Source organism: Heteronotia binoei, chromosome 2, assembly GCF_032191835.1.
Source record: "Heteronotia binoei isolate CCM8104 ecotype False Entrance Well chromosome 2, APGP_CSIRO_Hbin_v1, whole genome shotgun sequence".
NCBI lineage: Eukaryota > Metazoa > Chordata > Lepidosauria > Squamata > Gekkonidae > Heteronotia > Heteronotia binoei.
Genome location: NC_083224.1, coordinates 76,052,358 through 76,196,536, shown reverse-complemented (window position 1 = coordinate 76,196,536; position 144,179 = coordinate 76,052,358). Strand labels below are relative to the sequence as shown.

General features: G+C 45.1%; 1 protein-coding gene and 1 long non-coding RNA gene across 2 annotated transcripts; both read right to left on the bottom strand.

Moving 5' to 3' along the window:
* Positions 1-64,858: 64,858 nt before the first annotated feature.
* On the bottom strand, positions 64,859-85,822 carry KLHDC8A (kelch domain containing 8A). Its single transcript, XM_060231317.1, has 5 exons — positions 85,410-85,822; positions 83,014-83,178; positions 69,729-69,944; positions 68,441-68,542; positions 64,859-65,219 (listed from the first exon to the last, which is right to left on the bottom strand). Exons 1-5 carry the CDS (start codon positions 85,783-85,785, stop codon positions 65,026-65,028), a joined length of 1,053 nt encoding a protein of 350 aa, XP_060087300.1. The 5' UTR covers positions 85,786-85,822; the 3' UTR covers positions 64,859-65,025.
* Positions 85,823-86,200: 378 nt separating this feature from the next.
* On the bottom strand, positions 86,201-124,953 carry LOC132567585 (uncharacterized). Its single transcript, XR_009555099.1, has 3 exons — positions 124,602-124,953; positions 110,152-110,621; positions 86,201-86,232 (listed from the first exon to the last, which is right to left on the bottom strand). It is a non-coding gene; the product is annotated as an uncharacterized LOC132567585 (long non-coding RNA).
* Between the last annotated feature and the right edge of the window lie 19,226 nt (positions 124,954-144,179).

The following is a 144,179-nucleotide window of genomic DNA, read 5'->3' as shown; positions in this document are numbered from 1 at the left end:
CCAGTTTTGGCAATGGGAGACAGTTTCTGTTGTATGTCTGCTGAGAAGCTGTGAGAATAAACACAAACAAAAACTTCTGCAATGTTCAGATAATAATAATAATAATGGAGGTCCTTTTAAAAAATATTTAAGCCAGGACATGGGAAAGTCACATTCCATTTAACTTGCCCAGCCCTCACAAATATCTTTGTCGTGCACAACTGGATGAAAAGAAATCTCCAGGGCTGATCACACCTTGGGCCCTTGACAGATGGCTACTGTGAAATTCTTCTGTGGCACTGACTAGGATAGCAATAATTAGACTTCATGGGCCATCAGTTACTTTCCAAACACTTTTTTCCTAGTGGTGTTAATTTGTTTGCCCTTCTTTTCCATTTATCACTGAATTGGAAGAGTCAGATTTGAGCTAATTGTCTTTTTGTTCTTCCAAGAAAGAGTGAATTTCACACCTTGTCTGAAGACATGACCTGTAGGTAAGGACAGTTACAGATTGGGAAGAACACTAATTAAAGGCAGCAGTGACTAGACTATCCTAGACAACCAAATGCTCAGCAGTCTCTGAACTGAGAGAAGATGTTTGATGGAGAATCATCCTTTATCAAAAATTAATATGGAAAATATCACCACATTGAAGGAAGAGAGCTAGTGGGTGTTTGGCCGGGGGGGGGGGGGAGGCCATCCTGTTCCCAGGCTTCACTGCTGACCATGAATAAAGGACTGTCTCTTTTCAAAGCCATACATTATTCCTTCTTCATATAACTCCAGGAAAACAGGCAGGCCACAGAGAGGGTCATGACACAATAACACAAAGTCATACCTATGAGGTCATTCATAGCTTATCTCTTCTACTTAGGTGCATAATGACTAAGGCTCTCACACACTTAGGGTCCCCTTAAGTGTTAAAATTTCTACTCAGAAGGGCCTTTAATCAATTTTTTCATATGAAGAGCAGCCATCATATATCTTTATTATTTATGTAATTCATTTGCACCCTGTCTTTGCCCTCTATGGGGACACAAAGCAGCTTACATCATTCTCCTCTCCTCAATTATCCTCACAATGGCCCTATGAGGTAGATTAAGTTGAGAAAGTGTGACTGTCCCAAGGGTGCTCAGTAAGCTTGCATGGAATTTATGACTAATACATCCAGTTATGTTGTTTTTATCCCAACTTTCCTCCAAGGAGCTCAGGACAACAAACCTAATTCTTCCTCCCTCTATTTTATCCTCACAAACCCCCTGTGAGGTAAGTTATTCTGAGAATGACTGACTCAAGATCACCCAGCAGTAGATCTCTGTAACCTAACAAAGCACTATGCCACATTGGTTCCAGAACAGAAATGACTCAAAATGACAAAATTCTTGTCAAGATCTTTGCTAAAAAAAATCTTTGCAGCATTAATGCATACTGAAACTGATCGATTTGGGTTGTTAGTAGGTTGTGTAAAAGCTCTGGGTCAGTCTGATGTATGCAACACTTTACATCACATTGAACAACACTGTGTAGCATTTCAGAGCACTTCTTAAATTCTCAAGGTGCTGTACTATGGTGATGAAGAGAATGAGACAGCAAGCCTAAGCAGGTCTCTCAGAAGTCAATCCCTGGGGCTTAATGCCAGGAAAATGTTTTTAGGATTGCAGCCTAAGCAGTCTGGGAGGTTCCTAGTGCAGGTCTCACTTTTGTTGCCAAATGGACTCTGTGGTTTTAAGGCAAGGCCATTGTCTCCCAGCCTCAGCTCCTTTCCAGCAGTGTGAGGGTGGCAATATTGCTCTGTGTTAAAAGGTGATGTATATGAAACACTTTAATAATAAACTGTACATGATTTCAGTAATCCTCACAACAATTTTATGAGGTAAGCCAGTATTATTACTTCATAGGCTTGCCAATCCCCAGGTCCCAGCGGGGGTTCTCCTGCTTTTCCAGGCTCCTTCTCGCTCCCAGTCAGCTGGCTGGCAGGGGGAAGCCCCGTCTCCACAGCCCGCATGTGCCTTTCCACCTCCGGAGGTTTCAGACTCCGCTTGGAAAGGCTTCCTCTTGGGAAGGTGTGTCTGTGTCTTTAAGGCTGAATGGGAGCGGGGGGGGGGGGGAAGCAGGCAGAACAACATGGCTGCTCCCAGTGGCTGTGAAAGCAGCCCATACCCTCTGTTGGTTGCACAATCTTTTCAGCGGTTGTTTGCATAGGAAAGGTAAGTTTGAACCTTTGGTTGCTCTGTGTTACTTTGAAGAAGTTGAAAGTTCAGCAAGCAACTCATGAGTAGAGATGCCAATCCCCAGGTGGGAGCAGGCCCTTCCACATTTCAAAGTCGTCAGAAACGGGGGGGGGGGGGGGGAGAGAAATGTCTGCAGGGTACTTCATTATTCCCTATGGAGATAGATCAGTGCTTGCTATGGCATTTTTGTTTACTGGTGAATGCACACACTCATATCTAAGAGGAGGAACTAAGACATTACTTTTGTCAAATCAAGATTTGATGAGGAGATAGGTCCCCCCTCCCTCCTGACTACCCCCCTCCCACCCACCAGGGACTGTCAGGGGTGGGTGGAGCCATCCCCCCTGGGGAGCAGTGTGGGTAAAAGAAGTGGCAAAATGGCTACTGTGGTTTTTTTTAATTAGGTGAAAAATTGTTTGGTGCAAACTTTATTTTGGGGGGGAGCTGTACTTTTGTACAGGAGGGGTATTGGAAAGTGTGCTTTTGTACAATGTGGGAAAATGTTTTGGGGAAAGGGTGGTTGGGAAACTTTGGCTGTGTGGATTTTTTTCAGCTTTTCCTGGTGAGTGCTAAAACCCTCTTTTGCTTTTAGGAAAGGTGCATGCTTAATGTTTAAACTTTGCAGTCTGTGAGGGGGAAGGGAGCTTGCATGATTAAGCTTTGCAGTCTATGGCTGGCAGTGGGAAGAGGGGTGGTTTCTCTCTCTCTCTGCTTTAGGAAGCTGGAGGGGTATGGCAGGGCTTTGGGTAGGATTTTCAGCTTTCCTGGTGTGTATAGCTCATTCTGACACTCTTTCTCCCTTTCTGTGTGTGTGTGTGTTCCAGCTTGGTGTAGTGGTTAAGTGTGCGGACTCTTATCTGGGAGAACCGGGTTTGATTCCCCACTCCTCCACTTGCACCTGCTAGCATAGCCTTCGGTCAGCCATAGCTCTGGCAGAGGTTGTCCTTGAAAGGGCAGCTGCTGTGAGAGCCCTCTCCAGCCCCACCCACCTCACAGGGTGTCTGTTGTGGGGGAGGAAGGTAAAGGAGACTGTGAGCCGCTCTGAGACTCTTCGGAGTGGAGGGTGGGATATAAATTCAATATCTTCTTCTTCTAACTGGGGCTTCTGGTGCATGCTGTATTTACAGTGTCTCCATTCTAGTTTCAGAGAAATGTTGTGGGGAAAGGCTGTTTGTCTGCTTAAAACTTTGCTATCGCTGTAATTTCTCTATCTCTGTGTCTCTTTCAGGGAAAGGATGGACAGTTTTCGCTTGGTAAAATGCTTGCTTTCTCTCTCTGTCTTAAAATGATTAGAATGCTCGTACCCCTCTGTGTCTGCTTGCTGTGTTTACATTGGGGTGGGGTGGAGTGGAGGTGCATTGACTTAAACTTAAAAGGACAGTGAACCTTACAAGGGTTTATGAATTCTTTTTCTTAACCATCTGGGTCTGCTTGCTGGAGCAGCACTATGAGGGAAAAGAGAACTCCTGTTGCTCTAAGCCCCTGCAAACATATTGCTCTGTCTGTGAGGCAGGAATTTGTGATTTCAACTCACTCCTTTTCAGTTTTCAAAGCACACCAAACATTTTCCCCACATTGTACAAAAGCAACTTTCCAATACCCCTCCTGTACAAAAGCACAGCTCCCCCCAAAAATAAAGTTTGCACCAAACAATTTTTCACCTAATTAAAAAAAAAACCACAGTAGCCATTTTGCCACTTCTTTTACCCAAAATCCCACACTGCTCCCCAGGGGGGATGGCTCCACTCACCCCTGACAGTCCCTGGTGGGTGGGAGGGGGGAGCCAGGAAGGCGGAACATCAAATTTTGATTTGACAAAAGCCGTGTCCTAGTTCCTCCTAGGTATCAACATCATCACCAAAGAGAAAGCATCCAGACTCTTCTCAAGGGGACACTGGAGCTCCAGCTTCTCTAGACCTTAAATGTGGTTGATTTTATCATTTAGCAACATTTTTAATGTGTCGTTTAGAACTGTAATGCAATTATACACCGTCCTTCCTTCTTTTAATGCAGGAGTGAAAATAACAGAAATTACTTAGCAGTACTATTCACCTTGGGGAATCTGAAGCAGAAATATAGGAACTACCATTTTGACCACTTTCTTACTGATACACTGTACTAACTTACATTCAACCCTTTTTTTTGATGGGATGGTCTACATGTGTGATTTATGTTGTGACTTTTATCATTTTAAAAGGGGCTCGTTGATGGTTCCACTGGGTTGGATCTACCATTTTGTTTAATCAAAGGTTGCTTATTCCACCACTATAAGGACCTCTCTGCTGATGTAAAACATGCTTTTGATGTTAGAAAGCCATTCTTGTGTTTTAACAATTTATTGATAGCATATGGTTACAAATCTTAATTATTTCAGTACTAACCCATATGGCATTTCAATCCCCCCTCCCTCCAATGTTGACTTCCCCGAAGTTATAGATTCAAGTTCAATACTAAAGGTACTACTAACTGATCAAAATTCAATATATATATATATATATATATATATATATATATATATATATATATATATATATATATATATATATATATATATATATATATATATATATATATATATTTTCCCTCATTGATGCTAAAAAATTGTCCAATGTCTTTTTACATTCCACTCTTTCTCCATATATCCTTTAAATTTCTTCCACTCCTTTTTAAATATCTCCAAATCATAGTCTCTTAGCGTTCTAGTTAGTTTGTCCATTTCACTCCACGATAAAACTTTCATAATCCAGTCCCATTTCTCAGGTATTTTTTCTTGCTTCCAAGGCTGCGCATACAATGTCCTAACAGCTGATAGCAAGTACCAAATTAGAGTCCTGTCTTCCTTTGGAAATTTTTCTAATTGTAATCCAAGCAAAAACGTCTCTGCAGTTTTCTTGAAGTCATAACCCAAAATTTTGGAGATTTCTTGTTGTATCATCTTCCAGTACTCTTTCGCTTTCTCACAAGTCCACCACATATAGAAGAAAGAACCTTCATGTTTTTTACATTTCCAACATCTATCTGACATTTTCTTACTCATCCTCGCCAGTTTTTTCGGAGTCATATACCACCTATACATCATCTTAAAACAGTTCTCTTTTATACTCTGACAAGTTGATATCTTCATTGAGTTCTTCCAAAGGTGCTCCCATGCATCCATTTGTATTTCTCTATTCACATTGATTGCCCATTTGAGACTTTACTACTTCTTCTTCTATAGACCATTTCAATAATAATTTATATACTTTTGATATCAGTTTTTCATTATCTCCAAGCAGGACCCTTTCCAGTTCTGTTTGTTCTCGTCTAATTCCCTCCGATTTAATATCATTTTCCATCAAGCTTTTGATTTGTTGCATTTGAAACCAGTCGTACTTATTATTTAACTCTTCCGAGGATTTTAATTCAATTTTGTCTCCTTGCATCTTGAGCAGTTGATTATATGACATCTCTCTTTCTTCATTAGATTCAGCTGTTATTTTTATTACTTCTGCTGGCACTATCCATAGCGGTTTTTTCTCGTCCCCATATTTCTTATATTTTATCCAAGTATTTAGTAAAGTATTTCTAATATAATGGTGAGAGAAAAAAACGTCCATTTTATTCTTCCCATAATACATGTACGCGTGCCAGCCGAATTCCCATGGGCTTCTAACCATAAAGGTTTTTTTATCTAACAGCATTATCCAATCTTTGATCCATGTCAAACACACTGCATCATGATACAATCTTAAATCTGGAAGTTGAAAACCTCCTCTCTCTTTAGCATCTGTTAAAATCTTCATCTTAATCCTTGGTTTCTTTCCGGCCCAAATAAAGTCAGAAATTTTCCTTTGCCATTTGTTAAATTATTAGGGTTTGTAGAATCTTGCCGTGTTCTACTGGAGAAAGTTTTCCTTCCAGACGTTTTGTTCTCAGCTGCGGAGAACATCCTCAGTGGCGTTGCAGCCGGAGCAGGCGCTCAGACCTTCTTGGCTGCTGTGCATTGAGTGGGGCCAGGGCTGCTGGAGAGCTGCTATTTCTAGGCTGGAGGGGGTGTGATGAAAGGGCAATTGGTTTGTGGATGTGCCCATTGTTTGGTGGGGCTTCCTGGAACGGTAGTGATAAGGAAACTGGCTGTTGAATGTGACCATTGTTCTGTGTTAATTGCTGGGAGGGTTGGAAGGGGTTTGAAGATAAGGAAGATGGTTGTTGACTGTGCTGATTGTTCTGTGGAATTTGCTGGTTGTTCTGAGACTTTCTGCAATTTATAGTCTGGCAAAATATTCATCTTAACTGCAGCAATTCTGCCCAATAAAGACAAATTAAGTCTGTTTCCATTTTATCAAATCTTTGTCCATCTTGCACCAAAGCTTTTCATAATTATTTTTAAATAAATCTATGTTCTTCATAGTTATTTCTACGCCAAGATATTTTACTTTAGAAGTAACTTTACACCCCGTCAGTGCTTGCAGTTCATTCTGTCTATTTGGTTGCATATTTTTACATAAAAACATCGACTTCTCTGCATTTATATATAGTCCTGCAATCTCTCCATATTCTTTTATCTTGGTTAGGAGCAACGGTGTTACTTGAATTGGATTCTCTATAATAAACACAATCTCATCTGCAAAAGCTTTATATTTATAAGAGAATCCTTTAATTTTTAATCCTTCTATTTCTTTGTCGTTTTGCACTTGTTGTAATAAAATTTCAAGAGTCATTATAAACAACAATGGTGATAACGGACATCCTTGTCTTGTACCTTTGCTTACCATCAATTCTCTTGTAAGGTCTGCATTTACGCACAATTTTGCTTGCTGTTCTGTATATATTGCTTTCATCATTCTTATAAAATGTTCCCCTAAATTAATTTTTTCCATTACTGCAAACATAAAGTCCCAGTTCAAAGATATTGATTTTTAACAAATTTGACAGTTTTTCTCCCTTTTAAAATGGCAATCGTTCTTTCTCTATGGTAAAGTTCAGTTCTAGAGAGGTCTTTCTTGTTCTTGATCTTAATTCCTTCCTGGTTCAAAGGTCAGATGTCACAGCTTCTGTAATCCTTACAAACTCTGTATTATTGGCCAGCCCCTTTTACTTCCTGGTACATCTTGCTCTGATCTCGTGTTTAGTGTCGCAGTCTTTGAAATTCATGAAGAAACCACAGCCACAGGAATTCAAAACAATGTGTCTTTTTCTCAAATATCCTTCAAGGCTGATATTTTAACAACATCCAATTTTCACAGGCTGAATTCTCTTCCACTTATGCCTTAATTCAGTTCAGTCTGTTTAAAGTTCAACAGTTTGTAGGAGTGAATACATAACAAAAAGCGATTCTTCTTTACACGCCTCCAACCGCAGACCGCAGTCCGTCACAACAACTCCCTCTTTTATTTTCAGATTCTGCTACAGCCTTTTACTTTCAAAGTTTCAGAGTTCAAACTTGACAAGGTAATTTTTTTTTATTCAATTACGCTTTAAGTTCATCTGTTTATAATCCACTCAACGTTTAAATAGTGTTCAAGGTCTCTTAGAGTGGAGATAAGAATAGATTAAAGTACCTTTCAGATGTTCTTTTTTTTTCAGCACTCCGGCTCTTGTTGTCTTGCAATTTAAGTCAGTCCGTCTTTAAGTGTTTGGATTCCGACAGGCTTGAGTGAAATTAATTACTTTAAATTCCACTGCAGAGAATGGCTGACGGCCCCTCTATTCGCTGGATCTCAAGATCTGAAGGAGACAGCTCCCTATCTCCCCCAAGATCGAAATCAACAGCTAAAGGAAATAAACGTCGTCTTGGATTAACCCTTGACTAGGGTTAATGGGCATAGACCCCCCCCCCAAGAGGTCTTTAATACCCTGAACAGTGAAAATAAAATCCCCCTTTGCTAGGGAGCTGCAGCCTGTCTTCCAGCCAAACAGGAAGTCGTTAGAAAGCCATTCTTGCACTGGAGGAATGTGTGGGCACCATGAAAATAAGAAGAGAGCACCCATCTCAATGTTTGCAAATATTACTATATAAGAAATGTTTGGTCAATTTGATAAATAGTCTTATCAATGTCATGTAAAGACTATGCCTCTGAGGAACACCGACTCACAATGCAAAGGGAACTTGTTTTCCTCAGTAGTTGACATTCCCTGCAGCTTTTGTTTCTTTTTATGATTTCCTACTACTGGTAGGGCAGCTCTACTTTCCCTTGGGTTTAAGTCTTAATTATTCAGATAATCACCAGAACTGCCTTCTTTAGGAAGTATTGTGTTTGAGAAAGTGCCAGGTGATATATAAGATGTATCTACAGTGATCCATAATGGCCGTTTTACACATGCAAGCTGTCACTTGATGTTGCATTCATCCAGCAGTAAGCATGCTCTTATGAATTCTTCCTTAGCAAGGATGCTTGAAACTTAAACAGCAAAACTGAAATAGCAACTTGTGCATCATCTGTGAAAAAGCCCTAAGTATTCAATTAAGTCTCTGCTGACGGGATATCTTTGCACTGCATATTCATTTGAGCCCAGCAGTAAGACTTCGTAGTCATAAACACTAGTTTTCTCAAAGACTGCTGAGTCTAGTTAGACAGCTTTGCAGAATCAAGGTAGAATCAAGTGCTCAGCATCTTGCATTTTCTTACTGTCTCTTCTACCCAGATTTTCTGGTGTGTCAAGCACACTGATCCACTTTTTGTGCTCTGGATTCTTTTGTGAATCTGCTTCTATAGACTTTATGCTTCCATTTCTCTGCTTCAGGACAGAGACATCATTAGTTCATAGGTAGAAATGGGGGGGGGGAGAAGAAGTTATTTAACCTTAGAATGTGATTTCATATGATAAATACACACTTGCTTCATAACTGCACACAGCCATCCATCCAAGGCAGTACATTTGTGGTAAGGGTATGTATTTTTCAAACTACAAAGCACAGTATTGTATTGTGGGAAAATTAAATTATTATCTCCATATCATACATTCATTGTTGTTGTGAGTCCTTCATGGAGAGGGTGGGGGGGCTCCTACAGGATGTTAGCAATAAGTAACACCCCCATCTCCTGCTTGTGCCATTTTATGAAGTTTTTGAAAATGGAGACTGAGATCTCTCCTGGCACATTTTCTGTACAGCTACACACACCTAGCCAGATTTTTTTTGAGGGAGGGGGGAACTAGCAGGCTGGGAGGGACCATGGCTCGGTAGTAGAGCTTCAGGGTATTCCTTCCTCACCTACAGCTGTTAGGAGCCAACTTCCAGAGGAAACGCGGGCCCTGCGGGATCTTGAACAGTTCCGCAGGGCCTGCAAGACTATCCTCTTTCGATTGGCCTTCACCGACCAAGAGGGTAACTGCTAAAGAATTCGCCTTTGTAAATAGCACCAGCATACTTTTCTCAATTTTAGAATTTTAATAGATTTTAATTAAATTGTTAATGTAATTTTTGTGTAATTATTTGTATAACTAATGTATGGAATTTTGTTGTTAGCCGCCCTGAGCCTGCTTCGGTGGGGAGGGCGGGATATAAATAAAAATTGTTGTTGTTGTTGTTGTTGTTACCTCGATGTGGCAAATGGTGGCTGAGGCTGACAGACAGTGGTTGATTTTAGACTACCTAGAGAATGCATAACTGAAAAGAAATCTGAACTATTCTTATCCCACCCTTCCTCCAAGAAGCTCAGGGTTGTGGAACCAGTTTCCCTTCTCCCAGCTTTACATTTGGCTCCTGCACTATAACAGTTCACACAACCTATTCACGCACCCTTTGGAGTTGGCACAAAATATGATATTGGTAGTTTCCTATTCACAAGACATACTGTGCCTTGAATGGCCAATTTATATGATCCAAATCAACATGTTCTGAATATGGACTTTCAATAGATGTGTTCTGGGAATTCTTTGCTGGGAACCTTAGTTCCAATACCAGACACTGTGGTTGGGTACTAGAATATGAGTGGGGGAGGGCTTACCTTTCAGCTTCTTTTCTAGTGGGCCTATGAGCAATGCCTCAGCAATGGCAGGTGGTATTCCTTCACCCGGGTTCCCTTTCTAACTGCCTTCTGGCTTTGAGATCATCAAGACCTGGCCTCCTTCCTCCTTGGCTGCCTCTAGGCAGGCCTTATAAAGGAACATCTGGGGCAGGACTTTCCCTGGCTCCCACCAATGCATTGAGTGACTGACCTCCTGGCCAATGAGCTCTCATCCATTACCCTCTAAGCTGACATTCCCCATTTGCAGGGTTGCGACCCAGCACCGGGTCATGGAAGCCTCAATACCTGGTCACAAGAAAAGCCAAAGCTAGCTCCGCCTCCAGCAAAGCATGAGCTCTGCTCTGCTTCCTTCCTTTCCCGTCTCTCTGTTGTGCAGAGAAAAGCTAGGCTTGAAGAATGACACAGGCTGCAAAGCTTGAGCTCTATTTTCCTTCCTTCCATCCCCCAGTGTTTCTGTGTTGTGCAGGTAAAAGTTAGGCTTGAAGACTGACATAGGCTGCAAAGTCTGAGCTCCATTTTTGCTTCCTTTCATCTCTGTGTTCTGCAGATGAAAGCTAGGCTTGAAGAATGACATAGGCTGCAAAGCCTGCGCTCCGTTTTCCTTTCTTCCATCCCCCAACGTTTCTGTGTTGTGCAGATAAAAGCTAGGCTTGAAGACTGACACAGGCTGCAAAGCCTGAGCTCCGTTTTCCTTCCTTCCATTCCCCAACGTCTCTGTGTTGTGCAGATAAAAGCTAGGCTTGAAGACTGACATAGGCTGCAAAGCCTGAGCCCCATTTTGCTTCCTTCCACCCCACAATGTCTCTGTGTTGTGCAGAGAGGAGCTGGGCTGCTTCTCCTTCCTTCTCCCCCCCTCCCAGTGTTTGAGAGAAAAGCTGGAGTCCACTGGCACTTTAGATCCATGAAGTGGGTTAGGGTTAGCAACAGTGGGAGGGCTTCTAGTGCCCTGGCCCCACTGGTGGACATTTTGGTGCTTTTTGGTCAATGTGTGAAAGAATTTTGGACTGGATGGTCCACTGGCCTGATCCAACATGGCTTCTCTTATGTTTTTTTCTTTCCATGTCTTTCTTTTCCTTTCTTTCCATGTCTTTCTTTCTCTGTCTTTCCCTTTCTCTTTCTTTCTTTCATTCAATTTTTACTGGATGAAACTTTTCTGTTCATCGTACTGTTGTTGCAGACATAGGAGCTCTGCCAATGAAAGTTGGCACTCCCAGTTGTAGCCAGCTGGCCTTTCTATGAGATTTCTATGTGAGTGAGTGAGAGGTGTGGGGCAGAAAGATATTATTGGAGATTACTGCTGTATATCTCAACAGCACTGGAAGTGATGGTGCTATGAAATTTGTACCATTTTACTGGTTCTGCTTTTAACAGCTGCTTGACACTAAAATTAAACTCCTCCTCTAGATATTTAAAAAGATGAAATAAATTAACTAGCTAAATATCTGCACAAGAAGTTGCTTTTAAAGGCATGGGAAACACAGCCAGTAAAAAGCTGCAAGCCCCTCATAAATATCCTTTTTGGGATATTGGAAACTTGTATTCCTTGGTGGAGGTTTCCTTTTGATCTGCACTCAACAAACATTCTCAGTTGAACTCTGCAAATTACTCTTTTGTGTGGAAGAATGAGAAATAACTAGCCCTTGTCAGATAATATTATGGGTAGAGTTGGTGAAAGAAATAGTGATATCAGGTCTCTTCCCCAACTTCAAATGGGAGTGAAAAAACACACACCCTGCCCCAGTAACAGTAGCATGTAGTGTGGGAGTGCATGGGAGAAGTATCACCATGCCCTGTTCCTAGGCTTGCCAATCCCCAGGTCCCAGCGGGGATTCTTCCGCTTTTCCAGGCTCCTTCCCGCCCCCAGTAAGCTGGCCAGTGGGGGGAAAGCCCGCCCCCAGAGGACCATGTGCCTTTCGACCTCCAGAGGCTTCAGTCTTTGATTGAAAGGCTTCCTCTTGGGATGGTGTGTCTGTGTTACTTTGAAGAAGTTGGCAGCAACTCGTGAGTAGAGAGGCCAATCCCTTGCTTCAGCGTCGCCAGAAACCAGGGTTGGGGGGAGGGAAACGTCTGCTGAGCACTTCATTATTCCCTATGTGGAGATCAATTCTCATAGGGTATAATGGGGAATTGATCTGGAGGTTTCGGGGGCTCTGGGGGAGCTGTTTTTTGAGGTAGAGGCACCAAATTTTCAGTATAGTATCTAGTGCCTCTCCCCAAAGTACCCCTCAAGTTTCAAAACGATTGGACCAGGGGGTCCAATTCTATGAGCCCCAAAAGAAGGCGCCCCTATCCTTCATTATTTCCTATTTCCATTTAAAAAGGTGTGCTGTCCCTTTAAATGTGATGGCCAGAACTCCCTTGGAGTTCTATTATGTTTGTCACACCCTTGCTCCTGGCTCCACCCCCAAATTCCCCTGGCTCCACCCCCAAATTCCCCTGGCTCCACCCCCAAAGTCCCCAGGTATTTCTTGAATTGGATTTGGCAACCCTAGAAGGGCGATTAAGCCTCCTCTCCCCATGTAGGGCAGTCCCAATGTTATATGAGGCCATGTACTCCTTCAACTTAAGTTCTCGGTGGGGAACTCCCAGCACAGATCTGATTGAAAGTCCTTACAACAGCCAGAAGGAAGAAGAATTGAAGAAGAATTGCAGATTTATACCCCGCCCTTCTCTCTGAATCAGAGACTCAGAATGGCTTACAATCTCCAATATCTTCTCCCCGCACAACAGACACCCTGTGAGGTGGGTAGGGCTGAGAGGACTCTCACAGCAGCTGCCCTTTCAAGTGCAACCTCTGCCAGAGCTATGGCTGACCCAAGGCCAGCAGGTGCAAGTGGAGGAGTGGGGAATCAAACCCGGATCTCTCAGATAAGAGTCCACGCACTTAACCACTACACCAAACTTAGTAACATGCATTTGCCCTATTAGAATCCTTAGTCATTACCATGCACTGAGATAATAGAGGAATCCCTCCTTTTAACCCCCAAATTGTGAAAATGGTGGGTTAAAAGGCATTAAGGGGTAATTGATCCATAGTGGAATGATGTAAGAATTTTGGGGAGCCCCTAGGAATGTGGCCTCCTTCCTGCTGCATGGCAATAGCACAGTGGTCATTTGTAGTATATGCTGTCACTCAAGGACCTCCTTGAGGTTTCTGCAGTACTTCTAACATAAGAAGTAATCTCAGTGTCTACATGGAGTGACATATGAAGTCAGTCATATTGCAGTCATGTCTCTTGACCACCCCAAAGTCCTAGGTGCATCATAGGCTGGTGAGCCATATTCAGACTCCACTGGCCTCCAGGATTCCAGGGGGAGTTCTCCTCCTTGATCTCTGGATGAGGCTTCCATGTCTGTTTTTTTTTGAGACTACAGTACTCAGAGCTGCAGTTCTGAAAAATGGCTTTTTCCAAAGGAAGGGCACTTCATTCAACATCCCTCCCTTTTACAGGCAGCCCAGCTATAGAAACAGAATGTCTAATTCCTGTAGCTGCATGCATTGAAACTTCAAAAGGGCACCACCTGTGACCCATTAGGGATGGGTTACACTGGCAGATTGGGGTAGGAAAAAAGTTAAACACACTCTCCTTCTGGCACTGTCTGCTCACAGGCCCCATGTGAACTGCATGTACAGAATAATAAAACGACGGCTGAAAAACCTGAGTGTCTGAGTGCAATTACTAATGGCAAGTTGCTTCTTGACTTGGTTGTGCAGAGATTAATACCTGTGCCTGGTGTGCAGCCTAATTGTGTTTGTCTAATCAAATTTCACAGCTCTTCAAATCGCCATAATGGGCTAAACTGAAATGCAAGTTTTGAAGTGAAATCCAGACATTGCAGCTGCAGTTCCACAGAATGGATATCCACCTTAGCCCACAATAGATTCCTTATTCTGTGAACCACCCCCTTGTTTTTAACAAGGAGTTGGATGAAAGACCAGATCCAAGCCAAATGTTAGAATATAGTTTTCAGTCCAGGCTTTCACTAAGGGCACATCTGCATCATGGAGTGAGCATGTACCTGGCCTAAAGGGGAGGGGATCCAGCTGTACAGTTTCCCATCCACATGACTGATTATGGAACTTGGGGGTCCAGCAGGGATTGCAAGAATCTGCTGTGTGGCCAAATAAGAGCCAAGCTACATGTGTCCTTAGGGATCTGTGACTGGATCCCCAGGATGTGATTTAGCAGCAAATAGCCGCTGCAAGGAGATGTGTGGATTTTGACTGAAATTAGGGGAGAGAGATTGACTCGTTTCCCCATCCATTTGCCAGATTGAAAATCCTCCTGCCTGCTACTGCTTTAAGTTATAATAGGGATAAGAAAGGTACCTATATCTCTTTTATACAAAACTCTCAAAACTTGTTCTCTGTGCTCCTGCTTCACAGGTGAGGCATGTGGCAACTACAGAAAGGGCATTTTCGGTGGTGTCACCATGCCTTTGGAATGCCCCTTCCCATGGCTCACCTGGCATTTACTTCACTGTCTTTTAGGTAGTAGACCAAAATGTATCTTCTTACCAAAGCTTTTAATTGGGGGAAGGAGTTCCATTGTTTTCATGGTCTGTTCTGGTTTGAGGTCTGCTTTATGGGTAGTTTTATGTTGTTTATGTTCCATGGCTGTTTTAATGGTTTGCTGTTTTTATAATGTTAACCTACCATTTTTACTATAAGCCACCTTAAACAGGACTCTGATGAGGTAGCGCAGAAATCTTCTAGAGAAATGAATGAAAGAATAATAAAATTATATAATAGGTTTTGTTTTCTTCAAAAAATATTTCCACTAACCAAATGCCTTATGCAATCAGAGCAACTGGTGTGATACAGGAACTAAGTGAATAAGCAATAACCTGAGGGGCTGCAGATCCATCAAGAGCAATCCAAAAGAGGGTCACATCTAAGTGCAAGATTGCATGGCAAGACTCTCTATGCCTCAGCTCTTTATCAGATAATAATTCTGGCCTACCCTATAAGGCTGCTGTATGACTTTCTGTTTGAATGCACTGTATAAATGCCAACTATTACCGGTGTGCGGCACACACACATGCTTGTGCACATCACACATGAGAGACAATGCATGCTCCTTCACCCTCAAACACAAAGATAGTGATACTCCCTTGTACATAATGCAATTCAATTCTCTGCAGAGAGAAGTTCCACTGAGCAACATACTCCAAGTAACTATGAAACCTTGCTTAAATAAGTCCATGTAAAAATAAATACTGTAAATAAAATATGCACACAAGTAAGATAGGATAGACATTCAACAAACACAGGTTAGCATACCCATGGACTGGGATTGGGGAGGGGCTCATAGATATATGAAGTTACGCATATACACCTCTACTTCTGTACACAGTTTTACCTTTTCTGCGCATACAGCATGCGTATTTGCAATGTATGTAGGAGATGTGCTGTTCCTTTGTGCAAGCACACATATGCAGTGCAGTCTTCCCCTTCATCACATCCTAGGTCTTTGAGGCTGACTCCCCCCCCCAGAAACCACCGAGATAGTTTTGGCAGACAGACAACTTCATTGTACTTTTTCATACAGTTTCCCATCACCCTCAGCAAAAGTAACTAACTCTGCCACAATTGGTAATTACGATCAAAGACCCTGCGCAACAGTGCCTGGTTTGATCACCAGCTTAAGCTGCCTGCCTTATGTTTTCTCTTGTCGCCCTAGGCATACTGAGATCCATCAAGTATCACTTTCAAAGATGGAAAAGTTCTCAGATCCTGCTGCCGAAAAATATACTTAACAGGTTGCTTGTGGTCTTGCAGAGGGACCCCCACCACATTTCTTTAGAGATCACAAGCAGGAATTGGGAGCTTTCCTACGTCCTGCAGACAGCAGCAATCCACAAAGGAGGCTTCTCCAGAAGAGAGCAAGTGCTTAGCTCAGATCAGCCTCTTCTTGATCTGTGTGCCCTCCTTCTTTCTTCTGGGTTGGGTACTTTATTGGTCTTAAAAGTGCTACTGGACTCTTTACTATTTTGCAGCAACAGACTAACATAGCTAATGCCTCTGGTTTGAATACTGACCCTTTTTTTGTCAAAGATTTTAATATAATAAATGTACACAACCAACTTTTGGTAACCCTGTAAAGTTTCAGTTCATGGGGTTTTCAAGACACAAGATGAGCAGAAATTAAAGCCAACCATTTCTTTTACACCTGGAAAATATGGGGTACAGTCAGATGGGCAGGTTGCCTTAGCAGTATCTCGGCTTTAAACAAGCCACTTGAGTTTGGGGCAGTTTCTGTCATTCAGACAGCACCCCCTAAGATGGCATAATAGCCTGCAGGCCTGTGGTTGGTGTTCACGTTGCTAATGTGCCGCAACCACGGATCCATTGCTGTTTTTTTTTTTTCAAAGTCCCACTGTGCCTGCACAGAAGCAGTCAAGCACACATGTGTTCCTGGCCACATTCTATGGGGGCACTGAAGTACACGTTAGTATGGGGTTGAGGGGGAAGGACACATTGGAAACAGAGTGAAACTTTCACACCACTCATGCATTTCCATGGTGTACCTGCAAGATGAGATGCCCAAAAACCTACCAGGGAAGCACTTTGCCTAGGTTGCCACTGGAATTTGCTGGTGGCTATGTAATCTCCATGGGACTAATTTTAGCACAAGGTAAGGATGAATAGGGCACGAGAGCCAGGTTTGCATATTTGATTGCGTCCATTAGATCCAGATGGGAGGGGTGGAAATATCAGGCCAAACTGCTCATGTGATACCACCCATGGTGCGGGCAAAACAAATGCTTCAAGCTGTGAAGAAATAATATAGATTGTCCAGAAGCTTCAGGAATTTCCTCACTACACCTTAAGATACATATAAATCCCTGTCATATTTGCTGAGGACAGTTAGGCTGTTTTCCTTCTTCCTGGTCACTGCCTGCTGTTTTGTAAAAACCTCCCATTTCCAAAACATAACCCTTGAGCATTTCTCCAGATTTAATATGAATACTGTAAAAATTGCAGCCAATTTATGGTGGCTTACAGGTTTCAAGGCAAGAGACAGAGGTGGTTTGCTACTGCCTTCTTCTGCATGGCAATCCTTGCCTTCCCTAGTGGTCTTCCATCAAGACTTGGATGGAAGACCACTAGGGAAGACAAGGATTGCTATGCAGAATGGATGGATCATCTTCCATCCAAGTCTTGACCATGGTCAGGGCTGTTGAGGCTGCTACAAAGGCTTTAGGGATTTACAGTTCTAAATGCTATAAAAGTAACCATTACATTACAAATTTCAGATGGGTACTATTTATGTAGATTTGGAAACTGGGGCAGGGGGCTAACAGTGCAGCCATCCAGTCCAGAGTCCCTTTGATTTTACTGGACTTAGAAGGCTGTGATTCACTGTTTAGGATTTCACTGTTAGCAAATCTGATGTCACAGTGGGAGAGAAGGACTGGGGGCTCAGCCAAGTTGAAGAAACCTTAGTAGAGAACTTGGGAGGGAAATTAAGAGCTTGCAGACTGAGTAGTTTGGTGCCCCAAGGAAAAAATATATCAGTTCAAGGGGGCATAGAATTGCAGCTTTGCTCATGGATAAATATGGCTAATAGTTATTACCAGAAGAATTTCAACAGCAATCAGCAGCAATGTGAATAGGATTCTTGTATATCTAAGGATACTGATTCTATTCTCAGTGCAACTGTATGTATGTGAGGTCCATGGTTCAAGTGAATCAGAAATTTCAAGGTCACCTGAGCAGTAGGCAGTCAAAGAAACTAAAACCTGTCATCATTTATTAAGAAAACAACCTGACAAATTTTGCACTCATCTTACGCCACTCTTACGTTCGTCTTCTCAGCGCAGCTTTCTTCCGATTTCACACTCTCTGCCCTGGGGATGCAGCAAGGATCGATGTTTTCGTGCAGCAAACAGAAACTGGTTTTTAGCGGTTTCTGTTTGCTGCATGAAAGCGACAATCCTTGCTGCGCCCCAGGGCAGATAGTGGGAAATTGGAAGAAAGCCGCGCTGAGAAGATGAAAGTGAGAGCGGCGTAAGGTGAGTGCAAAATCGGTCCCTGTGTCTGAAGTTAATGCGAAAAGGAGCAGTTTCTCGCTGCCTACCTGTATCTCTCTTCTGTTTCCATGTTAGTCTCAGAGTTCTGCTGCCCTCTACTGCCAATATATGATTTGAGGTGCATAAAGCATACAAGGCAGGGAGGATACAAGGCAGATGAATTCCAGAAGAATCATTGTTTGGCGCCAGTTTGCATTTGTGGCATCTTGAACTGTGTGTGCTTTGCACATGCACAGCATCCACCACTGGGCTGTAGCCAAATGTCATTCACATGGAGATATTTCTTGTAAGAAGCAATGCTTCCTTGTAGGAGGTATCCCACACAGGCACTTTGTAGCTCTGTAACTATTTTCTCATTAATTTTTGTTAAGATTGCAGTTACGGGGGACTGCAATTTAAAGGGACAGGTCAGCATACAGGGAAGTGGGCCTACTTAATTTTTTAACTTGATACCTCCCCCAAAATTGCCATTTTAATTGTTATCATACTATAGCTTAATAACTACAAAGTGTATGCATATCATACCATTGACAGACCATCAGTTACTGAGTGGCCTTGGCTCCTCATGTCTGCAAAACTACTTTTCCTCCTATGCTCTGCATCAATAGCTTTGATGGTCCATGCAGGGCCTTTTCCCTGCATGGACCATCAAAGTGTGGCACCCTACAAGATCAACAACTTGCATTAAAAAAAAAGGTTTGTAACTTCAGGTTGCCTGCAATGGCTGCTTCTATTCTTTAGGCAGTCTACCTGGCATCGGTCAGAGCTCAAACATTTTCTGTCATAGATCTATGGAATTGGCTCTATGAGAAGGTGAGGGAGTGCTGTCTATAAACATTTTTGGGGTATGGCAAGCTGACTACTCACTAGGGCTTTAGGGGTACATTCATTGGGTGCAGGTACTTGGGGACTATATTACACTTTGCAAGTTTTACATCTGGATTTGTAAACCATCTGGAGTCATAAAGTATATGAAAGATTTAATAATTCTTTTTGTTGTGAGATACAATGAAAACAGACTCCCTTTTTTAAAGACAATTGGGAATTCAGATTAACTAGTAGATCATGGCATTGGATCATTATAGCATTATTGTATTGTCTATTTTTTAAAAGCAGGGCAGTCCCTCAATAGGTAATGCAGGGGAAATGGCATCTGTTGGATGAAAGTGCGCACAAAACCCCTGTGTGAATGCAAATGATCAGTGCAAATGCCTTTGCAGTTGTGGTGGTGGTGATAGGGAAAGGGAGAATTCCCATTGTGTGTGTGTAGACTCTTCTTTGGCAGTCTAGGAGACAACAAAAAAAATATTGTAAATATTCATCAAAATAGCCAGGCCACTAACTTTAATTCTTACCAAACAATAACTCATTATCATGGTCCACATACACTTCCTCCCCAGTTGAGCTGCTCTTAGGAGTTTCTTGAGGGTAGCAAAGACTAGGGTTGCTGTCCAATTCAAGAAATATCTGGGGACTTTGGGGGTGGAGCCAGGAGCAAGGCTGTGACAAGCATAATTGAACTCCAAAGGGAGTTCTAGCCATCACATTTAAAAGGACTGCACACCTTTTTAATGTCTTTTAAATGTCTTCCTTCCATAGGAAATAATGAAGGATAGGGGCACCTTCTTTTGGGGCTTATAGAATTGGACCCCCTGGTCCAATCGTTTTGAAACTTGGGGGTTAATTTGGGGAGAGGCACTGGATGCTATACTAAAAATTTGGTGCATCTACCTCCCCCAGAGCCCAAGATACCCACAGATCAATTCTCCATTATTTTCTATGTGAATAAGTCTCCATAGGGAATAATAGAGTTCCCAGCAGACATTTCCCTCCCCTCCTCCTGCTTTTTGATGACCCTGAAGCAGGGGGAAGGGCCTCCAAACGGGGGGATCCCCTTCCCCACCTGAGGATTGGCAACCCTAGTAAAGACGTTTACTTCCCACTTTCTACTCTGGACCATCCATAATGGAAATATCTTCTAGAAACTAGATGGAATTTCAGAGGAAAAGCATTTGTCTAGGTAAGAAAAAAATGCTCTCCACCACAAAGGAAACATATACAAAATAGAACACAGAGTGCTATGTACTGTATGTTTTGTAATCTGTCTCCATTTTCCATGATTTCCAAATACCAATTTTTCAGGTAACAAACATAAATTATAACCCAGGATGTAAAAGACTGACTTTGGGTAGCAAAAGGGGGCCAAAACTAGGAATCAGTGTAATGGAATATATCTGGGAAACATGCAAAGAGACCAAGAGAACACTTTGGGTGTTCAAGACTTAGCTGGGAGAACTTGGGTTGTGTGTGGGGAGTTTTTAAAAAAAGATTTCTCCTGTAACATGAAGTCATCAGAATGAGAATGTTAATTCTCTCCTTAAACTCCCTTTTAGTGATATGGAACTGGAAGTGAACAGGCCTAATTTACTTAAGGCCACCCACAGAGTTCAAGGGAATTTGAACCCCAAGTCCAACACTGTCTGCTAGACCACACAGTTTCTCAATGCTAGCCCTATGCAAGGACCGTGTGATTTATAGATGCAAGATCAAAGAAGTTTATTTTGCTTTGAAGTTCAGGGGAGGCAGGTATTCTGTTTAGCACAGATTGTGGAAATTCTCTCTCACAAATCAGATCTGATGGTTGGATAGTTTGCAAATATAACACTAAATGGTCCACGAATGTTACCACCACCATAGTGAAGTTGATGTGATCATAGATACCAGTATAAGTGGTTGATGACATACCCCCATGAGAATATTCAGCCCTGCGATGTGGTTTCTGTGTGACTCCTCTCCTAAGCATTTACAACTTCCATTTCCTCTGTTAATTGTTATCTGTAGAATGCTAATACTTTCCCCACTGCTGTCGATACTTTTTGTTCTAAACCATTGTCTCAGAGGAAAAAGTGCATTTCCCATTGCTGCATCAGCTTGCTAGAAAAAGCCTTGCTTGATGTGTAGCTGTTAAAGGCACAGAAGCCTTGTTGGGGGATGGGAGTGATGATAAGCTATTAGAGGCTTTGAGTAACCTTGGGAAAGAGCTTTTCTCAGTTCTCTGTCTGTAAAAAATGGTAATAAGAAAGGCCTACAAAGCAGCATTGCAAAGATGGATCTCATAAGGGCCATTCAGCACTTTGTATGTGGGCAGTACCATAAAATAATTAATACCACCAAATTTGTGATCCAGGATAAAGATTAATGTGCAACACATCTGGAGGGGAGGGGAGGAGGAATCTCAAAACAAGTTCTAATTTTTTTTCAGCACCTCCTATTAGAAGTGTTATTGGTGTTTTGCTTATTAAACTGGTAATATAATTGAATTTGATGAATGGATAATTAATATTGTCTTAGGATTTGTCAAGAATTAGAGAAGGAGGGAAAGGAAAGGTCTCCTGCGCAAGCACCAATCGTTTCCGACTCTGGGGTGACGTTGCTTTCACAATGTTTTCACCGCAGACTTTTTACGGGGTGGTTTGCCATTGCCTTCCCCAGTCTTTTACACTTTCCCCCCAGCAAGCTCATTTTACCGATCTTGGAAGGATGGAAGGCTGAGTCAACCTTGGGCTGGCTACCTGAATCCAGCTTCCGTCAGAATCGAACTTAGGTCATGAGCAGAGAGTTCAGACCACAGTACTGCAGTACTGCTGCTTTACCACTCTGTGCCACGGGACTGCTAGAGAAGGAGGAGAAGGGAATAAATGTATTAGATGTTTTATTTCAAACTGGAATTTATTAATATCCTACCCTAGCAGAAACCCAGTCCTGTTTCTCAATCTCAGCATTAAGTATACATCCTCAAAACTGGCGTATCACATGTTTGTGATGTAGTTAAACATGTACCGTGTATTACTTCAACAACCCTCAAATAATTAAAAAAATAGGTCATAATCCAAACCAAAGCAATTTTAAGTCCCACATTTCAAAGGAAGAGGTATGGCTTGGGGCCTGCTTACCTTCGAGACCGCCTTTTCTCATATGCACCCCAGCGGGCACTACGCTCAGGCTCTCAAAATCTTTTAATGATCTGTGGGCCAATAGAAGCATGGTTGGTCACCACCAGGACCAGGGCTTTTTCTATGGTGGCCCCCACATGGTGGAATGCCCTTCCAGAAGAAATTAGAGCCCTGCAGGACCTGGTACAGTTCTGCAGGGCCTGCAAGACTGAACTTTTTCGGCTTGCATTTAACACCTGAAGAAGGCAACCACTACATTATAATATCTACACCATAGCTCTGAGAGCCCGACCAGCACTATGATAACAGCATCAAAGCGCCAACATAACAGCAGTAGTAATGTCAGCAACATGTTAGCACCAATGTAACAATATTAGTAATGGTAAACAAATCCTGGATGATTAGCCTATAGTTCTGTAAATTGGTATATTGTTGTTTTATTATATTGTCCTGTTTTTAAGTTGAATTGATGATTTTAAAATGTTGTTAGCAGCCCTGAGCCCATAAGGGGAGGGCGAAATAAAAATCTAATGGAATAAACAAACAAAAAAACCCCCAAATAAATAAATTCTGGTTACCATACCTCGAAAAAGGTATTATAGCATTGGAAAAATTGCAGAAAAGGGCAACTAGAATGATTAAAGGGTTGGAACACTTTCCCTATGAAGAAAGGTTAAAACGCTTGGGGCTCTTTAGCTTGGAGAAACATTGACTGCGGGGTGACATGATAGAGGTTTACAAGATTATGCATGGGATAGAGAAGGTAGAGAAAGAAGTACTTTTCTCCCTTTCTCACAATACAAGAACTTGTGGGCATTCAATGAAATTGCTGAGCAGTTGGGTTAGAACCGATAAAAGGAAGTACTTCTTCACCCAAAGGGTGATTAACATGTGGAATTCACTGCCACAGGAGGTGGTGGTGGCTACAAGCACAGACACCTTCTAGAGGAGAATGGATAAGCATATGGAGCAGAGGTCCATCAGTGGCTATTAGCCACAGCTTATTGTTGGAACTTTCTGTCTGGGGCAGTGATGCTCTGTATTCTTGTGCTTAGGGAGGGCACAGTGGAAGGGCTTCTAGCCCCACTGGTGGACCTCTTGATGGCACTTGGTTTTTTTGGCCACTGTGTGACACAGAGTGTTGAACTGGATGGGCCATTGGCCTGATCCAGCATGGCTTCTCTTATGTTTTTAAATAAATAATCTAGTTAAGGCTGCAATCCTATGTTCACTTACAATGGAGTTAGACCCAGTGAACAAAGTGGGACTTACTTCTGAGAAATGATGCAAAGGATTGTTCTGTAAATATGTCTGGTTGAAATCAATGTGATTTTACTTTGATTCATGTGTGTGAGTCGGTTATATTTTGACAAGCGTTCTTCAAAAATGACCTTTGACATCAATCAAAACTCTGTGTTTGAAATTTGTAAAAGTTCAGTTTGAATTCTTGAGGTTTCAACTGCTGTGTGATTTAGTTTTAACTTCTACTGAATTGCCATCCTGGCCACTCTGAATAGAGCCAAAGTTGGGGCCAAAGCCATCCCCAGATATAGTTAACCTCATCAGTAAAGCATTAAGTGGTGCTTGTCTTGTGTGTCTTTGCTTTACATTTAAAATGCTGTTTTCCTGCTTTCATGTCAAGTGGATATTGGCACTCCATAAGCGTTCCCCCCCACCCCGCCCCTAGCATCTCCCAGACTGGTGATAGCAGCTTAATGGAACAGTTGAGATAAAGAGCTAGCTTGGGGGCATAACTCGATTGCTGTCACTGTGCATTGTTCTGTATGAGGCAATCAGTGGTTATTCCTAGATGTCTTTGATTAACTTTCTACAGTATAACTTTTGATCATCCACACAATTCGCTGCTCATTGTGAATCCTTCAGGTGGCTAATGGAGGAAAACATTCCTCCATCTAAGAACATTCCTGTGGTAATATAGTCTCTGATCTTTTCTATCTTCTTTCTTAGCTTGCCTTTCCTTATCTAATTCCCAAGCTAGGAGTCTGGTGCCACCCATGGTTTTTTTTTTGTTGTTTTGTGGAACTCCTGTCTATACAAGTTGCTTAACTTTGGCATAGCTATGACTTTCACTCATTTGCCTTGGGTGGCCTCAGTCTTGCCTGCTCCTGACTTTGTTTCATCATCATGTTTCTCTTTTATGTTCCAAAGGCTTGAGGTTAAGCTTCAGTGACTGGCTGTTAAGAGTCCAGTTGTACTTAAAGACAAAAAAAATGTGTGGCAGGGTATGGGGTTTCATAAGTCACTACTCATTTCTTCAGAAAGATGGTAGGGTTCCCATCTTTTCTGGCAGGGCTCCTCATGTTTTGGACACCAAGAGAAATTCAGGAGGTGATGCTTTTTTTTTTTTGCAGACTGCTACATCATCTGGCTTTTTGCTTTTCATGTAACTGTGAAAAGCACAGAAACCTGGCTAGTAGTAAATCAGCTGGGGATAGGGTTGTCAGCCTCCAGGTGGGGCCTTGATATCTCCTAGAATTATAGCTGATCAACAGATGACAGAAATCACTTCCTCTGGATGAAATGGCTGCTGCAGAGGATGGACTATGACATTAAACCCCACTATGGTCCCTCCCCTCCCCAAACCCTGCCCTATCCAAGCTCCACCCCCAAATCACCAGGAATTTTCCAACCCAGAATTAGGAACCCTAGCTGAGGGTTCAGGTGATAGTGTAATAGGATTCTGGTTGGAGATTGCCTTCCTGGTCGTGCCCTTCTTGGAAGAATAATTTTCCATACAGCATATGGAAGTGGCCCTATATTAGAGTGCCCTTGAAGACAGCTTGGAAGCTTTTGCTGGAGCCAAATATTCCTGTTTGTCTTCTGACAGGTTTTGGAAAGATTGCCAGGGATTCTATACAAAATGTGTAGGTTTAAATCAGAGTTGTATATTTCCAATGAGAGATGTGTGAAGTTCTGAATCATACTGCAGCACATGCTAGTTGTTTTTTGTCCTCATGCTATTGAAACCTGCACAATGTCTCGGCTATCATCTTTGGCCTGGAGTTACTGCTGATTTTGTCTTTGAAGCCTGGGTGTGGTTACTCAGTAGTGAGGAGAGAAATGCACAGTATATATGTTCAGAGGCATTAACTTCCCTGAAAGCTCAAGAAAGTAATAGAGTAGCTACTGATGTGGCAGAAGTAAATATGGTTGTGACTTTTTTTTCATGAGGAACTACCCAGAGGATGTACATGCTCATAAGAAAAACTCCTGAATATGCTATAGCAGTACATGTCATATAACAGGCACATACTTACCATGTATTTATCACCACTCTGCACCTCCCACTTCAAAATTTGCCAGTCTCCCTAAATTTCCCTTTGAAAACCCATTGATGTAAATACTTGTATACAAAGGCCAAATTCAAGGTGATTGTTTTAACCTCTAAAGCAGGGGTGTCAAATATGCAATTTGGGGGCCGAATCAGGCTCTCGGAGGGCTCCTATCAGGTCCCCGAGCAACTGGCTGTCATTTGCTTCCTTCTCCCTCACTCTTGCTTCTTTCTGCATCACAGCTTGCTTTGTCAGGCTTGCTCAATTGCACAGGAGCTACAGAGCAAAGCCTCCATTTTCTCCATTGGCTGAGGCTCCTCCCTTAGGGAGGAAGGAGGGAGGCAGAGCTTGCTTTGCCAGGTTCTCTCAATTGCACAACAGAGCTACTGAGCCAAGCCTCTCTTCCTTTTATTGGCTTAGCCTGACATGGCCCAGCCCAACAAGGTCTCATTTATGTCAGATCCAGCCCTCATAACAAATGACCCCTGTATTGCCTGGAATGTATGTGCCTGAGCTGTGCTGCAAAATGGTGACTTTCTGAATAATAATAAAGGGAAATAAAGAAAAACAATTTAGTGCAGTCTGACCTGATCAATTGAGGTCAAATGAGTCAACAGAACAAAAGGGGGAAATGCCAGGTGACAAATGAATGGTTTATTATCAATACAAAGCCTCTGTGCATTTCACTGTGCAGGCTTCATCAAAAGGGGGGTCAGAGAATTCACCTGTCCATAGCAATCAAATTCTTTTTTACCTGGTCCAGGTCCAGCAATAAGTGAATTCTCTTATCCCCCTAACAAAGCCTGCATGGCAAAATGTGTGTGAGCTTTGTATGATAATAAACCAGTCACCTATCACCTGGCATTTCCCCCCTTTTGTTATGCTGGCAACATAGGGTGTAGCCTAGGTTTTTTTCATCATCAAATGAGTCAACCATTAAAGGAAAGGATGGTGACTTTTGTGTTCCCCCCTTTCTGCTGGAGTGTTCCGTCTCCCCTGCAAAGGTGCCTCTGTAGTCATTGGACCCCCCAGGAACATCATAGTGATTGGCGGGGTCTGCAGTAAAGGAGGAAGGATTGGTGGAAATTGCCCATCCTCCTTGTGACAGCAGAAAAGGGTACCATGGGTCAAAGCCTACATATCTGAGAAAGTTTGACAGCAAACCTAAACAGGTCTACTCAGAATCCTACTCAGAACTATTTGATGGGTTTTACTCCCAGAAATGTATTCTTAGAATGCACTGCAAAGCTATCTACAGCAGCTCATGGGAAATTGGGTAGCCACACATTCTAAAATACTTTGCTGGTTGAAGTGAGGCATTATCCATTTTTCTCTAGGATGATATTTTTGAAAACTTTTTGAACTTGCATTTCTTTGACTTTATGGTATTCTTTCTAAGAATGTTATTCATTGATTTAAAGTTATCTGCAGACCATATTGAATGCCCTGGGGAAAGTTACTATGTAAAATAGAGTGAGGCCCACACACATTGAAGATTACTGTAACAACATCATGACTGTCATATAACTGCATTTAGGTAGGAAAAATCCAATGCATGGCTATAGGTGGGGGAGACTTGTCTTAGCAGTAATATGTGCGAAAAGGATCTAAGGGTCTTAGTGGATCATACGCTGAACATGAGTCAACAGTGTGATGCTTACAAGAGGTTTACAAGATTATGCATGGGATGGAGAAAGTAGAGAAAGAAGTACTTTTCTCCCTTTCTCACAATACAAGAACTCGTGGGCATTCAATGAAATTGCTGAGCAGTCAGGTTAAAATTAAATGAAATTGCTGAGCAGTCAGGATAAAAGGAAATACTTCTTCACCCAAAGAGTGATTAACATGTGGAATTCACTGCCACAGGAGGTGGTGGCGGCTACAAGCATAGCCAGCTTTATGAGGGGATTGGATAAAAATATGGAGCAGAGGTCCATCAGTGGCTATTAGCCACAGTATATATATATATATGTGTGTGTGTGTGTGTGTGTGTATACACACACACATATATTGGCCAACAGAAGTATAGTGTCCAGATCATGTCATGTGATGGTATCGCTTTACTCTGCTCTGGTAAGACCTCACCTGGAGTATTGTGTTCAGTTTTGGGCACCACATTTTAAGAAGGATATAGACAAGCTGGAACGAGTCCAGAGGAGGGCAACGAAGATGGTGAGGGGTCTGGAGACCATGTCCTATGAGGAAAGGTTGAAGGAGCTGGGGATGTTTAGCCTGGAGAGGAGATGGCTGAGAGGTGATATGATCACCATCTTCAAGTACTTGAAGGGCTGTCTTATAGAGGATGGTGTGGAATTGTTTTCTGTGGCCCCGGAAGGTAGGACCAGAAGTAATGGGTTGAAATTAAATCAAAAGAATTTCTGACTCAACATCAGGAAGAACTTCCTGACTGTTAGAGCGATTCCTCAGTGGAACAGGCTTCCTCGGGAGGTGGTGGGCTCTCCTTCCTTGGAGGTTTTTAAACAGAGGCTAGATGGCCATCTGATAGCAATGAAGAACCTGTGAATTTAGGGGGGAGGTGTTTGTGAGTTTCCTGCATTGTGCAGGGGGTTGGACTAGATGACCCTAGAGGTCCCTTCCAACTCTATGAGTCTATGATTCTATATTTGATAAGATCTTTGTGTAATTATATTTTATGATAGTAATTTCTTGATTGTTTATATTTTATATTCTATGTTGTGTTTTATTGATTGTTAGCTGCCCTGAGCCCGTTACGGGGAGAGCGGGATATAAATCTAAAAAAAAAAAAAAAAATTAGATAAATGTGGAATTTTACTGTATATCTTTTTGGTATCGTTATTAGCTGTAATAAATAGCTCAGAGCCATGTAATCCCTGCTTTCTGCTCCCTGCTGCTTTTGGCATGGAGCAGAAAGCAGGGGGTTAAATGGCTCATGAACTGTATGTGCCTCAGAGTGAAATCACCATTTTCAGCCATGAAGCTACTTCCTTCTTCCCCAGTGCAGTTTTTCAGCTATGTTTAAAGGAATGCTTGTGCTTTTTTAAAAAAAGGTTCAATGTATGTTTAAATTAATATATGTGTTGCTTGAAAAGATAGCCCTAAGCATGGGAGAAGGACAAGACAGTTAAACAATCCTTATTTCATTTGCATTCTGAATGCAGGGCTGGGGGCAGCCAGGCTCACCCTGTTGGCGAAATGTATGTATTTGCACCATGTTATGGCCCTCTTGTATCCCTGATTTCCCATTGAAGGGAGAAGCCAAGCTGCATTTATCTGCATCCTGGTTGGAGACCTGGGTTCACCTTTCATCTCCTGAATGCTTGATGATGAAGCACTTCTGAATGAGGCTGGCAGAGCACACACTGAAGCGGTCAAGAAAAGAATGGACTTCCGGGGTTGGAAAATGGCGAGCTGAGTTACTTTCGCTAACGGGGGCAGACTGGCACTTCTGTTCAGGGTAGTAAAAGGCAAATTAATGCCTTCTGCCTACATTTCTCAGCTAGAGAATTGTCCAAGATATGCACAGATACTTTGAGGAGACTTACCTTGGCTGAAAGGGAGTCCCGGCGGGGGGGGGGGGGCTCCTTTGAGGCTTTGAGGGATCTCCAGAGAGAAGTTGCATATTCATCGTCTGCAGAAGTTTCCAGAGTCATCGATTTGGCATAAGCTTGGCAGGATCCAAACCTACTTTTACAATTTTAAACATCTAGTCTAAAAAGGACTGGTGTTGATTTGGTTAAACTAGGGAAAAAAGGTACTGATTGCTATCTCTTCATTCCGGGACTAATTAAAGTTAAACAAAACAAAAGTAAAAGGTGGGAGTTGGAAATACTGAAAGCCTGAAAGGAGAAGAAGATAAGGGGCTAAATTTGAATTTTGTAAACTTAAAAGAAGAAAGGAATGTATTGTTTAGTCTATCTGTGGTTGAGGAGGCAGCCCCATCGTTACAGATTTGCAGCGTTCAACACAGGAAATATGTCAGATAGCGTGAGATTTCTCTACCAGTGAAATGAGATTTGAAGGCAAGAAAAGCAGAAAGTATTAGAGGAAGAAGAAGGAAGTAAATGAAGTAAACAGCCTACTCTAGGATTATAATACCAGAGAGAAACATCAGTGGCCATTGTTTTTGGGAGGACTAGGTTTTAACATCGTTTTTAAAGTGACTGGGACATTAAAAATTGGTGGAGTTAACAGATTTGGCAATTTAAAAAATTACTACTGTTGGATAGTAGATAAGAAGACTTGAACTGGTAAAAGGGAAAAAAGAATTTTTTTTTAAAGTGAAGCAAAAGTTGCGACCGCCATTTTGGGAGAAATAATAATAATAATAATAATAATAATAATAATAATAATAATAATAATAATAATAATAATAATAATAAATTTTATTTATATCCCGCCCTCCCCGCCTAGGCGGCTCAGGGCGGCTAACAACAATTCAGCATTAACATAAATAGATAAAACATTAAATTTAACAATTAAAATTAAACATATAAAAACCAGTTAGTTAAGTTAAAATACATAGTTTAAGTTACATTATATATATCTGGCAGTAATAAAACTGTTCTGGCGCTGGTTCTGCCAGTTTAGATAATATTATAGATGGCGGTTCTTCGTTCCTAGCAGCTCAGCAGTCGATATCGTTATAAGCTTGTCTAAAAAGGGCGGTCTTGCAGGCCCTGCGGAACTGGTCAAGGCTCCGCAGGGCCCGCACTTCCTCTGGGAGCTGGTTCCACAGTGCAGGAGCCGCAACTGAAAAGGCCCGTGCTCTGGTGTTTTGGAGTTTGACCTCTCTCGGCCCAGGGATGGTCATTTTGTTTTTACCCACTGACCTCAGTGCCCTCTGGGGTTCATATGGGGAGAGACGGTCCCTTAGGTAGGCTGGTCCTCGGCCATATAGGGCTTTAAAGGTAATAACCAACACTTTGTACTGGACTCGGAAGGTAATTGCATCTTTTGCAATTGCAAGCTACCGACCGGTGTCCAATTTACCATTTTTTGGTAAAACTATCGAGAGGGCAGTGGCGTTACAGCTATAGAGATTTCTAGATGACGCTTCTGTCTTAGACCCGTGCCAGTCTGGCTTCCGACCAGGCCACGGGACGGAGATGGTCCTGGTCGCCTTGGTGGACGACCTCCAGCGGCAACTGGATCGAGGTGGTGCGGCAATACTGATGTTATTAGATCTGTCGGCTGCATTTGATACAGTCGACCATCGGTTGCTGATCCACCGCCTCGCCGACATAGGGGTTGAGGGGCTAGCCTTACAATGGCTTTCCTCCTTCCTCATGGGTCGGGGACAGAGGGTGGCGATTGGGGGTGAGCGATCCCAGAGGTGCACACTAGACTGTGGGGTGCCCCAGGGAGCAGTTCTCTCCCCGATGTTATTCAACGTCTATATGCGCCCCCTCGCCCAGATTGCCCGGAGACTTGGGCTGGGTTGCCATCAATACGCAGATGACACCCAGCTCTATCTACTAATGGACGGCCGGCCTGCCTCCGCCCCGGGGAACCTGGACCGGGCTTTGCGGGCTGTTGCAACGTGGCTTAGACTGAGCGGGCTGAAGTTAAATCCAGCTAAGACAGAGGTTCTCCATGTGGGTCGTGGCACTCTGGGGAAGGAAATATCTCTCCCGGCCTTTGACGAGGCGCCGCTGAAAATGGCGCAGCGGGTAAAGAGCCTGGGCGTCTTACTGGAGCCTTCATTATCAATGGAAGCCCAGATAACAGCCACTGCCAAATCAGCATTCTTCCACCTGAGGCGGGCGAGGCAGCTGGCCCCTTTCCTAGAGCGTCAGGACCTAGCAATGGTGATCCACGTGACGGTCACCTCAAGACTGGACTACTGTAACGCTCTCTACATGGGGCTGCCTCTGTACTGGACCCGGGAGCTGCAGCTAGTGCAGAACGCGGCGGCCAGGCTGTTACTTGGTCTCCCAAGATGGGAGCATATACGGCCGGGGCTGTGCGGACTGCACTGGCTGCTAATCGTATACCGGATCCAGTACAAAGTGCTGGTCATAACCTTTAAAGCCCTATATGGCCAAGGACCGACCTACCTGAGGGACCGTCTCTCCCCATATGAGCCCCAGAGAGCACTGAGGTCAGTGGGGAAAAGCAGACTGAATATCCCTGGGCCAAAAGAAGTTAAACTTCAAAGCACCCGCACTCGGGCCTTTTCCGTTGCGGCCTCACAACTCTGGAACCAACTCCCAGAGGAGGTGCGGGCCCTGCGGAACTTAGACCAGTTCCGCAGGGCCTGCAAGTCCGCCCTCTTCAAACAGGTGTTCACCAATAACTGAATTAATGTTTACCGCCAGATTAATAACGTTTACCGCCAGTGTTGATTTAGGAATGTTTTAATTAATTAATTAATTATTGATTATTGACTGATTTTAATGTGAATTTTAATGTGAATTTAATGTTTTTATTACTGTATTGTTTACTTGAAATGCTGTTAGCCGCCCTGAGCCTGCTTCGGCGGGGGAGGGCGGGATATAAATAAAATTTTACATTACATTACATAATTGGCAGCCAGTGCAGTCCGCGCAGCCCCGGCCGTATGTGCTCCCATTTCGAGAGCCCCAATAGTAGCCTGGCCGACGCGTTCTGCACCAGCTGCAACTTCCGGGTCCGGCACAGAGGTAGCCCCAAGTAGAGGGCATTACAGTAGTCCAATCTTGAGGTGACCGTTGCATGGATCACTGTTGCGAGGTCGCGACGTTCCAGGAAGGGGGCCAACTGCCTTGCCCGCTTCAGATGGAAGAATGCTGACTTGGCAGTGGCTGCTATCTGGGCCTCCATTGATAATGAAGGCTCCAGTAAAACACCCAAACTCTTTACCTGGCGCGCTGGTTTCAATGGTGCGCCGTCGAAAGTTGGGAGAGCTATTTCCCCTCCCCGGGCGCCGCGGCCCACACAAAGGACCTCTGTCTTCGCTGGATTCAACTTCAGCCCACTCAACCTGAGCCACGTCGCTACAGCCTGCAAAGCCCGATCTAGGTTCCCTGGGGCGGAGCCAGGCCGGCCATCCATTAGTAGATAGAGCTGGGTGTCATCTGCGTATTGATGGCAACCCAGCCCAAGCCTCCGGACAATCTGGGCAAGGGGGCACATATAAATGTTAAACAGCATTGGGGAGAGAACTGCTCCCTGAGGCACCCCACAATCAAGTGTGTGCCTCTGGGATCGCTCACCCCCAATAGCCACCCTTTGTCCCCGATCGGAGAGGAAGGAGGAAAGCCATTGCAAGGCCAACCCCCCAACCCCTATGTCGGCGAGGCGGCGCTTTAGTAACTGATGGTCAACTGTGTCAAATGCCGCCGACAGGTCTAATAGCATCAGTACCGCAGCGCCGCCCCGATCCAGATGCCGCTGAAGGTCATCCACCAAGGCGACCAGCACCGTCTCCGTCCCATGGCCCGGTCGGAACCCAGACTGGCACGGGTCAAGAACGGAAGCGTCATCTAGGAACCTCTGTAGCTGCAACGCCACTGCCCTCTCAATGATTTTACCTAAAAATGGTAAATTAGACACCGGACGGTAATTCGCCAATTCGGCCGGGTCTGCTGTACATTTTTTTAGGAGAGGGTGAACCAACGCCTCTTTCAAAGGCGTTGGAAAATGCCCCTCTACGAGGGATCTATTTATGATGTCCCGTAAAGGACATCTGAGCTCCCTCTGGCAAGATTTAATCAGCCAAGAGGGGCAAGGATCCAAATCACATGTTGTTGGGCGAGCAGTGGAGAGGATCTCATCACCTTCCTCCAGGTTGAGCGGATCGAAGTGATCCAGGGCCAAACCCGAAATAAAAGCTTTAAACTTTAATATCTGAGCCTGGGAGGCTCAGAGGACAGCGAAATTGGGTGCATTGGAAAGGGCAAATTCACTTTATCAAACCTGATGGTTCAAATTTAATTTAATGAGATTAAAATTTTTGATCTTTTTTTTACATGTTAGACCCGAAACAAACTCGTGCTAGGTCTGCTTCAATAGAGAAAATGCAAGCCCAATTAGATGCAATGGAAGCTAGGATAATGAAGGGGGTGAAAGAAATGATAACTGCCTCTAAAAAAGAAATAAGAAAGGATATTGAGGACTCAAAAAAGAGAATTAAAAAAAGAAAGAGAATCTCAGAAATGACACTGTGGTAATAACAAAGAAAGTACAAGAAGTGGAAGAGAGAGTGAAAACACATGACTTGTTAAAATTACAAGAAAAAGTGACAACTCATGACTGCAAACTGATGGAAACTCAGATCCGTCTGAGAGGTGTACCTGAAGATGAAGAATAAGACCTGAAAGAATACATAATAAAAATAATTGCAGAATTTTTGGAGGAAGATCCTGAAGGGAATAGAAATATATATGACTATATGTATAGAGTAAATTCACTCTATGCAAAAAAGAACAATCTGCCAAGAGATGTGGTCATAAGATTTATGCAAAAGAAATGGTGGGAAAGATCATGAATAAAAATTTTGAAAAGTCATTGATAGTGGGAGGCAGAAGAGTAAGAATTATGAAAGAACTGCTAAGACAAGTACTAACTGATAGAAAGGCATATAAAAAATTGACAGAAAAATTACATGACAATGGAATGAGATACAGATGGATAATACCTGAAGGTTTGAGCTTTGAACTTCAAGGGAAAAGGATTACAATCACAAATACACAGGCACTGCATAGATTTTATGAAGAAAATAAAGAATTTGCACCATAATGGATTACAAATTGATATCTTGGAATGTAAATGGACTAAATTCACCACAAAAAAGAGAGGCAACGTTTCATTGGATAAAAAACCAAAATTGTAATATAGTATGTTTACAAGAAGTGCATATTAGACAAAAGTATAATATATTTCTTTGGAATAAACAATTGGGACTAGAATTTTTAACATTGGCTGAACAGAAGAAGAGAGGAGTAGTCTTTTATATTAAACAAGAATTAGACCCGAAGTTAAAAATGGAAGGTATATAGCAATAGAAATTACTTTGAATGCCAAAAAAAAATGTTGTTGGGACTTTATGCTCCAAATGGTGCTAAAGACATTTTCTTTAAAAATATTACACAACGTCTTGATGAAGTGACCTATGAGCAAATTTTATTGATGGGGGACTTTAACGGAACAATTCAGAACACGATAGATAGATCTGGGAAGAAAAAAAATGATAAAGAAGGGGAATTGCCAAAGTCTTTTTTTGAATTGGTTAAACAGGAGAGTTTGGAAGATATATGGAGGAAGTTTAATCCTGAAGTACGGCACTATACCTTCTTTTCAGCTAGACATAGCTCTTTCTCTAGAATTGACATGTTGTGGAGTACTAAAGATTTGGGACTTATAACAAAGAAAATAGAGATATTACCTAAAATAGGAGCTGATCATAACCCAATAATGTGGATTACAAAACTGTTGAAAAAGTCAAGAAGATGGAGATTAAATGAAGATTTACTACAGAATAAAGAAATAGTGACATCGCTAGAAAATGAAACCAAAGCGTACTTCAAGTAAATGACAGAGAAGATATAGAATTTCAGATGGTATGGGATGCCTACAAGGCAGTAATGAGAGGATTACTAATAACATTGAATAATAAAGACAAGAGAGCAAAAGATAAACAGATGTTGGACATTCAAAATGAAATTAAGAAAAAAGAAGGTGAATTAAGGAAAAGGCCAGGGAAAAAGAAAATTATAAGGGAGATTACAATATTGCAAGCACAAATGAGACATCTGTTAAATAAAGAATTGGAATGGAATTTGAAGAAATTAAAACAGAAATATTTCGAGGGAGTGAATAAACCTGGAAAATATTTGGCCTGGCAATTGAAGAAAAAGAGAGAAAGTAAAATTACTAATAAAGTTGTGGCTGATGGAAGAGAGATGGTAGATCAAGATGGAATAAAGAGAGAATTTTTAAAATATTATACTAAACTATTTAAAGGTGTTAAAGTAAAGAAGGAAAAGGTGGAAGCATATTTGCAGAACATTAAAATAGTATCCTTAACTGATTATATGGAAAAAGTTTTGAATGATCCAATTGAAAAAAATAGAAATTGAAGTAGCGATTAATGCAATGAAAATGGAAAGGCACCTGGACCAGATGGATTTACGGCAAATTTTTAAAAAATGTTTAAAGAAGAATTAATACCAAAACTTCAAAAATTAATGAATGTGATAAGAATAAATGGGAAAATACCAAATACATGGAAGGAAGCAATGATTTCGTTGATTCCAAAGGAAGATAGAGATGTCACTAATGTAAATAACTATAGACCAATCTCATTATTAAACAATGATTATAAGATATACACAAGAGTCTTAGCAGAATGGCTTAAACAATATCTAATTAACTTTATAAAGGAAGACCAAGCGGGTTTTCTCCCTAAAAGGCAAATAAGAGACAACGTTAGAACGGTTGTAAATATTGTAGAATACTATGAAAGATATCCAGAGAAGGACGTTGCATTATTCTTTGTGGATGCAGAGAAAGCTTTTGATAATTTGAATTGGGACTTTATGTTTGCAGTAATGGAGAAAATAAGTTTGGGGAAAACTTTATAAGAATGATAAAAGCAATTTATACTGAACAACGTGCAAGGTTATGTATAAATGCAGATCTTACAGAAGAAATTACAATCAGCAAAGGTACAAGGCAAGGTTGTCCGCTTTCACCATTGTTGTTTATAATGACTCTTGAAATCTTATTGCTGCAAATACAAGATGATGAAGAAATTGAAGGAATGAGAATTAAAGGATTTTCCTATAAATATAGAGCATTTGCAGATGATATAATGTTTATAAATGAAAATCCTATGCAAGTAACACCTTTGTTATTAGCCAAAATACAAGATTTTGGAGAATTGGTGGAACTTTATGTTAATAAAGAAAAGTCAAAAGTTTTGTGTAAAAATATGCAAGTAAGTAAACAAAAGGAATTGCAGAGATTAACGGGATGTGAAGTTACCCCTAAAGTAAAATATTTGGGTGTGGAAATAACAATGAAGAATATTGATCTGTTTAAAAACAATTATGAAAAGTTATGGTGTAAAATGGACGAAGATATGATAAAATGGAACAAGCTTAATTTGTCATTGCTTGGTAGAATAGCTGCAATTAAGATGAACATTTTGCCGAGAATAATGTATTTGTTTCAAACTATTCCAATTGTGAAAGACAGTAAACAATTTAATAAATGGCAAAGAAAGATTTCAGAATTTGTATGGGCCGGGAAAAAACCAAGGATTAAAATGAAAGTTTTAACAGATGCTAAAGAAAGAGGAGGATTTCAACTACCAGGTTTAAGATTATATCATGAAGCAGTTTATCTAGTGTGGATAAAAGATTGGGTGACGCTGTTGAATAAAAAACTTTTAACGTTGGAAGGTCATGGAAATAAATTCGGCTGGCACGCTTATATGTATTATGGAAAGAAAAAGTTGGATGGGTTTTTTTCTCACCATTATATAAGAAATAATCTACTAAATATTTGGATGAAGTACAAGAAATATGGCAATGAGAGAAAACCACTATGGATAGTGCCAGCAGAAGTAATAAGAATAACAGCTGAGACAGGAGAGAATAAAGGGATGTCATATAATCAATTACTAAAAATACAAAGCAGTAAAATAGAATTGAAAACTGCTAAAGAGTTGAATAATAAACATGATTGGTTTCAAATGCAACAAATAAAAAGTTTGGTGGAAAGCGATGTTAAAACTGAAGGAATAAGACGAGAACAAACAGAAATGGAAAAAGTTCTGCTTGGAGATAATGAAAAATTAATTTCGAAAATCTATAAGTTACTTTTAAAATGGTCTATGGAAGATGAAGTAGTGAAATCTCAAATGATTAAGTGGGCAATTAATGTAAATAAAGAAATACAGATGGACACATGGGAATATTTGTGGAAGAACTCTATGAAACTCTCAACATGTCAGAGTATTAAAGAAAATTGTTTTAAGATGATGTACAGATGGTATATGACTCCTAAAAAGTTGGCAAAGATGAACAATAAGATGCCAGATAGATGTTGGAAATGTAAAAAACATGAAGGTTCTTTCTACCTTATGTGGTGGACTTGTGAAAGAGCAAAAAAGTATTGGCAGATGATTCAACAAGAGATTTCTAAGATCTTGGGATACAAATTTAACAAAGTTGCAGAGACTTTTCTGTTGGGATTACAAATGGAAAAATTTCCAAAAGAAGATAGAACTTTAATCTGGTACTTGCTCTCAGCTGCTAGGACATTGTATGTGCAGTTGTGGAAGCAAGAAAAAATACCAGAGAAATGGGATTGGATTGTAAAAGTTATGACATGGAGTGAAATGGACAAGTTAACAAGAACCTTAAGAGACTATGATTTAGAAGTATTTAAGATGGAGTGGGAAAAGTTCAGAAGATACGTAGAAAAAAAGTGGAAAATAAAAGGACATTGGACAATTTTTGTTAATGACTAAGTATAAGAGGGAGGATATTTTTTTTGGTTCTTATTAATTAAGGGTACCTTGAATATTAAGATGTTAAGTATATAACACCAGCGGGGGTCAAGTAACGGGGGGAGGGGTGGGTAGAAAGTAATATATGGGATAGATTAAAAAAAGTTATTATTAATGATATAAGAAATTGAAATTTATTACCATATGTTACTAATAAAATTGTTTGAAACAAAGAAAAGAATGGAATCTCAAGCAGTTTGCTATCAGACAGCCTCATTGTAATCACCAGAGCTCAGGGCTAATGAGAAGAGTCTCTGGTGCCAAGGGTGCTTCTCCCCCTGGGGAGCAGGGATTTTTCAGGCTAAAGGGAAGCATTTCACTATATTTAGACAAACGGGGAATGGATGCTTGAAACTGCTTTGCTGTTGGGAAAAAGATAAGACATCTACCCTAAGAAAGTATTATCAACCCAGGCAACATAGCATGGTTTCAGAAATGTATCAAATATGGAGTAGAAAGGTCATGATAGAATTGAGGTTGCCATACTTTTTTGAGGTGGTATTTGTTTGTATCTTTATGTGCATGTGTTTGTGAGTGCACATACATGTGTGAGTCTGTGTGTATGCACCTGGAAGCCATGGCAACCTCTGGTGACTGACCCCTACTGGGGGCCTGGAGGATATTCACAGAGGTGGCTTGAGTGCACACTTACCTTGGTGGCAGGCACAACACAGACAAGGCACTTAGCATCATTGGGCAAGCACTTGGTGGGTAAACACAAAGGGAGAGGAAAGTTGATGTTCCCAGATCTGGGCCCCAAACAGGTACCCCAGTTCCTCTGCCAGGATGCCAAGGGACACACACACAGACAAGTACCCCCTCCTCAACTCCCAATCCCTCTTGGCCAACAACATTGGCCACAAGCTGCAGTGGAGATAGCCTACCCCCTCTTGAATGTGGCAGCCATGGGGTCTAGCAGCAGTCCCCCAAGAGCTCATGACATCTGTGCCCCAAGTGGATAGATGTGTTGGGGCACACCTGAGGCTACTGCCAGGGACAGGGGCAATGGTGTTGGCAATGCACTGGGCTGCTCTTATTGACAAACTCTGAAGCCTCTGGTGGGTGGTGAGAGTTGCTAGCCTGAGTGCTGAGAGATCCTACTAGACAGCCAAACAAATTCACTTGCAGAAGCAGATAGCCCCAAAGGTGATGACAGACTCATCCTCACAACACTCAACTGTCTGGACATGATGCTGACCCTGGTGAGGAAGGGTCAGATGCAACCACCTGGAGAAGTTGTACAGCGCCAGTATCAGACTGCAAGATGGGGATGGTCAGGACACTAAGGATGGACCCCTTGAGACAGCAGATCAACCCCTTTCTGCCATTATGATCAGAGAGGTTGGCAGCAATACTAAGCTGTGGAGTCTTGTGAGCAAGAATTCTACTTTATGAGCTACTGGCATTAAAGTTGTGAGCGAGTGATTTTGCTACTGCACAAGTTAGTTTGGTCTGGGGCCATCCTTCCTGAGCTAAGACAAAAGTGTGTGAGTCACAGGCTAAAAAACTGTGAGCTAGTGCACACACTCTCAGCTTAGAGGGAACACTGGTTGGCAGATCCATTCCCTTGTGTTTCCTCCAGAGTGCTGTTGCCAATGCTACAGGGAGAGGCCTCACCCCTGCCAGAGCGCCAAAACCGCACCAGGTGCCATTCCCTTAGCAGAAGCTTACCCTCAAAAATGTGTAGATAGAGCCAGCTTTCAAGTCCTCCCTCATGTGTGACCATCAAGGAGGTGCCCCAGTGACAGCAAATCAGAGAGCTTTGTGATCAAAAGCAGGAATTCTACCCAGCCCCTCTGCTGTCCCTGGTTACCTTCAGTAAAGTTCTACCAGTATGTTAATTCCTGGCCTGAGTGTCTGTTGTGGGTTCTGGGGTGGGGAGGGTGTTGATGGAGAGTGCATGGGAGCAACAAGAACATTGACAACATGGCATGGGGCTCCAAAGTAATGCTGTCCACACAGCAGCACACAGAAACGGGTGGAAGGGGAAGTCAAGGGGCCAGGCCAAAGTGCCACCAGCCATAGGCATACATTGCGCAGTGACAAAGTGCTAGGCCAGTCACTCACCTGGGTAGAGGGGCAGCTGAGAAAGAGCACCCTGGCAAGGTTGAACACCAATACAAAGACACCATGGCCAGTTTCAACGGTCTGGCTGAGGGTGTGGGATCCAGCTCCAGGAGACTGCCATGGCCTGAACCAACATACTGCTATGGAGGGGGGGCAGTGGCATTGGGGCCTGCCCACACCCTGAAAAATGGCCAACAGCACTCAATGGCATGGACACTTCCAGAGGGCAATCCCATACAGAGGTTAACTGGAACCAGTCATTACCCTGCCACTCTGGTGGGATTTTGGGTGTGCAAATGAGAGGCTTTAATGGCCAATCATAGCAGCTACAGGGCAACAGGAACAGCCACCAACACAAACAAATAATTACACACTCAGTTTGTGCACCTGCTAACCTGGGGATGGCTAGGAGATTGCTCTGCCTGACTTCACAGTGCCTTCCCTAACTTGTGGATTGTATTCTATCTGGGTTTTAAATAGCTTCCAAGTGTCCGCTAGAGATTTGACTCTCTTACGTTTCTGCTTTTTTTTTTAAATATCCCCCCCTCACTTTTTGTAAAGTTTTCTCTTTTGAAATCATATGTTACAGTTTTGGACTTTATGGGTGACTTTCCATAGACATGAATGCTGAACTTAATAGCAGTGTGGTCACTGCACAAGCACACACCTGAAGTCTCACATGTTGCATATGTGAGGGTATTCTGGTGATGAGCTCAAGAACTGGTACCTTAACATGCTTGTATTGGCAACAGAATGTGAGTATGAACATCACATAGAATGATCCTCCTTTTATTCAGAAATTAAGCCTGGTAACCTGACCAAAAGTATGACTTCTGGCAATTGGCTCAGTGATTTGAAAAGAAAAATTGCCAGGGATTTCCTTCTTGGTTGGCAACCCTGCTTCATAGAAAGTATGCTGAAGTTTAAAATTCTGTGAGTCAGTTCTCATTGTTATTCTCTAGTTCAATACAAAGACAGGCAGTGGAAGTTGGGCATCTTTCATGTGCTACATACAAATTTGTCAAAACAAAGTTGTTCCCTTTCCAGTTTTGTTCATCATGTGGTTGGCATTTTTGCAATAGAAAAGACCTCTAGGGTGGTTGTGTCTTAAGTACTTCTGATAGAAATGTTCATGCTTCAACATATAGTTGTTTTGGTGTGCTCTCTCCTTCTACCAGTGCCAGAAAACCAATGAGGCAGAGATCCTGGAAGATCATATTTAGGACCAAATTAACTGCCCCAGCTTGCATCCCAAAGTTGCTGGCTATACAGGATCTTTATATCAGCTCATAGTCATCAAGTCTTGATAGGCGCCAAAACCGAATCACAGTCTAGGTATCGCAGGTTAGAGGTTCAGAAGCCGAAGTCAGGGGGTCCAGAAGTCAAAGCCAAAGTCAAAAGCCAAAGTGGATGCTAGAAGTCAGGTAAGTGACTAGTTGCTTCCACAAAGCCTCCTCCCAAAGCCCACAGCTATATAGCCTCTACTGTCTGTTGCCCATTTGGGCTAATTGCTGGCTCAGAGAGGCAGCCAGGATCCTGCTGAGACTCAAGCATCCTCACTCCTAGAAGGGCCAGAATCCTTTCAAAACTCAGGGCTCAGGGAGCGTCTTGCTCGTGAGCGTGCCGTCCTCCTCCGATCCCTGAGGTCCTGACGAAGGCGGTCACGCACACGAGCCACCCGAGAGGGCGAGGCAGGGGGGCTTGGATCTTCTCCAGCAGGAGGCAGGGGCACTGGTGCAGGTGGCAGGGGCACAGTTTCTTCTGCAGGCTCAGCTTCTTCTGCAGGGTCCCCAGCACCCATGACACTATCCGCCCCCCAGGGCCCCCCTCCGTCGAGGGGCCTGGGAGGTCGGGATGGTCGTTGTGGAACCGTTGCACCAAGTCCGGGGCATGAAGATTGTCCACGGGCTCCCAAGACCGGTCTTCCGGGCTGTATCCCTCCCAGTCCACAAGGTACTGGAGGCCTCCACGATGGTACCGGGAGTCCAGGATCTGGAGCACCTCATATTCTTCTTCGTCATCCACCAGCACCGGTGGTGGCGGCAATGGGGAAGGAGGCCGAGCTGGGTCAGGGGGTGCAGCCGGAACAAGGAGGGAGCGATGAAACACAGGGTGAATGCGGAGGTGGGGTGGCAACTGGAGCCTGAAGGCGACGGGGTTTATTTGTTCCATGACGGGGTAGGGTCCAATGAACCGTGCATCCAGCTTGTGAGACCGACCAGGCCGCGCAGGTAGTGAGTCGAGAGCCACACATGATCCCCTGGCTGCACTGGAGGGCCTTCTTGCCTCTTCCGGTCCGCAGCCAGTTTATATGCCTCCTTGGCCCGCTGTAGCTGCTCTCGGAGCAAGTCTTGGCTGGCACGGAGTTCTTGCAGGTAGGCATCGACGGCGGGGACATTCGTGGGTGGCAGGATCGCCGGGAAGAACCGAGGGTGGTACCCGTAGGTTGCAGCAAACGGGGTCATTTGGGTGGATGAATGGACCGCATTGTTGTATGCAAACTCCGCTAGGGGCAACAGAGTGGTCCAGTCATCCTGCTGGTAACAGGTGTAACAGCGGAGATATTGCTCTAGCGTGGCATTGGTGCGCTCCGTCTGACCATCTGTCTGTGGGTGGTAGGCTGAGGACAGGTGCACTCGAGTACCCAGGCTGGAATGGAGGGCTTGCCAGAACCGAGAGGAGAACTGGGGGCCCCGATCTGAGATCAGGTGGGCTGGGAGTCCGTGCAGACGAAAGATGTGTTGCAGGTAGAGCTGGGCCGTCTCCTGAGCTGTGGGAAGTTTCAGGCACGGAATGAAGTGGGCCATCTTGGTAAATAGGTCGACGACCACCAAGATACAAGTCTGACCCTTGGATCGCGGAAGTTCTGTGATGAAGTCCATCGAGATGGTATCCCAGGGTCCTGAGGGTGTGGGCAAGGGCTGTAACAACCCTGAGGGTTTGGCTGGGATGTCTTTGGCCCGTCGGCAGAAGTCACAGGAGCTGACGTAATGGGCAACATCGGAGCGAACTCGTGGCCACCAGAATTCCCGTGTCAGCAAGTGGGTGGTCTTATGCTGTCCAAAGTGCCCGGCGGGTAACGAGTCGTGGGTCAGGCGTAGCACTTCTGCCCGCAAGGGCCCGGGCAGCACATAGAGGCGTTCACGGTGTAGCAAGAGGCCGCCTCGAGTCATGAACTCGCCTGTTGAGTCATCTTGGAGTGCCTGGAGGTGTTGCTGGACCCAGGGATCATTGGCCTGGCTAGCACAAATGTCCTCCACGAGTGCTGGTGAAGTGGAGGTGGCTGCAAACACTGAGGGCGGCAGGATGGGAGCAGCGGGCGTGGTCTCAGTTGAAGCAGGGGCGTATTCCGGTTTCCGGGAGAGCGCGTCTGCTTTCCGGTTCTGGGTATGGAGGATGTAGGAGACCTGGAAGTCGAAGCGGGAGAAGAATAGGGACCACCGGATCTGGCGCTGGTTGAGACGGCGGGTGGTCTGGAGGTGCTCCAAGTTCCGGTGGTCGGTGAACACTTGAACAGGGTGGCGAGCCCCTTCGAGGTAATGTCTCCAAACCTCAAAAGCCGCCTTGATCGCGAGCAACTCCTTCTCCCAGAAGGTATAGTTTTTCTCTGCAGCAGTGAGCTGGCGCGAGTAATAGGCACAGGGCTGGAGTGGCTGGGACGGCTCCTCGCGCTGGGACAGCACTGCTACCAGGGCCACGTTGGAGGTATCAGCTTCCACCGTAAAGGGAAGCTGGGGGTCGGGGTATCTCAGGAGTGGCCCGGTGGCAAAGCGGGTCTTCAGGGTGGAGAAGGTGTTATCGGCCTCTGGGGACCAGCGGAAGGGTTCTTTGGGGCGGAGTAGTTGAGTCAGGGGTGTGATCAGGGATGCATAGGCTGGGATGAATTGCCGATAGTAGTTGGCAAAACCAAGGAACCGCAGCAGGTCTTTGCGATTTTGAGGAGCCTGCCAGGTCAGGACTGCTTCCACTTTTTTCGGGTCCATGAGGATTCCCTGCGGTGACACAATGTGACCAAGGAACTCGACGGAGCGGAGGTCAAAGTCGCACTTCTCCAGCTTGGCGTAGAGGCCATGGGCTCGTAGGCGCTGGCGGACGTGCTCGGCGTGCTGGGCAGGATTGCGGGAGTAAATTAGGATGTCATCCAGGTATATGATCGCGAAGCGGTCGAGCAGGTCCCGGAATATGTCATTCATGAGCCTCTGGAAGACAGCGGGGGCATTGGTCAATCTGAAGGGCATCACCAGGTGCTCGTACTGCCCATATCGGGTCCCAAACGCGGTCTTCCATTCGTCTCCGGGCCGTATGCGCACCAAATTGTACGCTCCACGGAGGTCGAGCTTGGTGTAGATTTGGGCCCCGTTTAAGCGATCCAAGAGCTCAGGGATCAGTGGTAGAGGGTACCGGTCGCGGATGGTGATCTTGTTCAGGGCCCGGTAGTCATTGCACAGCCGGAACTCCCCACTTTTCTTCTTCACGAAGAGGACTGGAGCAGACAGGGGAGAGGTTGAGGGTCGGATGAATCCGCGTTTCAGGTTCTTGTCCAGGAAGTCTCGCAGAGCTGCCAACTCAGGCTCCGACATTGGGTACAGACGCCCCACCGGGAGTGGTGCCCCAGGTACCAAATCAATGGCACAGTCATAGGGCCGATGAGGGGGAAGCTGATCCGCTCCTGTCTCTTCAAAGACATCGGCGAAATCTGCATACTTCTGAGGGAGCTGAGGACCACCACTCGGGATGCCGGCTGCTAGAGTGGTGGGAGTCAGATGGGGGCATGGGTCTTGGAAGCGTAGTTCCTGCTGGGCCCAGTCCACGATGGGGTTGTGCAGCTTCAGCCAGGAAAGGCCTAGAATCAGCGGGAAGTGAGGCATGCGGGCGACATCAAACTGCAGCTGTTCTTGGTGCTGCTGGACGTGGAAGGTGATGGGACAGGTCTCCTGGGTGACGGGGCCAGAACGGAGGAGGCGCCCGTCAACAGCCTCCACCAGCGTTGGAATCTCTTTTGTCTGCACTGGGATCTGGTGCTGCTTTACAAAGGCGGCATCTACAAAACAGTGGGCCGCTCCTGAGTTCAGCATGGCATACACGAACAGCCAGCGTCCATCGGGCAGACGGAGTTTGACTGGTAGCAGGAACGGGCCCAGGGTATCAGCCTGCTGTTCGGAGGACCCAGCTAGTCGCCCCAGGCTGGAGGGTCCACTTACGCCTGGGGCTGCCCTTTTGGTGGCGGTGGCAAAGAAGGTCCGGGTATCCGACGCTTAGCAGGGCAGCCAGAGGCATAGTGGCCTGCTGTGCCGCAGTAGAGGCACAGATTCTGCGTGCGGCGTCTGGCCTTTTCTTCTGGAGTCAGCTCCAAGCTGCGTAGGCTCAACCTCATCTCTGGTACTAGCTGGGGATGGGAGAGAAGCCAAGTGGCATGGCGCAGGGAGCTGGCGCCCTCTGGTCTTGGCTTGGCGGTGACTTTCCAGGCGGCCATCGATGCGGAGGCAGAGGGTGATAAGTTCTTGGAGCGTGGGTGGCTGCTCCACCCTGGCCAGTTCATCCAGGACTTCCTCTGCCAACCCCTCAGTAAACTGGTCCATCTGGGCAGCCTCATTCCACGCCAAGTCTTGGGCCAGTAGCTTGAATTCGGTGGCATACTGAGCCACCGAGGATTTGCCTTGTTTCAGGGCCCTGATTTTCCGGTTGGCTGTGGCTGCTTGGACTGGGTTTGAGAAGGCAACAGACAGGTGGGCCTCAAACCCCTGGACCTCACTCCTAGAAGGGCCAGAATCCTTTCAAAACTCAGGGCTCAGGGAGCGTCTTGCTCGTGAGCGTGCCGCCCTCCTCCGATCCCTGAGGTCCTGACAAAGGCGGTCACGCACACGAGCCACCCGAGAGGGCGAGGCAGGGGGGCTTGGATCTTCTCCAGCAGGAGGCAGGGGCACTGGTGCAGGTGGCAGGGGCACAGTTTCTTCTGCAGGCTCAGCTTCTTCTGCAGGGTCCCCAGCACCCATGACACCACACGTGTTCCCACCGAGGTAGTCCCACTAGCAGCCTGGCCGCCGCATTCTGCACTAGCTGCAATTTCTGAGTTTGGCACAAGGGCAGCCCCATGTAGAGGGCATTACAGTAGTCTAATCTCGAGGTGACCATTGCTTGGATCACTGTTGCTAGGTCTCCACATTCTAGGAAGGGGGCCAGCTGCCTCGCCCTTCTAAGATGGAAGAAGGCGGATTTAGCAGTGGCTGCTATCTGTGCCTCCATTGTCAGGGAGGGCTCCAGTAGCACTCCCAGGCTCTTGACCCTGCGCACTGGTATCAGTGACGCACCATCAAAGACCGGTAGGGAGATCTCCCCCCCTAGCTCGCCGTGACCCATGCAAAGGACCTCTGTCTTCGCTGGGTTCAGCTTCAGCCCACTCAGCTTAATCCAGTCCGCCACAGCTTGCAGTGCTCGGTCCAAATTTATAGGGGTGTCAGCGGTCCGGGCGCCCATCAATAGATAGAGGTGAGTGTCATCAGCGTAATGATGGCAACCCAGCCCATGTCTCCGGGCGATCTGGGCAAGGGGGCGCATAAAGATATTAAACAGCATCGGGGAGAGAACTGCCCCTTGAGGCACCCCACAGTTAAGTAGGTGTCTCTGGGACATCTCTCCTCCAAAGGCACAGAGACACACACATTTTGAAATGGGACCTGTTTGCAGGTTTCTAAGCCTGTCAGAGATCTAGAGCTGCATGGTGGCTGTGGGGGTGGGGCTTCCCCCATCGGCCAGCTGGCTGGGGTGGGGCGGAAGCCTGTAAAACCGGGGGATCCGCCGCTGGGACCTGGGGATTGGGAAGCCTAGCTTTATTGCAACAACTTTCAAACAACGCTCCTTATGACGCCATCCGGTTCTGTTCCTGGATGTGCAAGTAACTCTATTGTAAGTTCTTTTAAAATGCCAGACCATCATAAATTAGTAACTTTGGCTAGTCAAAATGTTTGGGAATTATTTTTTAAGGGATTTACATGACTGTTGTCACAGTTACACCTTGATGCTAGCCACTACATTAAATTAATTCCCATACCAATTTTGGGTCAGACTCAAGGCCATTCTAGTCCAGCTCTGTAGTGAGCATCAGACACTTTATAAAAAAGTTGGCTGCCACTTAGTCTTTCAGATGAGTGGCAATTTGCTCTATGAAGATTTCTTTTTTATTCTAAAAAGTATATTAAATTAATCAATCTATAAAACTGGCAATTTTAACTGTTCTGATTTTATATAGCCTTGCAGTTCATACAAAAATTTAGTATTTTAATCTAAAAAAAAAATCTTGATCTTACTCCAAAACACATTCCAGAAGCTAATTAGAAATTGCTTGGATAGGTATTTTCTTTTATCAACACAGAACTTTCACTTTTCAATTAATATTAAAACAAATGAAGCTTATTCAGTTCATGAAAAGTATTCACATTTCTGAAATTTTAAAATAGACGACTGCTTTGGGGGACCCCTTCCTTGATTCCTTTTATCTCAATTGTTTTTATTAATTACCTTGGCAATTGTGGCATAATATCACATGACACTGCTAATTTTATCAGCCAGCCAGGAACTGGAATTTGATACGCTTCCTTCAGTTCTTTGGTTGTTCAACCATTTTGCCTTAGTTGTCAAGCTATTTCATTTTGTTCAATTAAAATGTAGATTGCGATGTTCTTTTTTTGAACTGAGATCTTGGCATCTGGATACAGTCTGATTCACTGCTGGATTATGGTAGAATTAGAGGGGGGGAAATTCTACTTTGTGAAGTATTGGTATGAAAGTTGTGTGCTACTGGCATTAAAGTTGTCATCCTTCCTGAGCTAAGACAAAAATGTGTGAGCTGGAGGCTAAAAATCTGTGAGCTAGCTCACATGAACTCAGCTTAGAGGGAACACTGCTGGCCAGTACTAATAGCAAAATCTTTGTTCCTGTGACTGATGCTGTTTGCTCCCAAGGAAGGAGCCTGTGTTTGAGTACTAGTGGGAAGTCAAGGAGCTACATAGTGAAATAATGTATGAGCTCCTGCTGCCAGCTGCCCTCTCAACTAAGAAGAACCTGTAGGAGGAAGTTTGCAGTCTCCCTTGCAGAGGTGTGTGAAATGGTTCATTGGGGTGAATATAACCACTTGGATCTTTAATATGATGGCTTAGTCCATGGGGAATAAAAAATAATTACTTTTACTTAAACAATTTTAGTTTTGTTCAAAAAGTTCTGGCAATCAAATTGTAGCTTATGCATTTTTTAAAAATCTGGAAATTAGGCTAGAGATAAAATAACATGGGTGTCCCCCCCGCCCCCCCCCCCAAAAAAAAATAATCTGGCAGCTCTTATCATCAGCTAGCTGTTAATAAGGTGACTCTGAACTATAGGATATTTCTGGTTTGGGAAGTTTTTCTGAACCAACACAACTGCTAATGGTCTGAACCATTAATATTCCAAACACAGTGACTATTTTGCCTTGTCTGTATTCACATTCACGATATCTCCCCTTTTTCTTGGATTGTGAGGATTTCGAGACATTTCTCTCCCCTCACCCCCACTCCACACCTTCCTGGGAAAATGTATTAAGAAAATTTCTTCCACCCCCTGCTCCTTGAAGCTTTTCAGTGCTTACTGGATATTTGTTCACACACCATATAAGTTAATATGTGTCTAATTAACCCAGTCACAAAATGCCAAGGAAACAAGCTTACTGTGTCCCACATCAGCAAGCTGTTGTTGATCTGAGAGATCCATTCCATAGAATTTCCCAGGATGTGTTTAGAGAAAGCATCTGATTGGTTTCACATACTATTTAGAAAAGCAGAGGCAGCAGCCCCCAGCTAATCTTCTGTTCTTTCACAGCTATTCCTGGCACTTCCTTCTTGCCACCTCACTGACAGCAGAGATGTGTTGACATTTCCCTCACCTTCCCCCCCCTCCTGTGTGACCAGTGCATCTTGGAAACTCATCACTCTCCTTGAGGAAAGCCAAATAATGTCTGTTCAGAGCATATAGTCCAATATTTTGATGCTTCTTCGGAAGCAAGTCTCCCTGAGCTCAATAAATGTGTTTAAAGCTGCAGCTTTCTAGAAGTGTCTAGCAATAATCAGACAATCATCTGAAAAGGATGCTTGTTTCCTTTCATTCTCAGCTCTCAAAGGGAATTTTTGAAACAGATGAAATATATTCAAGTCAATGTTAAGTAGTTAAAAATTAGCAACACTCATGCATGTGCTTGAATTTTTCCGTGAAATTAGTGCGACTTCAAAAAGTGCCTCATACTGATTTGACTGAGACCTCCGTTATTAATGTCTAAGACAGATAACATGTGTCATTTAAATTGTGCTATAGCTGTAAAAAATCAAAGAGACTTGTTGCACCTTTAAGACAGAAAGATTTATTATGACAAGCTTAGTGGATAGTGTAAATCTGATTATTACTAAAATAACAGTGCAATCCTACAAACACGTTCTTGGGAGTAAATTCCCTTGGATAGTCCACCAGAGTAGGACTCTGAGAAGATCTGCTTAGCACATGTCACCTTGTCCCCATGGCAATATTTCTCAAACACTGTAAACTTGCACCAGGTTTTCTGGTCTGACCAGAAGCAACAACTATCTCTCCAGATGAAGATCTTCAATAGAGGATTTGTAGGATGAAGGTTTATTTTAAGAGTATTCTACCTTTTACCTCTCCCTCAGCAACTTCACACTGTGGCCTGCCTCCACATAATAACAGACAAGGCTGGATGGCAAGAGAGATGCTGGAAGGTGATTATGTAAACACAGATCCAAACACAAAACTTCATGAGACTGATTGGCGAGGCAGGTTGAGGTTCTTTTGACCCAATTCACCTTCCCAGTAGCCAGATGACAACTGCAAGGAAATTATTTGCCAGATGCAGCAGCACCCATGGAACAGGGGAGGGGCTTCAGTCTCTGCACATGCCATTTCCCCAAGCCTAAATCTGCTAAGAGTATTATTTACCTTGCTGTGGGGCTGGCTGCAGGTAAGGCAAGTTGGGTCAGATCTTCTCTTGTGCAATTTGGGCCCTTAGAAAGGGAGCCAATCTTGCCATTTGAGAACCAATGCTCCCCTTTCCCCATTACTGCTGCACAATCTCAGGAGACTGCTTGCCTAAATTAAATCTTCAGCAGTTTAGATAGAAGGGAGCATTGCTCAGTACATGACACATCAGGCGTAAAAACACAAGAGAGACATGGCTGCTGTCAGTTTACTTGACTAAAGCAAAACAGGTGAGATGCAAATAATTAGTGGTGGTGTTAGCAACTGCAAAGGGAACTTCTTTTGCCTTTCATCTGTGTGAGGTGTCGAGTCAAAATCAGGCAGAAACATTCTTCTGCAGCTACAGCAGCACATTAAAAGGGGCTTCTTAGTGGGAAAGGAAAATAGACTGGAAGGTTTTCTCTAGTGCTCACTCTTCAAACTATGGCTCCAGTGATGTGGACAAGCAAAGGTAATTTCTGTTCCTATCCGAGATCCCAGTGCTGCAGTCAGTGGGTTGGAATGGCTGCTGTGAAAGACCAGATTAAGGACTCATATATATATATATATATATATATATATACACACATTCATCATTCGGTACACAGTAGTCCACAGTAGTCTACAGTATATAGCATCAGTCAAGCAGGAAGGAGGTACTGAAAAGCATCACAGTATGGAGTGGATAGAGATAATCTAACCATGAACTGCCCATTTACATTAATTTTTGCATTTTGTTTAGTATAGATGGCTCTCACTAATTTAATAAAAGTTTCACCACACCCGATGACTGCTAAAGCCTTTAAAATAAGGTTCCAATTGACGTTGTCAAATGCTTTTTCTGCATCAAGGGCAATACTTGCAAACTGTTTTTCGGGATGAATTCGGTAGTACTCTAGGATGTTCATAAAAAATCTTGTATTTTGTCTTATCACTCTGCCGGGAATAAATCCCGTTTGATCTTCATCAATAACCGTTGAAATGACCTTTTTAAGTCTGTTGGATAAGATTGACACAAATATTTTATAGTCGGCATTTAAAAGCGAAATTGGCCTGTAGTTGCAAATCTCCGTAAGATCCGTGTCTTTTTTATGGATCAGCGAGGTCAATGCCTCACTCCAAGATAAAGGCAAATTAGCTGTTACTTGTATTTCTTCTACTACGCTTTTATACGGGATCAGCAAGGCCTCTTCAAATGTTTTGAAAAATTCTATCGGTAATCCATCAGGGCCTGGAGACTTGTTACTCTTCTGTTTTTTCAATGCCTCTATTATTTCATGTATAGTGATAGTGCTCTCTAATCCTTCCCGCTGCTCTCTTGTTATTTGAATCGAACGGGGTACTAGACAAGGATGTCCACTATCTCCCTTGCTCTTTATTTTAACACTGGAACTCTTATTAATAAAAATAAGGGAAGATGATGGAATAAAAGGTACCAGGATCAAGGGGGAAATATATAAAGTAAGAGCTTATGCAGATGATCTGTTATTGATACTAGAAGACCCCATTGCTTTGATAGAACGTCTGATGGAGAGATTAGAAGAATATGGAAGAATATCAGGTTTCAAAGTGAACACCCAGAAGACCAAATTTTTGACCCAAAACATGACTCAGGATGAAATTTCCCAATTAGAGACTAAATCTGGCTTTAGTTATGAAAAAAGAATTAAATATTTAGGTATTTACGTCACAAACGACTTAAAAACATTACAAAGAGATAACTATGACAAGATCTTAAAAGAAATCCAATCAGATTTGTATAAATGGAGAGACCTACAAATCTCTTTACTGGGGAGAATTGCATCAATCAAGATGAATATACTACCAAGAATTTTGTTCCTATTTCAGATAATATCAATTATTTTATCTCAAACATTTTTTCTTCAACTGAATAAACTGTCCACCATATTTATCTGGCAAAACAAAAAACCCAGAATTAGATTAAAGGTCTTGCAAGACAGTAAATTAAGAGGAGGGCTAGCTTTGCCTGATTGGAATATATATTACAAGGCATCCTGTCTTGTATGGTTAACAGATTGGTTTGCATTGGAAAATAAAAGGTTATTAGTTTTGGAAGGTATTGGTTTAGGTAGAGGCTGGCACTCTTCTATGTGGTACCAGCCTCCAACAAGGAATAATATTTTTCACAGGCATGAGATAAGGAAATCGTTATATAACGTTTGGAACGAAGTGAAAAATACGATCTATACACACATACCCTCTTGGCTGTCACCTGTAGAAGCTTCTAGCCAACCTAATCTATATTGTTGGGAAAATAATTACAACTATTGTAACTTATTGGATAAGGAGAACAACTTAAACTTAGATGACAACATGAAACTGGATTGGTGGCTGAGAAACCAAGTAAAATCCAAATACCAGTCAGATAAGGAAATAGGATTTGCTAAAAATTTAAACAAATTCGATATAATTCGTGATAACCAGAAACTTATTTCAAAAATTTATAATTGGCTCTTACAAATTAAAATGCAAAGCGAAGCTGTTAAAGCTGGATAAAATGGTTGAAAGATTTCGGATATAATATTGAGATGGAAGAATGGGAAAAAATTTGGAAACAAAATTTAAAATTAACAAAATCAGCAGTGTTTAAAGAAAATATATATAAGATGATGTACAGGTGGTACTTAACACCCGAAAGATTGAGTAAAATATACCCAAAGTATTCCAACAAATGTTGGAAATGCAAAAAAGTAAAAGGGTCCCTCTATCATATCTGGTGGCAGTGTGAATTTGCCAAAAAATATTGGGCCCAGATTAACTTATGGGCACAAAAAATATTAAGAACAAGGCTTCAACATACCCCAGAACTATATTTATTGAATGTGTATAAAGGGAATCTACCCAGACAAGAGAAGAAATTGTTGCTGCATATAATAACTATCACGAGAATTCTGTACGCGAAATACTGGAAAGTCTCTAAACTGCCAGACAGGGGAGAGTTTTTACAAAAGCTATTTGACGCAGCTGAGATGGACATATTAACTGTAAGATTAAGAGGAGGTAATATACGAGATTGTAGAAAGACATGGGATTATTTATATGTTTGGATAAAAAGTATGGGACTTGCCATGAGAAAATCAGAATTGTGTTATGGTGAAGCCTTTTAAGCTCCTTGGGTGGAGGGTTGGGTGGTTTTTTTTGTTTATGTATAAATTTAGTAGTGTACATATAATCGATAAATAAAAGTTGTTTATTATTAAAAAAAATAAAAATAAAAGAGATAATCTAACCATGTAAGAACCAGATGGGAAGCTGTGTTAGTATTTAGCAGTGTAGTGGCACCTGAAAGACTGACATCTTTATTCCAGCTCTGATTCATTAAAATTTATGCTTGAATATATTTCATTATGAGCCCTGTGGTGCAGAGTGGTAAAGCTGCAGTACTGCAGTCAGAGCACTCTGCTCACGGCCAGAGTTTGACCCCAGCAGAAGCTGGTTCAGGTAGCTGGCTTGAGGTTGACTCCTCAGCCTTCCATCTTTCCGAGGTCGGTAAAATGAGTACCCAGCTTGCTGGGGGGCGGGGGGAGTGTAGATGACTGGGGAAGGCAATGGCAAATCACCCCATAAAAAGTCTGTCGTGAAAATGTTGTGAAAGCAACATCACTCCAGAGTCAAAAATGACTTTACCTTTACCTTTCATTATTTTCATTAGGGTTTAAGGTGCCATTGGGCTCCTGTTTGACTTTGTGTAAAAGGCTGTTGACTGTACTTCAACCCAGTCTCCTAAAATTCTAGGGCACTTTTACACCCACCAACACACTTTCAATTCACTTTCAATGCACTTTGCAACTGGATTTTACCACTTGCAAATGCACTTTGCAACTGGATTTTACCACTTGCATATGGTTGCTGAAATGGATTGAAACTGCATTATTTAGCATGTGTGAAAGTGGTCACACCCATTACAAATGGGTGTCACAATCTGAGACCCAGGTTTGAATCCCTACTGTTCTGTAAACTTGCAGGGTGACTGTGGGGATCACATATTCTCACCCTGACCAACCTCAGCATGTTTCAACTGTTGTGCATGCAACAATCCACAAGATGTCCTCAGAGCTTCACAAGAATGCAGTTTTGCAGAAACACCTTTACAATCTTAGTAATTTTTAGGTATTAGTCCAAAGTAGTTTTTGTTATTTAAACATTAGTTATTAAAAATCCCTAGCTGGTTTTAGGTAATTTTATAATTGTGAAGGTTAGGCTTTGCATTTGTAATGGGTGAGGCCCTAAAATAACATCTTGTGATATAGGAAATCCCCACACTTGCACAGACAACCAAAATCTTCCTGCAGGATTTTTTAAATGATGAAAGAAGCTGTGATTGGATTCAGTTTGTAGCTGAAGGAAGCTGTGATTAGGAGAGGAGGAACACCATGCAGAGGGACTCATAGTTCTTCTGGATCACATTCACTTGAACTTAGCAATGCAAATCTGTTCTTTATATGGTCTTTAAACTCTTTGGGAATGTTGTTTAGATTGTATTTTGGCACTATAAATGTTTTGGTGCTTTTTAACAGCTTTATTCTAGTTTTTAATATTAATAACCGATGATCTGTACCACAATCAGTTCCTGGTCTTGTGTTACCAGAGAGCTTCTGCATCTTCTGCTTCCAATTATGTGATCCATCCAATTTCTATATTGGCCATCTGGTGATGTCCATGTATACAATCATTTGCTTGGTTGCCTGAAACACGTGTTATCAATGAACAAATTGTTGTCTTCACAGAATTCTATGAATTGCTCTCTTAATTCATTTTGTGCACCTAGCCCAAACCTTCCAACAATATTGGACTGTGCTTAGTTTCCTACTTTTGCGTTCTGATAAACCAATGATTATCAGCATAACTTATTTAGGCATGTGCTAGAGGGTTGCCAAGTCTGCACCTGGAAACTTTGGGGGTGGATCTGGGAGAGGGTGGGATTTGGGGAGGGGAGGGGCCTCAGCATGGTACAATGCTATAGAATCCACCCTTCAAAGCAGTCATTTTCTCCAGGGGACTGATCAAAGCCACCAAGTAATACACCATCTTTCAGTTTGCAAAAATATATTACAAGAATTGTGTACAACACAAAATAAGTGATACAATACTGATAAAGGTCGGCGGTGCTAAGACCTTTTAAAGTAACAGAAACCCCAAAGAGGCCAAAATCTTCCATCCCAAAATGAATAGATATAAGATATGAGCCGTTAAACTGAAGAAAGAATTGAAACATCAAAATTTAGAGAGACGTCTTTTAAAGAAAGCGGCAACATTGAAACTACGTTCCCCAGGAGCACCCACCTTGTGAATCTGATTTGGACTATTTCCAAGTTTGGATTTATATCTATTCATTTTGGGACAGGGGATTTTGGCCCCTATGGGGTTTCTGTTACTTTAAAAGGTCTTAGCACCGCTGACCTTTATCAGTATTGTATCACTTTTTTTGTGTTGTACACAATTCTTGTAATATATTTTTTGCAAACTGAAAGACGGTGTATTACTTGGTGGCTTTGATCAGTCTACTAATTACACCAAGTGCCCTCCAAGCAGCACATTTTCTCCAGGGGAGATTTCTGTCAGCTGGAGATCAGAAGTAAAAGTAGGAGATCCCCAGGCCTCACCTGGAGGCTGGTGGCAACCCTAATTATTACAATACAAGTGTATTTGGGCTCATTTTCATCAACCAGTTGGCTCAACTTCCAGCAGTGAGGTTTTTTAAAAAGGTGCTTGATTTGTAAAAATAAAAGCACAGACTGAAATAGCATTTCATTTTATGACTGGCTGGCTGAGTAACAAAGATACAGTTTAAAAAGCATGATAAAAATCTCTTTTCTGTATACTCAGGCGCTATGGGTTACCAAATTTGACTGGCTGTGCAAAGCCCAATGATATCCACTTGCAACTGAACACTTTGCTGCGAAGAGCACACGCTGATTTATAAGCAGTGCGTAGAGCAGATTTACACAGCCTCTCATCCTCAAAAAACAAACACCTGTGAGCTGATATAGTAAGATGCTGGTTGATAGTTCTTGCTCCTCACCAGATATCCCTTTCCCCTTAGAGATGACTAAAACTTGCCCCTGTCACTTTCCTTGTTTATGTCTATTTGTGATTACACAATCATAGAATATGGCTGTTGTCCCTAGTAAGTAATGCATACTGATGTTGACACATGCAAGTCTTCCATTAATTAGGGTTGCCAGGTTTGGACTGAGAAATATCTGGGGATTTGGGGGTGCAGCCTGCAGTGGGTGAAGTTTGGGGAGGGGAGGAACCTCAGCAGGGTACAATGCCATATAGTCCATCTTCCAAAGTAGTCATTTTCTCCAGGGGAACTGATTTCTATTGTCTAGAGACCAGTTGCAATTCCAGGAGATCTCTAGCCGCTACCTGGAGGCTGGCAACCTTACCAAGCCACAAAGTTATGGATTATTGTGTTAACAGAAATAGGCCTAGTTTTTCTAGAACCCAACCTAGAAAAGCAGAATTCTATGTGATATTGCAGCAATTTTTGAGACACTTCACGTTTGGAATATTCCAGCATCAAAAAGGAAAATTACTTGAATCAACTCAGCATAAAAAGTACATTGTTGCATGTGTATCTCTGTATTTTCAATGCTTGTCAACCAGTTGAGTAATTTAACCCAGTTCTTATTTTATCCAACATCAGGATGGACATAAAGCAGTTCTGAACAGCAAATTTTATTTTAGGAAAATCCAGATTATCCATTCCTACTCACTGATTGTATATTAGTGACTATTTGTGCACAAGCTGAAGAAATCACCTATACCATGCCCACTACATCTCTTATTATTTAGAACAGCCCCCCCAACCTTTTTGAGCCTTTGAGCACCTTTGGAATTTTGAGTGTGGTAAAAACCACCTCAAAATGGCTGCCACAGGAGGCAGAGCCTTCCTCCACAAAGGAATTATTGAAGGGGAATAAAAAGAAGAAAAGGAAAGCCTGAGGGAAGAGAGGAAGAAAGAGACTGGAGAATAAAAAGAAATGACAGAAAGCACAGAGGGGAGGAAGGGAGAAAAAAAAGTAATAGTAAGAAGAAGGGCCTGAAGGGGGAATGTTTACTAGGAAAGGGCACGAACTGTATTTTTATGAGAACCACAAACAGAACCACGAACCCATATGAATGGGGAAGTTGGTTCATGACTCAAACTAGTTCACATTAGTTCACAAGCCATTTAAAGTTTAACCCCCTGCTTTCTGCTCCCCATGGCTTTTTGACAAACTTTAGTTTGTCAGCCAGTTTGTCCCCATCCCTAATGCTTACCAGCCCTCCTGATCCTCCAGGGGCTGCTGTTGCAGCTGTAAAAAAAACCCCTTTCCTTTGAATGATGCAATCAATAACAAACCCTGCCTTACAATGGCTTTGCATGCTTCCTAAACATTTTGGTGAGTGCCAGGGAAAGAACTGGTGGATGCCCCATTGGGGAACCCTGATCTAGAGGAGACAGCAGACTGCATGAGACATTCTTATTAGCTAAAAGGTAACGGTAGTTCCCTGTGCAAGCACCAGTCATTTTCAACTCTGGGGTGACGTTGCTTTCACAATGTTTTCACAGCAGACTTTTTACAGGGTGGTTTGCCATTGCCTTCCCCAGTCATCTACACTTTCCCCCCAGCAAGCTGGGTACTCATTGTACTGACCTCGGAAGGATGGAAGGCTGAGTCAACCTTGAGCCGGCTTCCTGAACCAGCTTCCTCTGGGATTGAACTCAGGTCGTGAGCAGAGGGCTCCAACTGCAGTACTGCAGCTTTACCACTCTGCGCCACAGAGTCATCAGCTGCAATGGGCTAAAAAGGTATTTTGATGTCTCTAGAATACTTCAGAAGTATCAACAAATCAGAGAGTAGTCCTGAGCAGTTCTACTCATAATCTCATACAGGTCTAGTCTATGGGGCTAACTTCCAGGAAAGTTTTTTTTAGGATTGCACTCTCATAGCCTTATTGTACTCACAGAAGGAAAACTCTCAGCAGCTTAGTTCACTGTGCCAGAAGGTTAAAGACCCACCATGGCAGAAAGGCATGTATCGCTAGAGGCCACATCTGGTAGTTTCTCCTATCTCTATGTTCTTGCATTCCTTTCTTGATCTACTTAATATTATCTAAAATAAAGAAAGACCTGTGTTTGGAGCTGGCAGTCTGTGCCTCTGATGATCCCTGACAGGCCTTGAACTCTAGGCTCAGAATCTGGCAAGACCCATATTCTTCTCCCCCTTTCTGCACCCAGCTGAAATATTTGCTCACAACCATCAAGACACTGGCAACATTTTCCCCATTCATTCTTAATTAGCTCAGGTCACACATTCTCTTATCCAATTATTGGTGCATTTTTCTCTTTTCTTTTTCATATGTTTTGCTGATCTTTGCCCACAGCCATGACACTGTGGACAAGTTTGTCAAATCCAAGCATCAGAAATGAGAGCGTTGGAGTTTGGAAAAATAAAAGAGGAATAGGGTTGCCAGCCTCTAGGTGGTAGCTGGAGATTTCCTGCCATTACAACTGATCTTCTGGTGACAACGAAGTTCACCTGGGAAAAATGGTCACTTTGGAAGGTGGATTCTATGGCACCGAAGTCCCTTCCCTCCCCAAACCCCCACCTTTCTCAGGCCCCACCCCCAAAATCTCCAAGTATTTCCCATTCTGGAGCTGGAAACCCTAAATATCCATCACATTCTGTGCAACTATAAAATGCTGCTTAAAGGGTCTTCAGTTTTATTCTAAGGAACTGGGGGCAAGGAGTTAAAACAAGGCATATTAAACAACCCTTTGTGAGGCAGGAAGAGTGCAGATGTGGCTTGTGTTGAGCTGTCCTACAGCCTATTTCAATGTGAAAATATTCTGGAACCTATTCCTTCCTTCCATTTCCTCAGTGGCAGGGGAAGGAAAAAACTCCTGTTTGCCTATTCTACATTATTGTCAATCTAACTATTTGGGGACACCCATCACTTTCCCCTATTAAGGTCAATTCACATATGAAGTTTCCACTATATAAGTACAACTGGATATAGGAACAGCCCCAGAGACAATTACATGTGATAATCACACACATCGATATACTAAGGAGCCATGGCAATCAGTGGTTTCCCTAATGAGTGGGAAAAGACAAAATAGCCATGTTCACACAGCCATTTCTCACAAAACAATGTCATGTGTATAAAGCAGCCCTTAATCTTCCTTCTGTAGGCTAAATACACCCAATTTGTTCTTTGTGTTTCCGCAAGTGTCTTTCCCCCGATACGTGTGCTGTTGACTCACAGTAGGAAAGCAGGAGGATGTTTTGCCCGCTGGGTGGTTACACAGCACAGAAATGGAATTTCAGAGGCTCCCTCTGCCAGCATTTGCATCATCTGCTGAATTTGCCAGCTCAGTATGGGCAGAGGATTAGCACAGACAGCTCTATCAGCCAGCCAGAGGAAAGCCTGCTTTTGTATTCCATATTAGAAACAGCAAGTGGCTTTCCAAAAGAAGGAAAGAGGCTTAGGCTGTTTACACCCTAGATTGGTTCTCACTAAGCTGCCAAACAGCTCCCTCCACCCCTTCCATGCCCCCTAACCTTGTTCTGCACAACATGTCTGTGATTATGATGTGCTAAATCCTATTTTCTTCCCGGGGACCAGCAGCTTTATTAGCAAATGTACATAAACGTTGCTCTCTGAAAAAGCGTGACTGTTATCCCCATACCAGCATGAGTGATGAAGATGTGTTTTGTGTAACTTTCTTATCATTATGGCCACTTTCTATGGGACCCAGTCCTCATTATTATACCATGGCTTCATCCAGCCAGCAGTCAGGCATGTGTAAATCTCATTTATTTCAATGGGTAAGATTTAAGCCTGTGCATCGCTCTGCTATTGAGATCAATGGAACTTGAAAGGACTTGACATATTATGGCTGTTCAACACAAAGTCTGCTGTATCTGTGTTTTCTCCTGTCAACTAGGATGGGGCACCTGCATGACACAGCACAAAGTGAGCAGCTTCGGGCCATTACAAATGAGCACCAACAGTGTGCATTCAGGCATCAGTGATTGGGTGAAATGACCAAAAAGAAGCTTCTGCAGGGGAATGGTGAAAACTGAATTCATAGCTCAGCCTTCTTAATCTAATGCAGCCCCTCACACTCTAAATTCCAACTGTAGTCTTAGGAAATCAATGCCCTCAGTAAGGCAAATAAACCAGCTCATTCCTGACTGAAATCTGACATTCCTGAGTTTTCGAAAGTGAGTATCATCAAAATTATCAGAATATAACAAAAGCACTTAAAATTTAAGTGGAATTGATGGTCTGCTATTGAATTCACATGTAATTGATATTTTTCAGGATGAAAAGCTATGGGAACTCCTGGACATCTTTTGTGGGGTAAGATTGGTTCTGCAACACATTTGAGTGTGGCACCCTGACAAACTATGGTCTTGTTTAGGCTGGACTAAGGCCATTTTTAAAGACTTACTTCTGAATCTGTTGGGGAGAATGTGGTGTCATGGAAAATTGACTTGGGGACAGTCAGATCTTGGAATGGTACAAGAACCTCTACTGGTCGGGTAAGTCAAAGTCTGAGAGCCGCCTTTCTGGCGTTGGCTTCATGGTCAGGAACTCCATTGCCTCCAAACTCGAAAACCTGCCAACAGGTCACTCAGATCGCATCATGTCCATGCGCCTCCCACTTCAAAACAAGCAGCATGCAACACTCTTCAGTGTGTATGCCCCAACCCTTCAAGCAGATCCTGCAGAAAAGAACAAGTTCTATGCTGATCTACACAACCTCGTACGGAAGACCCCTACAGAGGACAAGGTGATCATCCTTGGCGACTTCAATGCCAGAGTAGGTAAAGACTTGGAAGCCTGGAAAGGAGTACTTGGCAAACACGGCATTGGCAACTGCAATGATAACGGGCACCTCCTGCTGGAATTCTGCACGGAGCACCAGCTCACCATCACCAACACTATCTTTCAGCAGAAGAACAGCCTGAAGACAACCTGGATGCACCCACGGTCCAAGCACTGGCACCTTATCGACTACATTCTGGTGCGCCAGAGAGACCTTCGAGACGTCTTACACACCCGAGTAATGCCCAGTGCGGAATGTCATACGGATCATCGTCTTGTACGCTGCAATCTCCGTCTTCACTTTAAACCCACACCCAGGAGAGGAGGTGTCCCTCGGAGGAAGCTTCAGGTTGGCAGCCTTCAGTCAGTCGAAGTTAAAGCTGCCTTCCAGGCAAAACTCCAGTCAAGAATTGAGGACCCCAGTTGCCCCACAGACCCTTCTCCAGAAGCACTCTGGGAACACCTAAAAACTACCATCCTGTCGATCTCTGAAGAAGTCCTCCGGTTCTCCACAAGGAAAAACAAGGACTGGTTTGACGAGAACAATCAAGAGATCCAAGAATTACTAGTGAAAAAGAGATCTGCCTACCAAGCACATCTTGCTCAGCCCTCCTGTCCTGGGAAAAAAGCAATCTTTCGCGCTGCATGTAGCATCCTCCAGCGCAAGCTTCGAGACATTCAGAACGAGTGGTGGACCAAGCTTGCAGAGAGAACCCAGCTGTGTGCAGACACTGGTGATTTAAGAGGGTTCTACGAAGCCCTGAAGGCAGTATATGGCCCATCATATCAGGCTCAGAGTCCCTTGCGTAGTGCAGACGGCCAAGTACTCCTCACAGACAAGGCATCCATACTGAATCAGTGGTCGGAGTATTTTCAGGCTCTCTTCAGTGCCAACCGCGTAGTTCAAGATTCAGCAATCCACCTCACCCCACATCAACCAGTGAAAACAGAGTTGGATGAGATCCCCACCCTAGAAGAGACTGTTAAAGCCATCAAGCAACTGAAAAGTGGCAAGGCAGCGGGAGTTGATGGAATCCCACCAGAGATCTGGAAGCATGGGGGCACAGTACTACATAGCACACTTCACAAAGTACTTGTCACCTGCTGGGAACAAGGCAAACTACCACAGGACTTTCGCGATGCAATCATCATCACTCTACACAAGAACAAAGGGGAAAAGTCAGACTGCTCCAACTACCGGGGGATAACCTTGCTCTCCATCGCAGGCAAAATCCTTGCCAGAATACTCCTGAACGGACTGGTGCCCACCATTGCAGAAGAACTCCTCCCAGAGAGCCAGTGCGGCTTCAGAGCTAACAGGAGCACCACCGACATGGTATTTGTTCTCAGGCAGCTCCAAGAGAAATGCAGGGAACAGAACAAGGGTCTATATGTGACTTTTGTCGACCTTACCAAAGCTTTCGATACCGTTAGCAGGAAAGGCCTGTGGCAAATCTTGGAACGTTTAGGATGTCCCCCAAGGTTCCTCAGCATGATCATCCAGCTACATGAAGACCAGCGAGGCCAAGTCAGACACTGCAACGACCTCTCGGAGCCCTTCCCAATAAGCACAGGTGTAAAGCAAGGCTGCGTTCTCACGCCAACTCTCTTTACGATCTTCTTTAGCATGATGCTTCAAAGAGCCGCAGTAGATGGCAGCCTGTTCAACCTGAGGCGACTAAAGGCTCACTCCAAGACAATGGAAAAACTCATCCAAGACAATGGAAAAACTCATCCGAACTCATTGCTGATGATGCTGCACTCGTCTCCCACTCGGTATCAGCTCTGCAGCATATGACGTCCTGCTTTGCAGGCTGCCAAGCTATTTGGCCTAGAAGTTAGTCTGAAGAAGACAGAAGTTCTCCACCAGCCTGCACCCCAGGAAGATTATCACCCTCCCTGCATCACTGTGGGTGAATCAGTTCTGAAGACAGTCCAGCAGTTCAGCTACCTAGGTTGCATCATCTCCTCAGATGCCAAGATCGACAAGGAGATTGACAACAGGCTGGCAAAGGCAAACCGTGCATTTGGCCGACTGCACAAAAGAGTGTGGAGCAACAAGCATCTGAAAAAAGGCACAAAGATCAATGTTTACAAAGCGGTTGTGATGACAACCCTCATCTACGGCTCCGAATCGTGGGTTTTATACCGTCATCACCTGCGACTCCTTGAGCGCTTTCATCAGCGTTGCCTTCGCACCATCCTCAGCATCCACTGGAGTGACTTTGTGACCAACACTGAAGTCCTCAAGAGGGCGGAGGTTACAAGGATCGAAGCACTGCTGTTGAAGACACAGCTGTGCTGGGCAGGGATATTTCTAGGATGGAAAACCACCGCCTTCCCAAGATTGCTCTGTATGGCGAACTTTCCACCGGCCATCGAAATAGAGGGGCACCAAAGAAGAGGTACAAGGACTCCTTGAAGAAATCCCTTGGCACCTGTCGCATCAACCATCACCAGTGGTCTGACCTAGCCTCAGATTGCAAAGCATGGAGGCACACCATCCACCAGGCTGTCTCTTCCTTTGAGAACACACGCATAGCTGGTCTTGAGGACAAAAGGAGATTGAGGAAGAATCGCACTGCTACAGCACCAACCCCAAATCAGACTTTTCCCTGCAGCCACTGTGGCCGGATCTGCCTGTCCCGCATTGGTCTTGTCAGCCACCAGCGAGCCTGAAGCAGACGTGGACTACTGCACCATTTTTAAATCTTCGTTCGCGAAGTCAAGCCGAGAGAGAGACAAGAACCTCCCCATTCAAAGATAATGTTGAATACTGTTGAACACTTTCATTGTCCCACTATGTGCACAATCCAAAGCAGGAGGCTAACTTTCTGTAACAAGAGCTCAAAGTATCATATTAATATAGAATTTAATTGTGCTACTTGCTAATACTGCAAATGATCTATTAGACACCATTTGGATGACACAGCGACAATTTCAACTCCAAACCAAAGTAAAGAAGAAAACAATATATGAAATAAAAACTCGAGACAAGGCTGCACCTGAGCTTTGTTGTTGGGATTTATGTGAGAGCTATTATGTGCTGAGACTATCCTTGCTTCACAAATGGTGGGCATATTAAGCTGAATCCAAGTTTTGCAAATGGTCTCTTGTGTGCACTGGATACAAACTCTGTGTGTGAGAGAGTGAAATAGAGAAAGAATGTGCAGTATATCTATGAGAGACTATGTGCTCTGCAAAGAGCACAATTGAAATCCCTGGTGCAGATCAACGTTCCCTCTCAGCTGCAGAGTCTTGTGAGCAAAAATTCTTTGTGAGCTACTGGTATTAAAGTTGTGAGCTACTGTGCTCTGGGCCATTTTTCCTGAGCTAGGACAAAAATGTTTGAGCTGGAGGCTAACTCAGCTTAGAGGGAACACTGGTGCAGATGTATTCCCCTGCATAAACTGATCTTTTAGTTACTGCCTTCTAGCCATCAGCCCTTCTGTCAGCAGCAATGTGTGCTCTAATTGCAGGAGCTATGGATCAAAGCATAGCATTTGTTGCTCTCTCACAGATAGGATGCTCCCTGGAAATTCAATGAGGATGTATTGAATTCTGCATGCCTTGAAGACTAATATCACATCAGGGAAACCTTAGGGCTGTGCATTGCTGATGGTTCCTACAGGAAAAAACATTAAAATGCACCAACACCACTGGGGCTTTTCAAAGACTACTGGGCTATGTAAGCTGCAGCTCCATGGGATTCATTGCTCAATTCGTTCCTATATATGAATAATACTTGAAAGAACCCAATCAACAACTGTGTAGAATATATTTTGGAGGAAGGCAAAGAGGCTTTTCAGTTGATAGAGGATGCTCTTAACTAATCCTTGGCCAAAGCATCCCTTCTTATCCTGTGAAAGTTTACTGGTAACCCGTTCCTTAGCCACTCAATGTTGACACTGGGAGGTGACTGACTATTGGCTCCTTAGGTAGTAGAGCACAACAGCATGGCTGACTTCATCACAAGGAAGAGCTGAGCTAATTAAACAGTATGGTGGCAAGGAACTACTCACTGCTCCCCCATACACAGTGAAAGGGTTACAGAAAAGCAGCTGAGTGGGAGGCAGGTTAAGGGAACAGTGCCAAGTCCTCCTGTGTGGACTGGTGGCTGTTGGCTCCACACACCGAGCTGCCGAGCTATCACTTTCTCTGGTGCTTAATGCAGGGAAAGGGGTGGAGAAGGACCAGCTAGGAGTCAGACACATAGAGTGCTTCCACAGCATCGCTCAGGCCCTGATTCACTCCACCTACAGCCAGAAGGCAGTTTTTTACCACAATGTTAGAGCAGGCACACCGTGGGGTGGGCATAGGTGGCAGGCTCTCCCACTTGTTCTTGCCAGGGTGAAAAGCCTCAGCTGACTCCAGAACATTTGGCTGATTTCCTACAGGGAGAGAGAGAGAGAGAGAGAGAATGTGATACACACACAGGTGAGAACCTGCAAGGACTTGTGGGAGGCATCTCACTTCCCCCTCCCCTTGCTATTTCCCTTTTCTGAAAGCCCCTATAGCCTCTCCCCCTTTTCAGCTTCCTATTAGGGTTGCCAGCCTCTAGGCAGGGTCTGAAGATCTCCTGGTATCACAACAGATCTCCCAACTACAGTTATCAATTCCCTTTTAAGATTGCCAGCTCCAGGTTGGGAAATTCCTGGAGATTTGAGAGTGAAGCTTTGGGAGAGCAAGGTTTGGGGAGGGAAGTGACCTCAGCAGGATATAATGCCAGAGAATTCACTCTCCCAAGCAGCCATTTTCTCCAGGGATCTTCTCTGTCATCTGGAGAGCTGTAATTCTGGGTGATCACCAGTCCCCACCTGGAGGTTTGCAAACCTAGTTTGTGCTGTCCTTGAAGCCAAGGCTGGCACAAACACCACTCCCCCCCCCCCCGCTTTCTCCTCCTTGGGTCTGTGTGTACAGACCCAAGGAGGAGAAAGCAAGGGCATCCTGCTGGTATTTGCACCTTCCTTGAAGCTGAGGATGCCGCAAACACTGCCCTCCCTCTCCTCTCTGGGTCTGTGTGCACAGACCCAGGGAGGAGAAAATGACAGCGTCCCAGAGGCATTTGTGCCACCCCCCCTTTTTTCTTTGGGTCTGTGCACAGACCTGGGAAAGAGAAAAGGGGTGGGCGCCTGGGGGGCTGGAAGACTGGGACTGCTTTGTAGGGGTGGGGGTGCCTTGTCTGGGGCAACAGGCACACACTCCCACCATTTTTTGAGTGGGGGGTGCCATTTTTTAGTTTTGTCCCCATTCAAAAAATGGTTAGATCCAGCCCTGGAGGTGGCACCTCATTTTCTCCCTGTATCCTCCTCCCCACACTATTTCCTCTTTCCCTCCTCTTGGCAACCTCCATATCTTCTCCCTTTTCCTTGTCCCATTCTTTCCTCTGCCATTCATCAGCCTGCCTTTTATCTGCCTCCCATCTTCAGTTATATTCATTATTTATTTACTTCCCTTATACTCCACCTTTCTCCACAGAGGGGACCAAAGGAGCTTATACTAGTTTTATCTCCCCCTTTTTATTTGCACAACAACTCTGTGAGGTAGGTTAGGCTTAAAGTATATGACTGGTCTAAAATCACCCACTGAGTTTCCACAGCAAGATGAGGATTTGAACCTGGGTCTTCCAGATCCTTCTCTAACCACTGCACTACACTGGCTTTCATAGAGTGGCTGCTGTTGAACAGGCCTAGCTGAGTCATGCAAGTGCAAACACCATCGGGATACCCTCACTTTCTCCTCCCGGGTCCGTGCACACAGACCTGAAAAGGAGAAAAGCATGGGTGGGATGGCCAAGTCATCCAGAGGCTGTTTCCAGAGGCTCCATATGGATCCTGGAGATCTTCCAGAATTACACCTGAAGTCAAGATGAGAGATCTGACCTCCTGGGGAAAAAATGATTGCGTGGGGGTTGGGGGCTGGACTCATTCCCAAACCTGGCGACCAAGCTCTATGAGGATAGACTGAGGGACTTGGGAATATTTAGGAGGTTGAGGGGGAACATGATTGCGCTCTTTAAGTATTTTAAGGGCTGTCACTTAGAGGAGGGTGGGGTGCACCCGAGAGTGCTCAAAGAACTTTCTAAAGAACTAGCAGAGCCTTTGTCCATCATCTTTAAGACCTCCTGGAGGACTGGGGATGTCCCACAAGATTAGAAGAGAGAAAATGTTATCCCAATCTTTAAAAAAGGGAAGAAGGATGAACCGGGAAACTATACAGGTCAGTTAGTCTGACTTTTGTTGCTGGAAATATATTTGAGCAGATTTTAAAGGGGTCAATCTGTGAACATCTGAAGGATAACTTGGTGATTTAAGGAAGTTAGCATGGATTTGCCTCCAACAGGTCTTGCCAGACCAACCTGGTTTCCTTCTTTAATCGAGTAACAAGCTTACTGGATTGTGGGAACTCTGTTGATGTGGTTTACCTGGATTTCAGTTAAGCTTTTGATAAGGTTCCCCATGACATTCTGATGGGCAAACTGGAAGACTGTGGACTGGACTATAGGACAGTTTGGTGGATAGGAAAATTGTTAGAGGACTGTACCCAAAGAGTGGTTGTCAATGGAGTTTTGCCATATTGGAGAGAGGTGTCCAGTGGGAGTGTCATAGGGCTTGGTTTTGGGCCCAGTTCTTTTCAACATTTTTATCAATGATCTGGATGAAGGGGTGGAAGGGCTGCTCATAAAATTTGCTGATGATACCAAATTGCAAACACCCAGGAGGATAGAGTAAAAATTCAACATTACAGAAATGTGATATAGTCAGACATTATAATAATAATTTGCAGAATCAAGTCAGTTCTTTGGGTTTTTGTGAGGAATGGCATGACAGCATAGACTGACATGAAATTTGTAGAGACCAGCACAAAGATAACCTTGTGTGTGCTCATTACAAACAGGAAAGTGGTTTGTTTCTATGTTGTGGTCATTTTCAGAACTATAGCTAGAATTCTGATTTCATTATTTGATGCTCACTTATATTTAGGCTACCTGTTGCATTTGTAACACTAGCTTATGAAAACATGGTGGATTTGTACTTTCTAGTTATCTTTAGTTCTCCTGTTTTAAGAGCCAGTGTGGTGTAGTGGTTAAGTGTGCGGACTCTTATCTGGGAGAACCGGGTTTGATTCCCCACTTCTCCACTTGCACCTGATGGAATTGCCTTGGGTCAGCCATAGCTCTGGCAGAGGTTGTCCTTGAAAGGGCAGCTGCTGTGAGAGCCCTCTCCAGCCCCATCCACCTCACAGGGTATCTGTTGTGGGGGAGGAAAGTAAAGGAGATTGTGAGCCGCTCTGAGACTCTTCGGAGTGGAGGGCGGGATATAAATCCAGTATCTTCATCTTCTTAATGTTAATCTGTCCTCCAGTATTCCTGAACTCCTTCTCAGTTCACTTCATTAATCTGATGGAATAGGATTTTTTGCCTACAACATTTGCATGCCTCAGTAAATCACTTTAATGCACCATAGCAGTTTTTGTATAATTGCATATGGAAAGCAACTCCTAAAGAGCTATTGAAAGGCACTAAGTACAATAGTAGTAATTTGGAGAAAATATCACTCTGTAAACTCTATAGTGGTTTCACTTGAAGAAGATGGGCTAGGACTGTCCTCACCTAGTCCTCCAGCTACAATGATTCTTCCTTTCAAGTAACCAGCTATGAAATCTGCTCGTCGCTTCTTCAGGAAGGAAGACCGTTCAATCTTCATCCAGCCCCCTGAAATTAATCAGATCATCAATTAATCAGAATTTTCAGTGATTTTATTGAAGCTTTTTAATTCACAGAAACCATGAGTTTCAGTAACACTAAGATCAGGGAAATACAAGAAGGCTTGGTGTATGCATGTATTTTACTACAAAGTATGCTAGCTTCAACTTCCAGCCACTAGGCACAATCTCTTCAGGCAATGGCAAGTCAGCTCTAAAATTTGGAATTTGAGCCAATCCCAGAGCTTTTTTTGCAGCAGGAACTCCTTTATATATTAGACCACACACCTCTGATGTAGCCAATCCTCCTAGAGCTTACAGTAGGCCCTGTACTAAGAACCCTGTAAGCTCTTGGAGGATTGGCTACATCAGGGATGTGTGGCCTAATATGCAAAGGAGTTCCTGCTACAAAAAGAGCCCTGGCCATATGCTGCTGGGATGGACAGACATACAGACACCCTGATATGTTTGAGGCTAAAACACTCATTCACTACTAGAACACATGGTCCAATCTGATGTTGAGTGAAATATCCATGGAGCAGTTGAAAAAATGCTTTGCCTTATACTTAAAAAGAGAGGATTTTCATTAGGCTGGACCAGACACCTATTTTCAAAGGTTTCACAGAATGCCATGTCCTCCTCTGACTGTTGATTTATTTATCTGTAGGGTGACTTAGGAGAGAGCTTAAGGCTTGACTCAACACTTGAAACAAAACCCGTAACTCATGGATTTTGTCACTCTAAAAGCATAACAGCCATCCCATTGATGATCAGTGCCAGAAGCTGCTTCCCTTTGATGAGCTTTCAGCACAGATGAGCTGCACAGGTTTTATAAGTTCATGCAAACTGTTGCTATTCATTGGTGGGTGGATTTCATGAACATTTTAAAGTATGTATGTTGCCCCAACTTAAAAAAAATGCTCACCTTCATCTTGCCTATATTGTACTTAATTATTCATAATGGATAATAGGTGGAGACCAGTGTTCCCTCTAAGCTGAGTTTGTGTGAGCCAGCTCATAGTTTTTAAGCCTCCAGCTCACAAATTTTTGTCTTAGCTCAGGAAAAATAGCCCCAGAGCAAACTAATTTATGCAGTAGCTCACAACTTTAATGTCAGTACCTCACAAAGTAGAATTGTTGCTCATGAGACTCCACAACTTAGAGGGAACATTGGTGGAGACCCAAACAGAACTTACCTTGCTCAATGTCAAACACATCTACATTCTTCATAAATTTGGGTTGACGGTATAACCGGCCCTGTCGCAGTCCCCCAATGCTGAAGATGTTGTCCTCTGTGCACACAAAGCTTGAAAAAGCCCTTTTGCTAGGGATGCTGGGAAATTTGGTCCATGATCTAGTCTCAGTGTCAAAGACTTCAAAGGCATTCACAGCATATTTGGATTGCCTTCCACCTGAGATAAATAGAAGAGTGCAGAGAAGAATCAATGTGGCTTGTATCATCCACTGATCTACAGCAAAATGTGGTTTTGGAGATGTTTCGGCAAGAAGAGGAACAGAGAACGTGGAGAGAGCAAAGGCAGGTACAGGGACACTATTAAAGGACAATTCATGCAACAAGAGGACAGCTCAGTTATTCTACAGCTAAGTGACAGTAATTTTATTACAGAGCCTGATCACTTATGAGAGATTCAGTTGTGCAGAAAAATTCTGTACTTCATTTGGAGAATAGGATGACCATAAGAACACAGATATTAGCTATCTCTGGACTAAACAGTCCTGATAGGAGGTATTAACTAAAACAAAGATTACTTCACAGTACTTAAATAGTATTGGTGACTTTGTCTGACAGATAACTAGTAGAATTCATTACTACTGTGAGGCCATACTGGCTTGAATAGTGTAAAGGTCCCTTCACCTAATCATTATTTATTTATTTAAGTATATTTCTATTCCGCCCATTCACTGAAAACAAAATACAATAAAAACATTTTATAAATAGACAACTCAACAGCACTAAAAAAAATACCATGATCACATATTGCCAGCCTGGCCATCTCTCATCATGATATCCCATAGAGATGGCAGATATTATTCTGTTTTATAGCACAGGTGACAGTGCTGGCAGGGGAGGCCAACCAGATCAAGAATAGATGCCCGCAGCCTAATCTAAAAGCCTGGCAGAACAGTTCCATTTAACAGGCCCTACAGAAGTCTAATAAGCCAAGTAGGGCTTGGATCTCTGTAGGGAGTTGATTCCACCAGGTCGGGGCCAGGACTGAAAAAGCCCTGGCCCTTGTTGAGGCAAGGTGGGCATCTCTTGGGCTGGGGATGGCCAACAGATGTTGGGAGGTCAAACATAACGACCTCCCAGGCATATATGGAAGGAGACAGTTCCACAGATATGTTGGTCCCAGGCCATGTAAGGCTTTAAAACTAAACCCCTGAAGTGGATCCGGCACTCAATGGGCAGCCAGTGCAGACTGCAGAGCACCAGCCGAATGCCCACCTGTAAAGGTGGTGCAGTCAGCAGGCAAGTCGCCGCATTCTGCACCCACTGCAGTTTCCAGATCAGTTTCAAGGGTAAGCCTACGTAGAGCAAGTTACAGTAGTCTAGTCTGGAAGTGATCATTGCACTGTAGCCAAGTCCTGGAGGGATAGATATGGTGCTGCCTGATCTGCCAAAGATAACAAAAGGCAGACCTGGCAAACATTGCAATCTGGGCCTCCATGGAAAGGGAGGCATTCAAGCTCTTCTCCTGTTGGGCTGGCACCAATGTGGCACCATCCAAAGCTGAGAGCTCGATGCCCATACCCACCCCACCCCGACTAAGGCACAGGACCTCCATCTTAGCTGGATTCAGCTTCAGCCGGCTCTGTTGTAACCACCCAGCCATGGCTCCCAATGCCTCAGACAACTGGTCAGGGGCGGCGACTGGCCAGCCACTCATCAACAGATAGAGCTAGGTGTCATCAGCATACTGGTGGCAACCCAGCCCAAAACCTCGGGCAATCTGAGCAAGGGGGCACATATAGATGTTAAATAATACTGGCAAAAGAATGGCTCCCTGCGACACTCCACATATAAGTGGATGCCGCAAGGACGTCTGCTCGCCAAGTACCACCCTTTGTCTCCATCCCCAGTGAAATGAGGAAAAACATTGTAAGGCCACCCCTTGAACTCTGGTGACGGCGAGGCAGTGGATCATAAGGTTGTAACTGACTGTGTCAAATGCTGCTGACAGATCGAGAAGTATCAGCAGTGCTGACCCGCCTTGATCCAGGTGCCGTCTTAGGTTGTCTGTGAGAGCGACTAGGACAGTCTTCATCCAATGGCCCGGGCAAAAGCCGGGCTGGAATGGGTCCAAGGCGGATGTCTCATCCCGGAAAACCTGTAACTGCTCCACCGCCGCTTTCTCAATTACCTTACCCAGAAATGGTAAATTCAAAACTGGGCAGTAGTTGGCCAAGACCTCAGTGTCTAATGATGGTTTTTTCAAAAGTAGATGAACCACTGCCTCCTTCAATTTCTCAGGGAAAGTCCCTGTTGAAAGGGACAAGTTGACAATATCACCCAGAGAGTCCCTGATACCATCCCGGCAGGCTTTCACCAGCCAGGATGGACAGGGATCCAGGGGGCAAGTGGTAGACTTCACTGCAGCCAGGATCCTGTCCACATCCTCCAACAAGAGCCCGCTGAAGCAGTCCAATATCGGACCAAAAGACGGCCAAGGGGCTTCCAGCTCACATACTGTATCAATTGTGGCGGGTAGGTCCTGGCGGAGAGTCAGGATTTTATCTGCGAAATATGTCGCAAAGGCCTCAGAGCCAATATCCAATTCTCTACCATTTTGATTGCCCGATGGCAAAACTGTTAATGACCGAATTACTCTAAATAGTTGGGCTAGGTGTGAATTTGCAGACTCTATGGAGGCCGCATAGAACTCTTTCTTAGCGGACTTCATAGCCCCTTCATAGACCTTCATAAACATTCTATAAGAGGTTCTTGACTCTTCGTCACGAGCACATCGCCACACTCGCTGTAGCCATCTAAGTTGCCATTTCAGCACTCCACAGTACACCAAGCGGCTGCTTTGGTGCGACAACAAAGAGGGCACCGGGGAGCAATGTCATCGATGGCAGTGGAGAACTGGGAGTACCAGTCCTCCACTCACTCATTCAATGACTCACCAGGGGGCATCGGATCCCACAGAGCCTCCTGGAGCCACTCTGGGTCCATTTGGCTCTGCAGGCAAGCATAAATTCACTCACCGCCTAAACAGGAGGGAAGTTTCAGGTCTAACCGGGCTTTCAGGGCATAATGATCTGACCATGGAACTGGCTTTGCCGTCACCAGATCTGGTAATATACCTGCCCCAAAGATCAAATCCAGCGTGTGACCAGCCTGATGTGTGGGAGCCGATACAAATTGGCTGAGTCCTAGTGTCTCCATGGACAACACCAGGCCCTTTGCCCGCGGAGATGTTGCATCATCAACATGGACGTTGAAATCCCCCAGAACTAATAGGCTGGGGAAGTCCAATGCCCAGGTGGACACAGCATCCAGCAGGGCAGGCAGGCTTTCTGGTGGTGCAGTAGGTGGTCGGTACACCACCCAGATTGCCAAATTCTCCTCAGCTTCCCACACTAGGCCGACACACTCAATGCCAGCTATGTTTGGGACAGGAAGCTCCCTGAAAGAAAAAGAATCCCAGATGAACACAGCAACTCCCCTCCCCCCCCCACCCATTTGTCCAAGACTGGTGGAGGACAGAGAACCTGGGCAGGGTAAGCTGGTTCAAGGCAACAGTGTTGCCTTCCTGCACCCATGTCTCCATCATACATGCCAGGTCCACCTGCTGCTCCACAAGAAAATCTCGCAGAGTAGCGATCTTATTATTGATGGACTTGGCATTAAATAACACCAGTGTCGGAGATGGGATCTTCCTAGCCCCACAACCAACATGCCTCGGGATGGGACATAGGTGGGAAAGGGTCCAAGCATTTCCATATCTCTGGGCCTTTCCTTGTCTTCGCACTCTGCGCCCACCAACATACCTTCCTTGCCCCTCAATGACCTATATCCCTGACCTTAACATGGCCTCCCCAGCGTAGTGCTATCGGGCCAGGCAATGACCCTGCTAGCATTTACTGGTAGGCCAAAACATGGGCCTTCTAAATCTCAGCCCACTTCCCTCCTACACTCAATACCCACCGACCCCTGACAATCACAATCTACCCTCTTCACTCTCCCAACAAATTCAATGCACTAGCTAGCAAAAAGCACTTTACAATCTATAATTAAAAATCCCAATTTGATCCCATTAATATGTACAATAATTAATTAATTAATCAATTTCCACAGCCAAATTTCCCTAATTATAATCTATTTTATCAACTAACTAACTAACCACTAATTCCAATTTAATTCAGACTTTTTGTTCTTAGTTGTAAATCTGCTTTCCAAATAAAGGGTGAGGTACATTTACAGACTATCATTTCTTGCATAGGGTTTCTGGAGAAAACTTGTCTCTCAGTTTCTTTCTTTATAACTGCAGCTGTCCATCTCAATCAGTTCATCACATTTCATCCCCTCTCCAGCCACACTAGACAAGTTTATTACAGTGAAATAAACAAAAATTGACATGGTTTCCTACACAAGTTTCAAGATGTGATTTGATCACTCAAGTACTCTTTACATCCTGCATGGCTGACATAGAGTAGCATGGAGAAACAATCTTCTTATCAAGTTTAGAGTATATAGGAGAGTCCATGATGCAGGCCTTTTTGATTGCTGCCTTAGTGCTTTGGAATACCATTCCTTTGATCAACTCTCTGTGTGGGTATTCCACAGAAAAGGAGAGGAAAAAGTCATGTGAAAAAGTCATCATATGGAATTTGTCTTCTTAGCTCAAGGCTTATACCTACAGGATGCTACAGATCCACATAAGAGAAGCAGAGCGTTGGCTGCCATCATGTCTACCCATGTCCACTCCTGATGGCTTTCTAGTGCTGGGGCAGTATGCTTGTTTAGAAACCTATAAGGGTCGCTGTCTTTTTCACTAGCCTAACTCTTGAACATTTCACAACAGCCTGAGGCTGGAGCTGTAATACGTAACAGGGGGATGCTATCAAATCAACATGAACCATATCCAGCTGTCAACCTTTGCTCTGTAACTTCTTGGAACATTCATCCCATGATGTGACAGTATCACCAGTGGAGTTTCTCCCCACATACACACACACCAGAGGCAAAAGAAGGGAAATGCAAATATGATACATAGAGAAGGTAAGAACTCAGTAGTTTTTAGGTGATACACCTGTAATGTTCAGTTTTAGTCTAACAAACACAAAGTTATCAGGTAAAACACTTCCTGGCATGGATGTATGTTGGACAAAACTTCACTTGATGCATTCATGTGTGTCCAATTGCTATTACCTTGGGTCAAGACAAGAGTCAGATGTGAGATAAATGTAACTGAATCAGGTTTCAAATGCTTCTGCAAAGTGCTGATTTTGACCTAAACAGATCTAAATTGTCTCAGGAAATCTCCATATGATCTAAGATCAGTTAGAGAACACCTCATTCATGTAACATTTTATTTAACCTCACTGAACCTTTTTGATTGCTGCCTTGGTGCTTTGGAATATCATTCCTTTGATCAACTCTCTGGGCTCCATCTGTGTGGGTGTTCCACAGAAAATGGATAAGATTTTTGTTCCAGCAGACATGTAATACATAGATAATTTCTTATCCTTCTTGCCCTGCCTGTTTAAACTTGGCTTTATTACTGTGCTTTTAATATTTTGTTCACACTTTTTATGCTTTCATATATTATAAATACATATAATAAATAAATAAATATACCATTCTGGAGACAAAATAAGTAATAGATTTTGTAAATAAAAACATATAAATTGATGAAGGGAGTTTTACCATCAGAGCACAGCAACAACTGAGAAAGCCTTTCAGAAAAAAGTACATAATCATGCATAATTATCTGGGGTAAACTTTCAAAAGGCAGACTGGAAGTTTGGCTCCTACATGTTTGTTTTACCTTTCTCTGAACACCAAAAGGATTCCTTGCAGCTGTTCAAAATGAGTATGGATTTCAGGGAGGGCTGTACCAAATTTCAAGCAACTATTTGCCTACAAAGGAAAATGGGTAGTTTCTGTTTTTCATGTTCTTTGGCCACTGGTTTTATTCTTTATAAGAAAGAAACCAATGCAACACAATTTTATGAACATTAGTCTGAATATTTACCTTTAACTCTCTGATTAACAACTTATCTTTAACTATTTTTGTTTATCTGTTTATTTGCAGAGCTTGGAACTCAAATGCGAAGGCTATAAGCAACTGCATACGAGTCAGAAAATAAAATGGCTCATAAACTATGTTTTATGAGCCAGACAGTGAGATCCAGGGAGATCCTAAACTGACTTAGAAAGGTATAACTCTGCTTAGGACTGCATAAGAAAAAAAATGAAAATAAGAAAGAACAAAACCAGGGCTGTCCCTAACAGGAAGCACAATAAGGCCCACTCAGGGAGTATAAAGTGGGCTCTTTTAAAGACTCTAGCTGATCCTAAATGCACCTAAGCCTATTCAGATCAGTGGGCTTGAGCATGCCTGCCTGCAGAGGCTGATATGTGATCTCAGTTTTTGCCTAAGAAGACTGGAGCCAGCACTTAAAAGAATGTTAATTTTCTCAATAACTGTGAAGTTTTGCTCAGTGGAGGTTAACTGTATGGAAATGGTTCCCCAATGGGTCTGGTTCAGGAAGACATCAGAGCTTAAAGACAGTGCCCTCCTTCCAGCTGTTCAAGAGAAGAAACATCTGGTCTGAGCTCTAAACATAAAGAGAAGGGCAGACAGAGACTGCTGGGTGTTGGCTGAAGCATCAGGGATGCAGGATCTTTGTCTCTCTGCGCTCCGGTGTGGGATAGTGGATCTGCTGCCTGATTGAGTGCCTTTCTGCCCCTATCTGTGCTCTACTTGTAAATAAAGCAAATAGTGTATTAAAAAATGTCACAAGATTCCACTGCTTTCTCCTCCAATGGGAACCAACTCAGGTAGTTCAGCCCATGGGACTTCTCACTACTTGGATAAGTAGGGATATAACAATATACCTTTTCTTTTAGCCACCAAGGATGAGTGTGGTGCTGGATCTTCCGCCAAGACAGCAAAATATCCCAGACATGCCATGAATGAAAGCAGTACGTATATGTCAAAGACTGAATCAATGCTTTTCATTTATTATGACCTAAAGCACCCATTACTCATAAAAGAATATAAATTTTCAAAGGAAAATACAAACAAGATTTCAAAGAATGATGCCCACATGACTAAACACAAGACTCAACATGTCCCAGCATGTTAATGAGTAACAATATGTTTCTTTTCTTCACTATGCATTTTGCTTTCATCCTGTGTTGAAAACAGTGGGAAAATTGCAGTGGCAAAGTCATCACTGATTCACAAGGATGCTTCTTCAAGGCATGTTAGATAAAACATTACTGAGGCCCAGAAATATATGGCCAGGAACTCAGTACTGAGTAAATGACAGAGTTGGCCTTTAATGGCAACAAAAGATCATACATGAATAAAACTAAAGGATTTCCCCATCTGCTTCCAGTTCAGAAGGTTTGAAGACTTGAGGATTTCAGAGATCTCTGTTGGGTAAAGAGCTGAGAAAATTTAATAATGAGTTCTGAAGCAAACCTGCAAATAGTCATTTGCCTGGCTGTGCTGAGTGTGGATGGCATCTACATGGCCAAGGAACACCCCCACCCCACGCAGACTGAAAGAGGGTTTTGGTTCTCTCTTTTTTTTTTTTAGACCACAGTATGTCATAAATGATTAGCATAGAAGAGTGTGGGCAAGTGTGCTAGATGCCCTGGTGACCTATAAAGTAACGAGAAGAGTAATGGTTGGTTTAAAAAACCCTGGAGGATTGTGGGATCTTCTTAGTAAGCTCCTTTCTCCTAGCAATAAAAACCTTTTCCAGTTATACCACAAATCTTAGCCACATAAACAACACCAGCTGATTTATAGTTTGGATCCTTCCATAGCAGGTAGGGGGAAGGTTTGTGACCAACTAGACTGATCCCATCCCACCCCGCAATACACACACAGCAAGCATAATGGGAAAATCTTCCCAGATTTAGTACCTGGTTACTCTGTGGGGAAAGTAGGCAATTTCAATGGGAAGATAACTTTGGTGATCATGTATCATAAATCTCTATATTGTATCTAAATATTCTGCAATAGAGCTCGACTTAAAAACAGTGATTCTCCAACAGGTTTGTCATCATGAGAGTCTGCAAGTCAGCCCCAGGACAGGACTTTCTATTACTACAGTTTCTTCCTCTTTCTCTACAGAAGTTAATACAGCAACTAAAATCAGAGAACCAGTGGACTGGTTAGTATATTCATGAGGATCTGGAAGACCCAAGTCTGAATCCCATTCTCCCGTGGAAACTTGCTGGATGACTTTGTCCCAGTCACACACTCTCCACCTAACCTATCTCAAAGGGTTGTTGTGAGGACAAAATAGAGGCGAGGATACCAATGTAAGCTGTTTTACGTGCCCAGTGTAGAGAAAGGCAAGGTATAAAGGAAGTAAATTAATAAACAAGCCAAATATCATGCATCTTTTTCTATTCATACAATTCAAATTGCAGTCTCAGTTTGCTTCAGGGCCATGAAAAGATTTAATCCTTCAGCTTCCATTCAGTTTTGCTATTTGGAACTGTCATCCATTGCTGTACTAGTAGCCCCATAAAGAATAAAATGTCTTTTTAAAATGTGCATTTTTTTCTTTCTTTAAAATGCTAATAAGAAAGTGGTGAGCACATTTTTGACAAGGGAGAGCAGATTGAAGGGTCATGGTCCTGAGGCAAACGGAGATGAACGAGCCTGCAACTTACATTATATGGACAGGAGCAAGACACAAAGTTTTTTTTCTTCTCTGTTAAAACATTCTATACAAGTCAATGGAGAAAGGCAGACGTCTGTAGCCAGAGAAACCAACCAAAAATAATGTTCAGGGCAAGTGGGAAATTTAGCCTTCATCAATAATTCATCCGACTTGCAGAACTTTCCCCTTTCTCTACATAAGGAAGTACAGTAAATAACACTCCATAGGCTTCTTTAGGGAGGGCCAGTAATCATGGCCACCAATAAGCAGGCAAGGCAATCCTTTTTTCCTCCAAAGTAAAAAGAAGGAGAAGCTTGACATCATCCATTATTGCTTCAGCTGTCATTTGCACTCATGTTGTTATACGACTTTCCTACATCTTGTTTTTCTCTCTCTGCTTCAGTACCTGCGTATCAGGGGTCCTTGGTGTCTGTATTTGAGAATTCATGCTCTGAAAGGACCTAATGACAGGCACTACATAGATAGGGATGCATGTTCTCAAGAGATTCTATAGTGGCACTCAAAACTGCAAAGACTGCCAAACTTTAGATCCTTAGACCTGAGTTTTCTTTCTTCCTCTGTCTTCCTAAAAGCAAGTATGTAGCCCTTACTTCTTGAGAGAAAAGTGTGCAGCCATTGCAAGTGAAATTGAAGAAGCCAGGGAACAGGGTTGAGACAGATATCTAGCACTAAAGGAACAGAACATGGGTGCTGTGACTAGATTTTGCAAGTTCCTATAACTGTTACAAACTGAATTGTCCCTATATCTAATAGTAAAGAGGCTGGCAACAGTACCATTCATGAAAGCAGCAAAACCAGGCCAGAGACAGAGTACAAGTTTTATATACTCAGGGTTCTCTCCAGATCCACAGAAAACATGATTTTTTTTTTTAAAAAAAACCTGCTTGATGAGGACTGAATAAGCTCTGGGAGCATGGGATGCTGACAGCAGCTCAGAGTCAGTTAAAGGCATAAGGGAGGAGGGGAAATTAGCTTGTTCAAGCCCCTAAGAGCTGAATTAATCTTGTAGTAAATGATTGGAAGGGGGGGACTCTTAAATTGTTTCTCCCTCCTGCAGCTCCTCATAGCTCTCTCACACCTTATACTATATCTACGAGTAAAGTGGCAGACCACTCACAGATCAAATGGGAAGTTTTGCAGACAAAAATGAGTTCGTAGATTAATGAAACAAAAACAAAACATGCCCTAAAAACTAGTTCAGAGAGGACTCAGCAGACTCCATAAAGCCTGGCCCAGAATGTTGGGAAGAATAACAGACGCACATGAGGGCGGGGGGGGGGGGGCAGAAAGAAGAGAGATTAGTTTGCACAATTCCCTGAGAACTTATAGAAATCACGATATTTCAGTATGCAAGACAGATAAATTTTTCAAATGTTTATATCCTGTTCTCTTGAGAATCTGCCTGAGGTGGTAAACAACATAAAATGAAATAATGAAAATATAATTTAAAATAAACTTACAATTAAAACCAAAACAACAGCAATAAAACTGGTCATCAGTATTTTAAAACCATCCCCAATTAAAATTTTAAAATCAGTCCCCAAACAAGCAACATATAAGCAGGGTGAGAATTAGGGTTACCAAGTCCAATTTAAGAAATATCTGGGGACTTTTGGGGTGGAGCCAGGAGACATTGGGGCGGAGCCAGGAGCAAGGGTGTGACAACCATAATTGAACTTCAAGGGAGTTCTGGCCATGACATTTAAAGGGACCACACATCTTTTAAATCCCTTCCCTCCATAGGAAATAATGAAGGATAGGGGCACCTTCTTTTGGGGCTCATAGAATTGGACCGCCTGCTCCAATCTTTTTGAAACGTGTGGGGTATTTTGGTAAGAGGTACTGGATACTATGCTGCAAATCTGGTGCCTCAACCTCAAAAAACAGCCCCCCCCCACCAGAGCCCCAGATACCCATGGATCAATTTTCCATTATTTCCTATGAGAATAAGTCTCCATAGGGAATAATAGAGTTCCCTCCCCTCCCCCCCCCCCCGTTTTCTCTCTCTCACTCACACACACACACGCTTAACTGTCTCTGGTGCAAGTGGGCAGCCGTGCTGGTCTGAAGCAGTAGAACAAAGCAGGAGTCTCTGGTGCCTCCACAACCGGGTCTGGAAAGTACAGGGGCTATGGTGCTCTTTTACACACACACTCACTTGTCCAAAAGGAAAGCAAAACAAACAGAGGAGCTGCACTCTCAGGACGTCTGCTGCTGCTAACCCTTCCCCATGAAGTACTTCCTGCTCCAATTTAAAGGCACACACACATTTTAAAACTATACCTGTTTGCAGGTCCTGCCCAAGATCTAGAGGTACAGTGGCTGTGGGGGAGGAGCTTCCCCCGCCGGCCAGCTGGCTGGGGAAAGCCTGTAAAACCGGGAATCCCGGCTGGGACCTGGGGATTGGGAAGCCTAAGGGGAAGGAAAGGGGCAAAGAGAAGCTGCTGCAATGGGGCTGGGTGGGAGGGGAAGGAAAGCGGCGAGGAGAAGCGCTGCAATTGGGGCTGGGTGGGAAGGGAAGGGGCGAGGAGAAGCTGCTGCGATCGGGGCTGGGTGGGAAGGGAAGGGGCGAGGAGACACTGCTGTGATGGGGCTGGGTGGGAAGGGAAGGGGCGAGGATAAGTTGCTGCGATCGGTGCAGGGTGGGAAGGGAAGGGGCGAGGAGAAGCTGCTGCAATCAGGGCTGGGTGGGAAGGGGCGAGGAGAAGCTGCTGCGATCTGGGCTGGGTAGGAAGGGAAGGGGCGAGGAGACACTGCTGCGATAGGGCTGGGTGGGTAGGAAAGGGGCGAGGATAAGTTGCTGCGATCGGTGCTGGGTGGGAAGGGAAGGGGCGAGGAGAAGCTGCTGCGATCTGGGCTGGGTGGGAAGGGAAGGGGCGAGGAGACACTGCTGCGATGGGGCTGGGTGGGAAGGGGCGAGGAGAAGCTGCTGCGATCTGGGCTGGGTGGGAAGGGAAGGGGCGAAGAGACACTGCTGCGATGGGGCTGGGTGGGAAGGGAAGGGGCGAGGATAAGTTGCTGCGATCGGTGCTGGGTGGGAAGGGAAGGGGCGAGGAGAAGCTGCTTCAATCGGGGCTGGGTGGGAAGGGGCGAGGAGAAGCTGCTGCGATCTGGGCTGGGTGGGAAGGGAAGGGGCGAGGAGACACTGCTGCGATGGGGCTGGGTGGGAAGGGAAGGGGCGAGGAGAAGCTGCTGTGATCGGGGCTGGGTGGGAAGGGGCGAGGAGAAGCTGCTGCGATCTGGGCTGGGTGAGAAGGGAAGGGGCGAGGAGACACTGCTGCGATGGGGCTGGGTGGGAAGGGGCGAGGAGAAGCTGCTGCGATCTGGGCTGGGTGGGAAGGGAAGGGGCGAAGAGACACTGCTGCGATGGGGCTGGGTGGGAAGGGAAGGGGCGAGGATAAGTTGCTGCGATCGGTGCTGGGTGGGAAGGGAAGGGGCGAGGAGAAGCTGCTTCAATCGGGGCTGGGTGGGAAGGGGCGAGGAGAAGCTGCTGCGATCTGGGCTGGGTGGGAAGGGAAGGGGCGAGGAGACACTGCTGCGATGGGGCTGGGTGGGAAGGGAAGGGGCGAGGAGAAGCTGCTGTGATCGGGGCTGGGTGGGAAGGGGCGAGGAGAAGCTGCTGCAATCTGGGCTGGGTGAGAAGGGAAGGGGCAAGGAGAAGCTGCTGCAATCGGGGCTGGGTGGGAAGGGAAGGGCTGTCATTTTTCCCCGCTTCTGGATTTTTGGCGAGTGGGGGAGGAGGCTTCAAATTGGGGGGGGTCCCCTGCCTGGGCTGGGGGATTGGGAAGCCTAATGGATCATGGAGATAAGTTTCCATTAAAAGTCATGGAGAACAAAAATGGAAGTCTCAGGTAAGTGTTCGATTACTGACAACTTGGAGAACAAAATTCCTTTAATGGAAGTTTAATATGTAAAATTGGGCAGCTAAAGCTCATCATGGCACTGAACTACATAACTTAAACTGGTAAATAATATTTCACTAAGCCTCTGTTAAAGAGACAGAATGTTTTTTTTTCCTTCTGTAGGTTGTTGACAACGCTAGGAAAGCGTCAAAGGACAACAAACTGGCAGGGCAGCTGGCTCAATTCTTTAGTGGAGTTACCAGGAGTAGTATTTGACATAAGATCCTTAACTAGTGAACCAACAACACAGAAGGAGGCTATCCTTTAGGTATCCTAGTCCTAAACCATTTAGGACTTAGTAAGGTAAGAACCAGTATTTCAAATTGTGTGATAATGGACAGGCCATCAATACAGTCATTTTGGCACAGATGAGATATTACCCCTCTACACTACCACTGACAGAAACCTGGCTATTGCATTTTGAGCTATCTGATATTTTTTGGCAGTCTTCAAAGGCAGGCCATGTAGAGTGTATTACACTAACCTACCCTGGATGTTTCTCTCCTCTCCCTTATCATTTGCAATTTTTCACAGTTCTTGGCAGAAATAATAACACTGCTATGGAAAGGCAATGTGGAACAGATTTTCCAAAGATCCTGGCATCTAAAAAATTTGGTACATGGAATGAGACAATTCTACCCATGAGCTAAATCAAAATGAAGAGAGGCTCATTTCTTACCTAGCACATAGATCTTTGTGCCCCGCAAGAAGGAGGTGGCAGCATACCTGGGTGTGGGCATGTTTGCCAGTGACACCCAAATGTCCTTCAGCATGTCATAATGCTGCATGTAATTATGAGGGTGCAGATCAACTCCCATTCCACCTGCTGCATAGATCCTGTAGTCTGGACAGAACAACAAAAGGCAGAAGAGACAAAGGAAAGAATATGTCTTCTGGCTTACCTCAGCTGTCCTTGAAGAAGCTGCTTCACACATCCACAGCTAAAAACAGATGGGCTGCATCAATGGCAGAAATAAGCAGCCTTGTCTCATTCCTCAGTTCCCTACACCAATTAACTGTAATAAACTCAGGACCTACGCTTTCTACCCCAAAGATGAAGCCCGTCACTTTGTCCACAAAATGGTCTTTGCTTTCTGTTTGTGTGGTACCCCATTCTGGCACTCTCAATCCTCGCATGGTATGTCAGGCCAGTAACTGGAGATATCCAGTTCAGATCCTAATTCAACTAAAGCTTGCTGGGTGACCTTTGGCCAGGCATTCTTTACCATACCTCACAGGGTTGCTATGAGAATACCATACACCAATTAACTGTAATAAACTCAGGACCTACACTTTCTACCCCAAAGATGAAGCCCATCACTTTGTCCACAAATACCACAGAAGGAAAATAAGGTAGGCTTTCCTAAATTCCTTGGAGGACAAGTGTGATAAAAAATGTGATAAATTGTCTGTCTGGTCTCTGCCAGATCTGAAGTGCTGGGGGACACCTCAGCAACTGTAGTCACCTTTTTCCTGCTCCTGCCACTAGCCTCACCCCCTGACCTGGAATCAGGCCCTCTAGTATGGGAAACTCTGGTCTAGGAACTTCACCAATCAGGACACTGGGTTCTAGTTGCTAGTTTGGTGACGTGTGGCACTCCTCTGGAAAGAATACTGCAGAAGGCTCATATACAGAGCCCAGAGTGGCCAGGCCACTTCTGTCCAGGCCACTTGCAGAAAACAACTAACAGCAGTTCTCATGAAAAGTCCCTTGATAGGCCAGTCCTGACACACTCAGCTTTGTAATGCTCTATACTGAATCACAGTCATGTCCTCAATTGAGTTTTCCTTGGCTCACAGTGCAGTCCTAAATAGGAATTACACAATTTGGAGTTCACTGAAGTCAATGGGCTTAGAATGGTGCACCTTCATTTAGGACTGCACTGTTAACTCTGGCTAAACCTCTTATTTTGACCTGGCAATTCCATTTATGAACTTCCCACTCAGAATTCAGGCACTGAAATGGCTCTTAGACAATTTTCACACGTAACATTAAGGAATGCATTTATGTTTCTCCTGTGATAGTGTGAATGTCTGTTGTTCACAAGGAAGAGAATGTATATTTTACATTTCCATTACAGTCCAATTAAAAAAACAACAACCTCAATCTGTCTCATCAAACATGCATCTTGGGCTAACTTCACATTGCACCCAAACTCTAATGAACTTGTATTGTTGCAAGGATCCTAGATCATTTACAATAATTTCCACTGTAAGGTAGGAACTTATACATAGCAGTTCATCCCACTGCATCATCCATAGAATGTTCCACTAGCAGAGGACAACAGTGAACAATGTGCACATGCTGATCTTAGCTCAATTCCAACTCTCCTATTTAAGCCAAGATCCACAGGTTCCCTTTAGGCACTCAAGGTTTCCTTAGGTGAAGAGGAGATTCTGATTTTCTTCCTCCTAACAGCAGTTCATCCCATTGCATTGCAAACAAACTGCTCAGGTCAACAGCAGCTTGTTGACTGAGGCATAGAGCCTCTGTTAGGAAGCAATAAAGAAAGTCAGAAGCTGTGCACTGACAGCTGGCCACACAGCTTTCTGGACAATGGCCTTAAGTTTCTCATGCACTGCTCTGGGGCGGGGGGGACCCTTCAAATTTACTGCATGCACCAGAACTTACTTTTTGCTGGAATTATTTATCTTTCAAGAACTACCCAAACAGTTCTGCAGAAAACAGGGCATGCTGTATTTGGCAGGAATACAGAACATGCCTGACAGTTGTTTTTAACAAGCGAATAGCAGGTCATAGGAACAGATGGTGCACTCCAATTACAAGACAGATATCACAGCTCGTTCTAGGCCAGGCTGTTGAAAAGCTGCTGATCTTATACTGAGCTAGTCAAAGATGGTCCTTCCAACAACTCAAGCACAAAAGCTCAGAGCCAGGATTTATTCTCAGTACAGCAGAAATTACTCAATAGCTCCCCACTGACCATATCTGTCTCTGAGGAAGAAGAAAATCACTATACCCTGCCAATCAAATTAATTAGGAGAAATACTGACAGATCCTAACCACCATTGTTATTTTGCCACAATCTGCAGTAGCAAAAGGAACTTTCTTGCCTTTTACAGACACAGAGATCCCCATAGAGGATTCCCGCAAGGAGTTCCTCTTCTTCCACTTGCCCTCATCTATGTTGTACATTTCCACAATCTTCAAGGGCATCTGGTTAGCTCCAACTCCTCCGATCACCATTATCCTCTTGCCTAGGGTAGCTACAGCAACTCCAGCCCTGGCTGTAGGCATTGGGGGAAGAGAATTCCACTGGTTAGCTTCAGGAGAGTAGACCTCAAAACAGTCCATGGGAGTTCCATTGTCATCACAACCCCCAATAGCGAAGATTTGCCCACCAGCCTCCACAAGGGAGCAATAAACCCTTGGGCTGGGCAAAGGAGCCAGAGTTTTCCACTGGAAGTCTTTGACACTTGGCACTTCCATCTCAGGGGCAAGTTATCACCTGCCAGAGGGTCCACTTATACTGCAAAAAGACAAAAAGAGCAGGGTTATTTGCATAAGAAAAGGCAAATCAGAAATAGATCCAATGGAGCATTTCCGTTTAAGGAAAGATTTTTAGCCTGTAGAGCACAATTCCCACCTCCTCCCACAGCAGCCCCCAATCCTCCCCCCATACTGTTTCTTCCTCCATGAGCCCTACTTAGAGCTCCAGCATTGGAAGTGGGGGGGGGGGCATGAAAGTTGCACTCTGTGGATGTAAATACTTTTGTCCTCCACAAAGCTTTGGTGGATCCCAGTCAGCAGCTGGAAACAGAGACCTTAGCAAGCCATGTGCCTCTATTCCATAGCCTAAAGAAGTACTTACAGCTCCAGAGATGCAGTTTCCATTCCTTTTATAACTGAACCTGTGTTAATCCTCCATTTCTGCATCTTCTGGAGTGTGACCTTAAAATAATAATAATAAGAATAATACAAGCAGGCTGGATTTGCTTGTTTCTTCTTCCTCTCTACTCCCTAAAACTGACATTTAGACATATCTATTCTAAAAACTTTCCATCTGCAAACTGCCCCCTGCCCCAGTTCTCTCTTGGTGATTCCTTCAGTCTTTCACTGTCTTTCTGACCCAGCTAAAGCAGCATCCTTCCCAGCCCCCATAACCTGACTCTGCCTCATGCAGCAGCAGTGCTGCTGAGCTGTGCGAGAGAACAGTTCATTAGTTAGAACACAGGCAGAGTCACAAGCGCCTATCACAAGCCAAGGGATTATTTTTGCTCTCTTGCTTTGAACAGCTGACAAGTATGTATATGAGAGGAATAAATTTAGGAAGATGGAGAGATGTGCACTTAGTATATTGAAAGAGGCAGCTGCTCCCTCTATCCCTAAGCTACAAGCAAATGCAGGTAGGAGCTCTGGGGCTCATTACAGAGCTAGCGTTGCAAAGTGTGCCTTAAAGGACATGCTTTTGTTTGCCTCTTCAGCTCCCTGAACCTGCCACTCTTGTCACAAAGGTCTAATTTAAAGGGTACTCACCTCAGGCACATTACAAAAACTCCTTGCTTGTGTAATGCTGCGCAGCAAGAGTGCAAAATGTAAATTTCTGAAGCTCACTTCTGCAGGCAGTCCAGGAGGGGAGAGGAATAGTCAGTGCCTCTTCCACTAAGAACTGGGTAACTGCAGGTGAGAACTCTTATCAACTTCACTTTCTGAGAATGCAGCAGAGAGAGCAGGGTTGCCAACCTCCAGGTGGGTGTATAACAACAGGAAACAGCATGATGTATAGGTTTGCCAACACACTGCAATAAACACTGTGAATAAATCAAAAATGCTAATCAGATTCTTTCATATAATCCAATATATTACTCCAAACTCTTAAACAAGTTAGTCCATAAGCATACGTAATGTTATAATGAAATCATCAAAAACTCAGTCTCAACCACACCAGAACAGGTCACATAAAATTCCAACTGGAAAATCCTAGGTTACTAATTTGCATGTTTCAATCTTTTTCCGGTCACCTTATTTTCTAATTGGAACCACTGCTCAAATGTTTCAAACACACCAGTCACAGCATATTGACAAGAAGAAGTTATATCTTGGATTGAAACATGCATATTAGTAACCTAGGATACATGTCACACTTCTACACAAGACTTTGAAGATTTTCTTGTCTGGACATTGAGTGATCAAATCCTCATTATCAGAGACTGAGACTTTTCATTTGGAGTTTTACATGACCCATTCTGATGTGGTTGAGACTGAGTTTTCAATTATTTCATTATAATATTACATATTACATAACAACATAAGAGAAGCCATGTTGGATCAGCCCCCCCCCCCCCCCAGCACCAAGAATACAGAGCATCACTGCCCCAGATAGAGAACTCCATCAATACGCTGTGGCTAATAGCCACTGATGGACCTCTGCTTCATATGTTTATCCAACTCCCTCTTGAAACTGGCTATGCTTGTAGCCACCACCACTTCCTATGGCAGTGAATTCCATGTGTTAATCACCCTTTGGGTGATTATCCATTCTAACTACATTACATATGCTTATGGACTAACTTGTAAGAGGCTGGAGTAATATATCGGATTATATGAAAGGGTCTGATCAGCGTTTTTGATTTATTTGTGGTATTTATTACAATGTGTTGCCAAGCTTCCAGGTGGGGCCTGGCGATCTCCCACTTTTACAACTGATCATTTACAGCCGGCAGAGATCAGCTCCCCTGGAGAAAATGGCTGCTTTGAGGGGAGGACTCTACGGCATTGTACCATGCTGAGGCCCCTCCCCAAACCCCATGATTGCACATTTGGTGGAGCAGAAGAGCGTAATGTGGGATATCATCTCCTCCATGACCATCCTACATAGGTAAGAGGAGCTCAGCATCAGTTCCAATGACTGACTGACCCTCTCCCAAATGGTGCATATTCCCAAACTCTGCCAAGACACCACCACTGTGCTCTGCACCCATATGGCCAGCCTGGGGCAAGTCATCCCCCTGATTTGAGGGCTGGGCTGGACTGGGCACTGGCCCCCACACAGCAGCCAGGCCCAAAGGGGATGCCTGTTCTCCCATGGATTAGGGCCTTGAAGAGAGGTTGTGGGTTGAAATCACCACCAGGTTGCATCCTCTCTGCAAGGAAAGGGAATACAGGCTGACCTGTATGTGAGATCCCCAGCTCATGGAATGGAAGGGTGAGCTCTGCAAAGAAGTGTGGAGGCTACAGGCCAGCAAACATGGCCAGAGGGAATGGCAGGTGGACAAGGATGCGAGAGGGAAGAGGAACTGCAGCCTAGCACCTCTGCCTCAAAGAGCCCAGCCAAGGAAAAGCCTCACTACAGGTTGTCCGTGATGAACAGGAAGGTCACAGCAGAGGAAATGCCATGCATGCTATAGTGGAGGATTCAGCAGAGGTGATGGTGAGAGAGTACCTCACCAAGTCCTGAGTCTTCCTCCACCTATCCCCTGGAATTCTGGTCATGTAAAGCTGCTCTCCAGCCTGACCTTTCTTGCATGGCCATGAGTGTCCTCTCCTGCCCTCCTACCCATATCCGGATGAAGCAGGTGTTCTCCTACCTGGAAGACATTCTCAGCCCCCACTGCTCCCTTCTGAACCTGGTCAGGGTGGACAAATGGCTACTTCTGCCGGGTAGGGATGGGCTCCCTCACCCAAAACCTACCTCAGGAAACAACATCTACTTCATAACACAACACTTACCTCATGATCACTTTAAGTGAAAAACTCTGATTTCCACTGGCCTGGTGGAGCTGCAGTGCCCATCAAATTGTTGTGGGGTAACTTTGGGGAGCCCCTGTTGAAACTCTGGGGATTTTCTGCTTTTCTGTCCTTCAGAGATTGGGAGGGCTGCAAGCATAGGGGGGATGTTTGCCTTGCTTTCAGTGTCTGGCTGGGTAAAGTCTACCCAGGGTGGGATTTCCCTGTGGGTGTTTTCGCACTCACCTTCAGCCGGCGCCGCGACCCTCTTGACGACGGAGGATCTGTGCTGATTTCCCACACGAAGCGCTGGAGCAACCAGAAGAGCCGCCAATTTCCGGCGCGAAGCCCGCTCAAGCGTTTTCCTGCTTCTTGGCGATTTACGTTTGAGCGGGCTTCGCGCCGGAAATTGGCGGCTCTTCTGGTTGCTCCAGCGCTTCGTGTGGGAAATCAGCACAGATCCTCCGTCGTCAAGAGGGTCGCGGCGCCGGCTGAAGGTGAGTGCGAAAACACCCTGTGAGTTTGGTATCACTGGTTTTTTTCCTGAGCTGTTCCATAGACTCCTGTAACTGTAGCTGTCTTTTCCAGAAAAGTGCAAGGGAGACCTTTTTTGGGGGTCCATAACTGGGATTCCAGAAATGTAATCTGCCCCCAACTTGGAGAGATTGTAGAGGAGTAGGTGGCAGAGTAAGGTTCCCTGGTGTGTGTAGCTTGCAGAGAGTCTATTCTATACACATTTGAGCCTGTGCCTGACATTTTCCCCAAAAGCACTTTCCTGACTGGACCTTAATCCTGTTGGGTTTGCAGTGCCACAGGTTCTCCTGGGCACATTGTACTAATTCTGCTGAGCTTGCAAAAATGCCCTCCATCTCCTTCTACTGCAGAGATTCTCATGGACTTTGATTCTGTTCTGCTGGGTTTCTATTACCTTTCTTTTCTTTTTTTCCTCCTCCACTGGAAGCAATGGAGGCACCTTCTTTGGGGTCCTTTAACTTGGAACTCATAAATCTAATCCTCACCAAACTTGGATGGCAGATAAAGGAGAGTCGCCCAGAGATCCACACTGTGAGCTTGCATAGGATCTGTTCTATACATTCCTGAAACTGCCTCATTTGCCCAGAAAGCACTTTCCTGGGGGCACTTCTTTGGGGTTGGGGGCATAACTTGGACCCTGTAAATCCAATCTTCACCAAGCCAGGTGGGCAGATAAAGGAGAGTCAGCTGGAGATCCCTTGCAGGTTTGGTGTCTCTAGCATGCTGGGAAGGGTATTCTACTGCATCACAAACCTCACAAACTGAACCAGTTCCTCTAGCACCAAGAAGTTTGTGAAGATCTGTGGTTTGTGGACTATACACACCAAAAACTGAACTGCATTTTCCTGGTTCATGCCTGTACCTACTAATAAATGCTTGGGCAAATAAATCTGTTTTACCCCAGCTTCAAAAAGAGAGTATCAGTTTCATGATCCCTAGGAAATCTATTCCACAAATCAGCCCCAACACTGAAAAAGCCCCCTCTTGGTCTCTTAAAGCAGGCTTCTGACCTTGGAAAATGATCTCCATGAATCTCAGGTTCATTTGAGAGCAGGTAGTTCTTTGCAAGCCCTGGTCTCTGGCATTTTTGAGAATACACCCAATGCTGATGGTACATGTAGCACATCAGCTCATATCTAAACCATCACTGACATGTAGAAAGCCCATAGTGCAGAACATATCACAGCTGAAACAGCTTCACCTTCCACTGAAAACTGGGTCTCTGACATAAACATTGTATCTCTTTAGCACTGGATATGGTTTACGGTAATTTCAAATATATGTGTCTGACATTTGCTGACCTCATGTCTAATTGAACAGTTTCCTTGCCATGGCAACCACTACTACAGAATGAAAAACCAACCTGCTCTATTTCACCTGGAAAATACTGTGGGTAAAACAAAGTTTCAAGCATGGGAAGAAATCAATCAGCAGCTTCAAGATTTCCTCATTGCACTTGAGAGGTCTGGGGGGAAATCCCTGACACATTTGCCCAGGAAGACAGGTTGCTTACCTGTAACTGTAGATCTTCGAGTGGTCATCTGTGCATTCACACTCATGGGATAGTGCGCCTGCGCCGATCCCCGAATCGGTAACTGAAAAGCCCGGGATTTTTTCGCGCTCGGCGCCACTGAGCATGCGCACGCGACCCACTGCGCATGCCCACCGGCGCCAGCGCGAGGATCCCGCCAGTTCCTTCCTGACCGCTGGAAGCCCCTTACTGGAGGGAGACCATCAGCAGTGGGGAAGGAGGGCGGGTAGTGTGAATGCACAGATGACCACTCGAAGATCTACAGTTACAGGTAAGCAACCTGTCTATCTTCTTCGTGGTCTCTGTGCCTCACACTCATGGGAGATTAGCAAGCAAAGCATACCTGGAGGCGGGAAGACGGTCAACCGGAAGAAACAGCTTGCAGCTCCCAACCGAGTCCTCTGCTGAGCATGCACGTCCAGCGCGTAGTGCTTCATGAAGGCATGCGGAGAAGACCAGGTAGCCGCCTTGCAGACATCGGAAAGGGACACACCCTTCAGGAATGCCACCGACGTGGCCATCACCCTTGTGGAGTGTCCACGAACAGGTCCAGGTAAAGGCTTCTTCGCCAACAAATAACAAAGTTTAATTGTCTCAGTAAGCCACTTGGAAAGTCTTTGAGACGAAATTTTGGACCCTAACTTAGGGGCAGAGTAGGAGACAAAAAGCTGGTTGTCTTTACGAAAACCCCGTGAACGGTTTAAATAAAACAGGAGGGCACGCTTAACGTCTAACGCATGCAGCCTGCGTTCCTCATCCGAGGAAGGACTAGGGTAAAACGTGGGTAACCAAACTTCTAGGTTGAGGTGGAATTGAGAGACCACCTTCGGGAGAAAGGTAATATCTGGAGCTAAAGAGACCCCAGACTCTCTGAAGGCAAGATAGGGGTAGTCACAGCGCATCGCCGTGAGCTCCCCCGCACGACGTGCTGAAGTGATGGCAACTAAAAATGCAGTCTTCCACGACAAAAGTTGCAGGGAACACGTTGCCATAGGCTCAAAAGGACGACGAGTCAACTTGACCAGTACCAGAGTCAAGTCCCACAACTGTGGAGGGGATCTAGAAGGGGGGTGAAGACGAAACAGACCCTTCATAAACCTTTTGGAGTGAGGGTGAGCAAAAACAGAGTAACCCTCTACCGAGTCATGGAAAGCAGAGATAGCTGCCAAATAAACCTTAATGGAGGAGAAGACCAGCCCCTCATCCACCAAAGCCAAAAGAAACTCAAAAATAGCCGAGAGCTCAACAGAGGCCGGCGGCATAGGGGAGTCAGCCACAAAGTCACTAAACTTCCTCCACTTCCTCTCATAGGAGGCCCGGGTGGAAGGCTTCCTACTGCTTTGGAGGACCTGCTGGACCCTGGTGGAAAAACTCAGTGGTCGATGAGCCACGCCGTCAGCTTCAGGTGTGGCATGTTGTGATGGAGTACGTGACCGCCCTGGGCCGACAACAGGTCCGGTTCTGCCGGGAACTGGTAAAAGATTCCCTTCGACTGCTGGAGCAGGATCGGGAACCAGCCCTGACGGGGCCACCAAGGAGTGACCAGGATACAACGTGGCTTCTCCTGCACTAGCTTGTGGACTACCCTTGTCAACAGAGGCAAGGGTGGGAACATGTAAAGGAACCAGCCCCCCCATTGGAGGAGGAGTCCGTCTCCCAACGAGGCTGGATCCGCACCTCCCCTGGCACAGAACAAGGGGCACTTCTTGTTCTCTGTCGTGGCGAAAACATCTAGCTGTGGGTACCCCCAAAGCTGGAACACCGGCTCCAGGAACCGCCATTGCAGTTCCCATTCGTGTGGAGAGGCTCCACCCCTGCTGAGAGAGTCCGCCTGTATGTTGAGGACCCCCGGCAGGTGTGTCGCCTTCACAAAAATGTCCCACTGGAGGCACTCCGTCCATAGATCTATCGCCAGCGAGCATAGCCTGCGAGACACTGTCCCCCCCTGTCTGTTTATATAGCATAGGGCAGTGGTGTTGTCCGTAAGCAATGCCACAGTCTTCCCTGCCAATAGTGGACAGAAGGAACGAAGAGCAAAATGAACCGCCAGCAGCTCTAGATAGTTTATATGGCACCGACTGAGTTCTGGTGACCATCGGCCCCCCACACATAAGTCTTCCAGGTGCGCTCCCCACCCCCATAGGGACGCATCGGTAGCAATAGTCACGGTTGGGGTTGGGAGATGGAATGGAGCCCCTTGACAGATGTTGCTCTCTGATCCCCACCACAGCAGAGATCGGAGAGTCCCAGGTGGGATGGTGAACTTCTTTCGAGGAGAGTCTTTGAGAGGGCGGAAGTGGCGCAAGAACCACAGCTGAAGACCTCTCATGCGCAGTCTTGCAAAACGCAGCACGCTTGTCGTCGCAGCCATCAACCCCAGCATCCGCTGAAGTTGTTGGGCCGTGCCCCACTGCCGCCTTTGAAGAAGCTGTACCAGATCGATGACATCCTTCGCTCTCTGCGAAGGAAGAAACGCTCGGTGTTGTTCTGTGTCCAGCAGAGCCCCTATGAATTGGACCGTCCTCGAGGGAGTAAGATGAGATTTCTCCAGGTTGACCTGCAACCCCAGGGTGTCGAGAAGACGCAGAGTGATGGCAATGTGTGCTGTCAGACTGTCCCTTGACTTCGCCACGAGAAGCCAGTCGTCGATGTATGGGAAAACAACGACTCCCTGAAGACGAAGATGGGCAGCCACCACACTCATCAGCTTCGTGAACACCCGAGGAGCGGTAGACAGTCCGAACGGTAGAGCCCTGAACTGGAAGTGCCGAGCACCCACTGCAAACCTTAGGAAACGCCTGAACGTAGGATGAATGCTGACATGAAAGTAGGCATCCTTGAGGTCCAGGGTCGCCATCCAGTCTCCCTGATTGATGAAGGGTAGGATTGTTTGCAGAGTGGCCATTCTGAACTTCTGGTATAGAATAAATTTGTTCAGACTCCGAAGGTCCATGATAGGCCTCAGACCCCCGTCCCGTTTGGGGACCAGAAAGTAGCGGGAGTAAAAACCTCCTGTCCTGGCCTCCGGTGGAACTACCTCTATGGCTTGTTTCTGTAGGAGGTTGTTCACCTCCGCCAGCAGAGGTGGGGAAGGGGGAGTGGTAACTACCACGGACTGACCCGGAGTCTGAACAAACTCTATTTTGTAGCCCTCTTTTACGATGGACAGAGCCCACCTGTCTGTGGAGATCAACTCCCAGGCAGGCAGGAAAGGGCGTAGGCGGATGGAAGAGCCAACAGTGGGAACGATGAAGCGTGCTTGCAGGAAGTCAAACCCCCTGCTTCTGGGGACGAGCCCCCTTGGACTTGTTGGAGGGTTGGGCCCCGTAGCGGTTCCTACCGTTACCAGGGTAGGGAGGCCGTTCCACTTGTGCAGAGCGGGGACGCCACTGCTCAGGGGAGAACTTCTGGTAAGGCTTCTTGGTCCAGGGTTTGGGCCACTGCTTGGATTTAGGAGCCTTGGAAGAAGATTGGACGCCCAAGTTTCTGGATGTCTTGACACTCTTATCGAACTCTTGCAGCGCCGTGTCGGTTGTGGTGCTGAAGAGCCCGTCACCCTCAAACGGTAGGTCTTCAATGAAGGTCTTGGTGTCTTGGTGTAGTGCAGTCGACCTGAGCCAAGAGTGCCGCCGGATGCAAACCGCAGATGTAATGGCTTTGGCTGAAGCTTCCACCATGTGTTTCGCTGCAGCCAGCTGCTGTCTGGCCACAGCGAGACCTTCCTTTTGCAATTTCATTGCAGCCGTCTTCTTATCCTCACTTAAAGAAGAGAGGAAGGGGGAAAGCTGTTCCCACACGGCATACTGGTATCTAGCCATGCAGGCAGCATAGTTAGATACCTTGATGCCGAGTGCCCCCGCTGAATAGACCTTGCGGCCCATCCCATTGATCTTCCTGCCCTCCTTGTCCGGTAAGGAGGAGTGAACCTTCCTTGCCTTCGAGGAGGAGGAGACCACCACTGAGTTCGGACGTGGGTGGGTGAACAAAAATTCAGCACCTGCCTCCTGGACCCTGTACATGTGGTCCAGGCGTTTAGAGGAGACCGGTGTCGAAGAAGGCTTCTTCCAAGGTTCTTTGACGGCCTGAAGAATCACCTTAGTAACCGGGAGGGCCACCGCAGTGGACGTGTTCCTCTGCATTATATCGAACACGTTGTCGTCCACTACGGGTTCCGGCTGGGTCACAGGCAGTCTGAGGGTGGCAGCAATACGTCTCACAAGGTCCCCATAGGACTTCAGATCCTCCGACGGCAAAATCGGAAGGTCCTCCGCCGTCTGGGAGCCTGGTGAGGGTTCCAAGTCCTGAGCTTCACTGTCCGACTCCGATGACGAAGAGTCACGTTGGGTGGAATGCTCTGAGAGCCTCGGGGTCGATTCTCGCGGTGGAAGTTGAAGTGGTTGTAGACTACGCGGGGCTTCGACCGGAACTAGCTGTCGATCTGGGGGAATCGACGCCGACGCCGATGCCTTCCGGGAACGATGCGAGACCCTCGACACCGAAGAGAACTCCGAAGCTCGTTCCCAGTCTTGGTAGTCCTCCGGGTACCAACGGTAAGACTCGTACCGGGAGTAGGGAGGCTGCCACCGACGCTGCTCCCATGGTGGTATCGGGAAGCGTTGCGGGGTATAGGGTGGATCTCGCCTGGGTCGGGGCTTGAATGGCGGGTCTATGACCGGTGCCGAAGCATCCACTTCCGACGCCGAATCGCTGATCGACCGTCAATGTGAGCCCGAAGACGAAGACCGTTGGGTGAGGTCAATCTCCGGCTCCTGCTCCGACGCCGACAGGCGTTGTTGGGATGCTGGGCTCCGGCGCGGGGAAACCCGAATCGTTTTCGGCGGATTTGCCGACGTCGATGCGCCACCCGACGGGGAAGGGGTGCGGGGTCGCTTACACTTCTCCTTCGATTTTGCCTTTTTCGGAACTTGGGTCCCCGAGTCCTCACGGCGCTTCTTAGCGGGCGTATCCACCGAGCCCTCGCGGGGACGTTTTGTGGAGCCACGCTCTTCCGGCAGTTCTAAAGTCGGGATCGGAGCGGCATCGGCCGATGCGAGCTCCTGTGCCGGGGTGTCAGTCGATTTCGGTGCCGATCCCTCCATCGGTCGATGAGGACGAAGCGCCGATTCGGTTAACGCCGCCGATAATCGAGCCGCACAGTTCTTCCTGGTCTGTTTCGAGAACCGAAGGCAATGCGGGCACGACTCTGTGCGATTCCCCCAAGCACAACAGGCACAGCGAATGGCCGTCCGGAGGGGCAATCTTCTTCCCGCAAGCACGGCAGCGCTTGAAAAACCCCCAGCGACTTTCCATAAGCAGTCGCACGAAAACAATTTCTTTCTGCTCAGAAACGCCTGAGAGAAAGGCGGGGGAAAACGGAAGATTTGTAACACTTACCGTGAAGCTTCCTTCTCGGTGGACTGGCAGTGGGTCGGTCCGACTACTGGGTATAGGCTCCTCCTCCTCTTCACAGGGTCGGGTCTTCAAACGATCCAGAGAGGGGGGGAGTGGCCTATACCTCCCAGCTCCCGCCAGGTGTATCCAAGCTGTCTCCCCTAAGGAAAAAACACCTTCCACAACCTCCCCATTCACATGCAAAGGCAGATGAACAAGGAAAACCTTTATTATGTTTCAACACCACCACAATAGTAGATTGGAAACAGACATTGGCAATACTGAAACCATACACTCCCGACAAGGAACAGTCGAGGCTCCAAGATACATCTCCAAAACCCAGGAAGCCGTTCAACCGTAATCGGGCGGGCCGGACCGACCCACTGCCAGTCCACCGAGAAGGAAGCTTCACGGTAAGTGTTACAAATCTTCCGTTCTCCGGTGGTCTGGACAGTGGGTCGGTCCGACTACTGGGACGTAACAAAGCTGAACATCCCCCGGGTGGGAGCGGCTTCCCTATTTAGAGTGCATGTTGCAGCACCCGCCTTCCAAAGGCCGCCTCTGCAGACGCCCATTTATCCACCCTGTAGTGTCTGGTAAAGGTATGTACCGACCTCCAAGTCGCTGCTTTACACACATCCTCCAGTGATGGGAACGACCGATACACAGCGGATGTTGCAGCACCCCGCAGTGAATGAGCCGTAATCCCATCCGGAGGAACTAGACCTTGGGATTTGTAGGCCAACCCAATACACTCCCGAAGCCACCTGCTAAGGGAAGACGTAGAAACCTGTTGCCCTCTGCGCTTTCTATCAAAGGAAACAAACAATGAATCGGACTTTCTCCAGTCCTTCGAACGTTCAATATAAAAACACAACGCTCTCTTAACATCCAAACAGTGCAAATCCCGCTCTTTGGGAGACTGAGGATTAGGGCAAAAATTAGGGAGAACTATTTCCTGGGACCTGTGGAAAACCGAATTAACCTTAGGAACAAAAGATGGGTCCGGTCTCAGAACCACCTTTTCATTATGAAAGGTACACAACTCCTTATCCACCGAAAGAGCCCTCAACTCCGACACTCTCCGTGCCGAAGTGATGCCCACCAGAAAGAGGGTTTTTAGCGTCAATTCTTTAAGCCCGCAAGAGGCCATGGGCTCAAAAGGCCGTTTGCACAAGGCCTTTAAGACCACATTCAATTTCCATGAAGGGAACCTGTGTACTTGTGGGGGTCTAAGGAGAGCAACACCTCTCAAGAAACGCTTAATATGAGGGTGCGCCGACAGGGCCTTACGCCCCCGCACTCCTTGGATGGACGAAATGGCCGCTACTTGTCTCCGAAGCGTGCTAGTGGACAAACCCTTGTCAACCCCTTCTTGGAGGAAGGCAAGGACTCCTTTTACCCTAACCGAAATCGGGTCCCACCCCCGTTGGGAAGACCATGCAGAGAAAACCTTCCAGGTGGTATTGTACACCCTATTAGTGGAACCTTTGCGAGACGCTAGCATAGTATCCACTACCCCCTTACTGTAACCTAGCTCCTCGAGCTGGCCCCGCTCAATCTCCAGACTGTCAAGTTTAACAACTCTGGTTGCGGATGGAGCACGTTGCCCTGAGACAGAAGGTCCTCTCTGCTCGGGAGTCGCCAGGGAGGCTGAACCGACAGTCTCAGAAGTTCCTGGAACCACGACCGCCTCGGCCAGAAGGGAGCCACGAGCACCATCTCCGCCCTGAAGTCCACCACCCTCTGAATCACCCTGGGTAAAAGAGGAAGGGGAGGAAAGGCGTACAGTAGTCCCCCTGGCCACTCGGCGCTGAGAGCGTCGTTCCCTTCTGCCCGTAAGTCTCTGTTCTTGGTAAAAAACCTGTCCACCTGGCGGTTCTCCGCCGTGGCAAACAAGTCTACTGCTACCAGACCGTATCTCTCCACAATCGATCTGAAGCTGTCTCTGTGAAGCATCCACTCTGTCTGGTCCAACCAGCGTCTGCTGAGCCAGTCCGCCAGAAGGTTGTCCTTCCCCGGAACGTGAACCGCCTTTAACGACAGCAGGTTGATCTCCGCCCATTCGAATAGAATTTTTGCCTCGGCATGTAGAGACCTTACCCTGGTTCCTCCCTGCCTGTTCACATATGCTTTGGCTGTCACATTGTCTGTTTTTACCAGTACATGGTGACCTCTTAGTACTGTCTGCAACCCCTGTAAGCCCAGACGAATCGCTCTGAGCTCCAGGAAATTGATGCTGCGCTTCGTCTCGTGGGATTCCCACTGTCCCTGGACCATTTGATCCTGTGAGTGAGCCCCCCAGCCCCATAGGCTGGCGTCCGTGGTCATACAGACCCTCTGAGGTTCTCGGAGCGGATAGCCCGGGAGAAAAAGGCTTGGGTCCATCCACCACTGAAGCTGAGATGTCAACCCTGGTGGTAAGATCACTAGTTTGGGGATTTTTCTCCCTATTACCTCCTGAAAAGGTCGTAGGAACAACTGTAGGGGACGAGTATGGAACCTGGCCCAAGGAAGTAAATCCTGAAAAGAGACCAACATCCCTAACAACTGTGCTAACTTCGTCACTGGGACCCTGCGCTGCTGTAAGACCTCTTGCAAGAGGAGCCAAAACCTCTCTTGCCTCTCTGAGGTCACAAAGACTTTGTCCAGGGTAGTGTCTATCTCCACCCCCAGGTGCACCAGCCTCTGGGAGGGGAGGAGATTGCTTTTCTCTAGATTTATCACAAACCCGTGGTCCCGTAGCAAGAGCACTGTTCGTTGCATGGCTTCTAGACAATGCTGGTAAGACCCCGCCTTCACCAGAATGTCGTCGAGGTAAGGAAAGAGAGCTACCCCCTGCAACCTCAACTCCGCCACCAGGGTCACCAGGATCTTGGTAAACACCCGGGGCGACGACTTCAGGCCGAAAGGAAGAGCTCGATACTGGTAGTGTTTCCCCCCGTAGGAGAACCGAAGGAAGTTCCTGTGTGATTCCCGAATGGGAACATGTAAGTAGGCCTCTGATAGATCCAAGGAGGCCAGAAAATCCTGGGGCTGAATGGCTGGTAAGATTGACCGAAGGGTTTCCATCTTGAAATGTCTTGTCAAGACAAACTTGTTGAGCCATTTCAGATCCAGGATCGTTCTGGACTCCCCGTTCTTTTTTGGAACCAAAAATATAATCGAGTAAACTCCCAAACCTCGTTGGGGTACAGGGACGGGCTCTACTGCCCCTATGTCCAACAAGTGATGAATTGCTGACATCATAGCCCTGTGAGCAACCACATCTCTTTTCCGTGGGACCCAACGAAAATGGTTGGGAGGAAGGGAGTGGAATTCCAAGGCATAGCCCTGCTCTACCACTTCTAGGACCCATCTGTCTTGAATTGACTGTCTCCAAACTCTTACGAATAAAGAAAGGCGGCCGCCTATCTTTCCTACCGTCTGAGGATAGGCATAGTCATTGGGATCCCCCTTTTTTGGAGGGGTTCTTAGCATTTTGGTCGGGCTTTCCCGAATAATAGGGCTTGGAGTCACGTCCCTTCTGATGCCACTTTCCCTTGAAGGAACGAAAGGAACCCTGACGGAAAGGCTTCTTGGAATCACGAAAGGCAGGAAAGGATTTCTTCTGCCTTGATTCTTTACTCTTAGAAGGTAAAACCTTCTTCTTGTCCTTATTCTCGATGAGGTACCTGTCCAGGTCTTCCCCAAACAATAGGGAACCCTTAAAGGGAACCGCTGCGACTCTAGCCTGTGCTGCAGTGTCAGCCTCCCAATTGCGTAGCCAAATATTGCGTCGTGCAGCCACGCCACAAGCCATGGCCTTGGCAGCCAATTGCATGGTATCCAAAGAACTGTCAGCTACAAAGGCAGCAGATAGGGCAATCTTTTTTAGTTCATCTTTGAACTCCTTAGGAGCTCCACTATCTGCTGACGCCAAATTATTGGCCCAGGTACACATTGCTCTAGCAAACAGAGAAGAAGTAGTAGACGCTTTGATGGCCCATGCATTAGCTTCAAATTCCTTACGAAGAGCTTGTTCAATCCTCCTGTCACAAGGATCTCTGGGTAACCCCTCTGCATCCATGGGCAAGACTGAATTAGAGATCAGGCTGGTTACAGGGTCGTCTACTGTAGGCAGTTTTAATCTCTTAGTGGCCTGTGGGATAAGCGAGTAGAGTTTGGAGAGGACCTGCTGGTTAGCCTTTGGCTTGGCCGGACGCTCCCATTCAGCCTTAATTAATGCAAAGAAAGGTGCTGGCAAGGGAACCCCTGTCTGGGCACTACTCAGTTTTGGCATCATATCCCCTGTAGGGAGATCAGGATCCAAATCCTCGTTCTCCTTGGGAGTGGCTACAAAGTTCAGAGTCCTCAAAACCTTGGGGAGCAACTTTGAGTAGTACTCGAGAGGAAAAAGCCTGGACTGCACGGTGTCAGGGTGATCTTCCTCCTCCGAGAGCTCGCCATCTTCCTTATCTGACTGCTGATCAGAGCCCTCTGACTCCTCAGCAGAACTCACTTCCAAATCTGGAAGGGGGTTATTCTTGGACCGATCTTCCAAGGTGTCACAAGGGCTAGGATCTCTGCCTCTTTTCCTTCCACCTAGCCTCTTCTGTCCCTTCAATGGAGCAGAAGAGCCCAGTTGCTGATTTAAATCCTGCCCCAATTCCTTTAACATCTCCTTTTTCAGCCACTGCAGTAAGTTCATTTTGGCATCTTCCCCCGTAAGATCAATGCTCTGAGCCTCTTGTCGAGGGGTCAGGATGTCTGAAAGGAGGGGCAGATCACACTCGCTGGGGGAGTTACTTTGTGAGCTGGCCGCCATCTTGTTGTTCTCCCCGTCCCTAAAAGGAAGTGAAAGCAAGGGCATAGGAAAAGCGCGGGAAAAGGCACCCAAAATGGAGGGCGGGCAGACTCAATTGCGCCCCTAAGAAAATCTGGGAGGTCTTGCCTTCAGCTCTTAAGAGCCACAACGCAACGGACTCTCCCCCCCCCTTCAGCCCCAATTCCACAAAATGAGGCATTAAGGTTAAAAGGGGAACCCTCTCCCCGAGCTCCAGACCGAAGGGGCCCAACGCTTCCACCCAGGGAAGGCTTACCGCTCTCCGCTGCACAGACCGACGTCACCAGGCTTCCCAGCCAAAAGGAACGTCCGGTCCTAGCCTCAAGAAAGAGCAGGCGTCGGATGACCGCTGCGATTAAACGCACGGGAATCCCAGCCCTCTGTCGCCTCTTTCTTCAGCCTCCGCTCCGTTCCACACGCGGCTGCGGGGAAACGGAGCGTCACGGAGCCCTGCCGAACGATCCGCGGTCTACTGACGAGTAGACCCCAACGGCTTGCTCCTGCCGGTGTTGTAAGGGTAAGACCCTACGCTTCCGGCCTGTTATAAGTCTTCTCTCCGGATCTTCTGCGCTTATTGCAAGCGCTCCTGAAAGAACCGTCCTGCTTAGTGCAGGGCCGGGAAAAAACTGGCGGGAGCTGGGAGGTATAGGCCACTCCCCCCCTCTCTGGATCGTTTGAAGACCCGACCCTGTGAAGAGGAGGAGGAGCCTATACCCAGTAGTCGGACCGACCCACTGTCCAGACCACCGGAGAAGTGAAAGCGGAATACCCCAAGGGGCAGTCCGCCGGAGAACGAAAAATGCTTTTTTTTTTTTCTAACTATCACTAACTAATACTAATAACTAACTAACTAACTATTTACAAAGACAAACGGGCTAGAACGAGAGAAAAAGGTACTCTCACCGACCGGAGAAGCAGAAAGGGAACCTCTCTAGCGCAGCGGTCAGAAAGGAACTGGCGGGATCCTCGCGCTGGCGCCGGTGGGCATGCGCAGTGGGTCGCGTGCGCATGCTCAGTGGAGCCGAGCGCGAAAAAACCCCGGGCTTTTCAGTTACCGATTCGGGGATCGGCGCAGGCGCACTATCCCATGAGTGTGAGGCACAGAGACCACGAAGAAGATCAGTTAAGTTTCTTTCTCTTCATTCTAGTAACTGAAGGGTTTCACTGCCACTGTTTCTTGATAACATTCTGCTTCCAAAACATAGTCATTGAGCATTTCTCTAAATTTAATACAAATAGTGTAATTTTTTTAAAATTATAACTGCATAGTACCAAACCTGCCTATGTAAGGATGATATTCTTGAAATAGTGGAGGAAAGAGATGTCAGGTCGCAACCAACTTATGGTGACCCCCAGTGGGTTTTCAAGGCAAGAGACAAACAGAGGTGATTTGTCATATCTATGAGACTGTCTCCTCTGTTATGACCTTGGGAGAGCATTACACTCCTTGGAGAGCAACTTGCTGGTAGTCTGTGGCCCCAAAGACATCTGACTGCCCTTGTCCAGGGTCCTTTTGGTTCTGGCCCTAACCTGATGGAACTCTCTGCCAAAAACCATCAAGGCCTGTTTCCATCTTGGTTGGCCCCTTCTTCTGCTTTTCCCATTTGCCTTGCTCTCTTCCCCGCTGCCTGCAAAGTAGCTGGCAGTTTGTAATTGGAGTAATTAGTATTCACCATCTCACTTTAAATTAATAATTATTATATTATTAATATAATAATATATTAATAATATTATTAATACATTAATGAAATGTGATGATGACAACAACATCAATAATAATAGCCTATCTCTGCATAGTGACCCTGGAGGTCCTTGGTTGTTTCCTATCCAAGTACTAACCAAGACCAATCCTGCTTGTCTTCTCAGATCTGAAGACAGTGGGCTCATCATCTATATCAGGGCTTTCTTGGAATATTCTATCCTGAACTGCACTCTCACAAATTACTTAGAGACTGTGTTCCTAAGCCCCATGGCGCAGAGTGTTAAAGCTGAAGTACTGCAGTCCTAAGCTCTGCTCACAACCTAAGTTTGATCCCTGGAGGAACCTGGTTTTCAGGTAGCCGGCTTGAGGTTGACTCAGCCTTCCATCCTTCCGAGGTCGGTAAAATGAGTACCCAGCTTGCTAGGGGGAAAGTGTAGATGACTGGGGAAGGCAATGGCAAACCACCCCGTAAAAAGTCTGACATGAAAACGTTGTGAAAGCAACGTCACCCCAGAGTCGGAAATGACTGGTGCTTGCACAGGGGATCTTTCCTTTTCCTTTTTTCCTAAGCACATTTACTTGAAACCAATGGATGTTAATTCCTCGTAAATTAATTTAGGATCAGAGTGTGATCATATCTATCAAAACACAGGATCTTATTAGGATTTTCTGCACTGTGGTTCCATGGGAGTAGTGGATCTCTCACAGATCCAGAACCATAGCATGGTTTATAGACTTCCCCACACTGTATACCTATGGTTATAAACAATTGTGGGGGGGGGGGGGAGGGGAGAATGTCCTGTTCCTTTAATAGAGACGTAATATTTGGAAATGGGCAGGTAAAACTTTTTGTGGCGGAGAGCGAAATAATACCACTTGGTAAAGAACATTCCCTCAAGCCTCTGTTAAAGAAGCAGGGTTTTTTTCAAAAAAAAAAAAATCATGCATTTGGCAACACTGTGTATAGTTGTTGTTCACCAGGCTGCATTCCAGCATAGTTTCTTCAAAAATCCTTGTTGAGAACTTGGCTGTACTTTGCCTTGTACTTTTAAACATGTTTTTCCTGTCTGGGATGCTACACGTTTCTTGCTGGTTTCCTCATGACATCAGCCAAGTGGGCCAGGTATTTATTTATGCATCACATTTTATCTTACCCTTTTTCTCCAAGCTCAGGGCAGCATGCCTGGTTCTCTCATCTATTTTAGCCTCACAAAAAATGCTGTGAGGTAAATCAAGCTGAGGGAGGGAGAGGCTGGCTGGCCCAGTGAACTCTGTGGTTGAGCAGGGACTTGAAATGACACTGCATTTCTAATCAACCACCGTCCTTAACCATTACACTATAGTGGCTTCTATAACAGTTATGGCAACTATATGACCAAGAAAAAAGTATAAACCAAGTTATGGGCATATATCTTTCCAAGTCTGAGGGAAAAAACACAGACAGGATGTGAGGAGAAGAGCACCTTTTAACTTCTTTGATAATAATTCAAAGTAGAGGGTAGAGTTGCTAACCGGCATAGGGAATTTGGGAGTAGATTTGGGATTGGAAGAAGAGAGGTCAAATGGGGATCTGATGTCATGGAGTGCACCTTTTGAAGCTTCCATTTCATCCAAGGAAACTGATCTCTATTGCCTGGAAATAATTTATAATTCTGGGAAAATTCAAGGTCACACCTAGAGGCTGGCAACCACAACAGAGAATGGAGGTCCACCATCTGTCTAGGTCTACTCACTCCATCTGTCTAGGTCTACTCACTCCACCATCTGTCTAGGTCTACTCACTCCTTCTTTAAAATCTCTTCCTATGATTATATGTCCTCCTTCTTGATCCTGGATCCATATTTTCCCCCCATTTTCTTTTGTATTTTGTGTGCATGCTTATGCACCTGGAAGTCATGGTAACTTCTGGTGACCCCTACTGGGGCAGGGGATGTTCAGAGAAGTGGCTTTATACAGCCTGCCTGTATCAAGAGAGACAGTTTGGTAGTGGCTAGGAGCATGGGCTCTAAACCTGGAAAACTGGGTTTGATTCCCCACTTCTCCACATGCACCTGCTGATGTGACCTTGAACCAGTCACAAGTCCTCTCAGAGCTGTTCTCTCAAGAGCAGTCCTTGAAAGAGCTCTCTCAGCGCCGCCTACCTCACAGGGAATCTGTTGTGGGATGGGGAGGAGAGGGGAAGGAGGTTGTAAGCTGCCCTGAAACTCCAAGTGAAGGACAAATGAAGTGAAGCTGCAAATACAAGTTGATGGGGTGTGAACTGGCATAGACTGGCCAAGAGAGAGATCTTGGGGTCGTGGTAGATAACTCACTGAAAATGTCAAGACAGTGTGCGATTGCAATAAAAAAGGCCAATGCCATGCTGGGAATTATTAGAAAGGGAATTGGAAACAAATCAGTCGGTATCATAATGCCTCTGTATAAATCGATGGTGCGGTCTCATTTGGAATACTGTGTGCAATTCTGGTCACTGCACCTCAATAAGGATATTATAGCATTGGAAAAAGTGCAGAAAAGGGCAACTAGAATGATTACAGGTTTGGAACACTTTCCCTATGAAGAAAGGTTAAAACATTTGGGGCTCTTTAGCTTGGAGAAACATCGACTGCGGGGTGAAATAATAGAGGTTTACAAGATTATGCATGGGATGGAGAAGGTAGAGAAAGAAATACTTTTCTCCCTTTCTCACAATACAAGAACTCGTGGGCATTCAATGAAATTGCTGAGCAGTCGGGTTAGAACGGATAAAAGGAGGTACTTCTTCACCCAAAGGGTGATTAACATGTGGAATTTGCTGCCACAGGAGGTGGCGGTGGCTACAAGCCTAGCCAGCTTCAAGAGGGGGTTGGAGAAAAATATGGAGCAGAGGTCCATCAGTGGCTACTGGCCACAGTGTGTATATATATATGTGTGTGTGTGTGTATATAAATTTTTGGCCACTGTGTGATACAGCGTGTTGGACTGGATGGGCCATTGGCCTGATCCAACATGGCTTCTCTTATGTTCTTATGACAAGTCATACATCTAATCTCTTCTTCTTCCTCCTCCTTCTGGTATTCCAAGGAGATCTCCCATCCAAGTACTTGCCAGGGTCAGCCTTGGTTAAACTTCCAAGATCTGACAAGATTAGGCTTGCCTGGGCTATCCAGGTCAGGGCCATATTTTTTTCCCCTTTGCATCAGTCATGCTTTTCTCAGCTTCACTGAACCAGAAGTTTTAAGGAATGTATTGTATAGGCTTGTTAAGGCAAGTGAGGCACTTCAGGGGAAAAGAGTAGCTGATGTCCAGCTGTGCCTCATTTGTTGCCTTCCTAATGCAGGGCCGAAGAAAGATGAGATGATTAGCCAACTGAGTCCTGACAATGGGTGGCTGTAAAACCAAAACACAGTGAAACAGAAATAATTGGAAATGGGACCGTTAGACTCAGAGCAAGGATGAGGGAAGTCACAAATGACCAAGATATGACTGAATGGCTGAACAACTCTAGTAGTTCATATTCATATAAACAGGATTAACAGTCCTGATATCAACAACTCAGAGATTTTAATATCAGATTCTTTGGGGAAAACTACGTTACATTCAGATACTGTAAAGGAAGCCCCAGTGTTATTTAACATGAAAAGCAGAACTGGCAGAGAGTCAGCCTGGTAAAATGGTTAGAATGTTAGACTAGGATCTGGGAGACTCAGGTTCAAATGCCCACTCTGTCACAGAAACTAATTGGGCAACCTTGGCCAGTCACACACTCTCAGCCTAATGCACCTTACAGGGTTGCTGTGAGGATAAAATGGAGGAAAGAGAACAACATAAGCTGCTTTGGGTCTCCATTTGGGAAGAAGGTGAGCTATAAATGAATTATATAAATAAATCTATAATAGAACTTTGAGTGGAGCAACAGCAGAGAGAAGGGTACTTAAATCCTTTTCCTGCCAGCTGTTTTCTGCACAAAATAGTTTTCCCCAGCTCTGCCTCCCCACAAGGGGCTGAGATTTAACACATAAGTGGCTCCATTATTGTCTTTAAAAGCCCATATAAAGGGAATTGTCTAGGGAAGAGCTTTGCATGACAAAGAATGTTCTATTAAATAAACTAAATCACAGCAAGAGGAGGATTGTTTACTTTCCTGCATTATGTATCTTTTTAGAAATTGTTCAAGGAGATCTTACCAAACTACTCAAGACTCAGGTCTGCACTGAATGAGAGTACATTCAACTACACAGCCTTGGTGTTTCTGAATGTTCTGTTCATATTAGTCATCCTGTTTCATTAGATTATTACTATCACTTTATTACAAGAACTCTGAAAAGTTGATTGTCCCTAATGATCACCACTCCAGTCAATGGCACAGTATGTTCATATACACTCCAGTTGATTTAAAGGCAAGCTCCCAGACTGTTGATGAGAAAAAGCTGGTTTAATCATATCACTCCAGCTTTGATCCAGCTGGGCTGACTCTCAGTGTATTTCTTGATCCACATTTCTGTCATTCTGCTATGGCAAAATTGCTTTTATAATGGAAATAAAGCTATGTTATAATAACTCAAGAAGGTGCTTTTATAAAGAGGAACAGGACTGTAGACTATGTCACTGTATATTATTCTTGCTCTTGCTGTATTCTTTTTTATATTTGTAATATCATTTTCTACATAGTGGAACATGCTTTGTTTAATACATTTAGCTTTGCTTCAGATTGCTGTAATCCTACTCTCATTGCATTGCTTATTAAATGCCTGCAGTGATTTACACTGAGTAATTGTTCCTGAGCCTCAGTAAGAAAGGTGGACTATAAATAAATAAACAAAAAAAAAATTGAAAATGTTGGTTTTGATCTTTAAAGTCCCAAAATAATTTTTAGTTCCGGGTACCACCAGGACCACATGAGGCTACCCAGCCCACTGAAGTCGGCTGGAGAGATCCTACTACTCCTGTCAGGTATTTGGTAGGTGTCATCTGTGACAGGGGCTTCTTAGTGACATCACCAAGGTTTTGGAATTCTCTCCACTGGATATATATTTGAACCCATCAACAAGTTTTTAAAAAGGCAAATGAAAACCACTCTTTCCCCCCCACACCACCTACATACCCTTTATTTATCATAGTTTTAAAGCAGAGATCAAAACAAAACGCAAAGCAATTACTTCCTGAGGAATAATTTCCTAAAAAGACACATCTGATAGCAATTGTAAAACTTTTTATACAGACAGAAAATGGAAATAGATATAACCAATCTGATAACAAGAATATTATAACATTGTCAGAGAAAACAAAGAAAAAATTATGTTTAGATACCTTTGCAATGCATGGATTTAGTTTATCTTTTTAAATATATAACTCAGAACAAATGCCTCTGCTTTACTTCATCTTTCAATTTGCTTTTGGTTGAATTAATGAGGATGATGCAGGGATTGCTGAGGACTGTTTTTGACTCAGTGTAAGCTAAAGTTTGGACTACTTTCTACTTCTAATTATTTTTGGTTTTTATTCTGCTGGTTACCTAGATAGCTTTTTAAACTGTAATTTTGTATTTTATTGTAAACTGCTCTGGGAGTGTTACAGAAAAGCATAATGTGTATGTTTAAATAAATAAATACAGCTATGATATATATGTTTGCACAGTTCCAAATACAGGAAAACTGACAATTCCAAATGTTGTGTTAATTCTTTGTTCACTTTAGCTTTGAAACACCAGCAATTAGTTTCCTATTTGGACTAATCAGAAGGATATAGATGCAGGCAGAAATTATTACTTCTTATGCCTTGTTATTTATTGCTATCACCACCATTTGAAGAAACTGAGCAAAGACTCCTCATGGTCTTCCTAGTTCATGCACAATATTCTACTAATACACTATATTAATCTTTTTTCTTTAGATTAGTTTAAAATCTTCCAGATTTTATAAATGATGGTGGTAGTTATATAAGGGTAACTATGCTAATAATATATATTATATGCAAGCATGAGGGTAGTCCTCTGAGACAGGGCCAATCAGAGGTACACATTACTGAGGCTGAAGGTTGACTCAGCCTTCCATCCTTCTGTAGTCGGTAAAATGAGTGCCCAGCTTGCTGGGGGTAAAGTGTACATGACTGGGGAAGAGAATGGCAAACCACCCCATAAAAAGTCTGCCAAGAAAACATTGTGATATGACATCACCCCATCGGTTGGTAACGACTCGGTGCTTGCACAGGGGACTACCTTTTACCGTTTGCCTTTTTTATGTGCCAAGAACCATTTCATCTTGCTTTTTTGGAAGGCCTATGAGAACCATATGGAATTTTAATGAGTTGTTAAATTTCTGTCAAGGTTTAAGTATCTTGAAAAATGGATGTCCCACAAAAGAAGAAAAAATAATTTCATGGTAACTCTTTCCCTGATTTCACTTGCTGTCCTCTAACTATGTTTCTTCCGCACTCCTGATATTCCAGATGTTTTATACACAGTGAAAAGACTGTATTATGGCTAGGATCAACAATATGTAAAATGCAAAATATATTTTGGGTATCTTCCGGATATAATGTTCATACCACATCCCATTCTTTGGGATTCAGAAAGCATCCAGTATGGGATAAACTTGAGTAAAAACAGTCCCATGTGCCAAATCACATCAACCAAGCTATAAAATTCAGAGGACAGAAAAATGCATCTTACTTTGGGATTCAGAAATGTGACCTAGCATGCAGACCCACAAGCATATTCATGGAGACTTGAACAAGTTACAGCTGACAAATTATGGTGCTGGACAACCTTAAGTGCTTATATTATCCAATATTAAGCTTTATCAACAAATAACAAGCTTACCAAACTGACAACACATTTTTCTTCATCGTAGCCTTTGATTAATTTCAGATGACACCTTAAAAGCTGTGCTGAATGGACAGAACCTGCACAGTATAATGATATATTCCTACACATGCACAAACACACACATAACCTAATGACCTCTAAGAAGAATGGCATTTTTACTTGTCTGCCAAGGAATGCTTCAAAACAGTTTTGCATTTAGTTACAACAAGCAGCTTTATATGTTCTCACACAAATCAGACTTTTCTTTTAGAATAAGCAGTGAGTTTAACTCAAAACACTCCAAATTCCTAGACACTGTGAGTCTGGAAATTCTCTGCCCCACACCCTACCAAAGTGTGTACATAATTACTCACATGCCATATGTGATCTTGCCTTCTCCTGGGAGGCTGCCGTCCTTGGTAAACAGGAGGTAAACTGAAAGAGGTGCTGATTGTATGTTGGTAGAGCAGGAGCAGGGGGAAAGGATCATCCAGCTGTGCAAATCCAACTCTCATAATCTTCACTTTTCGTTACAGGAACTGGAAGACAATTAAATGTGGAGGAATCCCCATCTGCTTTAGTAACCTCTATTCACTCAGTGCCTAGAGTCAGCGAGAAAGGCGTGCTGCATTTCTGTGCACTGGATTACAGGAGACAGAATAAGCCTTTTTATGGCTCTCACGGCTGCACAGGAAGTTTTGCAACAGGATCTCATATGGCAAATTGGTGGGGAGAATTCCAGAGGGAATACAAGGCAAGGAAGGGTGAAAATGTCAGATACTGATGAAAAAATAATTGGAACAAATTTCAGAATGCAGTGGGCAGTAGGCAGCTGTAGAGTAACCTTAGTACTAACAGTGTTGTGTTAGTATTGGTGTACATCAGCTACTTTTACTGGAATCCATCTTTGATATCAAGTTCTCCAGCCTCTGCCCTCAGTACACTACAACCCTTATGCCAACTCTGCTCCCAAAGGACACACTAACCATTCAACAATACATTCCACCTGTCCCTGTCCCCAAAGCATAATAAACTTCATATGATGAGGCACTTTTGTGAGCTTGCTTTAAAAAAAAATAATAAAGTAGAGGCATTAGTGTAACTACTACCACCTTTATCAAGATTAAGCCGTTCCCTTCCCATGAATGCCATAAACTCTTGATCTCCTACTTCTACAGTTTTAGCATGAGACCTTTAGGCTCAGAATGTATCTCGCTGGTGACCATTAGCTTGAATGAATGATAAACCACTGATGTGTTCCTGTCACTGCACTTTATCTGTATCAGCCAAACTGCTCAGTACACCTCAAGAATTCCTTACTAGCTGGCATTACTATTTCTCTCCCTTCCCATGTTCTCATACTTGGTGATCACAAAAAACCCAACAAACAAAACAAACAAAACCCCCAAAAGCAAGCAGGATCCAGCAACTATGTATGATAATGGCAGGCTTTCCCAGAGGCTATCTACAGGGGTTTAGAGTAGGACTAGGGTTGCCAGGTCTGTTGGAAAATACCTGGAGACTTTGGGGGTGGAGCTGGGAGAGGGTGGGGAGTCAAGCATGCTATTTCTAAGTATTACTTTACTCCTACTTTGTCATTCTCCCTTCCTTCCCCCCTTTCCTTTATCCTCCTTTTCTTTCAGTAAATGTATAATAAATCTCCCTGCTTCAGGATGTGTAAGTAACCTTGTATTAGAAATGCAAAATGCCTCCCCCACAGGTTCTCACCAAAAGGTCTTATCAGCAAGTAGAGAATGTGTGAGAAAAGTAGATGTCCGCGTTCCTCGGTACCCAAAAAGATAGTTGTTAGTAGCCTTTGAACTATCAATGTAATTTGCATCTAAATGTTATTCTTTTGAAGTTATCTGTAGCCCTGCCTTTGAAGTAACCTTTAAGTTACTCTGCTCTATGACAGTCTGTCTCACTTCCAAGGTTTGAGTCTTGGAACAAGTCATGGAATTTCAATAAAACAAGTCTTTGATTCAAAAAACAAAAGCTTGATTATTTCGAAATATCAATGCTTGACATTTTGGAAGTGATCTTCCTTGGGAATTTAACCGAACTGGCAACTTTCTAACTGTTTGGTGGAAAGAACTCCAGATAATGGCAGATTCCCTACAACTCCGGATAGGATACGAGGCGAACCCAGAGAAGAGGACGCCGGGGTGAGGACACTGCCGTGGCAGTCACGGGGAGAGGGTCCTCCTTACACATCCAGCACCTGTTTACCACCCCTAAAGTGTGGGTACGCAGAACCTCCACAACCCTAATGGACGAGGCAACAGCTTGGAGAGAAGCAATCCTGACAGGGCCATCCCGACGAAGACGATTGGGGGAAGAGAGCGGCCAGGATGGTGCGAGAGCCGGAGGGGGTCAAGACGAACCGAGACCCGAGCAGGAGGAGGACAGAGGTGAACCCGATCGTCCGTGCCCGGATGATGAGGAAGAGGAACCCAATCCTGATGACAGAGGGCTCTTCCAAATGGTGAGGGATGAGATGGCCGAAATGGCCAAATGCCTGAGGGATGAGATGCAAGCCAATGCCACATACATGGCGCAAGAGATGAGGAGGCAACTGGAGAGAATACTGCAGCCAACAGACCCAAGAGGAGGGCAGTGAATTCCACGTTAATCACCCTTTGGGTGAAGTAATACTTCCTTTTATCAGTTCTAACCCAACTGCTCAGCAATTTCATTGAATGCCCACAAGTTCTTGTATTGTGAGAAAGGGAGAAAAGTACTTCTTTCTCTACCTTCTCTATCCCATGCATAATCTTGTAAACCTCTACCATGTCACCCCACAGTCGACGTTTCTCCAAGCTAAAGAGCCCCAAGTGTTTTAACCTTTCTTCATAGGGAAAGTGTTCCAAGCCTTTAATCATTCTAGTTGCCCATTTGTGCACTTTTTCCAATGCTATAATATCTTTTTTGAGGTGTGGTGACCAGAAATGTACACAATACTCCAAATGAGACCGTACCATTGATTTATACAGGGGAATTATGATACTGGCTGATTTGTTTTCAGTTCCCTTCCTAATAATTCCCAGCATTGCATTGGCCTTTTTTATTGCAATTGCACACTGTCTTGACATTTTCAGTGAGTTATCTACCACGACAACAAGATCTCAGTCTCTGCCAGTTTACACCTTATCGACTTGTAATTATAGCTAGGATTTTTGGCCCCAATGTGCATTACTTTGCACTTGGCCACACTGAACCTCATCCGCCGTGTTGACACCCACTCACCCAGCCTCAACAGATCCCTTTGGAGTGCCTCACAATCCTCTCTGGTTTTCACCACCCTGAACAATTTAGTGCCAACTGCAAACTTAGCCACTTCACTGCTTACTCCCAACTTCAAATCATTAATGAACAAGTTAAAGAGCATGGGACTCAGTACTGAGCCCTGCGGCACCCCACTGCTTACCATCTTCCACTGCAAAAATTGCCCATTTATACTCACTCTCTGTTTCCTATTAATTAGCCAGTTTTTGCTCCACAAGAGGACTTGTGCTTTTACTCCATGACTCTCGAGCTTACTAAGGAGCCTTTGATGAAGAACTTTATCAAAAGCTTTCTGGAAGTCAATTGGTTCCCCTTTGTTCACATGTTTGTTCACCCCCTCAAAGAACTCTAACAGGTTAGTGAGGCAAGATCTTCCCTTACAGAACCCATGCTGAGTCTTCCTCGATAACTTGTGTTCATCAATGTGCCTACTCATTCTCTCTTTGATAATAGTTTCCACCAACTTTCTCGGTATTGAAGTCAGATGGACTGGCCTGTATTTCCTGGATCTCCTCTGGAACCCTTTTTAAAGATGGGGGTGACATTTGCTACTTTCCAGTCCTCAGGAATGGAGGCAGATTTCAATGAAAGATTACATATTTTTGTCAGGAAATCCACAAGTTCAACTTTGAGTTCTTTCAGAACTCTTGGATGTATGCCATCTGGTCCTGGTGACTTATTAGTTTTAATTTTGTCTATCAGTTGAAGGACCTCCTCTCTTGTCACCTCAATCTGAATCAGGTCTTTCAATACTCCTTCCAAAATTAGTGGTTCTGGAGCAGACAAACACTTCTTATCTTCCACAGTGAAGACGGAGGCAAAAAATGCATTCAGCTTCTCAGCCACTTTCCTATCCTTCTCCAGTAATCCTTTTACCCCTTGGTCATCCAAGGGCCCCACTGCCTCCCTGGGTGGTTTTCTGCTTCTAATATATTTGAAGAAATTTTTATTGTTGGACTTTATGTTTTTTGCAATATGCTCCTCATAGTCCCTTTTTGCCTGCCTGATCACAGTCTTGCATTTGATTTGCCACAGCCTGTGTTCCCTTTTATTAATTTCACTTGGACTAGCTTTCCACCGCTTAAAGGAATCCTTCTTACCTTTTACAGCTTCCATTACTTTGTTTGTTAACCATACAGGCATTTTCTTATACCTATTTGTGCCTTTCCTAACTTATGGTATATATTTTAGCTGAGCTTCTGGGACTGTAGTTTTAAATAGCCTCCAAGCCTCCCCAAGGGTTTTGACTCTATTTACCTTTCAGTTTCCTCTTCACATGCCTCTTCATGTTACAGAATTTGCCCCTTTTAAAGTTAAAAGTGGTTGTGTTGGTCTTTTGGGGGACCTCCCTATTTATACAAATGGTGAAATCAATAACATTATGATCACTGCTCCCAAGCGGTGCAATCACTTTTACATATCTCACCAGGTCTTGGGCATTACTTAGGACCAAATCCAGGATTGCCCCACTCCTGGTAGGTTCTGTGACCATCTGCTCCATAGCACAGTAATTGAGAGTGTCTAGAAACTCAATCTCTTTCTCTTGACCAGAACACATATTGACCCAATCAATCTGCGGGTAGTTAAAATCACCTATTATGACACAGTTTTTACGTTTAGCTACTATCTTTAATTCTTTCATCATATTATAATCGTCCTCTATCTTTTGATTTGGTGGGCGATAACAAACTCCTATAGGTAAATTTCCTTTTGGGCCCACTATTTCAATCCAAAGCATTTCTAGAAGGGAATCTAATTCTCTGACCTTCTCAATCTTACTGGACTATATACCCTCTCTGACATACAGAGCCACCCCACCTCCAACCCTTCCCTCCCTATCCTTCCAATATAATTTATATCCAGGACTGTGTCCCACTGAGTCTCCTCATTCCACCAAGTTTCTGAAATTCCCACAATGCCTATGTTTTCCCCCAACACTTAAGCATTCCAACTCCCTAATTTTATCTTGGACACTTCTAGCATTTGTATACAATTTCCCAGGCAAGTTAGGCCTGCAACCTTTCTCTTGCTGCCTCGAGATTTAGGCAAACAGTCCATACTGTTTGTCACCATCTAAGTGGACAACTCTAATCCATTGCCTGGTAGAAAAGTAATAGCCAACCCTTCATTTCTTTGGGATGAGTCCTCCTGAACCAGAGACATTTCATCTCCTGTCGGATTTCCCCCAAGATTCAGTTTAAAAACTGCTCTGCCACCTTTTTGATTTTAAGCGCCAACAACCTGGTTCCTTCTGGGGACAAGTGGAGTATATCTTTCACAGTGGAGTATATCTCTTATATTCCAGTATATCTCTCACATTTTTATCCTGTCCTCCTTCAGAGACCACAAGGTAACACACATGGTTTTACCTTCCTCCACTGTATTCTCATAACAACACTGAAATGGGCTAGGCAGTGAGAGAAAGCATGGCTGGTTAAAGGTCACCCAGTGAAGCTTCATAGCTAAGTGGGAATTTGAACCCAAGTCTCCCCATTCCTAGTCTGACACTCTGAGCAGGACTCCACACTGGCTCTCCTCCTGTGCTTCAGAGACACATGAAGTGGCATATTGCTAAACTGAAGGAACACTGCTAATTGGGACCCTTCATAATTCACATCAGAAAGCATTTATCTGCTACAATTTGACCTCCAGCCTTAAAGGGGGGGGGGAAATCTCTTGCTGAGTACAGAGACATCCAAACAAGCCTTTCCTGAGGGTCAAAGTTATTCCCTTCTGCACATTACTAAGTGGCGGAAATAACTGAATACAAAAAAAAAATATTCATAACAAGTGATAGTAAAGATTTCATGGCACTTATGCAAATTATTCATGCTGTGCTTAGCATTTAGAAGATAATGGATCATATTTTACAAAAATATTACAGCAAGCCTCTTATTCAGGGAGTTATGATCAACCAGCTTTTAAAAGATCTGTCATTATATGTAAATGGCTCTTATCGAATGCAAATAGATTTCATAGTTGTGTTAACTCTTTTGGGGGGTGGTGTGCACAGAAGACCTGCCATACAATTTATGTCTGTGACAAGTAATTTGTGTACAGGACCGTGGAGAATGGATAATTGTCCACAGATCATTTGCAAAGTTAAGGAGAAGAAAAACCATGCCAGTCATATAAGAGTGCTAGGGTAGTTTACTGATTAAGGTCTGAAGTAGATGTAATGGGAGCAGCCATGTATATTTATTTGCATGGCTGTCCTGGTCATGTGTAGAGTGAGGGTGGGGATCTATTTTGTTTGTACATGAAAATACATGCACTTCAGTGCTTTTAAGCATTTTCACTTCAGCTTAACTTCAACATGAGAAGCAAACCAGGTAGGTGGAGGAAAGTGTTTCAAACAACAAAGCATTCTGAGGTAAGAAGGATCCAAAGGCTATAATGTGGGGAATAATACTACTGATCTACTTTACAGGGTTAATATAAGAATTATTGGGGTTCTGTATATGTGAAGCACACTTGAAATATAGTATTTATGTGTGTGCATTATAATCACAAACCACTGGTGACTGATAGCTTGCTCTGTGGAGATAGTCTTCCTGCAGAGATAGCATATACACTGAGGTTAATTATATCTGGTTTCTGCCTTTCTAACTCCTATACTGCATGCTTCTGCTATTCTAGAATTGTGAGAGCACTTTCATCCAGTGTAACTGCAAAATTTGGGACTTTACCCAGAACTGTCATGACAAATCCTATAAGGAACAGCACCTACCCTGTACCCCACTGATAGAGTTAATTAAGAGCTAATGAAATGTTTCCATCTGCAAAACTAGCATACAGGATGTCACTGCATAAATTTAAATAGATTGTTCTATTCTTACTATGAATTTAGTAAAACTTTAGTTAGTCACAAAAGCTCAGTATGTAAACTAGTGTTGCCAGTTCTGAGTAAGTAAATTTCTGGAGACTTGGGAGTGGAGTCTGGAGAAGATGGGTTGGGGGAAGGGAGGGACCTCATAAGAACATAAGAGAAGCCATGTTGGATCAGGCCAACGGCCCATCAAGCCCAACACTCTGTGTCACACAGTGGCAAAAATTTTTATATACACACATACACTGTGGCTAATAGCCACTGATGGACCTGTGCTCCATATATTTATCTAAACCCTTCTTGAAGGTGGCTATACTTGTGGCCGCCACCACCTCCTGTGGCAGTGAATTCCACATGTTAATCACCCTTTGGGTGAAGAAGTACTTCCTTTTATCCGTTTTAACCTGTCTGCTCAGCAATTTCATCGAATGCCCACGAGTTCTTGTATTGTGAGAAAGGGAGAAAAGTACTTCTTTCTCTACTTTCTCCATCCCATGCATTATCTTGTAAACCTCTATCATGTCACCCCGCAGTCGACGTTTCTCCAAGCTAAAGAGTCCCAAGCGTTTCAACCTTTCTTCATAGGGAAAGTGCTCCAGCCCTTTAATCATTCTAGTTGCCCTTCTCTGGACTTTCTCCAATGCTATAATATCCTTTTTGAGGTGCGGCGACCAGAACTGCACACAGTACTCCAAATGAGACCGTACCATCGATTTATACAGGGGCATTATGATACTGGCTGATTTGTTTTCAGTTCCCTTCCTAATAATTCCCAGCATGGCGTTGGCCTTTTTTATTGCAAACACACACTGTCTTGACATTTTCAGTGAGTTATCTACCACGACCCCAAGATCTCTCTCTTGGTCAGTCTCTGCCAGTTCACACCCCATCAACTTGTATTTGTAGCTGGGATTCTTGGCCCCAATGTGCATTACTTTGCACTTGACCACATTGAACCGCATCTGCCACGTTGACCTCAGCAGGGTACAATGCCATACAGTCTACAAAGCAGCCATTTTCTCCAGGTGAACTGATCTCTGTTGTCTGGTGATCTGTTGGGAGCTCTCCAAGCCTCACATGGAAGCAACCATATTTCAAGCTCAGCTTAGAATTCCAGCAGGGTAGAATATCACATTTGAGCTTCATCACATTTTAGTATGAGACTGAAACTCAACAATTCTGGTCAGACTCATTTTGTTATTAGGATGAAGCTCAAATGTGATAATCAAACAAAGGTATGTTACCCTGCTGGGGATCTAATGTAATTTGCAGCAAATTACATTAAAACCTAAAACCACTCTTCTATCTTTTGCTCGGTTTACCGACACAATACATACACTTTACAAAAGCAGAAACAGAAATTCCCCAAAGGAAAAACCAAGGCCTCCTCCATTTCATATATCCTGTGAAAGCCCCCTACCATCAATCTAATAGATAACCCCATTCCTGCTAAGGTTGCCAGTCTCCAGGTGCAGCCTGGGAATCTTCCACTTTTGCAACTGATCTCCAGCTGGTGAAGATCATCTCCCCTGGAGAAAGTGGCTGCTTTGGAGATGAACTCTATGGCATTGTACCATGCTGAGGCCCCTCCCCTCCCCAAACTCCACCCTCTCCTAGCTCCACCCCCAAGGTCTCCAGGTATTTTCCAACACAGACCTGGCACCCCTGCTGCCTTCTTGCAACCATGGTGGCTATCCAAGCTTTTTTTTGGGGGGGGGGAGGGGGGGAGAAAGAACATCTTAAAGACTAAAAAAATTATTGTGGCATAAGCTTATGTGAATCAGCATCCCTTTGTCGGAAAAGCTTATGACACAAAAAATGTGTTAGTCTTTAAGGTGGCAGAAGAATCTTTGTTGATTTGGCTGTAACCAACTAAGACAGCTACCAGGCACATTTTTTAATAACTAAGAGACAATTTGCTGTCTTCTGCTTCCATCCAGAGTGGTTTAGTTAGATGTTTGGGCAGTTCAAGAAAGTAGCTCTCTTTTTAAAAGCAAAACAAGTGATGAAAAATGTAGAAGTCAATAAACAAGATGACTATAGTGGCTTTAGATCAGGCCAGTTTCTCATCCCCCAGCAGCTATTTTAATCTCCTTTAGCTATCCAGAGGGAGGATTTTAATTTGCATATAAATAGAATGTTTAGGAACTGAACCAATCTACTGCTAAAATGCTAATTTAAATTGCATTTGCCACTTTATAAATAAATTGGGGGAGGGGACCCTTTAGCTGCTTTTGGGTCCAGTAGGTTATAGAAATTTGATGTCATCAGATAATCAGGGTACAGTCCTCTATGGGTTTATGCAGGCATGCCTACACCAGGAGTTGGAGCTGTACATGTTAATTCTTGGCAATACATAGACAGCCTGAAGACCCAACTATCCCATATGGTCAAGAAAGTGATGTTACATTAGAGCCTCAACACTACCAAACAGAATATTAGATTAGACATCAACCAGCAAAGAGATTTTGGCCTTATTTTTAATTTGATTTCACTTGTAAATATGCATCCTTCCTCTTTTTATTTCTCCATCCCACCAACTTTTCTGCTCAGTTATTTTCCTCTTTCCTTAAAATGGTTATAATGCTGCCAGTACAATTCAGAGATGAACATGCTTCATCTGCTGAGATGCAGGGTTTAGAAACAGCAACAAGAAAGTCAGAGATGCTCTTGAGCAGAGCTGTTAAACTCATTTATTACAACAGCCAAATCTGATATATGTCACTTTGTCAGGTCAAATCATAACACAAGAAAGAAGTCACATAATCAGAGATGGACTTTTGCAAATATGGTTTGTACACCAGAATTTATTGAGCTCTCCAAATTCTCTGCTCATGTCCCCAGTAGAGAAATAAAAATGTTTTTTTAACATGTATCAATATGGTAAATCCCCAAGGGAAAATCAAATCCTGGCAAGATACTAGAGATGAAGGAATCAATAGCCAATGATTGTTATATTATCAATAAGCTTCAGGACCAAAGATTACCAACACAGAAGGTGGAGCTCTAAGAGAGGTGGCTGAGTTTTAACAGCTAAAAACAAAAAGACCATTTACTATGATGCATATATTATTACTTCAGTTAGAAACAGAAGAAGCAAAAAAATGTACACCTATATGGATGCAGAATTTTGGAAAGTGGATACCTAAGCATCAATGGAAATGGTTATGGGAAAAGAAAGAAATTACATTTACAGTTAGTCGGGCGTTAAGAGAAAACTGGTACAAAATATTTTTAGATGGTATATAACCCCAAAGGACACTGAGAATGTAGACAAAAACTACAAAGGAAAATGTTGGAAATGTCAAGACGTAGATGGAACCTTTATCATATGTGGTGGATGTAAAATAAAAAGCTCCAAAAAGATATTAAAAAGAAATGCATGGAAAAATGCAGAATATATTTTAAAAATTCCTTATGGAAGCCAAGATTATGCTAATAATTATACTGCTTGATAAATTATCAACATTTTGGAAGAGATATTCAAAATGAGAACAAGTTTTAAATGTAACATCTTGAATATAAATGTCTAAAGAAATGGATTTTGAATAGAAATTACTTTGTTTTCTAATTTATGTTTATACAAACATAAAACCATCTGCACTAAAATGAAATGTCTGAACCACATAAGTTATCAGGATGTGTTTTTACTCTCCTGTTCTCTTGTACTTACCATGTTTATTTGGTTTATCCTCCACATGTATAGAGGCACAGTTCATAGGACTTCACCTTATCCTAGGACTATCCTAGAATTATCCTATCACCTTATCATAGGACTTCACCCTAGAGTCTATAGTACAGTATATATAGCTATACCAGCACCTTCTCTGTCCATTTCATGTATCAAATGAAGCTGAACTTTGGCACAATAAATTGGTTAACCTTAGTCTTAGCAATGTTTGCCATTTTGTAAAAATGAACAGAACATATTGGTCCATGATTTACAATGGAGAAAAGCCCACTCTTCATACAGCCACTAGGGCTATTGATGATGCTGGAAAACTATCACTAACGGAAAGCAAGGAGAGAGAGTGGTTGAAAACAACACATCTTAGGGCATTAAAAATTTTTTACATAAGCTTTTGTGTGTCAGAGCCCAACTTGTCATGTACATGAGGTATTATCTCCACAGCAGACATACACTTATCCATCCATGACAAGTATATCTGAAATCAAGATCCAGTCAAAGGTGTAAACAATCCAACTAAGGTGGGAGTGGGATATTTCCAACCCATAATTAACTGATAGGGATGTGGAATGGTATAGTATAGACTGATCTTGTCAGATCTCAGAAGCTAAGCAGGGGCGGTACTTGGATGGGAGACCAAGGAAGACTTTGTAGAAGACAATGACAAACTATCTCTACTCAATCACTTGCCTTGAAAACCCTATGGGATCACTATGTCAGCTGTGACTTGACAGCTCTTTACACACATACAATGAACTGGCAAAATACGCTGAATAGTGTACAAAGCCTCTAAAGAGGAAGAATTACTTTCTTTTATGAGTTAATCATCTCAAAACCGAGACTGATGGTATCAAATCTACATACAGATTCCATCAGGGACTCTATACTGGAGTTTCCTCTTCAAACTCTTTTTCTGAAGTATGGCAATTTCCAAGTCTGTAACTAAATGTTCCAGACAACCCCCAAGGGGGCAGAAAGATTTCCCGCAGGTTCCTCAGTGATTCTACTTTTAATATATGCCATGTGCCCATTTATAGTTTTGCTTAGAGACAATCGGTTTTATCCAACATAAATGCAAAGACATTGCTGAGTATTGACAGGATGTACAGCACTAGAGATAACCTTGACAGTATGGCTGGCATTGTGAGACATTGTACCAGTGCTGCTTGAGCAGATATGGGGAAGAGTCAGCACCAGGGTATGTATGTTTGTGTCTCCTACTGCTAGTTCATTGGTGGTGGTTACTAAATTATTCAAACTGTGCTGTGGGTTAGCAAAAATAGGTCATTGCTGCCACTAACATTCAGAAAAAACTTGTCTTTGGAGACATCATGGATCCCTGCTGTCTTTGTAGAAGATAGGCTTCCCAAATCCCCCACCTGGGCGGCCCCCCCCCCCCGATTTAGAGCCTCCTCCCCCTGCTCGCCAAAAATCCAGAAAGCGGCGGGGGGGGGGGAATGGCGGCCCTTCCCACCCAGCCCTGATCCCAGCAGCTTCTCCTTGCCCTTACCTTCCCACCCAGCCCTGATCACAGCAGCCTTTCTTCCGTTTTCCCAGGCTGCTTTCCGCCCCCAGTCAGCTGGCTGCCGGGGGGGAGGGGAAGCCCCGCCCAGCCTGCAAAGGACCATGTGCCTTTGCACCTCCAGAGGCTTGACTTGAAAGGCTTCAATGGTGTGTCTGTGTTGCTGTGAAGAAGCTGGCAGCAACTGGTGAGTAGAGAGGCCAATCCCCTGCTTCAGACTTGGCAGAAACGGGGGGCGGGGGGGGGGGGAGAGAGGGAAACATCTTCATTATTCCCTATGTGGAGATCGATTCTCATAGGGTATAATGGGGAATTTTTCTGGAGGTTTCGGGGGCTCAGGGGGAGCTGTTTTTTGAGGTAGAGGCACCAAATTTTCAATATAGTATCTAGTGCCTCTCCCCAAAGTACCCCCCAAGTTTCAAAACGATTGGACCAGGGGTCCAATTCTATGAGCCCCAAAAGAAGGTGCCCCTATCCTTCATTATTTCCTATGGAAGGAAGACATTTAAAAAGGTGCTGTCCCTTTAAATGTGATGGCCAGAACTCTCTTGGAGTTCAATTATGCTTGTTGCACCCTTGTTCCTGGCTCCACCCCCAATGTCTCCTGGCTCCACCCCAAAGTCTCCTGGCTCCACCCCCAAAGTCCCCAGATATTTCTTGAATTGAACTTGGCAACCCTAGTAGAAGACAATGGCTGTAGAAGATGATGGTTGGGGATCCATTCAAATTGACACTGTTGATCTGCCTGCATTCCAGATCAGTACTGTAGGCCTGCAGACATTTGCCCCTGTTGAAAGGACCAGAACAGATACAGATATATCTGAACACTTAACTACAGATAATGGATCATGTGATGTGCTCTGGACAGTAGCTGCAAGTGTGCATGTAAGTGTGGCAATAAATTGGTTTCTGGTATAAATTGTTGTTTATATGTCCATTGCATTGTTGTGGTGTCCAAAAAGTAAATGTGTTGCATAGTGATTTTGTAATAATATCTTTTATAACATCCTCTCCTTGCCTGATTTTTTTTGGGGGGAGGGGGGGAGACATGAATGTGTATACCATTAAGGATAATATTTCTTTTAACATTTCAGGCAGAAGCTCTGCTTAACAAGAGGCCTTTTAAAGTGAACGTATTGTTCATTATCTTACTTGCACAAAGCTTAACTTCAGTCACACAGTAAACTTCCTTGTGCTGTGGTGGCAGCTAATACTGAAGCAATGATTTTTTTGTATCTGCACTGACAATCAAATCTCCAATCAGAATCCTTGCTGGGCACCACCTTGTCCAGTTTCTAAAAACCTAGGCAGCCAAGAGGAAAGGAGTGCAGTTTCCATGGTACTCATGGGCATCATGTTTGGAACAAAAGTTAATGCCATTATGTTAAACATGTTAAGGTACCACAGACACTTTGGCCATTTCCACAAGGATCTTTTCCCCAAAACTCAATACAGCTGGAAAGGGGGGAGGAGTTCCTGCTTCCCCACAGCATTATGTTGCATTTGTATACCTTCTGGGGTTTCCCCAGCTGTTATCCAGTCCTTCCCAAACCTGCTTTGCTCTGAAGTTTTGGGAAAGATTGCAACAAACTGTTGTGTAGGTGGTAAAGTTCAGATTTTCCAGACTGTCTCTACATGATACCTAATTCCCCTGCCCTTGTGCCCACGACAGTAATTTTTTCCCTCTACTACAAGTGGATACTAAAACGTGGATTATTTAAAAAAAAATAATCAGCAGTTCATTATCATTGTATCATTATAACAATATAAAGATTGTTATAGGTTCTCTGAATTCTCAGCTTTTTTTTTAATGTCTCTAGCGCCTTTTGTTGTGGAGATACAATGGGAAAGACATATTTAAACTACAAAAGGAGACAGACTTACTTTTAAACAAAAAATAATGTTGGGAACCTTATACACAAATTTCTATATTACATTCAACTGCTGATTAAAAAGCAAACTGAAAAGCCCTGGTAGTGTTGAGGAGTACTGGTTGCTGTAAGGAGGCCAGAGCAGGGAAACCATGCCAAAGAACTATTGCCACTATGCTGTACTGGCAGGGGCAACAGAAATGGGGAAACTTATATAAGCCTGTCTCTGTTTGGGGCATATTTTTGTTGCTCTGACTACAACAGGCCAACAAAGATATCCCTCTGGAAACTAAGTAAATGCAGATTATCGGTCTGTAAAAGTGCACACCTTTACTTTGCATTAACACGGTCACAGAATTCCTCCCCTGCACCTTGTACAAAAAAGTGTCACAGATTGTCAAAGCCCAATTTTAAAACATCTCCAGTTGTAGGCCACATGTCAGCAGAAAGTTGCAGACCCTTTGCCCATGTGATTTAATTTTAGCAGATACTAAAATTAAATCTGGTCCCTTGTCTTTCTCAGCATATAGCTTACCCTATTTAAAACATACAACTAATGTTCCAGTCATTCATGTCTATGGCAGCAATTTCTCAGAATATTCTTTTAATGGTCTTACCTTGTCATAGCAGAAGATAGCAGCCTCAGACTGTCAACTACAAACAAAATGATACAAAACAAAAGAAGGGATCTATTAAGGCTGGGGAGGCAGTTGGATTGTGTTAGATAAAGAAATGCATTCCAGAGAAAGACGGTCATCTCAGTCACAATACAAAATCCAAGGTGTACGGTCCAGGATTGATGCTCAGCTCAGAACTGACAAACCAGATAACAATTGATGCTTAAGAGAAATGCTTATATAATATCAGGTTCTTGATACAAAAAGGCAGAGGCTGGCTTTGCCTAGCAGGTCTTTTTCAAAAGGTTAAAAAAAAACACACACACACAGCAAAATGACAGTCTCTAGAGCTTCCTGTACCTTCAGTGAATTTGGGGGGGGGGGGGGAGATGCTTTGTGTAAAAAGAGACAGTCACTGTTAGTGCCATGGAAACAAACTCATCAAAGAGAAGTAAAGAGCCACACTGCTGAAGGAAAGGAAAATGAGAGAAAAAGAGAGTGAGAATGCGGTATATGGTGGGGAGAGGTTTCTATATAGCTGCTTATTAAACTGAAATATGATCAGGCAAGCTGTGTGTACTGCCAAGAGTGCAGGCTCCATTGACTCCAGCTGCTTGGGTCTCACAGATTGGCTTTGCTGCATGATGAACCTGACTGTTTTACAATACAACCTGAATGGTTTATGAACCTGGAGGTTTTACAATGCAAGATGTTCTGACTGCACCAAAGGAGCTGTGCATTCTCTCAGATCACGTTTGCAAAACTGGCTGAGGGCAAAAATTTATGGATTCATGAAAATAAAGCTAAATTATAGATTTGTATCTGTGTGTTTAATTTGGGGCAAACCACACCACTGCAAGGATTTTCACAGACCAGTATCTGTTTCCATGGGAACGAGAAGAGAAGAATTCTTTGGACTTGTAAATTAAACATAGGTTGAATGCTTTACATTCCTTCCCAACAGAACATGTTGTGTTTAATGGTACAACTGGCTTCTAGAAAACGTGTGACATAAAAGAACATGTATTTCTCTTCCGTTTTAATTTCTGCTGTCTGATATACATAATTTAATATATAACTATGAGTTTGCCACTCCATCTAAAATAATTCCTGCAGAAAGGATTGTTTATTTATTTAGAGATTCAGGATTACTGAATAATGTATATGAAGTGCTTTGAACCCTTGAGATGCCACATATATAAATGGCAATTATAATTATTTTTCTTAGGGGAAGGCCTACATTTTAAATGAATAAAATATACCACGTGAGCAGCAACACAAAGAAATCCAGGAGGTGCAGGACAAAAACAAATGTATTAATTCTAATTCATAGATTATAACCATTTTGAACTCAATGCCTCTTTTATTAGATAAACCAAGCCAGAATATATAATTCAAACTAAAAAATTATTTAAATGTGCTCCACTGGCATAATTGATAAAGATAATGGAAACTGGGCATTCTAGATGCATCATTTTATTTATTTATTTATTTATGCAAAGTTCACACAGCCCTGATTATAGCTGGGTATATCCATCCCAAGGTTTCTATATATATATATATATATATATATATATATATACACACACACACATACACACACACACACACACACACACACAGAGTTATAGTTATAGCCTTATAAATATAAGGTTATATATAAAGTTAAATACACACAGACAACTTTGGTGCAGGTCAAAGTCACCCCATATCACAGCCAAAAGTAATGGAAACCGGATAGTTCTTCCAATCATGGCATTAGCTACTAAGAAAAAAAAATCAGGCCTCAAGAATAACTTCCTTCAGAAATGCAGGACAAAGTAGAGTAAAATTTGGAATGGGGGTCAAAAATACACCTCACTGGAAACATCAAAACCCCACAGAAATGTAAATGGGATCAAATTGACCCCACCATTTTAAAAGCAGAAGACGCAGCTGGGAATCTATAAAACTTTATTTTAAAGAAGGCAATCATCTAGATTAATTCCCCCTCACTCTTGTAAAGTTGAGTTAAGCAAATCAGAGGTTTGGAAAATTTGAAGGATAATGGGAACCAATCAGCCCAGTAGACTGGTAGCTGGGATCATGTAGAGTACTTGCTCCCCATATGTAAAGTTCAGATCACTCTGAGGTTTGCAAAATTTGAAGGATACAGGAAGCAAATAGCTCAGAAAACAGGTCACCAGGGGTCATCTAGAGGAGGGGTTCCCAACCCCTGGTCCATGGACTGATCCCAGTCCGTGGCCTGTTAGCAACCAGGCCATGCAGGGCCTCACTGCCTCCCCCCCCCCACGGTGCTTCCTCCTCCCTCCCTAATTAACAATTTTAAGGCCTGGGAAGGGGTGGTGAAGTGCCGCCTTCCTGTGCTTTTTAAAGACTGACCCCCTACCACCAATCAGCTGATCAGCAGGAAAAACACACCAAAGGCTGGGCTCTTATGTCCCTCTGGCACACTCACGATCAGCACTGGAGGCAGCAGTGGTGAGTGACCTGCTGAAAAAGTGGCACCAACCTTGCCTCCTCCCCACTTCCTTCACATGCCCAGGAAGGAAGTGGGGAGGTGGCAAGGGTGGCAGCAGCGGTGAGGTCACTCACCGCTGCTGCCCCCAGCACTGATCATGAACACGCCAGAGGAGCATAGCCCAGCCTTCAGCGCGTTTTTCCTGCTGATCAGCTGATAGGTGGGGGGGTTGGCCTTTAAAGAGCCAGGGAGGTGCTTCACCAACCCTTCCCAGGACCTAGGGGGTGAGGGGAGGTCGAATTTGGTGCCCCCACCCTGCCAGCTGGTCCCTGGTGCCAAAAAGGTTGAGGGCTACTGATCTACAGCAGTGACTCCTAGCCTTTTTGGCACCAGGGACTGGTTTCATGGAAGATAATTTTTCTACAGACTGGTGTGTGGGGGGGTGCTGGGAATTTTGCAGCCCCTTGCTGCCCCCTCTCACCCATACCCCTGCCTCCATGGAGGGGGGGTCTTTAAATGAACGGTAGGCGAAGACTGCTGCCACGCTGCCCCTTCTGCCTGGCTGGGACCCAGGCAGATGAAAGAGGTGGTGCTTCGGAGCGAGGCCACACTGTCTCTTTTGTCTGCCCTGGGCGAACGGAAGGGGCAGCAGGGCTGCTCTGCCTCACTCCTTGGAATGAGGCCACACTGCCTCTTTCATCCACCTGGATCCCGGGTGGGCAAAAGTGGTGGTGTGATGCCTCTGCCTTGCTCCATGGCCCAATTGCTAACAGGCCATGGACTGGAACCAGTCCACAACCTGGGGGTTGGGATCCCTGATAGGCTTCCCAACCCCCCCGCCCTAGCGGGGGACCCCCGCCTTTACAGGCCCCTCCCCCGCTCTCCAAAAATCTGGAAGCGGGGGGAGGGGGTGGCGCTTCCCCCTCACAGCGCCCGGCTGCCGCGGCAGCAACACCAGCGCCGCCACCACCAGCGCCCCCGGCCCGGGCACAGACAGCAGCCGCTCGCCGCCGCCGCCTGCCGCCGCCACCCACTGCCGCCGCTGCTGCCCGCCGCTGCCATCGCTGCTGCTGTGGCCCAAGCTACAACCCGCAGCGGCGGGAGCAGCGCACCAACCGGAACCCGCAGCGGCGGCAGCAACGCGGAGCCTCGTTCCCCCCCACTCGGAAGCCCAGCACCGAGCGGCCAGGCGGGAGGAGGAGGCGGCGCTGCCGACGCGCGAGGAGAGGAGAAGCGGGGAGGGGAGAGGAGGGGGCGCTGGCCGGACGCCTGCCTGGGCTGCCCGGCCTTTGTTTCCCGGCGCCTCCGGGATCCTCTCCTCTCCCAGCAGTGCAGCCTCCTCTGACCTTCCCTCTCCCTTGGAGGGCGTCGGGGAGGGAGGGAGGGAGCAGGGAAGGCCCCCACCAGAGATCTGGAGGGGGACTGGGGGGAACATGGAGTCCTGCAGGGTAAACGGAGACGTGGCTTCCGACGAGCTAGTGTCGCTGGGAAAAACCTCCGCTGCCTGGAAACGTAAAGGAACCACTTGAAACACAGCACTGCAGGTTTCAAACGACTGGAATCCTCGGAAGCGAGGCAAGGAGTCCGGAGAAGAGTGAACAAGTTCACGTCATGGGGGGAAAGGGGTATTCCGGGAAATCTAATTTAGTTGCAAACTTAGTCGTACCTGTTGCACACATTCGCTTTTAGGATACCCCTAAAAAGTTAACCCTTCTCGTGACCAACCCCATCCCATGGAGCTTGTTTGCACGGTAAGGCTCTTTCACCAGGAGATCAGGGAGTTGCACGCAGCTTTGCTCACTCCTCCCCTCTTGTCTTCCTGCGCTCTGAACTGACCTTGTGCTCCTTGTGTGTGTGTGTGAGAGAGAGAGAGAGCGCGCGCAAGGCATCCCTCCAGGAATATTATTTCCAGATGGAGGTAAGAAACATTCATTTCTGAAATGGTAGCCGGTATGGTTGCTGGCTGAGGATACGAAGAAAGTCCCTCCTCATAATTTCAAGGCATTCATTGCACCAGTGACAAGCACTTTGTGAAGACTGTGTGTTGACCGAGGTTTGGTTCAGACCTCCCCCCATCCCGAGTATCACACGTTCCGCCCTCGTCTTTTCCCCGGTCATTTTACAATCATTCACTTTTGCTTTCATTCGTGATGGCACAAATCCAACTTCCCCAGTTTGGAGGCCCTCTTCCTGCTTCAGGGTCATCAGAAAGCGGGGAGAGGGGAGGGAAATGTCTGCTGGGAACTATTTTTCCCTATGGAGATTTATTCCCATGGAAAATAATGGAGAATTGATCCGTGGGTATCTGGGGCTCTGGGGGGGCTGTTTTTTGAGGTAGAGGCACCAAATTTTCAGTACAGCATCTAGTCCCTCTCCCCAAAATATCCCCCAAGTTTCAAAACGATTGGACCAGGGGGTCCAATTCTATGAGCCCCCAAAGAAGGTGCCCCTATCCTTTATTTCCTATGGAAGGAAGGCATTGAAAAGGTGTGCAGTCCCTTTAAATGTGATGGCCGGAACTCCCTTTGGAGTTCAATTATGCTTGTCACAGCCTTAATCTTGGCTCCACCCCTAATGTCTCCTGGCTCCACCCCCAAAGTCTCCTGGCTCCACCCCCAAAGTCCCCAGATATTTCTTAAATTGGACTTGGCAACCCTAATCCCTGATCTACAGTTCCAGGCTTCATGGTTCCTTCAAGTCTGGAAAATGTGAAGTTCAGAGGATGCCTTCAAACATATCCAGGCTTATCCTGCTGGGGGACATATGTATATGAACATATGAAGCTGCCTTATACTGAATCAGACCCTCGGTCCATCAAAGTCAGCATTGTCTACTCAGACTGGCAGTGGCTCTCCAGGGTCTCAAGCTGAGGTTTTTCACACCTATTTGCCTGGACCCTTTTTTGGAGATGCCGGGGATTGAACCTGGGACCTTCTGCTTCCCAAGCAGATGCTCTACCACTGAGCCACCGTCCCTCCCCAATGGGACAGAATGACCCCATTTCCAAAACTGCAGTACAGTTCAATTTGAGCTTTTTCATGTGGAGATAATAAGTGTTGGTTCATCTATTTAAACATGGGAACCGTGCTAAAATCATTTTTCAGTATTTGTTGCTTAACTAGAAACCCCAATAACGATTGTACATAGTGCTTTCATTTTTTAAAAAAACTAAAAATCAAAAAAGAAAAACAATAGTAAGGGGAGAGAGGGATTTCAGGGCATTGCAGTTCATTGAAGAGAAGGCTTAGCAGGAGATGGGTGCCTGCAGAAAGCTTTAAATGGGTAAACCCATTTTTTCCATGACTTCCTGAGTTAAAAAACCCGCTGAAGCAGCCTGTCGGTCACTTCCGGGTTCCTGTCCTGCATCTCGACCTGTGTTATTAGTGACAGGCTGCTTCGGCGGGCCGCTGTGCCAGCCCCCTGGGTCCCACAATGATGGGACCGATGCCACAGGGATGGGCTCGAAACACTCTATAACCCCTCAAAAGAACAGCAGTCTAGCTCGCTTCCCCCGAGCCCTGCCGCCATAAGCCTCAAGGGGGCTCATTTTGCGGCATCTCCCGGCGGGAGGGTGGCACCCGCATGGGACACATATCAAATGAAAGAGGGGGCGCAGGGCTATCAGAAACAGCCGGCGGAGGGAGTCGGGAGACCACTCCACTGGGGGATCCACACCCTGAAAGTGATGAAGGTGGCGCAGATAGAGCCAACAGAGCAAACAGGACAAAATAAATAGGCTGCATTATGCAGCACAGTTGAGAAAGTGCCTTATCCCATATACTGATGAAGTATATACAGGATTTGAGAACAAAATTGTTTCCGGCGGTGATATTTGGGGGATTTTTGGGGACGTCACAGGAAGTGCTGTGAAGTCACTTCCTGTTTCCGGCAGTGGCATTTGGGGGGAATGATGTCATTTTGGGGAAGTGATGTCACTTCCCGTTTCTGGCAGGTGACGCGGGGAAATGATGTCACAGGAAGTGGTGTCACTTCCTGTTTCCGGCGGTGGCATGACGTCACCGGAAGTGACGTCACCGGAAGTGACGTCACTTCCTGTTTCCGGCAGTGGCATTTGGGGGGAATGATGTCATTTGGGGGAAGTGATGTCACAGGAAGTGATGTCACTTCCCGTTTCTGGCAGGTGACGTGGGGAAATGATGTCACAGGAAGTGGTGTCACTTCCTGTTTCCGGCGGTGGCATGACATCACCGGAAGTGACGTCACTTCCTGTTTCCGGCGACGCGCGCTTCGCGCGCACACCCCTGCCTCCCCCCTTCCCCCCCAAGGTGTCCCTGGCTGGCCTTCAGACATTATGGTCACCCTAGGGGAATCATGTTGAAGCTGAAAAGACTGCTTTTGAAACTGACAAGTGCAGCTGCAAAGCCACTAGTCCAGGGGATTGTCTGTTGTATTATTGGCCACTGTGAAAAATGGGAGTTACATGATTTCATAATATAGGGGAACATGTTGTACAAAATGCAAGATAAAAAACAAGGACACTGGCATTGCAAGCTTTACATCTAACAATATGTGTGTGTGCACCTGTAAGGGATCTGTGCAGGCTGGATGAGTGGCAAATGAGGCTGTCAGCGTGGCAAATGAGGTTCAACATGGCCAAGTGAAAAGTAATGCACATTGGGGCCAAAAATTCTAACTATAAATACACGTTGATGGGACGTGATTTGGCAGAGACATAGCAAGAGAGATCTTGTGGTTGTGGTAGATAACTCACTGAAAATGTCGAGACAGTGTGCAACTGCAATAAAAAAAGGCCAATGCTATGTTGGGAATTAGTAAGAAGAGAATTGAAAACAAAGCTAATATCATAATGCCCCTATATAAATCAATGGTGCGGTCTCATTTGGAATACTGTGTACAATTCTGGTCACCACACCTCAAAAAACATATTATAGCACTGGAAAAAGTCCAGAAAAGGGCAATTAGAATGATTAATGGGTTGGAACACCTTACCTATGAAGAAAGGTTAAAATGCTTGGGGCTCTTTAGCTTGGAGAAACATCAACTGAGGGGTGAAATGATAGAGGTTTACAAGATTATGCATGGGATAGAGAAGGTAGAGAAAAAAGTACTTTTCTCCCTTTCTCACAATACAAGAACTCGTGGGCACTCAATGAAATTGCTGAGCAGTCGGTTTAGAACAGATAAAAGGAAGTACTTCTTCACCCAAAGGGTGATTAACATGTGGAATTCACTGCCACAGGAGGTGGCGGCATTTACAAGCATAGATAGCTTAAAGAGGGGATTGGACAAACATATGGAGCAGAGGTCCATCAGTGGCTATTAGCTACAGTGTATTGTTGGAAATTAAGGCAGCCCAGAAGCCATCAAAACATGTGCAGAAGGGACCAGATGATGGACATTTAACCTGAATGAGAAGGGAAACTGATGTGTAAAATGCCTTTGTTGTCTTCAAACAATGGAGAAAAATATTTTTTTATTACTGAAGGTTATTAGCAGGTTTAGGACTACCTGTAGAGAAACTACTTAAACTCTTGTGAGGAGTTTATGAGACATATATAAAACTCAAACCATATAGCCGCCCTGAGCCTGCTTCAGCGGGGAAGGCGGGATATAAATCAAATCAAATAAATAATAGTTCTGTATGAAAAGGATAAGAAACAGGGAAGTTATGAGGAAAACCTGACCCCAGTTTACTTCTTGTATAGACTTACAAGACAATAATGATGTATGTATGTCTGGAGACTCTGCCAGATCAGAAGGGTGCCTCGGTTACTGTAACCTCTCTCTGAGGTTCTCCCCCATTATTAAAATCACTTTGTTTACACATATGTCTGTATGAGTACATACCTGGTCGAGGGAATAATTAGGAATGCATTACATGGACAAAAAAAAAGTTATGTAAACTAACATTTCCCACTAGCCTTACGCCGCTTTCACTCTCCTCTTTTCCACAGGGCGGGTAGTGTGAATGCACAGATGACCACTCGAAGATCTACAGTTACAGGTAAGCAACCTGTCTATCTTCTTCGTGGTCTTTGTGCTTCACACTCATGGGAGATTAGCAAGCCAGACATACCTGGAGGCGGGAAGACTGTCAACCAGAAGAGACAGCTTGCAGCACCACAGCTTCCAGACGAGTCCTCTGCTGAGCATGCACATCCAAAGCGTAGTGCTTCACGAAAGCATGCGGAGAGGACCAGGTGGACACATCCGTCCAGGATGCTGCACACATCCGTCAAGGAAACACCCTTCAGGAACGCCACCGACGTCGCCATCGCTCTAGTAGTGTCCACGAATGAGTTCAGGCAATGGCGTCTTGGTCAACAAGTAGCACAGTTTAATAGTCTCAATAAGCCACTTAGAAAGCCGCTGAGATGAAATTTTGAACCCAATCTAGGAGCAGCATAAGAAACAAAAAGATGCTAGTCCTGATGAAAACTCTTAGAACGACTCAAGTAAAAAAACAACGCACGCTTAACATCTAAAGCATGCCACCAACGTTCCTCATCCAAGGAAGGCGTGGGATAAAACATGGGTAACCAAATGTCCAACTTAAGGTGAAACTGGGAAACCACCTTAGGGAGAAACGAAACATCAGGAGCCAATGATACTCCGGCTCATGAAAAACTAAATATAGGTGGCCACACCGCATAGCCATGAACTCCCCTACACGGCGTGCTGACATGATTGCCACCAAAAATGCAGTCTTCCAGGACAGAAGCTGTAGGGAGCAGGTTGCCATTTGTTCAAAGGGACGCCGAGTCAACCTGTCCAACACTAACGGCAGATCCTGCAACTGTGGAGGTGATCTAGATGGAGGATGCAATCTGACCAATCCCTTCAGGAAACGCTTTGAATGAGGGTGAGTAAAAACTGAATGCCCCTCAACAGACTCATGGTATGCTGATATTGCTGATAAATAAACTTTAACAGAAGAAAAGGAAAGCCCAACATCCACCAAGGACAACAGAAAGTGAAAAATCACCAGTAGGCCCACCCATTGGGGTGAGACTACAGGATCAGCCAAAAACCAAAGAAACTTCCTCCATTTCCTGAGACAGGAGACATGGGTAGATAACTTTCTACTATTTAGGAAGACGTGCTTGACTCTGCTTGAGAATTCACAGGGCCGATGAGCCACGCCGTCAGCTTCAGATGAGGTACGTTGTGATGAAATACCTGCCCCTCCTGAGTTGACAGAAGGTCCAGCTCCGCTGGAAACTGATAAAAAACCCCTCCCTTCACTAGACAAAGCAAAAACGGGAACCAGTTCTGCCGAGGCCACCACAGCGTGATTAATATGCACCTCAGCTTCTCCCTCGCTATTTTGTTGACCACTTTTGTCAGCAACGGAAGAGATGGAAATAGGTACAGAAACCAACCCTTCCGTGGGAACATTAGACCGTCTCCCAAGGATGCTGGATCCGATCCTCCCCTGGTGCAGAACAGAGGACACTTCCGATTCAGGGCTGTGGCAAAAACATCCACCTGAGGGTACCTCCAAAGCTGGAACACAGGTTGAAGGAAGTGCCACTGCATCTCCCACTCGTGTGGAGACGCTGCTCCTCTGCTCAATGAATCCGCCTGGAGATTGAGTACTCCTGGAAGATGTGCAACCTTCACAGATGCCATGCACCAGACACTCCTGCCACAGTTCTATTGCTAACGCACAGAGACGTCGGGAAACTGTCCCTCCCTGCCTGTTGACATAGCAAAGAGCTGTAGTATTGTCTGTCAACAGGGGCACAGCCTTCCCCGCCACCAAGGGACAGAATCACCGAAGAGCAAAGTGAATTGCCAGCAGTTCGAGATAATTTATGTGGCACTGAGTCAGCTGTGGAGGCCATGGACCCCCCACACACAGAGCATCCATGTGAGCACCCCAGCCCCGTAAAGACGCATCTGTGGTGATAGTGACTGTTGTTACAGACAGATGGAAGGGAGCTCCCTGACAGATGTTGTCTTTGGATTTCCACCATTCCAGGGCTTGGAGGATTGATGATGGAAGCATGAACCTCTTTTGAGGTGAGTCCCGTAATGGCCGAAACCTTCTGAGGAACCAAAGTTGAAGCCCTCTCATATATAGTTTCGCAAACAGAAGCACACTGGTAGTCGCCACCATCAACCTCAGCATCCGCTGCAGCTGCTGCGCTGTGCCCCATTTCCGGCTTTGCAGAAGATCGATGAGAGCGATGATGTCCGATGCTCTTTGCTGAGGCAGAAAGGCACGATGAAGTGTTGTGTCCAACAAAGCCACGATAAACTGAACAGTCCTTGATGGTATCAGATGGGACTTCTTCATGTTGACCTGCAGACCTAAGGTGTGAAGAAGACAAAGGGTGGTTGCAATGTGGCCGGATAGACGCTCTTCCAAATCCGCCACAAGGAGCCAGTTGTCTATATACGGAAAAACGACTATGCCTTGCAGCTGAAGATGTGCTGCTACCACACTCACCATCTTGGTAACCACCCGCAGTGCAGTACACAGGCCAAATGGAAGGGCTTTGAACTGGAAATGGTTGCAGCCTACCACAAACCTGAGGAAACACCTGTAAGCCGGATGGATACTGACATGAAATTAGGCATCCTTCAGATCCAGGGTTGCCATCCAGTTCCCTTGGTTGATGAGGGGAAGAATTGTCTGCAATGCAGACATCCTGAATTTCTGATACACAATAAACTTGTTCAGATTCTGAAGGTCCATAATTGGTCTCAATCCCCCATCACCTTTGGGGACCAGGAAATAACGAGAATAGAATCCCTCCGTCCTGTTCTCTGCAAGGACCGGTTCTATGGCTTGTTTCTGCAAGAGGTTGTGAACTTCCTCTAACAGAGGGGGGGAAGGAGGTGTGGTGACCAGCACTGACTGAGTCAGAACCTGAACAAAATCTATCTTGTATCCTTCTGCTATGATGGAAAGAGCCCACCTGTCTGTGGAGATGGACTCCCAAGCCGGAAGATACTGATGGAGGCAGATATGTGACGAAGGAGGGACGGCAATGTGTGCTACAGAAAAGTCAAAGCCCTGCTTTTGTGGCGGGCACCCTTAGATTTGCTGGTGGTTGCAAATGCTGAAGCAAACCTGTTTTTGTTATTTCCCCTATAGGGAGACCTACTCTCTGCTTGTGAAGAGCGAGATCTCCAAGGCTGGTCAGGGGAGAATTTCTGGTAGGGCCTCTTGGGCCAGGATTTATGCCATTGCTTAGGCTTGCCAGCCCTACAGGATGCTGGGACACCCAGGTTCCTTGAGGTCTTTATGCTTTTGTCCATCTCTTGAAGGACACTGTCAGTGGTGGAACTAAAAAGACCTTCACCCTCAAAAGAAAGGTCTTCAACGTAGGCCCTGGTGTCAGGCTGAAGAGCTGTAGACCATAGCCAAGAGTGACGACGCAGAGAGACGGCGGATGTGAGGGTCTTGGCAGATACATCCATCATGTGCTTTGCTGCAGCCAGTTGTTGCTTAGCCACAGCAAAGCCTTCTTTTTGCAACTTCTTGAACGAAGATCGCTTCTCCTCACTCAAGGAAGACATTAGTGGTGTGAGCTGCTCCCAAACGGAGTATTGGTAGACAGCCATGGCCGCGGCGTAATTTGAGATCTTTACTCCCAATGCTCCAGCTGAATAGAACCGTCTGCCCACATTGTCTATTTTCTTCCCCTCTTTGTCAGGTGGCGAAGAATGTGTCTTGCGGGCCTTTGAGGACGAGGAGACCACCACCGAGTTGGGTTTGGGGTGGGAGAACAAGAAAGACAGGTTGCTTACCTGTAACTGTAGATCTTCGAGTGGTCATCTGTGCATTCAAACTATGCACCCTACTTCCCCACTGCTGACGATCTCCCTATGTTATGGGATAGAGTGCCTGCGCCGATCCCCAAATTGGTACCTAAAAAGCCCGGGATTTTTTCTCGCTCAGCACCAACGGGCATGCGCAGGCGGCCCAGTGCGCATGCTCGCTGGCGCCAGCGCGAGGATCCCGCCAGTTTCTTCCAGACCACTGGAAGCCCCTAACATAGGGAGACCGTCAGCAGTGGGGAAGGAGGGTGGGTGGTGTGACTGCACAGATGACCACTCAAAGATCTACAGTTACAGGTAAGCAACCTGTCTATCTTCTTCGTGGTCTCTGTGCTTCACACTCATGGGAGATTAGCAAGCAAGACATACCTGGAGGCGGGAAGACGGTCAACCAGAAGAAACAGCTTGCAGCACCGCAGCTCCCAGACGGGTCTTCTGTTGAGCATGCACATCCAGCACATAGTGCTTCATAAAAGCATGCGGAGAGGACCAGGTGGCAGCCTTGCAAATGTCTGTCAGGGAAACCCCTTTCATGAACGCCACCAACGTCGCCATCGCTTTTGTAGAGTGTCCGCGAATAGGCCCAGGTAATGGCTTCTTAGCCAACAAATAACACAGTTTAATAGTCTCGGTGAGCCATTTTGAAAGCAGCTGAGACGAGATTCTGGAACCTAACTTAGGAGCAGCATAAGAAACAAAAAGATGCTGGTCCTTACAAAAACTCTTGAAGCGACTCAAATAAAACAATAAGGCACGTTTAACATATAAAGCATGAAACCTACGTTCCTCATCCGAGGAAGGTGTAGGATAAAACGTGGGCAACCAAACTTCTAAGTTAAGGTGGAACTGAGAAACCACCTTGGGGAGAAAGGAAATATCAGGAGCTAAGGACACTCCAGACTCCTGAAAAGCTAAATATGGGTAGTCACAACGCATAGCCATGAGCTCCCCTGCACAGCGTGCTGATGTAATGGCTACCAAAAAAGCAGTCTTCCAAGATAGGAGCTGTAACGAGCATGTGGCCATCGGCTCAAAAGGACGCCAAGTCAGCCTGTCCAACACTAGAGTCAAATCCCACAACTGTGGGGGTGATCTTGAAGGAGGATGAAGCCTAAGCAAACCCTTCAAAAATCTCTTAGAATGAGGGTGTGCAAAAACTGAAAGCCACTCCACTGCTTCATGGAATGCAGATATTGCCGCCAGATAAACTTTAATGGAGGAAAAAACAAGGCCAGCATCCACCAGAGATAACAAAAACTCAAAAATAACCGGCAGTCCCACCCTCTGGGGCAAAACTGTAGGATCAACTAAAAACTGAAGAAACTTCTGCCACTTCCTATCATAAGAAGCGCAGGTATTCAGCTTCCTGCTATTCAGGAAAATCTGTTGGACTCTGTTGGAGAACTCACAGGGTCGATGAACCACGCTGTCAGCTTCAGGTGGGGCATGTTGTGATGGAATACATGACCGTCCTAAGCTGACAGAAGATCCGGTTCTGCCGAAAACTGGTAGAAGACCCCCCTCGCCAGTTGGAGCAAGATCGAGAACCAGTTCTGCCGAGGCCTCCACGGAGTCACCAGGATGCAGCGTGGTCTCTCTCTTGCGATCTTGTTGACCACCCTTGTCAATAGTGGCAGAGGTGGGAACAGATATAGGAACCGACCTTCCCACAGGAACAGCAGACCGTCTCCCAATGACTCCGGATCCGAGCCCCCTCTGGAGCAGAACAGAGGACACTTCCGGTTCTTGGCTGTGGCAAAGACATCCACCTGAGGATACCCCCAGAGCTGAAACACGGGTTGAAGGAATCACCACTGTATCTCCCACTCGTGCGGGGAAGCTGCACCCCTGCTGAGGGAGTCTGCTTGCAGGTTGAGCACCCCTGGGAGATGTGCAGCCTTCACAAAGATGTTGTGGTCCACGCACTCCGACCACAGTTCCAGTGCCATCGCACAGAGCCGTCGAGAAACTGTCCCTCCCTGTCTCTTGATGTAATACAGGGCAGTGGTATTGTCCGTAAGCAGAGCAACAACCTTCCCCGCCATCATGGGGCGGAAGGATAGAAGAGCAAAATGAACTGCCAGCAGTTCCAGGTAATTTATATGGCAGTGAGTCAATTTCAAAGGGCAAGGCCCCCCCCACACAGAGTGTCCATGTGGGCCCCCCAACCCCATAAAGACGCATCTGTTGTGATCATCACTGTTGGTACAGGTAGGTGGAAGGGAGCTCCCTGACAAATGTTGTCCTTTGATTTCCACCACCGCAGTTTTTGAAGTGTCACAGGTGCAATTACAAACCTCTTTCGAGGTTATCCCTTAACGGTCGAAACTGACGAAGAAACCAAAGTTGTAGGCCTCTCATCCTCAGCTTCGCAAAGATCAGCACGCTTGTACTCGCCGCCATCAGCCCCAGCATCTGCTGCAGCTGCTGCGCCATGCCCCACTTTCGACTGCAGAAGTTCAACAAGGTTGATAATGTCCATCGCTCTCTGCTGAGGCAGGAAAGCACAATGAAGGTTTGTATCCAGCAAAGCCCCTATGAACTGAACTGTCCGTGATGGAGTAAGGTGTGATTTCTCCAAATTGACCTGTAGACCCAAGGTGTGAAGACGACGAAGAGTGGTGGCAATATGGTTTGACAAACTTTCCTTCGACTCCGCCACAAGGAGCCAATCGTCGATGTATGGAAAGATGACTATCCCTTGAAGCCAGAGGTGGGCAGCCACAACGCTCATCATCTTCGTGAACACGCAAGGTGCAGTGGACAGGCCGAACAGAAGGGCCTTGAACTGGAAGTGTTGAGAACCTACTGCAAACCGAAGGAAACGTCTGAACGCAGGATGGATGCTGACGTGGAAGTAGGCATCCTTGATGTCCAGCGTTGCCATCCAGTTGATGAGGGGCAGAATTGGTTGATGAGGGGCAGAATTGGTTGATGAGGGGCAGAATTGTTTGAAGAGTGGACATTCTGAACTTCTGGTACAGAATAAACTTGTTCAAATTCCGAAGGTCCATGATTGGTCTCAAACTCCCGTCCCGCTTGGGAACCAGGAAGTAACAAGAGTAGAAGCCTCCCGTCCTGGCCTCTACCAGGACCCGTTCTATGGCGTGTTTCTGTAGGAGGTTGCTCACGTCCGCCAGCAGAGGTGGGGAACGGGGTGTGGTGATTACCACAGATTGGTTCGGAATCTGAGCAAAATCTATTTTGTCGCCTTCCGTGACGATGGAAAGCGCCCACCTGTCTATAAAGATGGACTCCCAGGCTGATAAAAATGGGCGGAGGCAGATAGACAAAGAAGAAGTGGGGACGGTGATGCGTGCTACCAGAAAGTCAAAGGCCCTGCTTTTGAGGGCGAGCGCCCTTGGACTTGCCGGTGGTCTGTGCAGAAACGTAGCGGTTTTTATTGTTCCCCCTGTATGGGGACCTACTCTCAGGTTGGGCAGAGTGAGGTCTCCACTGCTGTTCCGGGGAGAATTTTTGATATGGCTTCTTTGACCAAGGTTTGTTCCACTGTTTTGGTTTTGTAGCTCTGGAAGATGCTGGGACACCCAGGTTCCTGGAAGTTTTTATGCTTTTATCCATTTCCTGGAGTGCATTGTCGGTGGTTGAGCTGAAGAGGCCTTCGCCCTGGAAGGGCAGATCTTCCATGAAGGCCCTGGTGTCTTGCTGGAGGGCCGTTGACCTGAGCCAGGAGTGGCGGCGGAGGCAGACAGCAGAAGCGATGGTTCTTGCTGAGACGTCCACCATATGCTTTGTTGCAGCCAGTTGTTGTTTGGCTACAGCAAAACCTTCCTTCTGCAACTTCTTTGTAGCAGACCTCTTCTCATCACTCAGGGAAGACAAGAAGGGGGTAAGTTGTTCCCACACTGAATATTGGTATCTAGCCATGCATGCAGCATAGTTAGATACCTTTACTTCCAGCGCCCCAGCAAAGTAAAACGTCCTCCCAACGTTGTCCAGCTTCTTTCCCTCGTCTGGTGGAGAGGAGTGCATCTTCCGGGTCTTTGACAAGGAGGATACGACCACCGAATTGGGCTTTGGATGCGTGAAGAGCAATTCAGCACCGGCCTCTTGGACGCAGTACATGTGGTCCAACCTTCTTGATGACACAGGTGTAGAAGCAAGCTTCACCCAGGGCTCCTTCACCGCCTGTAAGATAAACTTCGTAACAGGAAGGGCAACCGCTGTAGATGTATCCTGCTGCATGATGTCGAATACGGTGTCAACTACAACGGGTTGCGGTTGTGTCACCGGGAGAGAGAGGGAGAGTGCCATCATCTTCACCAGGTCCCCATATGACTTTAGATCCTCCGATGGTGAAATGGGAAGATCCTCAGTGGTATGAGACACTGGCGAAGGTTCCAAAACCCTGTCCGGATTGTCGGTACCAACCTCGGAGTCCGACGAAGACTCTCTCCTCAAAGAATGTTCCGAGAGCACCAGCGTTGACTCTCTGACAGGTGACCGGATCGACACCGACGACCTAGGCTGGACTTCTTCCACCACCACCACCACGCCGTGTCTTTCGGGTGGGACGGACATCGATGCTGAGGCACGCTGCCTAGAATGCTGGGAAAGCCTCAACATATGGGATGCCTCGGATTGCTGGTCCCAGTCTGCAAACTCCTGAGGGGGGTACCATTGGTACGGCGGGTATGGATAGGCTTAGAGAGGCCACTGGCGCTGCTCCCATGGTGGAAGTGGTGGGAAGCGGCAAGCTACGGTGGTCGGTTCCAGCTCTCTCCAACCTCTTGCCTGATCCAGCGATGTCAACGGCTCCATCGGTGCCGACACCTCCACCTCTGAGACAGAGTTGCTTTCACTGCGACGCCTCGACCCTGAAGAATGGGAGCGCTGAGTGAGGTCGATCTCTTGCTCCGATGCCAACAGACGCAACTGCTGCGAAGCACTGCCTCTTGACACCGAAGGGCTACGATGTGGGGACGCCAAGATCTTCCTCGGTGGAGCAGTCGACATCGATGTCGAAGCATCATAAGAAGGGGAAGGAGTGCGGGACGATCTCTTCTTCTGCTTCTCCTTAGATTTCACCTTCTTCGGTGCGGATGATCGGGTCCCCGAGTCATCCCGACGCTTCTTAGCTGGGGTGTCCACTGACCCTTCAGAAGGTCGCTTTGTGAAACGCTCGCACTTGACTGGCATCTTGGTCCTGATCGGCGATGTATCGGCCGATGTGACCGTCGGGGCTGCGGCCTCTCCCATTGGTATCGACGGGCCTGATGCCATCTTTTGAGGACGAAGTGCCAACTCAACCAACGCAACCGAAAGCCTCGCTGCTTGATTCTTCCAAGTTTGTTTGGAAAAACTCAGGCAGTGCGAGCAAGAATCCACATAATGTCCCTCGCCCAAACAAAGGAGACAGAGGGAATGGCCGTCGGGGGTGGGGGGGTGGGCAATCTTCTTCCCACAGGAGTGGCACCTCTTAAAAAAACCCCAACGTCTTTCCATAGACGCCAAGGAAAAAACCCAGCCAGGAAAGTCTCTGAGGGGAAAAACGGGGGAAAACTGGGCCCCAAAGGGCAAGTCCAACAATTTTTTTTTTACAACACTATCTAACAACTAACTAACTAACTAACTAACTAACTACACTATGAAAATAACAAACAGGCTATATACAACAAGAAAGGCAATCCTAAGATTACTTTACCGACCAGGGACACGAAAGGAGATCCTCTCAGCGCAGCGGTCAGAAAGGAACTGGCGGGATCCTCGCACTGGCGCTGGTGAGCATGCACACTGGGACGCCTGCGCGTGCCCGTTGGTGCAGAGCGCAAAAAAATCCCGGGCTTTTTAGGTACCGATTCAGGGATTGGCACAGGCGCTCTATCCCATGAGTGTGAAGCACAGAGACCACAAAGAAGATCTCAGCACCAGCCTCCGGAACATGATGCATATGGTCCAGTCTTCGTGTAGAAATTGGTGTAGATGCTGGCTTTACCCAGGGTTCCTTCACTGCCTGCAGAATAACTCTGGTCACTGGAAGGGCCACAGTCGTCAATGTGTCTCTCTGCATTATGTCGAAGACGGTGTCATCGACAACTGGCTGTGGTTGAACTGCTGTGAGGGAAAGAGAGTGTTCAGGTCCCCATAAGACTTCAGATCTTCCGATGGCGATATGGGAAGGTCCTCAGCAATATGCAACTCTGGAAAGTTTCCGCTGCCCTGTCCAGATCATCAGTACCGACCTCAGAGTCTGATGATGAAGAGTCTCTTCTCACTGAGTGCTCAGATAGTATTGGGGTCGAAGCACGTTCGGGTGACTGGAGCGATACCGACAGGCGAGCCTGCACTTCCTCCGATCGCTCCCTGCGTCTCTCGGGAGGGATTGACACCGATGCCGATGCACGATGCATGGAGTGATGTGAAACCTTCAAGACATGAGAGGCTTCCGACCACTGATCCCATTCTGGAAAGTCACGTGGTGGGTACCACTAGTATGGTGGTGGGTACAGATATCTGTAGGAACAAAGCCACTGACATTGATCCCACAATGGAGGTGGTGGGAAACATCAAACCACAGCAGCCAGTTCAAGCTCTCTCCGCAGCGGAAGTGGTGCCAAGGGTTCATTCAGCGCTGAAGCCTCGACCTCCCATACCGAACCACTGTCGCTCTGACGACACGACCCCGATGTAGACGAATGGGTGCACTGGGTCAGGTCTATCTCCTGCTCAGATCCCGACAGATGGATCGGCTGTGAGCCTCTGCTTCTTGACACCAAAGGACTCCATGGAGATGCCAGAATCTTCCGGGGTGGAGCAGCCTGAGTTGACATCGACTCCAACGAAGCATCCCGAGAAGGAGTGCGGGAAAGTCTGTCCTTCTTTTGCTTCTCCTTGGATTTAGACATTTTTGGGAGGGACGATCGGGTCCCCGAATCGTCTCGACGTTTCTTGGCCGGAGTCACCACTAACCCTTCAGAGGGTCATTTTAGTTGCAGACACACACACATATATATATATATATATATATATATATATATATATATGAACATATGAAGCTGCCTTATACTGAATCAGACCTTTGGTCCATCAAAGTCAGTATTGTCTTCTCAGACTGGCAGCGGCTCTCCAGGGTCTCAAGCTTTTTCACACCTATTTGCCTGGACCCTTTTTTGGAGATGTCAGGGATTGAACCTGGGACCTTCTGCTTCCTAAGCAGATGCTCTACCACTGAGCCACCATCCCTCCCCTTGTGGGTCGGCCTCGCTCGGTCGACATGCTCGTCTGCACTGGCGACGATGGATTGGCCGATGCAACCGTCTGGGCCTGGGTAGCTTCTTCCATCGATACTGACGGGCCTGTTGCCATTTTCAGCGGACAAAGAG

Bases quoted from the DNA above. Each gene is read 5' to 3' on its own strand.
- KLHDC8A (XM_060231317.1), bottom strand. From the start codon at position 85,785: ATGGAAGTGCCAAGTGTCAAAGACTTCCAGTGGAAAACTCTGGCTCCT. The intron at 83,179-85,409 runs GCAAGAAAGTTC...TGTTCTGTCCAG, and splicing joins GATCTCTGTGTCTGTAAAAG to ACTACAGGATCTATGCAGCA. The intron at 69,945-83,013 runs GTAAGAAATGAG...TATTTATCTCAG, and splicing joins CACAAAGATCTATGTGCTAG to GTGGAAGGCAATCCAAATAT.